Source organism: Clinocottus analis, unplaced genomic scaffold (genome assembly GCF_023055335.1).
Source record: "Clinocottus analis isolate CAN_PGR_092001 unplaced genomic scaffold, fCliAna1.0.p SCAF_10, whole genome shotgun sequence".
Classification (NCBI taxonomy): domain Eukaryota; kingdom Metazoa; phylum Chordata; class Actinopteri; order Perciformes; family Cottidae; genus Clinocottus; species Clinocottus analis.
Genome location: NW_027175821.1, coordinates 17023995 through 17167221, shown reverse-complemented (window position 1 = coordinate 17167221; position 143227 = coordinate 17023995). Strand labels below are relative to the sequence as shown.

Here is a 143227-nt window from a genome sequence, read left to right as displayed (position 1 = left end):
TGAAAACCAAACCAATATGACTGTCTTGGTACTGCCAAGGTCTTTAGTGCGATCATTTGTTCTCTGCTAAAAAAACACAATCATCTTCAGTTGTCAGACTGCGTGAATGTTCAAAGTTATTTTGTTTGTGTAGCAATAAAGTCAGAAGGGAAGCGCTCCAAAAAATGGGCCTTATAACAATCGCACTTCAAAAAGCTTGAGTTTCCCCATCAACGCTGCAGAGAAAGACTGACCATTTACAAAGGAATCCATTTTGGAGAGATTCTGTCTTTGATGCTCTTCATGCTACGTTAACCTGACTTCCTTAGCCGCAGCCGTGCTAGTCCTGGCTAATGTTTGCGTGGGTTACATACACAGACTGAACAGAGAACAGAGAAAGTGTACGTTTTTATGATGACGTCACTCGTTGGTTTGTGGATCGCCTTTTTGAAGCGTTAAGTTTTGGCGATCTTATATGATTTATATTGTTGGGAATATATATATATATATATATATATATATATATATATATATATATATATATATATTACCAGGAATATAAATTGTGCAAGTTAATTTTACATATATCATCCATGCTACACTCCTTCCCTTCCACCTCCTCATCCTCATGCCCTCTCTCTCTGCCACAGTAGACCAATTAGGACTAAGCTGATTCCAGTTGTGACCTTTGGGTCCACCTCAGGTCTGCTGACAGGAGAGTTAACATGTAGCTGAACTGTTTTACATGTTATTGACGGGGTGGGAGGCATCATAGTCATTTTATCACACCAATTTCATTCTTGGCCGATTTCCCCTTAGGCAGGTTAGTGGCAGCTTCCCATTGATTTTTCATGTAATTGATCAGAGACCTGCTTGAGCAATTTATTGGCCCGCTCGCACCTGTGATTAAGGCTGAGGCCGCATGTGTTTATGCATGCACCGACTATTACTTTCCCCAAGATCAACCACGTGCCAGAAGGAAGAAAAAAAAGAGCCCGTCTGCGGCTGTCAGCGTAATGAATGCCGTCCGAGTCTCGGGGACATTTCTAATCATGCTTGACCAAAGCCATGTCATGTCCAAAGTCAAGAGGAACGGAGGCAGGCTCGTCTGACTGACCGGCAATGACAGGAGGTAATGTGTTCACATGAAAACATGGACCAGAGTTTAATTCAAAGTAATTGTTATTCACTTGAAGCCGCCGCTTGCATGGGATTAATATTAGAGTACTCGGCTTGGCCAAAACCACAATGACATCAGCTTGAGCGTTTTCTTTGGAAGCCGAGGATAGCATAATTACAGAAGAAGACAAAGACGAGGAGCCGAGTGCTTTTTAAATATACACCGTGGTCGCCGGGCACGTCGGGAGGAGTGAAGGGGAGCCCATGGTGTAAGTCCTTCACTGGCCTTGCACATAACGGTCGAAAACCACAAGCCATGTTGCTGAGTTGCAGTGCTTAGCGTCGGTGCGGCTCATCTCCCTTTTGGTGCTGTGACAGAGCGGGAATAGTACGGATCAGCCACAAAGCCGCTCAACAAGCTCAAGAGCCATCAAAGAGCCACCCTTTTAATTTGGTTAATTTACAGGCAGCGTTTTCGCTAATAACGTTCTTGGAGTGATACTTGACAAATTGAAATGCACACAGGATATTTCTGTCTCGAAGGAGAAAGCCTCATCTAATGTTCCCTCTCTCCTCTTCTCTACCTTCCTCCTCCCCTCAATTGTGGAGGAGTCCCGCCCCCACAATAAAACTAAGGTCCCAGCCATTACTTTATTTCTAACATATTAGCAGTACATAAACTGATTTGTTTAAAGATTTGTGGGTTTGGAAACACCAATTTGACTCAAAATTTTATTACACGGCCACAGAGTGTTGGCCAGACAGAATACTAGGCGACAATCGCATGTGGTTTGAGGCTTAAAACAGAGGGGGGTGGGGGCTGAGAAGGAAATGTTGCTGGTTTCTCAGTGAAAGAGCACCTCTGAATAATGGAACCATTTCACATCTGCAATCCTCGAGCTTCCCAGTGCAACACAGCGATGAATGACAGCCCGATATGTGTCTCTGCTTTGGGGAAAAAGGTTTGGATTGACTTTTAATGACAGCTCTGTGGAAGACAAAGCGGAGAGCAGCTGCAGATTTTTTAAATTTAGTTTCTGTCTCACTTAACTGCAACTTAATCGATTATTCATTGAGCACGATGCTGCAAAGACACAAGGAAAGGACCTTTTTCATATGTAGAAATATGTCTTTGACACAATATTATTAGTCTTATTGTGAAATTAAGCTTTTTTATTTACAAATTGCATATACAAAGCTTCTCGGACATAAGAGGATGTATTCTGCAGGTATAGCATATTTGCAGAAGACCGCTTTAAGAATGCATATTTAGTCATTTTGAATGAATCACATTGCTATCAGGCTTTACAGATCTAAATATTGGATATAATATGTTGTGTATGCATCCCAGTCACAATGAAAGAAAACAACACAATTCACGAAAAAATATGAATTCTGAATAAATAGAGTTGGCTTTTTTTTTTAATCAAAAGACTATAATGGCCTGCGTGTGTGTGTGTGTGTGTGTGTGTGTGTGTGTGTGTGTGTGTGCGTGCGCGCGCGCGCGCGCGCGTCGAAAGTGGAGGCCTGGATGCTGATGCGATGGAGAGAGTGTGTGAACGTGGAAGAGGGGAAAAGTTGAAATGTGCAACTGTATTCCGGCGCCGTGAGGCTGGTGTGCTCGTTAGCAATCAGGAGATGGCGTCAGCAGAGCGGGTCACCCCGTTTCTCACATCACAGACCCATCACACATTCTTTTCAAGTGTCCTTCTGCGTCGCCAAAGATGACAACGGAGAATCGATAAGCGCTTGAAATGAAAAGAAGCCGTCAGGTTCGCCCCCCGAGGCGGAAGCTCTCCTCCCCGCCAGCCTCCTCTGAACTTCAGGCATTCCTCCGCACCTTTCTGCGTGAGAAAGAGGAGGAGGAGGCTCTTCACTGACTTTTTTTTTTCTCTCTCCTTCCCTTTCTCCCTTTGTATGAAGAAGGTAAGAAGGAGAATAATACACCATCACGCCTCTCTACGCCTCTGTTCCTGCGCGTGCGCGCGTGCGTGCGGAGCGTGATTTGAGGATGCTCGCCTGCTTTTTGTCTGTGAGCGCGGCGCGCGTGCACATGTTTGCGCTTTTAGACGAGCGCGTGTCACATCACGAGATCTAATATTAAAACGCACGGGGTCACGCTTTTTTTTCCGGACCTCAGCGAGCTGTGTTGGCAAATAAAAACAATTTATTTATTGTGTCCTCATATTTGTTTGCATTTGACCAAAAGCTCGTTTTGTTCTGCCTGCACGTGCACGTGCTTAGGCAAGTGCATGGCAAAATTAATAAAAAAAATATGGCCTTCTTGGGCCTCGGTAGAATTATATATATATATATATATATATATATATATATATATATATATATATATATATATATATATATATATATATATATATATATATATATATATATATATATGTATAATAAGGTCGATCACACATCACCTGTGTGTGTGTTTGGGTTGCAAGCATTCACAACCATTCCTGGTTCACCAAATGTTGTGTGTGTTTGTGTGTGCGTGTGTGTGTGTGTGTGTGTGTGTGTGTGTGTGTGTTGCGCTTGCTTTGCTTTGCTTCAGCGTCCCCTATCGCCTGCATATTCCCGTGTGGATGTGCGCATTAATTACCGCTTTAATGGGAGTATGACTAAAAATGTAAAAGCGGGATTAGGCGCGCGCCCGCGTCCGGTCTGCTCGCCTCGCTTAAGATGCGAACAGAGAATCAGTCCGTATGTAACGAAACGGATCCATAAAAAAGAAAAAGGACATTTGCATCCGAGCCAGCTGTTCGCTTCATCTGCACGTAAATCCGCAACCTGACCGGGCTCCATCGGGCCCTGCAGGAGCCGCATTTAAATACGTGTGTGGCTTTATTCCCCCTGTCAATATTCCAAATATTGCGTTTAAAATGTGTTAAATTGCGTTATAATCACTGTTTATAATGGTCAAACAACGGGCTTAATTGAGCGTTAATTAGGCTCCAATTGGCTGTAATTAGCTGTCATCCGTATTTGTGACTCTAAAAACACAATATTTCTTCTGAACTGTTATAAGTGCTTCAGTCACACATCCCGGGTTGTGGCTGTTTATTTTTGCGCGCGCACAGTTAGAGATAATAAGCAGTTGAGTTGCTTGTTGTAAATTGCAGGTTGTGGTTTGGCAAATTGAATCGTTTGCCTGTGCGTGTGTTGCATGCCTGCAGCTCCTATGGTGCAATGTGACAGTGAACGCACCGTGGCTAAAAGGAATATCAGGGTTGTTTTTATTTGTTTTTCTAACATTGCGTATAAGTGCTTTTAAAAAAAAAATAATAAAAAAGGGGCCATCCTGCATTTTTTGTTTGATTGTTGTTGAAAGTTGAGAAGCTCCAAGTTTGCCCTCTGCTGCGTTACACACACACACACACACACACACACACACACACACACACACACCGCTTTAAAAAGAAAGGCGCGCGCGCACACGCGTACACACAAACACGGGGTCCCTCTCTGAGCTCAAAAGGAGGAGGGAAAAAAATGCGCCACTCTCGCAGCGTCTTTGAAGGGGGAAAAAGTTGAGGAAGACAGAAGAGGACGAACCAAGGGGAGACTCGGATGAAAGCGATCTCCTCGGCCCGTAAACAGATGCTTATTTATGCGCATACATGAAACTACCCGAGAAGGTATAGCGCTGCGTCTCTTTTTTCCTCCTTTTTTGTTGTTGTTGGGATAACACATAGCGTGGGGGGGGAGCCACATCCACGCAAAGAGGCTCACATACCCGGACAGAAACTTAGACTTCAGCCCTACTGGACCTTGAAAGTCGGCTGAATTTTCGCTCGTAAAAAAACAACAAAACAAAAAAAAAACAGAATCACTGGTGTCACGAGCGCGTTTTTTTTTGGACGGTGGAATTTATCTCTCCGCCTGAGAAGAACACGCCGACGGCAGGAAACCCAGAAGCCACCGGTGTCTACAGCTGGTAAGTGCAGCAGAGGAGGAAAAGGAGGAGGAGGAAAGGCGCTACGAATACAAGTTAAACTGAGATGTGACTTCATAATGCAAGTGAAGGGATTTGTTCCACTTCTTGTTGTTGTTTTTTTTGTGCCTATTTTTTTTTTGTGGTGCGTTTCTGACGCGACCCTCAAAGCCGTGTCACATAAAGCAGCGTGGAGAGATGTGAGGGCAGGGTTCACCTTCCAGGTCGGCGGATGATAATGATGCATCATTAGAGGTGATGGAGTGAGGGGGGGATGGAGAAGAATGGAGGGGAGCTGAGGGTTGATTGCGAGAAAACGGTTAAAATATCGATCAAATTATCAGAGGAATGGAACATTTTAGAATCTCACCCTGCTGCTCGTCGGTTAAAGTAAGACTTAAGTTCACAGATTCCACTAAAATGCGTAAAGAAACAACGTTTATAAACTCATTAGCCCTCCAAAGATGAATTAAAATATCTCCGTTGGTATGTGTTTGTTCTAAATGAGTAAAGTGTGCTTTGTTTTGCAATATTGGGAGAGAAAAAAACACTGAGTGTGTAACGAGGCTGCGTTCACGGTCTCGCGCCTTCAATTAATAGCGGGCCATATGGTGGAGGTTAGTGGATCATCTCCCGGTAAAAGGCTGCAGTCTCGTGCTCCGCTGTGTTAATTTCACAAGTAAAGCCTGCGTGAGGCGATGCCAGCTTTCTGTCTGCACTGGGCCTCCCGCCACGTGAGCCTGTGACTCAGAGCAATGCTGCAGAGCAGCGAGGAAGAAATGCACACATTAATACAAGGAATCATAATATTAATGCAGCTGCATCTTTAAAATGCTCCTACTGGACATGGGGCATTATATATATATATATATATATATATATATATATATATATATATATATATATATATATATATATATATATATATATATATATATATATAATTATATAATTATATATATATAATTATATATATATATATATATATATATATATATATATATATATATTATCAGACTTAATTACCACCGTCACAAAATTATCAGAACTTATTATTAGCATTGTTATTATTAGCAGGCTTTGTATTATTCTAGGTTAATATATTTTGAAGACATTGTTGGTGACATGTTTTTGTCCCATGTGCTTTTTTTTTATTTTTGATTAACACAATATTATTGATGGCATTGGCCAAAAAAAATATTACACCTTTTATTTTTAACATTTTTTATTTTAATTCCCTGTACATTTGAATGAATGACATGCCTTTTTTTAATTTGAAGTCTCCAGCAACAAGAGATGAAATAGATAAAACACATCCTTCGATGTAAAAAAAAACCTCTATTTTTTTTTTTTTTTACTGTAAAATAAAATACAGTACAATTCATAAATAAAACTCAATTTCAGAGGCCGCGGAGCAGCCATCGGGATGAAAGATGAAATCTCTCTGATGAGATAACGCTGAGTGTCATCCAGTGACCTCACACCTTACAGCTGACCCCCTGCTCCATGCTGCAGGGGGCTGAGAGGAGGGGCAGCAGACAGGAACACGCCGGTTAAACTCAACCTCCAATAGCTGCAGCTCACAATTAAAGAAAGGGAAGAAAAGAATAAAAATAAATGTAAAAAAAGAATAAAGCTTACAGATGATGTAGAGCAGGTGAAGAGAAGAACTGGGAAAATGGTTAACAGCATGACTGCATGCAAATTCTCCCCCTCCCTCCCCCCCCCTGACTTGAATTATCATAAGCAAACAGTGCGAGCCTGGACTAATAAAACCCCATCTGTGTAACTTCATATCGAGGTAGTATGAGGGCTGCGATAATGAATTTTGTAATATCCCACCGACAGACATCTCAATCAGACTCTAATCCCATGATTTTACCACGGAATCACTCCACTTCCAACTGCAGGCTGCACCAAACACCAGATCCAGCTCATGTTTTATATATTCAGACTGCAGAAAAATAAATATTACACTGAGAAAATATAGAACAATACATGGTGTGGAATAAAATATAGCTTTAGACTATAAGTCGGTTTCACATCACGTGAATAAAGGCGTCAGGAGTCATCTTGTTTCCATTATTTATTTTTAATCCAGAGATGTTTGCCATGTAATGTTTTGCATTTCCCAACACAGATACAATATATAATGGGAGATGAAACCACCACCGACGCAATTTTTTGCCCTCAAAAAAATAAAATATATTGAAGTATATCAGAATGAGGAATAGACTTATTCTAATGCACAAAGTGTGCAGACACAGTGCACGGCCGCTAAATTATAACGTTTTAAATATTATGCTCTTCAATGAGTCGAATATCTGAATTTTTAAATAATTTTAAATATATATATTGTTTTTTTTGCATTTGGAATATTTTCCTTAAGACCACCAGCATTTTGCTCTTGTAATCCAATCCTTATCCTTTGAGCGCAGCACTACACTGTTTGAGTCTTGTGTGGACTCCACAACAATATATTGACTGCAGAGGAAGAATCGGATGTCAGTGAACGACACAGCGGCGTGTTTACCAGACTTACCGGCTAATGACGGCTCTTTTGTCTGTTTTTACAGAAGCGGTTTCCTTAAATTGCCATAATGGACTCCCACTGCCGCAAACTAGCCACCACCTGCGCGCAAATCGGTGAGTATGTCATCCATCAAGCGATGCCGAGCCGTTCCCACACACCCAGAAATGATGAAACATGGTCATTTTGGACGGTCTGGTCGTTATTACATCACATAATCGTTTATCTGTTATATGCAGTCAATGTGCATGAACAGCACTCTTGGTCAGGCTAAATGTTACTGTGGCTTTCAAAGAAGACATTAGAATATAAGTTTTTAATTACAGCTCTATGTCTAGTTTTCATTTACTGATAGTTTAATCGAAGGAGCGGCTGGAAATATTGACGTCTTGATCTTAAAACCTGGTTTTATTTCAAATGAGTGAACACCTCTGGCTCTATGTGTTGTGAGATAACTGTGTTGCCGTCTTCCTCTTGTGTGAGGTTTCTTAGAAACAAGCTCAGCATCTCTCATTAAAACAAAAGAAAACGCAACATTACGGTGATTCTGCACAAAACCATCCTCCATCGTCTTTTTCATTTGTGACGGTATAATTTATATACATTTTAGTTCATTGTATGTATTTATTTTTGCAGTAGATGTCACTGGTTTGTTCCACAAGTTAGTTGGTATATAGTCACCGATATTTCGGCCTCTTCTGCTGGTCAGCGTGGAGACGCGCTGGTGGATGCTGCGTGTTCGCTGTGTTAGAGCGACACCTGGTGGCTCGATGTGGACCTGCAGCGTCACAGCGAAGGACTTGATCAGGATGACAGCGATATCGTTTGCTGTCATTAGAATAATGGACATGCATAATGTACATTTTTTACTACAGCCTGTGCTTTATAAATTGACTGCCACTTTGCGCCGGACGCACGATATCACACCAACACACACAAACAAACACACACTAAAACACACACTCAGGCGTTTTCTTTTACTTCGATTCTATTCGCAACGACAACATGTTTCCCTAAATAACATCTTTACCAATACAACCCGACAAGACACTAAAGGGAAAGCCAGAATCCCTTGCTCGACAAAGTCTGGGATTTATTAATTATTCTCCAACGTGTCGGGAAAATGACATCAGGTCTGGTTAGGGTCCTAAACGAATAACCGATAACTCTCATTCCGTCTCATTTAGCCGACACTGATGGGGCAACATCGAGGCACAGGGCAGGCTGCTCGTAGCATCACAGCTGCTATTGATTAAGAATAATAGGATAACTAAAATAATAATAATAATAATTAATGAATCACACGGGAGTCGAAGTGACGCAAATATAGCCGCGCCACGCTGCGCCAACTGTTCTGCTGTAATATATGCAGCTCGCTGGATTGACTCCCGGGAAAACTAAATGTATAATGAAAGCCCATTCGTGAGGAGGAATATACTAATGGAGGAATCTGATGTCTCCTTAATCCTATGTAAAAAGCCCTGTCGTCTCCCCCTATATTGACTGAATTGCTAATTAATGGCCCTCAATGGCGGAGGCCTATTGCGCGCAGTAATCCGCAGAAGAGAGATAAAGCATTCAGAAGGTAGAAATGAAGAGGAAACCGATAATCCACTTCAAGTTTAGTATTACAGTACGGCGGGAAGAGGAAAAAATAAAGGAGCAAGAAGACTGTCCGCTGCTTGGCATCAAACAAGACATGGAAAATATTGATTTGATATTGTTAATTGGATTAAAAACTCTGATTTTGTCAAACCTTTATTTTTTTAGATTAGATGCATTATTATCATAATGGCTAATAATGTTTATTTTTACTGCCCCAGACACATTTTAAAATGGACTTTTCTGTAAATATATCAGCAGGATTTTACTCTTTATCCCCCATAATGATAACCTGTGAATGAATATAAAGCCATCGCCATAAAATGACACGAATGAAAAATGTGCATCGTCCTAATTGAATCCCCCAGAGTCGGTCCCAACAAGGTTTTATTGCCCTGTATGAGAAGCGATTGGCTCCCGGTGTTTTAATAACGTCTCCTCCGTCCCTCGCAGTGCGCGTGTGCTGCATACAGTCCCTGCTCTGCTGGTATTTATATATCAGGGGCTTTCACGGGATTAGCCCCGCAACTTCTTAACAGCGCCAAGTCCAAATGTCCGGGCTGAATGGGGCGGCCGCCCGGCCACGTGGAGGCGGGACGTGGTGTCGATGAACCCACTGTGTCACGGAATAATACAAAAAGGGACGGAATATATAATCAATACTTATACCGTCACTTTTTATTCATATGTGCATGTATCGCATTAATTGGCGTGAGCGTCAGTCCATCATTCCAATCACCTGTTACGCAGCTGACATTGCGCCAACCCCTCTCCCCCCCAACCCTCCTTGGAAATTAAAGTCGCATTTGTTTGATTAGACGTGTTTACTTTGCCTTTACGCGTCACCATCTTTGGGGAGTTATAGGTTAAAACCCCCTGAAAAAAAAAAGAAATTGCTGGCACATCGGCTCAAACTCATTAAAAAAGTCCTCCTTCAGATATTCTTAAGCAAATGAGAGTCTTATCAGATTAAAAAAAAACACTACAGGAGTGCTGGCTGGGAGCGACTGAGGGGTCCAAACGCAAAGTGAGTGGAGAGATCCCGTTAAGCACCCAGATGAAGTAATCCGTCGTCAACAAACCGAGTCTGCGCGGTTACCGGCGGCTCCGGTGGGGTTGGTTTAATGGATATTTGAACCTCAACTCCGGGGAGGTCAAGAGGATCGTCTCATTTGACAACTCGGCTGCATACGGGGGGAAGTTAGTGGAGAGTAAGCCAATTTAAGTCACTTTGGTCACGTTGCGCTTCACGTCCAAGTACGGGACTTGGATGTGAGGATTAGAATGGGGATGTTTAAATGCAATGCATTAGTGCTTGTTTGCCTTGAAGTCGTATTTTTTTTTTTTAAACCACCTTTTCACTTCCCGTTTCTTCACTGCCTTTGATGCACACATGGCATTAGCATTCTGCACCCAGCTGCACCAACATGTACTGGATGTGTTTTTGGCGCAGTATGGCACAATTATTTGGACACATTTGAAGTTCCATGTATGTTTTTTTCCTGTCACATGGCCATTGTGCTGTATCAGGCTGCTGTGTTTGATACTCAGTGTGCATCTCTCTGTCTTTTTCTCTCTCATACTTTTCAATACAATCCGCTTTATCCACATCGAGTCCCTGAGTAAACTGCGGCGACAGACATCCTGTGCGCCTGCACCAGCTCGGGGTATCAATAGAAACTGCATCGTTTTAGCTGGGCCACTGGACCCCATCTCGTAAAATGAGGCCAAAACTGTGTGTTATTTTCATTTTTATTTGGTCTTGGGCTGCTGCGCAACGGCTCCGGGGGCGCCGCGGGTACACCGTGCGTCCCAGCTCTCTTTACATGCTTTTATTTGGAAGAGGGGAAATAAAGCGCCAGCTCCGGCATAAACACATTGGCACACAGATCTCGTTTCCGCGAGCTCCGGTTGGTTGGACGCGCCGTCACATCCAACATGGATGTGCCTGTCAGGATGCGCCAGATGGGCGGGCGCAACGTGGTGACGTGGAAGGTCTGGGGGAGAGGCGGCAGGCAACAGCTGAGAGCGGCGTAGTGTGTGTATGCCTCTGGATCTAATATCACCTACCTGTCCTTGTCACTCTGACAGTCAGCCGAGGTAGCCGCGGTTTACCACCGACGCTGGTATGGCAGCACGCAGTGGCCTTTTAGAGCAACTTTAAAACACAAAGACGGGTCCATCTCAGCCGCGGGAGGAACTGCTCCGTTGTGCGCTTCTTTTTTTTTTCCTTCTTTTTTTTTTTGGTGGACAACTTGATCACATTCCCGCAGAAGGACTTTGCGCTCATCCTCGTTCCACTGAAGGGACTTACTCCGCTTTTTGCGATCTGCTACCGATGAACTCTATGAGGGATCCTTTAAACACAGACCAGCACCAGCACCACCACCAGCACCACCACGTCACGGGGAATAAACTCGCCTCCACTGGGCACCACACGGCTCTGGCGATGGCCTCCACTTTGCAGCCGCTGCAGCGGTCTGTGGACTCTAAGCACCGGTTAGAGGTGCACACGGTGTCGGACACGTCCAGCCCGGAGTCAGTCGGTAAGCACCGCGCGGGGGATGCAGATGTTGAGATGTCCTCCTGGCATCGGAACGAGCGCGCACGCGAACAGGCGATGATAGCTGTCAATGGATCCACGCGTAAGCACTTTGGACACTGGCCCGTGCGCGTGGGCTTGTGGAAAGTTTCTGTGTTATGTTAATTTAAAAAAACAAAAAACAGCTTGTATGTATTGTGTTAATCACTCTTTGTCGCGCGGTTATTCTAACAGGGCGTGCTTGGATTTAATAATAAAACTGTTAATTTTAAAATTCACAAAATGCTGAAAAATAGCGATATATGTCATTAAAATAAAATAAATAGTAATTAGGGTTATTTTAGAAATCAGAGGATTTTTTTTTTCCTCCCCTCGGTTTCAGCTCACGCGCGTCCCCGGCAGTCATCATGGATTCAGGGTTTTGTTTTGTTCCCCCTCTGTGAGCATGCAGGCCGTAATGAATCCGGCTGACCCTGACTGCATCCATTCATTTCCTCTTGACAGAAAAAGAAAAGAACCAAAATAAAAACGACGACTCCTCAGACGACCCCAAAAAGAAGCGGCAGCGGCGGCAGAGGACTCACTTCACCAGCCAGCAGCTGCAGGAGCTGGAGGCCACTTTCCAGCGGAACCGCTACCCGGACATGAGCACGAGGGAGGAGATCGCCGTGTGGACCAACCTCACAGAGGCCCGGGTCAGGGTGAGTGCTCCCTTGGGTGCGAAACATCAACAATTCGTGTGTATAAATTCGGATAATTTGGGAACAATAACCCGGTTAACCAAACTTTACGCGCGGCTAAAATCGTCCTTGAAAATAACATTGGACATTGTATTTAAAAAAAAAATGGTTTGAATACACGGCTGATTCAAGCTCAATTTAATTAGCTTGTATATTCTAATAAATATAGTGACAAACATCTGCACACAATGCAACAATAATCCGTGTTCTCAACCCGTAATGTCCGCTTCTCGACACATTTTTAATTTGTCCAGTAATTCCAGAATAAAACTGCACCAACAACAATAACCATTTGCCCATTATGTGTAATTCCACACCAATACGCTGTTAACAGTTGAGGCTGTTGACATTTTGTCGCTTGGTGGCAGATACCAGCGGCGTTCTCCTGCTCGTGTGAAAGAGGTGCAAAGCTTGTATTTTGCGATTGCCGCCCCGGTGCTGTGTGATTTAAGGTCAGAGTGTTAGTGGAAGCCTGCGGAGGAATACACATCCCCCTGCACGTGAAGGCGGTGCAGCGAGAGCCCGTGTGTGTATTCTGCTCAGATAACGACGCGATGCAAAGCCGTCTGCACGCGGGGAGGAGGACGGATTAATACAGCGCGTTTGGATTTGGAGACGTTATAGAAATACGTGTATGTGGAATTAAAATGACACAATTCAAGTAGAGTCGTAAACACATGCACCTCTGGTCAGATTACGCATAAATCGAGATACAGTAGTTTGTCTGTTAATGCCGTTTTTTTTTCTGAATAATGATTTCTAACCTGCTGCTTTCCTTTGCGCTGTAGGTTTGGTTCAAGAACCGGCGAGCCAAGTGGAGGAAACGGGAAAGAAACCAGCAGGCCGAGCTCTGCAAAAACGGCTTCGGGCCGCAGTTCAACGGACTCATGCAGCCCTACGAAGACATGTACCCGAGCTACACGTACAACAACTGGGCCGCCAAGGGCCTCACGTCGGCCTCGCTCTCCACCAAAAGCTTCCCTTTCTTCAACTCCATGAACGTCAACCCCTTGTCCTCGCAGACCATGTTCTCGCCGTCCAACTCCATCTCCTCCATGACTTCCAGCATGGTGCCCTCGGCGGTGACCGGCGTGCCGGGCTCCAGCCTCAACAGCCTCAATAACTTGAACAACCTCAGTAACCCGTCTCTCAACTCGGGGGTGCCCACCTCGGCGTGTCCCTACGCGCCTCCGACCCCGCCCTACGTGTACAGGGACACTTGTAACTCCAGCCTGGCCAGCCTGAGACTGAAAGCCAAGCAGCACTCGAGTTTTGGATACGCCAGTGTGCAGAATCCGGGCACCAATCTGAGCGCGTGCCAGTACGCCGTGGACAGACCAGTCTAATATACCTGCACTGCAAAAACATAACCACCGTGGCGAGCCATTGTAGGGTAGTAGTGACACTTAGTGGGATTTTTCTCTAAAAAAAAAAAAAAAAAGTAAAAAAAAAAAAAAAATGGAGTGAGGGAACCTGGCAGATAATGAGCTCTAGTCATGTGATTTAGGGAATTTTCTTGGTACTAGTTGGAGAGAGACGTGCATTTTTCAGACTTTTTCTTCAAGATATTGCCACTTGTTCCTTGAAAATCCCCCAAACTGCTCATTACTAACCAGTGCGGATGTTGCATCCGGTTATCTGGAGGGGGGATTATACATTGAGGGTGATTACAAGACCAAATGGCTCGTTATGGTGGTCATTTTTTGCAGTGTGTTGGTAATCACAAACAGCCGGCCACAGGAACAAGAGACTACTAAAAATACTTTTTTTTTTTCATTTTTTCTTCTTCTTCAAAAAGGGCACTATAGAAGACTGAACCACTGAAACGAGCTCAGCAGGTCGGAGTCAAACTGAAACGGGAGATTTTAGGTTTATTCCCTCTTTTGATGCCGGTCCTGCTTCACACTGCACCACCGTTAAAAAAATAAAAATAAATAGGGCCTGTTTTATTTTTCATACCTCGTCATGAGGTTTTTTTTTTTTCTGGTGGATTTTGGACGTTAATTGTTGACTAATAAGGTTGTATATATTTGAATTATCATCTCCTGTTTGTCGAGGCGAATGCGCTATAACCCTCCAGTCCTCTCCAGGTTCAATTTATCAACGCATGTGGAAAAGAAAAAGAAAAAAAAAACCTTTAAAAAAAAGGAATCATGTTTTGCTTGCAAACAAAAGGGAATGTACATACTAAAAACACACCAGTCGTGTGTTTCTAACATATTATAAATTTATTATTAATGTCTGTGTGAATATCGATTTAGAATAGCAATTCTGGATTTAAAAAAGAAGAAAAAGAAAAAAAAGAAGCAGCATCAAACAAAAAAAAAATGTTCCTGCGAAAAATGATTTGGTTTTTGCTCTTGTGTATACTATTTGGTACGGACTTCTGTTTTTGTTTTTGTTTTTTCAACATCCAAAAAAACTATTGTGTTTTATTTAATGGAAGTAAATATATTGTTCAAAAACATTCTGATGTTATTGAATCTTTGTGTCGCCAAGTCTGTTAGTTGTGTAAAGCAATGACAAGTCTGTCTATAGCCTTTCGATTATGTGAGGTGCTTGTGCGGCTAATCTATAGAGGAGCACAATGGCCGCTCCAATACACATACAGCGAGATGCTCCGTCAGATTAACTGCTGAATACATGTCTGCGGCCGGGCCGGGCCGGGCGGCTCACTGGTGCTTGAAATAACACGGAATCAACACGCAGGAGTTGGATCACAACACAACAGTGACAACAGTCCATTAGGGGTCGTTTTCTGTCACAAGACTCTAAAGTCTCTGAAGAGGATCAGCAGAAATTATATTGCAATCCACATCCACGTGTATTTCATGATAATACAACACAAGGAGGTACTGTGTGTATGTACATGATGCGTAAAATGGATCTAAAATCCAGCATATATACAGAACTTGTGTTCAGAGTGTGTATGTTCAAGTCTTGCTGCTTTATAATCTAAATGATCTCCACGCGCATGTACCTGGCTCGCGCGTGCATCTGTTTGCTTTTGCATTGTGGCTTTCTTGTGTAACGTTGTATTTCAAGTAAGGGGCTTTAATAGTGTGCAAACGCGCCACAAGCAAAACAAAGCTATGGTCGAGGGGAAACTATGATTCACGAGCTTGAGCAAACAATCGCACACACACACACACACACACACACACACTCACACAGAGGGAGAGATACGGAGGTATGTGGGCCGAAGCTGACTGGCGAGGCGGGGGGACGAGTGCAGCTTCCTGGCTGCAGAGAGCAGCGCGCACACCGAGGAGGAAACCCCGCAACACAAGCCCCGCAAGCCCGCAGAGACAAAGTGGAGTAGAATAGCGGGACTTTGGGGGTCTGCGGGCCGAGCTGCGCGCTCGTATTGTTGATCCTAGCGAGTTTGTTTGTGTTTATAGTCCATCAAGTAGCTTTTCTGTAGAAAATCAAGCAGAATGTATTCAATCGAGGAGAGAGAGAGAGAGAAAAAAAGCAGCTAATGTGGCCGCTCGGTGAAGGAGCTGATTTGGGATCTGATGACATGCTACAAGAGGCCTCGGGTCATCTCCCGAGGGGAGCTTATTATGATGAGAAATAAATCAGTTAGTCCAAAAAGCTGTGCTAAATAACAAACCCGGGAGCAGCATCCTGCAGCCTGAACTCCTGAACCCGCCCTCCAGAATTAGATTTGTCTTCTTCTACGTCTTCTTCTCCAAAAAGAAAAGAAAAGCACGGGGGCCCCTTTTGTTGCACGAGTGTCACCTTTTGATGGAGTCGGTAACGCGGAGCAATAATCAGCTGACAGACAGGGGGATAAGCCTCGGCTGCTGTCGGGGCGAATACGCACGTCTGCAGTCTCAATACACATCCACACAATCAACATGTGAACAGAGGATGACCTGGAGAGGAGAGGCTGCAGGGGGGAAATGTTCATTTGGCTGAAACGGCGCACAGGACTGCGGACCTTTAGCCTCTCCTCCTCCTCCTCATCTCTCCTGCCCGCTCAAGGTAAGAACTTATTAAAGTTGAAAATGGGGGGAAAACAACACGTGCCTTTTAGCTTCTGGGGCTCGCGCGTTCACGCGTGTTTATTTCAAGAAATAAGATGCTGCTTATATTCTGCTCACGTTTTGAAAACTGAAATTAATATTCCAAAATGCAGGCGCTGCAGTTATTTATGCGTCAAACCAAACTACACGTGTCCCGTAGCCGCAAACAATAACACTCCTTGTGATACACACAATACACGTCACAACCATGCAGTCCATGTTCCAACAACAGACACAATTAGAAAAGCTCTTGTTTAATAAACCGAATTTAAATGAGCCCTGCATCCGTTTTCGGACACCTAAAGCGCACTACTCCATCTTAATGTGAGATTTGTTCCGCCAGCTGGTTTAAGAGGAAGATGATGATGAAGAAGAAGAACAATCCAATGTGAAGAAAAAGACCGAAGCGACACAGCTTCACCTCCACTGGGGATTCAAACAGTGTGTGTGTGTGTGTGTGTGTGTGTGTGTGTGTGTGTGTGTGTGTGTGTGTGTGTGTGTGTGTGTGTGTGTGTGTGTCGTTACACCTTCGATCTAAATAATTAACAATATCTCAATATTCGTTGAGGAGAGAGGCAGGTTGTTAATAATACATTATTGCATATTTGTATTAATACAAATAGAAAGCACGTTTTCTTTCTCACACACGAGTTCCCTGACGTGTTTTAACTGAGAAAACAGAATGTGAACGGAAACGGAGATCATTGTGAGTGATGGTTGATCTCCCCGAGACTAATGCAGTTTTAGCATTGTTTGCATGAATTATTAGACAGTGTAAGCTTCAAATAGAAATACTAATAATGTACAATTGTATATCAATGTGTGATATTGGCTGTATTTATAGACACATTAAGACTTTCCTTTTGCATATGCGTCTCCTCTTTAAATGCAAATATCTCTATTCAACCACAGATGATACCCAACAAGGATTTTATTTAATGAGTGGAGCTTGAGGATGTGATTGCATCTGATGGGAGGCAGCAGAGAGAGAGAGAGAGAGAGAGAGAGAGAGAGAGAGAGAGAGAGAGAGAGAGAGAGAGAGAGAGAGAGAGAGAGAGCTGTGGGTTCATGGGGCTGAGGACATGATCTCGGATGTTGGGCCTTTCAGAGCATGCAGGGGTTCTGATCAATAGATTATTTGTGTGGCAGGCAGTGATGCAACAGGACAAAATTAAAATCACAGCAGGACTTAAAGTGCTGAAGCTGCTTTCAGAACTCAAGCATCAGGAGTTTGGCTTGCAGACCTTTGGGGGAAAAGAAGGTGAATTCAGTTATTTTCACATTTTAAAGTAAAATTTGTATGATCTGCACATGGCTCAAGAAAAACATACAAATATTGTAGACATATAGTAGGAATAATATACACCTTTTCCTGTATCTCTGCATATATGTGCACGTTACACACACAAGCACACACACACACACACACATACAGTTTTTAACACACACACACACATGCAGTTTTTAGTATTTATGTATTAGGTCTGCCATGGCAGAAGGAACCAAACTCTTTGTGAACAAATGAGGGACAATAGCAGAGAGAACACACAACTGGTCTCAGCACTTTGCCCATGAGAGCAGCGGTCAGGCAGCAGAGAGGGCTGCTGCTGCTGTGTGTGTGTGTGTGTGTGTCTGGGGGAGGTGGGTGAGGGTTTGGCTCTGGACCAATGGCGGCCCAGCGGCCCCAGCTAAAGGTCACATGGTGTGACCTCACACATTCTCACCCTCACCTCAAGGCCCGAGAAGAAGTTCCTCATAACAAGATGCACGGACGACGGGCGATTCAGAAAGCCTCACAGATCTTTTTTGTTGGCACAATTACGCGATATAAATTGTTGAATTAGCTTTTGATTCCCTGCCACGGTTTGCACACTGCGAAATGAAGGAGAAGAAAAAAAGTTAAGACATCTTTGCCTCCGGCTGTGTGAAAATATTGAGTTGCTGGTGTCTGCATGCTTGAGAATTGCCGAACAAAGACATGCAAACTTTCTCACTGCTGGTGTCCGTTGCATGTTGGGTATATGTCGTGTGTATCCCTTTGTGTGTGTGTGTGTGTGTGTGTGTGTGTGTGTGTGTGTGTGTGCGTGTGAGCCCCTCTCACAGCGCAGGCTTGGTGCTGTTTGAGGGCAGGCGGCTGGCCAGAGCGTGTGAAAGCAGATAACCAGGGCGAATTTCATGACGCACACACTTCCTGCCCTCTGAAGTTCTATTAAAAAAGGAGGATGAAAAACAAAAAACACACATCTGAGATGTTTTTTTTCCCCCCTCCCCTCCCATCCAAATCAATTTCTACACATTAAGCATGCTGGAAAGATCAGCAGCACGGCTCTCACGGACCTTGAAATGATCCATCAGGAGAGGCTCGTAAAGCTATTTGATAGAGGAACTATGGCGCGCGTGAAAACAATTGCAGTCTTGGAAAATTACAGTTTACCTGTCGGCTTGCACCTACTACCGTATATAGGTCGCGACCTCAAATGTTGTTTAAGGCGTCTCTCAGCCTTTTCGCTCTCTTATAGGTCCTCAATTTGACATAACACATTCAACAAGAGCAGTGAACAGGCACTCAGCAGCCAATCAGTTCAGGGGGGGAAAAAAAAAGAAAAGAAAAGAAGAAAAAGCTGCTGCTGGAGCTCCCTGATGCGTCTGTGTTTGTGTGAGACGGGCTAAGAGCTTGCATGCTTAAACTGTCTGCATAAAACAAATTGAGATTCAAGTGGCATTATTGAGCATTGAAGCTATATATAGTAGCCCTACCAAGCTGCGAGAGACACCTCTAATGCACGTTGGCCACATATCTTTCTATAAAATCACCAAATAGTTCCCTCCATGCTACCTAAAGTCTTCCCTCGTGCCCCTTCATGTTAGCCTGACAAGTCGAAAGCCGCTAACATTTTTAGCCACATCTCGCGCGTCGTGTTCAGACACCTTTGGTTTACACAGTCGGCCCCAGATGGCCTCTCTCAGCACTGTTTTCTTTAGGCCTGTCATCTACTGTAACGTCTTAATTGACGTTTACCTCTGTTCGCCGCCGTCAGCCACCCGGAGTCGGCGTCTGACGAGCAGCCAGGCAGGACAGCTTCGCGGGCCCCAAATTACACCTGAGCGCTTCTGTTTGTTTTTTTGAATGTCGTTTTTTTTCCTCCCCTCTTCCATCCTTCAAAATTTGTGTTGTGCAATTCCTCCCATCACATGCATGAGCGAATGTTAAAAATGCTGTGGAAATTGTCAAAGTGCAGTGTGCCCGTTCACGTTCCTTCAGGGTGAAACCCTGGCTGTCCATATCTCAAAAATCACAGTAACGGCTTATTGTGTCATAACAGAGGAAAACTATTGAACCTCTGTATGTATGAGGACGCTTTCTTTATGACAGAAGGCCCAAACTGCTCCGTTAAGGAGGTCAAATCATGCAAAACATACAAATAATGTGGACACTTGGAGTAAATGCACCAACGTTTATTACAGTCTTTATTTTTTTGATCCAAAACAAAACCTCAAGCGCTCGGAGAGTTAATGTCACGCTTGACACATGGATTGGACACTCCAGCTGTACAAACATGGCATCTTTGGGCATAAAATGCACAATAATGTGGAGAGGACCACTTGGAGAGAAGCTTTGCATCATTTATCCCCCTAATGCCAGGCTCAGTATGAAGCTATAGAAGTCAGGAATTTGAGTTTCCTCAATAAAACCTCAGCGCTTACATGTGGTCCAGTTATGGGGGAAAAGAAGAATTATGGAGAAACCAGATTATCAGACTTAAGTTATACAATGTCAAATAATGTCTCTTATGCAACAGTTTACTGTGATGTCACATTTCTTTGGGGTGTGAATACTGAACTAAAGCCAAACTTTGATTACAGGAATGTCATAAGTAATCAGAGCGCCGCAACATGAAGATGCGACTGCAGGGCACGATGTTTCTACAGCGTTATGTTTTCACTGAAGGAAGTTCTGACACTGAAATGTGGAAGAAGAGCTGAGACTTTAACCAAAGACATGTTGAGTTTTAAAACTCTTCATTTCCAGTCTTTATTTCTTGCCCTCGTCGTTTCTGAAATTACAAAATTTTTACAAAATGTTAAAAGGCAAACAGCAGCTAATATATTTTACACCCAAAATAACTTTTGTCATTTTAGACCTTTTCCTCAAAAGGCTTTTTGGCTGTCTTTTAATAAACACATTTAAAAAAGGTACTACTTTGCAAAGTTTAAGAAAGTTAAAATGTGTCTTTATGCAGCTAAATATTCATACGTCAGTCACATTTGGGAACAAGCAGAATACATATAATTGGTAACCAATCTTATTCAATATCATCACTGAAAAACACTTTAAGCTTTCTTTATAGTTATTGGTCCTTGTGTCCATATGAACATGACCTTTGCCCTCTTTCTCTCTGCATCTCATTGTACCGTCTGTACGCTGCGTCTTCTAGTCAATCGACAAAAGTCAAATTTGAAAATTGGCAAACGGCAGCTTAAAACATGTGACGGCGGACAGAAATAGAACTATTGGGGTTTAAAATTGCACACCTCACAGAGAAGTCAAATAACAGCCAATCCGCTATCCTTGTGTTGAATTAATGTCGGCGTGAGCGGAGTGAAGACTAGCAACAGTCAAATCAAACCCTGCCTGTTAATAAACACATGTCAGCCGTTGTTTTTATTGCAGGCCATTTGTCATGCAGTTAAATGGTGTAATTAACTTCCTTGTTATATGGCACATGGCCTGAGATCAACAAGTTCTTGTCCATTACTTCCAGGGCCGGTTGCAGCGAGTGGTTTCCAGCCTCCGACTGCCAACAAACCAGTGCGTCCGTCGACTGAGAAACTTTTGAAAAAGGTCTGTCCGCCCGTCACTGCAAGTGTTGGCTGATTTCTAAAATGTTTACTCCTCGAAAAAATATCTTTTTGGATCGCTCTCTTACTAAAGCCAGATGGTGCGAAGTCCACTTTCCCGCAATGGTGCAAATATGGAGCCGTTTCTGCTGTCATTTGTTCCATCTCTGCACAGACCCAGTGATCAACAGGTTTATTTCTTTCCATTGAAAAAATCCACACAGATGTAAACTCTCCAAAATGTCTGTTCGCTCATTGTTTAACGTGAATAACATAAATATTGAATGCTCATTTCTTTCAGAGTCGTTGATTTATCCCCTTCTGTGCACAATTGTAGGTTTCTTCCTGTGTTTTTTGATTTGTTTTGTTGCAATCCCTGTGTTTTACTATGTTATGCCATTGATGATGTCCCAACTTAATGATTTCCTCATCATGTAGTCCAAAGTGTGCATGTCATTCATTCATTTTTATGTCATTCAAAAAAGTTAATTATGAGAGAAAACCCTAACCCTAACCCACTTCATAATATTCTATATATTTTGTAATCGAGAACTCACTCTTTCACAGGTGTGTCAGTTAGGAACGCCGTTAAAGAAATAGTTTGACATGGAAAGAGTTGGACTCCATGTTGATAGCATCCTCATGTCAGTGTATGACGCTACAGCAAGTTAGCTTAGCAGCTAGCCTGGTTTTACCCAGAATCAACAAAATCCACCTAAAATCACATGCATTCACGAAGTTCAGTGTGAAGACGACACATTGCAAAGAGCAGCGTCCCCGCTGACTGACACAAACCTCACGGTGGCAGCGAGACTCCAAAGCTACGTCGCCAGGCCGAGAAACAGTCGCAGCCATAAAAGTAACTTGTTTTCTTGACACTTGAGAGCGGTAAAGAAAATCTCTGAGCTTAAAATAAAAACATTTCAATTTTTTGTTAACCGTTTGCTGCGTATAGACGTGTTAAATAAGAGCGCAACCACATTAATACATTACATGTGACCCATCCAGACTAACAGTAGTGGAAGAAACAATGAACCGGTCAACATGAACACAGGTGAACCTCCACCTGGTGTATGTACCTGAGGGCTCCACTGGTCCATCTCTCCCTGCGTACAGCATTTCCAGCCCAACAAGAGCAGACGGTGTGGGGAGCGATTTATTGGCTTGGATCCCACCCAGCAGTGACTTATACGCTCAACCTATATGTCACAGATGGTAGGATTTCAGCGTGGTTGATATAGGAAATCCACTAAGGAGTATTGATCTTTCTAAGATCTGCTCTCTCTGCCTGATCTCCACAGGATCTGAACATCCGCAGAGGCCCGGGGTGGTGGTGGTGGTGGTGGTGGTGGTGGTGGGGAGGAGTGGAGTAAAGTTAAAGGCAATATGGACCATTTTCACAAAATGTCACCAAAATCTATCACTGTAGCGAACGAGAGCTAAACCTACAGAACCGCCGACTAGACGCTTTACATTTCTTTTTTCCTCAAACGGTTCAGAAATGCCGGCCGATATGCCCGAGCACTATGCCGCCACGTCTGAACAGAGGGGAAAGGAAAGATTGCCACCTACAGCAGCTCAAAGTGTAACCCGAGGAAACTCACTGTTGACTCACTGTTTGCTTGGCAACGGATCTCTGGGGAGATTAAGTCCACAAACCACAACAGTCAGTTGTCAGTCAACAGACAGTAACAATCAGTTCGCATCAAAGATGTCACCAAAATATAAAAAAAACAAAACAAGGACCTGGCAGATTATTCCTTCAAAAATGGAGTTACACACCGTGGGGCTTCTGGGTTAAGTGCCATCCGTTTGATCAGCGGGCGTTCTGCCCGCACGGCCGACAACGCATCACCGGTTACACATCAAAGCGCCACGTCCTCTGGAAACTCAATGCTTATGCTGCGTCGATGATGAATGGCCATCGAAAAAAACATTTGACAATTGCTGTATTTATAGAAGCGATATCCAATCTGTGTCATGTTGATAAACTTCATTTATGTGGACCACTGTATGACGACTCGATGTCTGAAGACTTCTGTTTGACAGAGATGAGACGAGAAACAACAGATTTTTGAGGAATTTTCAACGTCACAGCATCCTAATATGGTTTCTTTTTTCTGTTCCATTAAACTATGAAATTGATGAGGATTTTTGTTCTGATTATCGAGCGTATGTGTCACAATGTATCTGCTCATCTTCGGCTGCAGATTTTGCAATCTCCGAGAGCCCGGCACAGATGTGACACCTGAGAGAAGAAAAAAAAAGCCTGTCGCGTTTGTTTTAATGGCTTTCCTTTGATTTCCTGGACCGTTAGCCAGCAATCTCGTGTTGAATTGCACAAGCAGCAAGTTGATGGAACAAGTGCATAAAGCATACCAGCCCCTCCCCTCTCTCCCTCTCTCTCTGTCTCTCCGTCTCCATCTTTCTCAGACAGTTTTAATCTCTGGTAAGACAGTCACGTCCAGATTCGTCATCTGCCGTGAAAACTCTGGTGGAAAGCGGCCGCGCCGCCTGCGCCTCCATCTCCACAGCTCTCCTTCATTACTGCGCACGGTGGGAGAGCCAGAGCGCACGGTGTGGTAATCCCTGCTGGAAGGCGCCACCATATACCATCATTAATGAAACGGAAGACACACACACACACACACACAGATATATATATATATATAAAACCTAAACTCACATATATGCATGTACATACCCACGGCCGGGATTGGCTGGAAGATGAATGGTTGCAGCTGCAGCAGCATCTTGTAGACCACAGCTGAAGATTTAGATCTCTGCAGGAGATGTTGTGTTGGCTTAGGTACAGGCATGGACTGCTCTTATTTGTTGTTGTTGTTGTCATCTATACAGTATGTGGCGTTCAGCTGTGAGGCCTCGTGCCGTTTGCTTATGTGTAATGCCATCGCCTGCAAAAACAAGGTTTCTTGTCAAAATCCCAATATTAACTTAGCATTTCTTGAGGCCTTTGTCTACTCATGACTCGTCTTTACAGACTGGCTACGGCTAACGGTGGCGAGCAATTTAACTAAACCACTAATTGACAGGGGAAGAGAAATAAACATTAAGGATATTCAGACAAATTTCAAAGTTTTCTTTGTTGCATAAATATCTTACGTAGTGCTCTCCTGTTCACCAAGTCTCAAGCCGTCAGTCAGGTTTATCTTGGGAACCCTTGACCTTTGACCTCCAGCCTGATATTTTTAGCATTTTATCAAACTACACTGCTTTTAACTTATGAAAGAGTTATTTAGCATTAGTAATGGACTCCCATACGTTGACTAGCGAGAGGTATTTCTTTGGTAAATAATATTATGCGTGATAGTGAAGTTTATTTTGATAGTATAGACAACACATTACAGTTAACCTTCGTTTTTTATGTTGTTACAGATCCTTTGCTAGAAACTGTCCCTATTTAATTTACATTTTGTTATAATAAAGCATTATTAGAGGCTTAAGACGGTTTTCTGTAACCATTTCTGCAAAAAGGTTAAGTGATGCCTTTGAGGGCTGAAAAATAAAGTATGGAAATCACAACTCAATGTTTTATTCTTTAGGTGCAGTGACCGCTGACGAGCTCTCGTTCACTCAGCGTGCAGTTGATGTGAGACAGTCCACGAGCAGCAGAGGGCGCCAAACAATTACAATCTATTAAAATATGTTTGCATTGAAGATTTGTCTCGTTTTGTCTGAACTCAGTACTCAGTTTGATGTTGTGTTTTTGAAACAGTGATATACATTATATTAATATTCATTTAGTGTGTATTCTACATTCTCACTTTAGTTTGCTAATCAATGCACATTTTTAATTATAAATATTTTACCAAATCTTTAGGACATAAATCATTAATATATATATATATATATATATATATATATATATATATATATATATATATATATATATATATATATATATATATATATATATAGAATGCATTCATCATTGGACCCTTACTTTTTTCTTAAGGGTATTATTTAATAACAGTATGTCTTTGACATTTTTGCAAAATTTAAAACTACAAGGTAACAAAACACACAAATAAAGTCAACTAGAGAGTCTGACTTGAGAAGCAAGTGAGAAAAAAAAAATGGAGACAACATTATTTCCTTTTTAAACGCTGCAGTTTGCTTCTGTCGTGACACCAGCACTGTATTCTACTCAATTTATGAGGCATCATGGCGGGTAATGAAGCGGAAAGGTCAGAGGGAATATGTTTTTATCCGCTCTAAACCAATAGGTCAGGTTTCCACTTTCCACGCCACCACTCTGTGACTGCAGCTGGTGCCCTTTTGGTTTAAAAACAATACATTCACCTTGGCCACTCATACATCATATCACCACTTCTCCATCTTATTGGCAATGTCACACAGAGGAACGGGAGATATTACAGAATAGATTTATTACTGCGAGGGTTCGTCCACAGCTCCAGATATGATATAAAACGGCGTGTAATGTAAGCCATACATTATGAATCCAATTTGTTTGGCCAGAATCAGAAAACAGATCGTCGAGGTTGACGGTCACCCTGAGATCCACTAGATGGCAGTATGATGGAGAACATGAGACTAGGGCTCCACTGAAGCCAGTTTGAAGGCCTCGCTCTCAAAGATGGATATAAAATAAATAAAAACAGCATTTAACAGCTATTATTAAAATTATAAATCATTCTAGAAGTTTAATGCAAAAGAATATTTCCCATTAAATTATTGAAATATTACAGAAAAAAATGCAAATATATTGATTTATGTAAATAATATATAAAACACCAATACAATCTAATGCAAATAAAAACTGTAATATAGTAAAGTGTTTATTATTTTAGTCACATTTTGTCTATAAGCTTTGGGAGGAGGAAAAATGTAAATAAAGTAATACAAATATGAAATGTATCCTAAAAATGTCCATGTTGAATAAATGGCATCCTGACTGGTATCAACTAAAATATTTAAATCACAAACTCTGCAGGCTCGTGAGATTAGACTGCACAGCTGGTGAAAGTATTAAAGCAGTTTTTATTTTTCGTGCTTCAGGCCAACCCGTCTCTTCCATCTCGTATGCAGCGCAGACGACTGTCACAGTACTGGTTCAACCTTGGCCACAGATTCAACACATCACTTGTTTAAAAAGTAAAAAAGGAGTGTGCAGACCACAGGTCAACAAGTCATCGTCACAATAGGCAAAGTAATTCTTTTGCGTTTTGTGAGTTCACAATCTTTGACGCCTAAAATCTACACAGTTACAAATTGCATATGTTTTCCTTTTCCATCCTGCATCTGCCCTTACAAAGCAGTACTGTTGCATGCACTAGGTCTTTATTTGGGAAACACAATCATAACATTGCACCTTGAAATATTCTCTTCACAAGAAGAGACCGGATGGACGGACTGAAAGAACCCCAAAAACACACTGACCCCGGAGAAAACCCCAAAATATTGAATTTCCAATTACATTAAGCCGAGAAAAACTGCTAATTATTTCATGAGAGACAACAGAAATGGCATTTTTTTGTTTGATAACCTACTTTACAGGATTAATCAGTATTAATTGTTTCAGCAGGGTGGCGCAGGCGTCAGGAGGAACTGCACGTACGCTTTATTAAGTACACAACTAACGCTTAATCCATCATAGCGTGAGCGCCTCGTGCATCCAGATGGCCGAGGAAACGTGTTAACAAACTTTGTGTTTCGGAACAGATGGGTTTTTTGCCTCAAGGACACAACGTATTTAAAGCACACGGAGCAAACACATTAGGAACAAGGTGTTAGGAAGTGCTGATTCTACCAAAAGACACAGGTTGGGGATATGAAGAGGGAGTACGCGTCATGCTGATGTATGGCTCTACTTGAGGGGTCACCAGTAGATACCACGCTCCATTGAAGAGAAGATAGCTGTGTCCCCAACTGCATTTCTACACAGATAAACATTAGCAATGTGCAGTACAATGTACAGCCAAAGGGTCATGTCAGGGTCACGGGTTATGCGATTACTCTCATGTGTGACCACCGTCTCTGCTCTTCTACAAAAGGAAGCAGGAAGCTGGAGATACTGAGATGTATAACATCGAAACGTCTTTCAATTTCAAGACACACACACACACACACACACACACACACTCACACACACACACATACACACACAATTTTGCAAAAGAGATGCTATTTAAAAAAAAAATCTTTAAGTACTCAGTGAAGCGATACAAGACTTGATTTAATAATGATGAGATGAACAGTAGAACTTAAGAATAATGGTTGTGCGACAATCAAAGACATGCAGTCTCAGGTCAGTTTAATGACGTTGAAAGTTCACTCTGCTTGGAGGGTCCATTAAGTTGAAGGGTCTCCGTACATGGCTAAACAGGCCTTAATGTAATCGCCTAGTCTCGTTACGACATATTCGCATGACGTCTCCTCATGAAATCTGCATCGAAGCCAGTCAGTGGCAGCACACCTCACTCCAAAATCCAGCCTCATTCGTCACTTCGACACTAAAACATGAGAAAATAGGATAAGTGTTGACGAAAAACGAAGTTACAATTTAAGTATCAAAATTGGTAGGATTGGGGAACAAACATCTGGACTCTGCTGTGGACAAGGTGGAGCTGCAAATTTGAGTTTGAAAGAGAGTTGTAGTCTCCTGAAACAGATTTTGCAGGACACAACTAGACAAGAGCGAATGTTCGGGTGTCTGTTTGTAGTTTTAATGCTATTGACCAATCGTGTTCGAGCAGGTAAACTGTCCGTGTGGAAGATAAATGTGGCGAAACACTTTGGCCGAAAGGCAATCTTGTAACCCATTTGCATAGTCTTTACATTTCCAAAAATTTCAGCACGTAAAAAACACATTTTTATTGAGACAACCAGAGCAGAAGCACGATAGATATTTCAGATGTTCTCCTCTTGAAACCATGCAGTTGCAACACACTCACGTTCACACAAGTGACTTTTCCAGATTTCAAAGGGACACATCTCATGAATGCAGCGCTCCAGAGGCCTGACATGCCAAACGCCCCCCTCGAGGCCAGATGCAGGACACTAATCCATAAAACCCCACGACAGAAATGCAGGTAAACCTGTATGTAGGTCTACACAAATACATCTACACAGCCCTTATATAGGCTTCTCCAACAAAGCTCCATTTGTTGTGGACAGAATGAACTGGGACGAGGAAAACCCAGCAGATTCTGCACTGGAAGATTTTAAGATGACACGTTCAGACCGATGAGGGGAGAGGTCACCCCTACTTGTGGGGAAACTAATGACGCCATGATGAAATCTAAAAAGCTGGGTATTTTTGTAAGGTGTAATTAGGTAACGGGGGAGAAGAGTGGGAAAATGAAAAAAAAGTTGCCAGAACAGGATCGCAGTTGAGCCGGCCGGCTCAGTGGAGCAGATTTATTTTTGTGAACGCAGAGTCCATCCAGGCTCTGACTTCATCAGTGCCTCCAGTGTCTATAGCTCCCCACACAGGAAACTGTGGCGCAACAGTAAGCAACTCCTGTCGCCCAAAAAAATAACAAAAAATAGCAGCAAGACATGGCAGCACACTTGCATTCGTATGAGACTCATTCCCAAGTGCAGCAGACGGACGACAAACACCACAGAGCATTGATAACCAGCAGGAGGTGAATACCATCATCCAGTCAGAGTGGAGCAGCCGCACAAACCAGCTGCAGCTCCGAGATGTTCATGATAATGAAGACCCAAACATGCGGACACAGAAACCCTGTTACTTTTGAGCTGAGCTCATCTTTCAATGTTTCTGAAATGATCATATGAATACTGTTTGCAGGACTGTTGCATCATTCTGCATTAGCTAGATAGATATTCCTCATAGACTGGCAACAAATGCACACCCCTACAAAAGGGTTTGCAGTGAACCAATAGCAACCTACCCCCAAAAAGTGTAACAATGACACTCAACAACAATCCCAGTGATGTTCACAAGTCATATTTGACCCCCATGGTAAAGCATCAGTAAAGCAGCATAACGCAGCCACCAAACAAGTATTTCACAATTAACACTTGAAGCAAATGTTGAATATGGAAAACAGCAGCGGAGCAGAAAACATGCTCAACAGCGAGCAAGCTGCGGGGCAGGTGAGCACACAAGCAGAAACCAGTCAAGCCAGCCTTGGAAGGTACCTCTTCCAATATCAGGACGTTCTGATTTTGATAATAGCTAAAAGAAAATCATATACATTTATTTATGTTTTCTGATTAGAAAGTACATGACCCATAGTTACAAACCAATTCCACTTCAGAGTAATAGTAGAACACCTCGAGATGTCCGGCAGAGACCATCGAGACATTCTGAGGTTGAATTACAAAATAAAAGCCCTTCAAAATGTCATTGAGTTAATTTCAAATCTGTTCATGAGAGAATTTGTCTAGTTTCAGATAAGAAAGGAAACGGTCCATAGCTACCATTTCATTTCATTTCAGATTAATAGAAGACGGTTGTGGAAATGAATTATATTTTTTTCATCAGCAAATTTGCATTTGCTGATGAATGTGATTTTCTAGAGCTTTTATTTTAAAATTCATAATTTTCCTAATATTAGAAAAAGAGGTACCATCCGAGGTGATATGCTATCGATATTTGGTAAACAAAAATCACACAATAGAAAAACTAAATGTCATTGGAATACTTTGCACTCACAGGAAGTTTGCTCATATTTCAAAGTCAGTTTTTACACGCTCGTATCTTGACGCTTAGTACATACCCGAGCAGAAAAAAATCTGTGCGAGCTGGTTTGACTGGTTTTCAAAGTGGAGGCTGGTTTAAACCGCAGTGAAACTATTCGGCATCAGCCACCTCGACGCTTAACGAGAGCCTATTGGCGCGGTCAAACCAACCCCGCACAGTCAAATCACAATTTGGATGGACGCACGAGCAGCAAGGGCTTACATTGGCTGTGATGTCAGGCCAGAGAGAGTGGGAATTGCATCAGACTTGTGCAGTGCCAACACGTTTGCCATTGTGTCACTCCAGAAGCAGACAGGATTTACTGTATGAGTTACCTAGGAGTTCACCCGAAACCACTTTACCGGGGCTTTGCACTATTGTCAGTGTTTGGTCGTGAATTCCTATTTATGAAAATAGCAAAGTAGCAAGTATTAGATCAAAACCATGAAGTAAAAAAAAAAAGAATATTTAAGTATAGGTGGGTTCAGGACTTATGACTTCCGATCGGCCTCGAAGCAAATTTGTTCAAATACTTCTGAGAAGTTGTATAGATACTGGAACAGGTTTTCCCTCATTCCGGTTTTTCAGGTTCATGTGGGGCAGATTGCCGAGGGGGACGCTGACTTGCAGAGACGTTTTAAAGCAATACACCATATCGATTATTTCAGTCAATATGTCTGTGCAACTACCTAATTGTTTAAAAAGGAAACTCCAATTTCACATCATCACAAAACCAATTTAGTCTTGTCATACATTTCTACATCAGACAATCAGCTACATCTTTTCCTGACTTGCCATAGTTTCCATATGTATGTGAGAAATTACAAATAGGCTAAATACCAGTTAGATATTGAAGCAGATTCTGAAAACGTTTAAGCGCATCCTTAACATGCAATGCACAGCCAATTCACAATTATTTTGAATTCATTTGTAACCTATTACAGAAATGACATGCATAAAGTGACCCAGTTTATGTCATCTGCATTTGAAGACACTCTTCCAGTTTGGCAAACAGCAAATGTGGGATTATGCTCCCACATTTGAATCGATTCTATGAACCAATGCCCAATACAGTGATGAAATAAATGTGTCCAGTGACAAATGGTCTGATGCCTTTTGGGTTTACGTTACATCCAATGGTAAAATAAGGCAATGCTTTCATAAACGGCCTATACTGTAAATCGACTTGACAATATCAGATTTGTCTTCAGTCCATGAGACTTAAAAAGTAGAGCTTCTCTTCAGTCTCTCCCCTTTTGTTTAACATCGTGATGCCAATATCTTGACAAACTCGGTAGACAACGCAGCAAAAAGATATTTTACATTTAGAGTGAAGTGATGATGCGTAAGGATTCCAGTCCATACAGCACTGATGTCTGTATCATATTAGATATTGTCAAATTGTAAGACACCATATATGGATGTGATTTTTTTTTTACTGGTGACAGGTTCATTGACAATGGTCCGGTTGCATTTTTCTGCAATGTTAGAATAAATGTGTTTAACATTTTGTTTTATAGTTTTCTCACTGCAAATAGACTGCGGGCGTTGTGGGGATGTCGTGACCCACTTTCAGATGTGAGCACAGAGATGATTTGTTGCTGTTGCTGAGCTGAACACGGTTGAACGGGTTGAACTGGAAACTTTTCGTGAGAGAAAACATGTCAACAGCTTGCTGTAGTTTTGTGTTTTTTTTTATTGTACTAGATGTAAACTCAGTGGTCACATTTTTAATACTGGGGATTTCTGCTACGGGCGGTCATGCTGACAGTCAGGTAATCTAAGTGAATGTCACCATCAACTTGTTTGAATTAGAGGATTTTTGGATCCAGTGTTTGTGTATCAGATCATGGGGGTGAATGTTCAAATCAAGCTGCAATGTCATCAGAAGATATCATCAGCCCACCATCCAAAGGTAAACTGCAACAAATCCTGGAGTCAGCGTCGCTGGCTACAAGTATGCATGTGTGCCTCCGGCCCTGTAGTCAGTTTCTAGGTGAGAGTTCAATCAGACGGTGCCAAAAGGGCTCACTCCACCTGTTTGTCTTTTTTTGCCAGATTAAGAAACATCCCCCACCTGTATTGGTTGACAAGTCACTACAACAGTCTTTTAAAATATTAGGAAACGGATACAGATTGTGCAACAAAGTGGCAAAGCCAGCATTTCAAGGCTGACTGGCTATGATAATGCATTCTTCTCATTTATTTCTGAAAAAACTATTTTGGAGGCATTTTTGAATAAAACTAATAAGCTTCTTACATAAATGCATCTGTGTTGGTCCTTAGTACATTTCACATACTTTCAATCAGGACTTTTAAAGGAGTCAGCTACTCTAAAGGATCTGAACACGTCTTCCAGCACTGATAAAGTGAAATGTAATTAATTGCACAGTCTGTATGAGATACTATATCATAATCATGATCTACTAAATTATAATTAAGAGATACTAAATCATTATTATGAGGTACTAAGTCATTAGAAAGTGTCTCATAATACATACACACACATATATATATATATATATATATATATATATATATATATATATATATATATATATATATATATACATATTTTCACAGTGGCAAATGGCCTTCCATAAATAGGTTATTTAAGAATGTATTGTTGTTGCAGCCTCATATTGCTTTCCTGATTATTTTTTTTGAAAGAACATTATGTGAGTTGAATAATATCATGTTATAGTCAGATTATCTACTAATTTCAAATTTAACTGGAAGTGACTTGAGTCAACTTGCACTGAAATAAACTTCCAAAGCACTATTACGACACAGACGGACCAAACAGGTCGGCGCTAGGACCTGGAGTCCGCCTCCTTCCGGGGAAGAGGGCGTAGGCTCGTTTAGCCGGTAGAGGAAGGTGCAGAGACTGGCGAGCTGCTCGCGCACAACCGCGAGGTTCAGACGGCAGCGCGGGCGATGCGAGACGAGGTTTTAACAGAAAACAGGAAAACAGACTAGCGACAAACTGAAACCCTCTCGGCCGAGTGTCTCGTTTCCAACGGCGTGAAAATACAGAAACCACAGCGAGCATGTCGGTGCTAGCTCTGCAAGAGTATGAATTCGAGAGACAGTTCAACGAGGACGAAGCCATCCGATGGATGCAGGAGAACTGGTAAGGCTGCACGGCGACGTGACGTGAGCGCTCCCGTTTTTTCTTCTTCTTCTTCTGTCTTTTTTTCTCCACATTACAGTAAACGTTCCCCGCTGCAATCACGGCGCGTTTGGCGCGTGTGCGCGTATCCTGAATGTGGATGCAAAGGCTGTAGCCGCGCACATGCGTCAGCCTCGCTCCCCGGGATTAAACCTTCGCCGTGTCCTATTATATCAGGCTCTCTGTCATCAGCCGCACAATTGCCGCTCGTGCCCTCGTGAAGTGGACAAATCCGCGCAGGCCCCGAGCCGCGTGCGAGCGCGATGCTCAAGCCTGCGCGGAACTAATTGGACACTATATGGCGCTCCGCTGGTGCATTGTGCATCTTTTACCGGTCAAGGGGTTTGTCCTTGATTTTTGTTTTCCTCCCCGTGGTTTATTCTCACGAGTTGCCGAGATTCTATTGTAAAGGTCATGCGTGGCCTCAGCTGCCTCGTCCATTGAGAGACCGGTCTAACAGCACCATGAACCGGTCCCTCAGCCATCCAAAGGGTTTCTCCTTCAAACGAGTTAGTCTTCTTTATCTGAGTGTACATAGGACTACTGAGCATACTGATTTCTTTAGAGATTACAGATTTCACTACAAATTTAAAGTAACTTGTATGTGAGGTAATTTAAAAACTATTCTGAGCAATTTTAAGTTCTGCATGAAAATGTTCAGGGTTGAAACCAACATTCATTTTATATTAGTGATCCATCTGTTAGACGGTATGAAATATATCAGGATAAAAGTGAATAATGGCTGTTACATGCGCCCAGAGTCCACGATAAAGTCCTCAAACAGCTTTGTTTTATCCAACCAGGAGAACCTGAAGATGTTATTCATAGTGAAACATCAAATCAATCATCAAAATAGTTGCCAAATCTTCATCAATGGACTCCTCGATTAATAGACCAGCTTTAGAAATGAACAAGGCTTTTTAGAAAAGGAAGGAACGGACCACACTGAATAACTTCTTACTGGTAATTACTAAACAAGCTGCAAGCAGAGTAGCTTATTTCATGAAACATTGTAATGAATGAGGACTGTGACTTAAAATGTAAAACTCTTTATTGTCCAGTGTCACGATTGCCCAGGGTAACTTTACCCTAGACTGATATCTCACTGTGGCTACTGGGATTAAGCAAATATTGCTTTGTGGTGTGTGTGTGTGAGTGTGTGTGTGTGCGCATCGATTAATTTTCAAATGTAGGTCATGTGTCGGTCCATCCAGCCAGCCTTCGCATGAACTCACTGGAGGGTCATCATTGTCCGTGCCAGGTTGAGCCAAGAAATGGTTCTAATCCAAACCAAAATGAGTCATGCGTTAAGTTTGTGTAGGCTTCATTAGGCACTGGGTTGTTTGAATAGCGGCACACCGTGAGCAGGAGGCATTCGTCTGGCTTCTTCTGGCATCTGTTTGCACCGCCTGTGGAAAGAGCCACGTACACGACACACGTTTAAAATACATTTTGATTAAGTAGAGGCCTTTGAGCAGTTTGGTTCTTATTCATTGAAAGGAATTATGTGTGTGTGTGTTTGTGAGAGAGATAGAGAAGGGGAAGCATGGAAGCTGTGTTGAGGAGCTGTCCATTCCCTGGTACTGACAACCGACCAATGACGTTAATCTTCTGATGTCGGCTGACAGAGTATTAGCCAATCGGGTTGCAGCTGATCTGTGCTGACTCCTCTGCGCTGCTGGCGTAGTGGAGGATGTCAGACAGGGCCCGGTGCACATGGCCGAGAGAGGCAGCAACCGCAGAAAATGGGACCTGATGGCTCGTTTGTTTTCTTTCAAAACTTGTTCAGGGAGTCGAACGACTAAACGTGGCATGTTTATGTGACTTGAGGCGGAGATGGTGAACGAAAAGAGGAAGCTAGTTTGAAGGCGTGCGTCGCGCAAAACCAGAAAGTAAACAAGAAAGCCGTTGGGTTAGTTCACTTGCAAAACCAACCGCAATGCTTACTCACCAGGCAGTGACTTAAATCACAGGTTTGCACATCAGCATTTCATTTATTTATTCAGCTTAGGGGTAAGGCACATTCATCAAACATCTATTAGGGTTCAGAAACAGCATCAACTAAACCAAGTGCACATTCCAATTCTGTTTGGCTGACAAAAGGTTGCTGTGTGTTCAAATGGAGTTGATTCAGTCTACGAATTACAGTTCTGGCTCAACTATTGTCTTATTATTTCACTAAGAAAATAACATTAAACCTATTTAAACAGCTGCAGTAAACAGCCTTTAGTAATAAATGGCGACATATTATTTTATTGATTTTTCATTGAGATATTTCTGAGCACAAACTCCTGTTCATGAAATTGCAAACGCCATACATGTGCACTGATGTGGGTCAGAGTTCAGCAGGCCCAACTACTGTTGCACTCCAATCCAGTGTTTTACCTTTTAAATGCTGTGACATCACTGAGCTGGGTGAGGTCAGCAGTGCAACATGCTTTTAAATCTGAATTAGTGGCTTAAAATGCAGTATTGTAAGTGAACAATTAACCCCGTCTGAGATCTGATTCAAACCAGATCTGCAGGTGGCGGCAGGATTTCTCTGTCACTTAAAACCCCATTTGTCACGACGGAGATGGAGCTGACCATCAGAGATGGAAGATCTCACGATAAATGACCATAAATTAAACTACTAAGACCTCCAAAGGTAAGAAAAAAATATTGTTAGGTTTGGATATTCTGTCCAGAACTTTTTGATTAGTGTGCAATTGAAATCAAATTCTCTTTCAGTGAGATGCATCCTTTGCAGTGTGTCTGTTGTGCTTATCTCAGAGGGTTGATGCAACATAAGCCAACTAGTGGCTGATTTGGGGTAAATTATCTATATTAGCGTTAGTATCGAAGTAAGAGGGGTAGCTAGCTAAATAAAAAAGCTGTCTTTTCTAGTTATAATTTGAGCTGTTAAATGAGCCAGATATCTTTTTTTTTCCTCCTCAAATGTTGTGTTGATGAATCAAGCTTGTTTATTACACTTCTCAGTGTAGCCGGACGTGTATGTATGTATGTATGTATGTATGTATACATACACACATACTGTGCATCATTGTTCTGCAGGGGTGAATAGAGACTGGTACACTCACTGATCTGATGTGTTCTCCTTTGAAGTCGGGATGATTAAACAGACGGTTGTCAGAAGAAGTAGACGACATCGACCTAGATGCTGTTGTTTAGCAACAACATTGCCGTCACCATCTTCAACATTATGAAAGAACCACAAACGCACAAGCTCATGAAGGAGCAGGACCATTTTCCTTTTATTTTCACTGCTCAAACGACACGGTAGAGGTGACAAACTTGCTGCAAAATGTGACTGCGGAGAGCCAATAACAATGTCGCTTCAGCAAAAACAAGTTTTCTCTCCATCAGGTATTGCAACATCAATGCTTTCTCCTTATCGGGAGTGTCAGCAGCTTGAGTTTGCACTCGGGACCTGTGAAAGTGCAAACGGCTGCATCAAGCATTGCAGCTTCATGTGTGATATTTACTTGACTGTCCACTTTTTACAAATAGAAAGCAAAAACCCCCAAAATCCAGTGATGTCATTGAGCTCGTACACATTATTCTGTAACAGTTCAAAGCATTGCCCTTCTTTAATAGGAAGATGAAATACTATAGTTTCATTTTAAAGATTCACCATTTCATTTTTTTTAAACCTATCAAATATCAACTTTGCTGTATGTCATGAATCAAATGATACTGGTAATAATGTATTGCAGTGGGCAGTGCTCCCAGACAAATTATTTGATAATATTTGAACTGTGACCATTCAAGTTAAAACATCTGGCATCAAAAGCTCAACTGCTTGACTCTGTAGCTGCATAGAATATAAATCATTGAATTTAAAGCATAGTATTTAACAGACTGATGATTAATCCAATATCAGACTATTGTGTAATACACTATTTATGAATTTGTATGTGAATCGGTGTGAGCATTTGCATTATAGAGATGCTTTTGTATTGTTTCCTTTTATAGTAATGCATTTGTTGTGATTCTGCGTGATGCCAAAGTCTGCTGCAGTTTAAAACCTCCCTGTTCTGTATTAGAACTGCTTATCAGCGTCGCATCCAAATGAGAGCTGCTGCCCTCTGTTATAAACACATCTTCAACCTGCTGACTCACTGTGTGCTCCCACAGATGTCATCATTTCTCCATTACCATGCAGGTTGCTTGGAATCTGCGTTGTCTGCTTCTGACAAAAAAAGCCTCCTGGTGGGTAGATAGCATCTCTATGGATCTCCCTGTGCCTGGACCGATAACAGGGGACGCAGAACCTGTGAATGCTGCAGTGAGCATGAACAATGAGAAGTGTGTTGTGGTCTGCTCTGTGTATTCTGTCTGTGAATGTTTATTCCCACGGCTCGTAGGATTCAGCTGACGGTCAGAAGTATCGCGGCTCCTCTTGAAGTTCAGTTCCTCACAAGTCTCACGTGACTTATTCAGTCCGAGATTAGTCCAGCCTGTTGTTGCAGAGCACTAGAGTCTGGCTGTTGGATTGATGAGACCAGTTTTTATACACCGGTCTTAAATTTGTCATATAACTTAATATATATTTATTTTGAGTTGTTTTTTATATCTTAATAATTAGCTGATGGATTTTATCCAAAGTGTTTCACACTGAACCAAAATAATGGAATAATACATTTCTAGATGGCGGCATTACAGTCGGGCAACTGTCAAAGGACACACAATTCAAAATGTTTATTGAAGAAATCATTTGTCAGATGTCAAACTGGGGAAGCAACAATTCGGCCGTAGTTCATAGCCACAGTAAGCTGACCTCTGTTTGTGTTTTTTAAAATTATTTTCTTTTCCCCAAATTTACTGCATAGCTTAAAATACCAATTACCAAAGAGATTGTTTCTTTAAAATTCTGTTCTAAATCAAATGAACGACATATCCAAGACAATACAAATCTCGCCGGTCGTCTTGACGGTCACACACGTACATCTGCAAGGTCTTCTACATGCTGCCGCCATTTTTAACGAGAGCAACGCCTGATGATGACGCTGATCCTTTCTGACCACGCTAACCCAGAGTCCACCGCGGGCTTCATGCTCGCCAGGCTGCTCCTCTTCTCACGTGCGATGAAGATGCCGGCTGGGCTCCTCCAGAATGAAGGTCTGCCCGGAGTGTCACTTAAGTCTGGTTTCCCTTTTCAGATTTAATCAGGCTGTCAAGGAAATGCTGCAGGAAAGACCAGTTCTGTTGCAGCGTCTATTTTATATTGCATGCATTGAGCATTTACACGTGTGCATGATTTTTTAAAAAAGTATTTTGAAACGTGCATCTTTTCCCTTTGCATAGAAGTCATTCTCCTCCCTGCCATCTTTTCTTGGCACGTTGTTTCCAGCAACATTCAACCAGTGGGATTGCATGCCTTGCATACATCACATCACATAACATGCCCCCTGCATTTCCAGGAATTTGCATTGGGGTCAGCCCTGTGCTCGACTGTGCTCGACTGTGCTTGACTGTGCTTGACTGTCCGCACGTGTGCCGCTATTATGTTCCAGTCGAGTAAACACGACAGGTCTTTAGCTCAACGTTTGTGACGGTGTAGAGACTCCATCAAGGTGCATTGATTGTGCTCTGCATTGCAAGCCTACACGCCATTTGTCTGGCTGCTGAAAATAAGCATGACTCAAGATGTTCTTAACAGGCTGATATATTACCACTCAACTAAAGAACCCGTGTATGTCCTGATTGTTCCTTCTGTGTGGGCCACCAGACGCAGAATTAACTAAACCAATGTGAGATAGCATCTTGCAAGCCTGGTTATTTTGACATCCCCTAGAAATTACATGCAGTAACATGCGCCTGGTGGGTGCGTTTCTAACTGGATTATAAGCAGCTGCTTCCTGGATGACATTAGTATTTCTGTAATAGCAAGGTCTCACTTGCAGCACTTCTCCATCTCATTCAGTGGGTTGCTGCTCTGCACAGCACGGTTGCTTTGGCACAGCAGGTGTTCTCTGTTTTAGATCTAGACAACAGTGCCGGGGAATAATGTGTGACACTGTAAACGGACACTTTGCTGAGGCGGTTGGACATCGGCTCGCATGCACAGGCGCGCAGACTCATCCTCCGACTGCAGACTCAGGATTACGTAACCGGTGAAGTCTCATGGAATAGCTATTGCAGATCCAAGTTTCTTGGGGCTACGCGACCGACATCCTTATTATATTACAAACTGCACTACATAGGCTACATGCACGATGAACCCATGTCTAATGTAGTATTTTAAGTTGGTGTCTCTGCAGCTTGTTTATTAATGGCGGATGTGATCTGATGCCTTTTTCTCAGATTCTTGATTTGTAGGCTTTGCATCTTTATGTTTCTGATATGTGAATATCTTTATTCTGGTACCTTGGATTTTCTGAATGATGTGGCTACGAAGTAAACTGGTCGAAGGCCCAGCGTCTCACCCCGACATGACGACCACCCACAGGAGAACGATATGTCAGATGGGCCACGCCTACTTAGCTTTTCTGATGCTTAGATTTGACTTTCATGTGGAGGGATGTTGCAGCAACATACTTTTGTGGGCCAACCCTCAAGTTAAGTTTATGATGCCGAAACATTTTGTTCACAAACTAAACCGCTTTCATGATTTTTGCAGCGTGAAGAAGTAAAAAGCTCACATGTAGGTTATTTGCTAACATGTTTCTGTCAAACAAACCGTTAAAATCTCTTGATCTTGTTTTAATCACAGACGTCATTCTAAGCATTAAACCAAAACCCAGTGATTTTAATACTAGATAACTCAAATATTGACTCATTACTACGTTTGAGGACTCATTCCCGCCACTTTCTTTTTTCCTGGATACATTTATTGATCATGGTCTTTTCAGTTGGTGATTTTATTGTTATCTCCTATTTTATTTGTCACATTTAATTTCATTTAATTTGTCCATACTTTGATTTATTTTCTTCAAAGTTTGGAGTATCTGATTTGCGATCACACCGGTAAAAATAGTACATTATTCATCTTTTGACCCTGTGTCCTCTGTAGCAACACAAATATAACATTTCTAAATGTATTACAGAATATCAAACGTTCACTGCATGAAGGTCAGATTCATGTTCACACTTTGAACACGTAGAACTTCTGCAGACGACCTGAAACACTTGCGTTTCTAAAATGAAGCTGCTGCTGCTGCTTACTGTGATCTGGAGGAAAACTCAGCTGGAAAGAAGATGCTGGCTGTTTGTTTTTTTCACCTTGCAGCAAGCAGGAAATCTCTGCTGATTCTGTAACCGCTCCATGCTGAGCCTCCCCGAAAGAGCTCTGATGTTGTAGTTTCTTCATTTGTGCTGCCTCGGCCCACTTTGACAAACGGCAGAGTCGAGCCTCTCGCCACACACATCTAATAATTTCCCTGTTCAGACAGAAGTCCGGTTCAGAAAGAGAGGTTGACAACAATTAGGTGATTGAAAGAGGTCATTGAGACAATATTTTATGGGCAAATCAATATCGGAAATTGTTGTTTCATCTCAAGTTTCTTCTCCTTTATTAGTTGCTGGGTTGGGTTGTATAGATTATTTGCTAATTAAGCTGAAGGAAGCAATGTGTCTAAGCCCCTGATTCTCTAAATATATGCTGTAAATCCAGCTCCAGAGTTATTAGCAGGGCGTGTCTACAGATCCAACTTGTAACCATTCATTCAAAAATCCTTCACTATAAGTTTCAGATGTTATGACTGTGACTTCACGGCCTTTGGATCATATAAAATAGAAATAGGCTTTTATTTAGTAAAAAGCAGCGTGTGGGAGAAAACTACTTTGAAAGTATAATGTGAATCTGAATACTCTGAATATGTGAATACTGAAGGTCAGCAGTAGCTGTAGAGGCCGCGTGGAGCATGAAGGGATGATGTGAATTCACACCGATGTCTCAAATAGATTCCCGTGACTGCAGACATAGCTGCAGCTGACACTTTGCACAGACAACAGCGGCCCCTCCCCCCTCTCCTCCCACCGCCCTCAACCAACTTGTCGGCTTTGACCATGCCCTTGGGTTTCTTTACCCTTTCTTATTTTTTTTTGGTCCGACAGCGTAATCCATCTTCTAAACATAACGCAGTAGGCCGGGCGCGTCTTAACCTTTAGCTTAGTGTACTTGTACCTGATGGTGATAAAACACAGAGAACACGACAGGAAAGCCCCGCCATACCTTTGTGCTGTGGTTGGATCATGAACAATCATTGGGGTTGTAATTATAACGTAATTAAAACACTGAGATGATCTATAATTAAAAAAAAATGTAACAAAAGGTATGCAGCTAGCAATTATTTTACAAGCAATGCATTTCCATATATTGTTTTGATTCAGTTAATTATTCCTGGAAATTGTAAAATCTCAGACGTGCTCAATGGACTTGTCTTTTTATCTGAAAAACTGTCCCGAGGAAGTCACAACTGTCACGTGAAATGTCGAGAGCATGCAGATCTTAACTTGATAAATGACCGAAAGTGAGTCTGTAACTTTTGGTTGAACAGAGGTCACGAACGACATGAACACATTCCTGCTAACTCGTAGCCGTTCAGCGCACCAAAGTGAGCCAAGATAAAGTGCAGATTTTGCAACACAAAGAGGGTCTAGTTATATGTGATGGTAGCTAAACTAGCTATTAGCTAACTTCATGGCACTACTCTCTCAATTGCCAGTGTACATTTGCTTAAGTACTGTACTTAAGTACACATTTAACGCACTTGTATTTTATTGGGACATTTCCATTTTCCTGCTACATTGAAGCTATACAACTCATTAATGAATCAATAATTATAATACAATGATATTCATTGTACATCACCCTTCAATAACACATTTCTTGATCAAAACAAGGTATCAAAAAACTCCAAAAGGCTTTATTTGCGTATTAAACATCACTTCAATGTTCTTCTGTTACATATTGTAAGCAAAAAGACTCAATGATATCCTTTACACAACAAACTATCTGAAGTCTGCGAGCATTAGCTAACAGTAGCATCCATAAGCTACGTGTCACACCACACCAAACAAAACCCGCTGAGAGAATTGAATGAAACAATGTTATTAATTAAAACCTTGACTTGCAAGAGGGAGAATGTGTGTTTCCTTCTGTCAAAATACACCAGGTGTCACATTCAATGACTAATTGATTACACACAAAAAAGAATCAACAAATATACAGCAGAAGGAATTCAACGTTGTCTGCACTTGCGACACACAAAAACACAAAGCAGTGCAGAACATCAGTAGATGGTAAAATATGCACCGCACAGTCACACCTGAGGTCCTGCATCAATCTGACCTGTCAGCTTTGACAGCAGTAAAGTTTGAAATGCTGAGATTGTTGCTCCTCTCCGGTAAAACCGGCTTCACGACGGTATGTAGGCCGTTGTGTGTTGTGTGTGTGTGTGTTCTGTGTTGTTTATTGAGAAGCAGTGATGTCATTCTGCAGTCCAACCCCGTTGTCATTCTGTGAAAGCTGCTCCTCTCAACTCTGACTGCCTTGCTTTGTCCTTTGTTCTGTGGAGGTGGCTGGAATCCGGTTGTGGGCTTCCTTCGACGACAGAAAAGTGGCATCCTTCACTTTCTGCATACTGACGAACAATGAAGTCTATTATGTAAACAGCTGACATGTTATTGTACTTTTTGCTCCTGTCTTCATCCACTTGGGTACTAACCCGTAGTTCAAATGTCACATTGTGGGCATCCTTTTTTCCTTTTAGTGAGGAACGGTGGGAGTTGATACACTGTGCACAATAATGGTGTGATTTCTTAAAATATACAACCGGTCATAATTAAACATTTTCAATTAAAAGTGCAACAGATGCCATATGTCACGACTCTGTGAGGAATGCTTTGAGCAGTGTGCCAGAGAGCTACTGCACTGTGTTAAGACGTCAGTTGAGCTTGAAGAGATGTTCCTATCCTGAGGTTTAACCTAACTTTTGTATCATATACTAACACACACACATCCACACAATGCTTTGAATATAATAATGAATTCCCATCGAGCATCACATTTCAGTTGGTGACTAATGTTGCAATCATGTAACCTCTAAAAAAGCAGCACAAAAACACCGTGACTCCTTCGGCTACGTTTACGCAATACATCATCCCCAGGGCTGTCAGTCCCCGAGTTCCCAGAATGCCTCTCATTCCTGGTGCCTGTGCACTGTCCCCTGAGAGCAACCCTGAAGGTGTTATGTATAGCTGCCATGTGTGGAGCTGCATACGTTGTTTTGCACAGTTACATAACTGTATCCACACTCAGTGGCACTCGCAACCGTTGCATCATGTGTTTATGTTTACGAACTTTTCTTTCTCATGTTGCGTCAAACTATTGCTCTTCATCCTTTCCAATAGACCAAATATTGAGGTTGTTTCTCCTCTAGATTCAGACAGCGTGCCCCCAATCCTCTGTTAGTCTCACTCAGCATCCAGTCGGTCAAGTCCGACTACCCGCGCTTGGTAATCGCGCTGAGCGCCGAGAAATGCTTTTTCTTTGGTTTCGGTCGGGCCAGGTGGTGCTTCAGCACTAGTCCTCCACTCCAGCCGGCACGGCAGCGATCTCTGACAAATCCATTAAGGCAAACAGGCCGTCACAGGACGGTGGGGAGTTGGAACTGTATCATAGCAATAACTGTAAACTGAAAGCTAAGCATTTAGTGGCCGTTGGAGCCGGACTCAAATCATTAAATCATTACTTTGGAAATTGCTTGTTAAGTCAGTACAGCCATTGTTTGTGTTGTGCACGCCGCATGTTGGACCTATTATAGCCACACTGCTGGGGAAGCAGACTGTCAGATTGGGTATAGGTGACACTCGCTTCTCACATCGTAGTGAAGTACATAGAGGAAAAGTACCACTTTGAAAACATGTTGGGCGTCATCATCTTGTGATGTGCATACAGTGTAGTTACATGGGCCAAGAAATACAATGTTCATTGTAAATTTGCTGTTTGTTGTTCACATGTCACGTTGGTCCCGGACTTATTATCGTGTCGTCTTTCATAGATTATCGTTGCACAATCTTTTTTGGTCAAATTTCTCCCATTTTATCTGGCTGACTCCTCCCATTTGTTGCCCGGTGATTGTAGGAATGTGAAGCAGATGCGTTGCGGAAAAAGAGAAAACATAATTAGCACATGACCCCAAGCTTAATCTTGGATCTTTCTTTTTTTGCGTGTGTGTTCACAGGAAGAAGTCGTTTCTCTTCTCTGCACTCTACGTTGCCTTTATCCTCGGTGGCCGCCATGTCATGAAACAGAGGGAGAAGTTTGAGTTGAGGAAGCCGCTGGTGCTGTGGTCGCTCACGCTCGCTGTCTTCAGGTGAGAAAGCACTGACATCATCAAAAGCAGCAAACACATTTACATTTTTAAACACCAAAAGTAAACCTCGTTATGGTCAAACCAATACAGTTTACTTCACAAGTTATATGAGCAGCGGTCATAGGTTAGATAGGTTTGGATTGGGGGATTGCAGACACACATGGCATTGACCTCACGTACCATTTACTTTGATGAATGATGCACATGTTGTGACATCAGTGATTTTTTTCATACATCTTCTTTGCCTGTCCTCGCAGTATATTCGGTGCCATCCGTACTGGGAGCTTCATGATGTACATCCTGATGACCAAAGGGCTGAAACAGTCCGTTTGTGACCAGAGCTTTTACAACGGGCCTGTCAGCAAGTTCTGGGCATACGCCTTCGTACTCAGTAAAGCACCAGAACTGGGTAAGTCGAGAGCTTTTCATCACATTTCTTACAGTGTCCATGTATAATATATAGTTTACCGTAAACGACCCATTTTAAGTCAAGGAACACATCACAAAGTAAGTTTTGGTTTGGATAAGTTTCATTGTCTTAACGTTGCGCTTGAAGCTGCTGCTGCTGTTTAGTTATGCTGCTTTCAGACAGATAAGACTTGATATTGCCTCATGTCAAAGGCATGTTAGTGAACTGCATTTACAATAATGAAGTCATCCATTCGTTACGACGCGATGTCACACAAAACATGAGGCATTCCAAACGCGCCTATTGTAATGCTGCTTCTCCAAAGTGTAACCTCACAGACACCGTGCACTGGCTGACTGTTTTACCCAATGCAGTCTCCCGTCACCTAAACAACCAAACCTCCTGTGTCCTACCTGCAGGCGACACTCTCTTCATCGTCCTGAGGAAGCAGAAGCTCATCTTCCTCCACTGGTACCACCACATCACCGTGCTGCTCTACTCCTGGTACTCCTACAAAGACATGGTGGCCGGCGGCGGATGGTTCATGACCATGAACTACTTGGTCCACGCCGTCATGTACTCTTACTACGCCCTGCGGGCGGCCGGCTTCAAGGTGTCCCGCAAGTTCGCCATGTTCATCACCCTGACCCAGATCACCCAGATGCTGATGGGCTGCGTGGTCAACTACCTGGTGTACTCGTGGATGCAGCAGGGCCAGGAGTGTCCATCCCACATGCAGAACATTGTGTGGTCCTCCCTCATGTACCTCAGCTACTTTGTGCTCTTTGTCCAGTTCTTCTACGAGGCCTACTTTGGCAAGTCCAAGGTCGCGGCCGCGGCTGTCGCCAAGAAGAGTGAGTGAACGAACGCCACGAGTACGGGAAGAGGGGCGATAATGAAGACAAAGGGGAGTTGGAAATGGAGGAGCAAGGACCAGTGACTTGAGATAAACTTTTAGGGTTGAGGGGTTGTTGGAATAAAAGGCGGGTGATGCAGAGGTGAGAGTGGGGGCGGGGTGGTGGGGGTGGTGGGGGCGGGTGGAGTCAAGAGGACGGCTGGTGTTTTGTGCTTGAGCATTACTACTAATGTGCAGATCTGAAGCGCCTCGATGGACGCGGCGTCTCCGTTAAGGGATGCCGAGGAAGCGGCGACGCCATGATCAGAGCCATCGTGACCAGTCCACCTGAATTTTTTAATCCCTTTTTATTTAATTTTTTTAACCTAAAGTATAAACCCCTCCCCCCCTCCCCAAAAAAAAGTTGCATCTGCCACAAGCATATGTTTACTTGATATTAAATGAATACATTGGTGAATATGAAGATGGATGGAGTCGACGTCAACTTGAGCCATCTGAATATGACTTTGTCCGTCTGTTGTCACTGTTGTTTTGTTTTTATCTGTCAAAGAAGTTTGAAACACTGGTGAGAGTTGGTAGTTGATGAGAACTGACGGGGGGAAGGGCACTGTATCTTCTGTGTCTTACATTGCAAAATGCGATATTTTCTCAGGTCTTAGGTTATCTCTTTCTTAATATAATATGCATATCAAGACAAAGTAGACGTGTTTAACATCAGCACCGGTTTACAGTATGGAAATTGACCCGGTGCGGCCGTTTAGTCGAGATAGGCGTGAATGAAGTCGATTGGACTGACTGCCTCAGACTATCACTCTGCTGCCGGGCATGATGGGAAACAGATGCTCACAGTGCCATGCGTCACCACATGTCATGACCTCGCAGAAGTTGCCGACCACACTTGGAAAATGACTTGCCATTGATTCCCAAACGCATCTCCGTGTTGAAGGGTCCCTACCAGTGAAGAAAACGTGTCTGTTAGACCCTGAAGGCTTAAATGGAGGACACAAATATTTGTTTAGCAAAAGAAGAAAGAAGATTAAAAAAAAATCAAACATGCAAATTGTTTAAATCTGCTGTATTAACTTTGAAAAATATCATGTATCCTTAATGGTGTCTGTTGTGCTATTGTGCATTTGCACTGTGTCAATGTCAAAAACAATTGTTGCTGAAAAATGTAACGTATGAACAAAGAGTTAAAAAATTTGACATGTGCCTGTGGTGTGTGTTCTTTTATTTATTTTGTAGTTTTGTCTCTTTTGGTGCAGAACTGGAAAAGCAGTTTTAGTCAGCAGTAATTAGAAAGATCTGAGAGTGATTATATCCGTCAAACTTGATTCAGTGGATTCAAGGAGCAGGAATCACAAGTTGTCTACCCGCTATGAGCTCTTAAGCATATCACAGTCCACTTCCAGGTTTCACCTCGGTATCTGAAGTCAATGTTTGTTTGACAAAAGCAGCTGGTGGAAGGTGTTAACTTATCAGTGGACATGAGTAATTGAGCTAATTGGCTCTACGAGTTAACTACTATGCATTCAGAAGTGTCCACAGCCACCGTACCTGACCTCCTGACCTGGAGGTGCAACAGTGCAATAAAGTTTAATCAGAGGCACACTATATTTCTAAAAGATTAAATCTTTAACAACTTGTTTCTGGTCACTTAAAATCATGAAAACATATTTCTTGTGATTAATGGTTGGAGATGCTCATAAGCATGCACTAAATAAGTATTACAACAGACTCACCTTGGAGTGAAAATGTCCTACTTCGTACTATGTTAGTTCGTCATCTATGTGTGGTATAAAAGATGAAGATAAAAGGGGAAGTTTATCTCAGCCCGATGTGTTTGATCAGTCGACCATTGTTTATCTGAGCTAAAAACAAACAAACATAGTCGCCCTCCCACCTCCTGTGGGACAACACATTTGTAATTTCTAAGTTATATAAGTATCAGTAAGTTATATATCCGGCAGGATGAATTAATCTTTAAGGAATCTGAACATGTCTTCAAAAGCTGCAGTTCTGTAAACAACTTTTTAAATGGAATAAACTGGTTTAGTTATGAGCTAAAGTCAACTGTATATCAATGTTATTTAACTTGTAACTGACTGTCATCCTCTAATGTCACTGCAGAACCGATTAGATCTGAAACAAACTCTTTTTTTAAATACAAACCACTGCTAGATGTCACGGATGTGGCTACTTAGCGTTAGCATTAGGCGCCAATGTAGCGAACAGCTGCACCTGCAAAACACATCTTCAACATGAGGTGAGCTCAATGTGACATTTACATAATGTCTCAGAAAGAAAGAAATGAACATAAAAAATGCTTAAGATGTGCCATCATTGCTACTGCTGCCAGTGTAATTCCACCTTTTAATATATTGTTAGCTTTCAAATGTAACATAAGACTTATTAACAAATGTCCTCCCCCACATGTGAGTTTTATCATAATTTATTCTTAACCCATGTTAGATTATAAAATTACACACAATAAGCAATTTCATGGACATTTAAAAGTTGAATTACTTGCTACCTCAGGTACAAACCCTGGTGTTGCACCAGTATCAGTGGAGTTTGTATGAAGTGGTTTTCCTTGTACACTATCGCCATCTGCTGGAACTTAATGGCCATGACAGACACGTCCTCCCAGTCCTCCCACTCCTCCCAGTCCTCCCTCTTTTGATTTTTATCTCAACATTCCTTGTGAAATCCAACTGGAATTTTTTTTTCTGGATGTGCCGCCATGATTCTCACGTTGTAGCTTCTCTATTATGATAACGAATATTATTATTACTATTTTAATAGCAGAATGAAAATAAAGCAGGTGGGTCGTCCTCCCTGAAAGCACCCTTGACCCACATAAAACCAACAAAAAAGGTTTGACCCCATATAATAAGTAAAGGTAATGAATTCTTAATGAATATATGAATATGGTTTGAAAGTTATGACACAGAAAATGCAGAAATACTTTCTTCCATCTGAACAGATATATTTGTCACGGTTTCAAACATCACTATGGTTTACTTTGGTCCTGGGACGACGTTCCTGAAGCGTCGTTAGTGAGCGACGCGCGCCGACAGATCTTTGAGCAGATTTTAAGCATTTCGATCACAAAATCATTACAATTGTTCGATGAATGATTATTTATACGCGACTGTAGATGTTTTCTTTGTTGGTAATTTCAAAAGTCAGTAATGTGGACTCCTCGCTAAAAGAGCTGTTTGTTTCCCATGAGCTTCTCAGGTGAAAACACTACTTTAAAACTCAAAATGTTCCTCCTGAGGAGACAAAAAAAAACCCAACCCCCTCCCCCCCCAAGGGATCCCCCAGGTTTTGGGACTTTCCCCTCCTCCTGGTGCCCCCATAGATTCTGGCTCATGTATCCGTGTCCAATACATGCATTAGTCCCCCCCCCCCCTTCTGATTTCAAATCTGCCCAAATCCTCGCAAACTAGTGTTACCCTGTCCTGCTCAAGAGCTAGAGGGACCAACTACTGACCTGAAGGATCAGAGCAAAGCCTTTGAGTGGGTAGCTAATTCCCTCTTTAGCCCTCATCAGCTGTCCTCCAGGCTGAGATGGAGGCGTGAGCGATAAAGCAAAGCTTGCCCCATCTGGCAGAAAAGTACAAAATTAGCTAATAGAGAAGGAATGAAACCACTTTAGTTACTTGTATTCTATCTGTGCTGTGGAAGAAGAAAAAAAGATACTTGTCCAATCTTTTCCCATTCCTTTTATTATTAAATAACTTTCAGTTCACGTTTTGGGCCGTCTCTGTGATGACTGTTGGCACACTTTTTGGATTCATGAAACTACAATTGTTTCCATACTTTCAACTATAACAATGCTGACTGTTGGACAACCTCTCTTTGCCACCAAATAATCCAGACACTTTATTTGGTAGAGAGAACATATATGATGAGTACCTTTACTTTGGGTATATTTTGATGTTAATACTTGAGCACTTTTAGGTATGGTATGATTTTAATGCAGAACTTTTTTTTGTATTTTCACACTGTGGCTCATGCAAGCTCCAGAGGGCCTCCGGCAGGGACCAGTCCACCACGTCAGACTCAGCTTCAGCCTCTAACCAGCAGCCTCTAACCAGCAGCCTCTAACCAGCAGCCTCTAACCTGCAGCCTCTAACCTGCAGCCTCTAACCAGCAGCCTCTAACCAGCAGCCTCTAACCAGCAGCCTCTAACCTGCAGCCTCTAACCAGCAGCCTCTAACCTGCAGCCTCTAACCTGCAGCCTCTAACCAGCAGCCTCTAACCAGCAGCCTCTAACCTGCAGCCTCTAACCAGCAGCCTCTGACCCGCAGCCTCTGACCCGCACCCTTTCACCTGCAGCCTCTAACCAGCAGCCTCTAACCCGCACCCTTTTACCTGCAGCCTCTAACCAGCAGCCTCTCCCCTGCAGCCGGGAGGAGGAGATGCTGCAGCCGGGCTGAGGAGCAGACCTTCGTGAACTGAACCAGCAGCTGAAGGTTTCTCGTAGTGCCTTTTTTAAGTAGAAGGTCCGAGCACTTCTTCCACCACTTCACCAAAAACAGCACGAAACAGCAAAGAAAGGATTGGATTTCATTTTTTTGTCGATAAGGATCCAGTAAGATATGTTTGGATCCGACCTGATCCCCATCCTCAGTATAGGCTCGGGGGATTCCTACTAGCAAGTAAGTAGCTTTCAATGTAAAGAAAAAAAACAGGTATTTGTTCAGGTGTTACTACATTGTCAGGTAGTAAAAGTACGAGTACATCTATAGTATAAAACCTGTGCACCTTCATTAGATTATAATGTCCAGTTTCAGTTATCATATTGTGCGGCTGTAGAGTGCATTGCATTATGGAGAGAGGTATTATTTTCTTCAACCCGAGAGGCGACAAACACCCGTCTGTATAATACAAATCCGGGTCTGTTGTATTAAATTGTGCTGTAGCCTTCCCAATTAACCGTAACTGCATATATGTATAATAACGATGGCCCCTACACAGAAGATACAACACAGTGGCCCCTTGAGGGCCCCGGTTACTTACAGTGTCTGTGACTCTATTGCCCCCTGTTGCCCCAATCCAGGAGCAATACAAGATAAATTGACACTGGGCCCAATTTCATCTTTACTTGGAGGCTGAACTGCTGCTGTTTGGAGTGGCGCCCTAACCTATCTGTTAGCTCTAATGGAGGCCAATATATAGATAAGTGTGTCTCGCCGGGAAAATCAATATCGATGTGGCCCCTGATGGTTTTTGAGTTAAAGTGCTTTGTTTTCTGCCATTGCCTCGAAACAAAAGAGGCTGTGGGTCCTTCTATTAACAATTCCCAGTCAACCTTGAGACGGAGTGTCGCAGTCCGAGATAGAAATAGAAATAGACAGATGGGGAGGTGGTGGAGGGTTGCAGCATCGGTACCAACACCACTCGAGCGTTAGATTTGGTGGAGGAGCGAAACGCACCATCGATGGAGCAAGGGCAAGAGCTTCGAAGAAGACCGTGATGGGAGGGGAGGGTGCAACGAGACGAAGGCTGGCGGTGAATGGCCAACATAATCTTTCAATCATGAGAAGACGATGTCATTAGAAAGGTGTTTGGTAAAGAAGAACAGTACACGTTTGTATAGGTTTTTTTGTACGGTTTTAATGCAGGTTGATGCCAAATGTGTTGCAGTTACAGAGCACCTTTTTCTTTTTTTTTTGCTGTGAATATAGATTTATTGTTGGAAATAAAAGCAAGCGATCTTGTAACACCAGGTATAGTACACATGGGCTGACAATACATAACCAAAGAGTAAAATACAGTGTGAATGAAAACACAGTGAGTTGTGTTCTCCAATTACATATTTTGCTTGTTTAGGTATGAAAACATCAAAGACGTCAGATATAAATCAATAACAAGGCACCTTCCCTTTCCAAACCAAGCGATCCAATTCAGTCTATCAGCAACCGATCAGCCATCCAGCTCAGTGAACCCTTGCCCGTATTTATAAAAGCATAGATATTAATGGAGCTCTGGCTGGTAAAGAAAGATCTTTTGTATAAAAATAAATATACAATTGGTTAACAACATCACACTTTATATCGTCAGGTTAGTTGTGTGAGCTGCTCTATTCAAAAAGATGCATTTGCTGGTTTTAGAAATCACATGAGTTGGATTTGAAGGTGAGGATGAATATGAGTCAAAAACAAAACACAAATGTGTTTCCTCAACACCGAAACCCAACGCATCCCTTCACAGGACGAGCCCTCTCCTGCGGCTGCATCCAGCAATCTGAGCGGTGCGTTCAGGTGTTTGAGAATCAGAGGAGCAATGGCAGCTCAAAGTCTATTCAGCGGATGAAACAGTTGTCACGAGAGAAACATTGTTTACTTTGGTGCACAAATGGCATCTAATCCATTTGATGTAGGGATTGAGATCCTTTTAGAGATGCTGGTGCCCACCAAGAAATAACACATTAGGTAAATTTGTGCTTTAGAGCTGTATCAACAAAATGAAACTAAAACGTGAACTAAAGTCCTCGTGTTTAAGCTTTATGCTAGACAAACAGAAAGCAAGCTGTTTTTTTTCAGAGATGACTCGCGATAACTTGACAAGCTGTACTTGTTCTTGAATTCATTTTCAAAAGCGAGCAATGTAAAAAAAATAGGATCAAATGTCATTGTTTTTGTTCGCTTGGGATTTCTTTCTTATTTTTTTCATTTGAGCTTTTACATCACTTGATTATATACTTAAGTTCAACTTTGGAACTGCTAAAGAAAGACAGACTGTGCAGAGTATATGTTATACGTCACATAGTACACGCTATTGGCAGCTAGCATATCAGGTACATGTTAATGCAGAGAAGAGTTTCAGTCCAAATACGGCACTTTGGAAAGTCGTTCATCATATTTTCATTCTTATCCCTCGCATCACATTGGTGCGGTTAGACTTTGTGTGGTATTTATACTTGTTGTGTGTCATGAGAAGAGTAGCAAAGAGTAGTTGTTTTTTTCTACCAAAGAAATGCAACAAATAGCTTGATGCTGGGTCACAGCAGTTGTGACATTTGTGACATTTGTGACATTTGTGAGGTATGTCGTTTTGAAATGAACACGAGGCGCCAGGGGGCCCCGCTGGCTTGGGAGACGTACGGCTACACGAGCTGGACGGAGACGGACTTGACCGACGGACAGTGGGATTGCGTGGTCTCCAAGGCAACAGCCGACACCATGGAGCACTCGTACCCTCGGTTGTGTTTGGACGTCCCTGACTCGTCAGACGCGTGGTTGTCCCCTTGCAGAAAAACAAACACAAAGCAAACTTCATTTAAGGGTTTCATTGTAAAATATCAGAGTATAGAAGATGTATTTGAGATACTTAGAGAGTAGAAGTCTATACTGTCTGAAAGAATAGATAGTCCTCTCTTTAGATGAGGTCACAGAACATGCCTAACTAATACTTCACTTGTGTTTATAAAGTAAATATCTAAATCATTATATGTATAAATAAATGCATGAATAAATTACATTTTTTTAACACTTACTAACACTTTATACTTGATCTTATTAATCATCTACAAGTCCTTAATACTTCATTTACATAGAATGAATGAAACCCAATCCTAAAAAGCATTATAGTCAAGCTTACTAATCCTGAACAAAACATGTATAACTGTGTTTATGAATTGCATCCTAATGAGTTATGAGTATTCATGTTGGAACAATGCTTTATAAATGATAAATTAAGTGTTTATTGATGCGCTTCTAATGCTAAATAGTGCGTAGTTATTATAAAGTGCTGCCTAAAGATGAATGCCGGGCTGTTTCTTTGAGTTTCAGGTACCTGTTTCTGAAGAGCAGGATGGGCAGACGGCTCTCCTGGGACATCCCATCACCGGGACGACTATTCCTTCCACTCCGTTTCCTGCCACCACGTAGAACTGCATGCACGGTTTGTAGAGTAATGAGCTCTGGCTCTGGCATCCGACATAATACTGGCTTCTGTTGGTGATGATGGTCTTACCCGAGGCACGCTGGTCGTGGTGGTCTCTGACATGCTCTCGTCTGTCCCGCTGGTCTCGCTCACGTCGTCCGCTGAGGGCTGTGTGTGGAAGAATGCTCTGGTTCTGCACAGAAAACCGTAAAAGATCGTAATTCATTCATAAATCCCAGCTGTCCTCAAACTCACTGAACACCGAGATTAGCATTCACAGACTCCCGTGACCTTTACGTGCCCATCCATATGAGTCCATGTATGGTGATCCAGTCACAGAGCTGGTGCCTATATGTTCAACTTCAGCATGGCAGGATTTATGAAATTGAAAAAGAGTCATCTCTAACTGACTTGTTGACCAGAGCGGCTGAATTTAGATTTAGAAATAAACTGCCCAAAGTCCTGTGTGTGCACACTTTTAGTGTATTTTGTTTTATTTTATGCATGTAAGAGCCTTAAAAGACACAACATGAGAAGTACTGTGTGTTTTTTAGCCCATATCACTATGTAGTACTGTGTGATAGTTGACTTGTGTGCGAATGTGTGTGTGTGTGTGTGTGTGTCACACTTGCTTCTGAGTTTGCTGGTTTACTTTCCTCTTCAAGTGCACTTGCAGTCAAGTGCAGAAGGCAATTTGAGGCCGAGCTATTGGCGGCCATGTAGCGTTTCCTCTGGGGTCATACCTCACCGGCTCCATTTTATCGCTGAGAAATGACCTATTTTTATGTGTAATTGCTGTAGAACAAGCTAAACCAAGCATGTAATTGAAAGCGTGCCTCTTGCACAGGGGAGGCCAGGGCCGCGAAAACGTTTGGATGTAGTAGGTGGAAGGAGGAGGGCGGAGCGCTTTGCGAGTCAAAAGGGTGGAGGACGCCGGCAGCCTTGTCCATAAGCCGGCGAAACAACGGCAAAACAAATCAGCTGCTTAGAGGCGGCTCGGGTGGAAATGGAGGAGGCGTCGCAGTGTGTAGTTTACGTACGCTGCTCGCCGCCGCTAACCGGGGTCGCGCGATGCCATTGGTTCCGCCCGCGTGACCTGCTCCCTGACCCCTCGCGCTCATGCCGAGACACCGGCATTACACGGCTCATGCCACCCTGGGTTTGATAGACACCTCTAAATGCCGCCAGCTCCTTCCTTCTCTTCCCCGGCTGCCCGCTGCCTCCAGTGTCCAGAAGACGAAACGCATAAGATACAACATAATTGCAATTTATTTACCATTGCAGGGGGGTGATTGTACTGTAGCAGAGCTCTCTTAACAATTGGGGAGTGAGGGAGGGGAGCGGGGGGGGGGGGGGCGCGGGGTCTAATCCTATAACAGGATTCCCACATTTATCATTTTAAACTAATTATAATTAGGATCATTTTGGGGACTTAAGTGTCTCATTATGTTCAGACAAGGTTAGCTTTGTGTAACAATATCTTTTTGAGATAATGACTTGTGGGAAAATGTCATATATTGAATGCAGTAGATGGTTCAAATGGTCCTAAAGGCTAACTATAGAACACTTTAGCAGGGAAAATATTTATATGTATAATATTTATCGCTACAAATGAAACATCATATTCTGGGTTAGTTTCACCCACCTATTCCTCTGTGGCTCATCTTCATCCTACCTTCCTTCCTTTCCTCCATCCATTCTTCCTGCTTTGCTTTGTTTTGTGTTTTCTCCATCTTAATTGTTCCTTTCCTTCCTTCCTTTCCTTCTACGTTCTTTCTCATCCTGCTCTCCCCTCATTCCTTCATTTGTTCCTCTTCTCCAGGCCATTTGACTCTTTTTTACTTTTTCTTCTCTTCCTCATCCTCCCGCTTTATCTTTATGATGCAGTTGTGCGTGCCTGACCCTCATTTACCACTTCACCTCCGTCTCCCTTCTCACCCGTAACAGTAGGTGACACAGGCGGCGATGGAGAGCAGGGAAACGAGGGCCACCATGCAGGCCGCGATGACCACGTTCCTCCTCTTCTCCTCCTCGGCCTGCTGAAGCTCCCACCACTCCAGGTCACTGAATTGACAACGCTCCCCCATGTAGCCGAAGACGCAACTGCGACAGGAGAAAAGTCAAACGCAGCGTGACACATGACACATCATCAGAAAAAAGTAAACATCCATTTACAATACGTCATGGGCGAAGGTTCTGCTCGAGGTCGACTGCCTGAACTCACTGGAGGCTTGAGAGGCTTTAGATTTCAGGAACCACGGATATAACAGCAAAATACATGTCACAAAGTTAGTGGAAGTAAGTAACATCACTGAACAGTCCTGAATACTGCAAGGTCTAAAAACGACATGTAAGCTGGAATGATGTACTGAAATCATAGAAGGTATTTAAATGTCTCCTTTGTTTAAGCTGGGTATCACTGGAGATGACATCCACAAGAAGTTCCTGCTCATTTTATATATATATATATATATATATATATATATATATATATATATATATATATATATATATATATATATATATATATATATATATATATATATATATATATATTTTCCCCTGTTCGTAGATATTTATATGTAGCGCGTGTATTGATATGTAAAGATCAAATTCTGAATCCATGTGCTGCTTCTTAAAATACTCAGGATGGGTCAAATGCAGAGAATACATTTCCCCACTGTGGGACTAATACAAATAAGATTATTTCTTTCTTTAGCCACTTTGTCGTGAGGTAATGGCTATAAAAATGAGACAATAGTGACACCTAGTGGATATCCGATGTAGTGAATAATACAAGAGAGAAGACACCAGAACACCTGTAACGTGTGCTGCAGGAGGAACTCTCAGACTTTCTAACAAGATGAATCTCGCTTGGGAATGAAAACTTCTCAGAGATCACCTTAATACATCCCTCCGTACAGTTTAAATTACTTCCTCTACGGCAAAACAGAGGGTCAAACTACGCCAGCTCGGGAACAGGACGACGTCTCATCAGTAAACTGTTGAAGCTGAAGATGGACGGTTATTTACTTGCAAGCGTAGGACTCCATCTCGGGAAAGTAGAAGCAGACGCCCTGGTACAGACAGTAGGACTCGTGGGAGGACGGGCAACTCTGCACTGAGTTGCTGTCGTGGTGCCGGGTGGAGACGTCAGCGGGGCTGCCGGTCGTCACCCAGGAGGATGTGGTCTTCAGCTCTGAAGGGAGGATTTGTGCACATAATATTGTTGATATATAATATTCCATTCATGATAAAGGGGATTGTAGGGGCCATTTGTCCAATACATCAAAGAAAACAAGCATAAATCAAAGGGCCACTGACGTACCGTGTGTGGATTACGGCCAAAAGAATGCAGGATTTATTTAACTAAACAAAACAAGCCAAAGAACAAAGAAACTCCCATGCTGCCTATCATGTGCTGGTAATTTCTTTTTAGGTCTTCCTAGGTGCATGCTGGTCCTGTACCTGCCTCCTACATACAACCCCAGTTGCCCACAGCGTTACCCTATTGACAAATAAATCAACATTCAAAAGTCTAAGTAAACCGAGACAACAACTACAAATACATGAACTCAACGAAAAACTATCAAAAGAAAAATCTATCCTAATACATCAACAAATCCAACCTAAATAAGCAAACACATAGCAAAATTAAACAATAATTGAGTAAATTAACTAACTACTAATATAAAATGAATAGCTCCTATGGATCATGTTTTATTCCATCAATGACGGCTGTACTCATGACCAGCATTGAGAGCAAACACACTTTTTTGCCGCTAATGGACACACACACACACACACACACACCTTCACATGTCTTCCCGTTGCCGTGGTAGCCAGCCCGACACTTGCAGAGATACTTCCCCACGGCATTTTGGCATTCTGCGTTTTTGTCACATTTGTGCGTTCCTTGTGTACACTCATCGACATCTACAGCAAGAGGAGAAGAGACCTGAGTGTGTACAGTGATCAGAGTCTCACAGGTTTACACCAGCTCCTCAACACGGGCATTCATTCACCTCCCTCACTTCCTCCATAACTTAGCGTGCACTTCTTCATGAAAGTATTGTTTTTGACCTCCTGGATGCGGCATAAAGACACACAAGCAAACTGGTCAAGTCACATGTGTTGACTTTCCTATAGAGCCTGAGGTCTCATCATTACATATGGTGAGCATCTCTGCCTCTGTGTGATGTGTTTTGTTCAGGTCTAAAACTCAACTCTGCTCCACTTCCTGTCCTGTCACCTCTGCCAAAGTGTACAAGTTCACCCCCTGTTGCCGTATGTGGGATGAAAGCATCAATTATAATCCCATAAATTGTCCTCAGGATAATGTGACTTTCTCCCAGTACACACGTATGAGAACCGGACTCACCCACACACAGCTGTCCATCACCGGTGAAACCATGGAGACACAGACAGCTCGGGCTGCCCGCACGCAGCAGGCACTGAGCGTTGACGTCACAGCCGAGAGCGGAGCACTCGCTCTGGTCTGACGGGGGCATGTGGAAGCGCACGCGTTTAGTCGGAATAAACATCTGGAGTGGCTTTATAAAGAACGACCCGGCAATTTCACACTGGTACCTGAAACCATCTTGTCCGTGAAGAGAGTTGGCTCGCGGCCTTCGTCTGAGTTCTGCTCCTCTTCATCAGGAGACAGCCCGGGCGTTGTCGGGGGTGCGCCGTCACCGCGCAGGGTTTTGTTCGTGACAAACGTTGAATCGGCAGATTCTGCACAATGAATTCAGAGTCAACGCGAGCGCATACGTCAGCCCTCAGCGTTGCTTCGTAGCGTATGCAGAAGAATTATGCACATTAAACACGCTGGTCTAAAATATATGTCACCCGCTGTCTCACTCGGGGCGTCGGCGGGCGGGCAGCTCCTTCCATCGGCTGACAGGGCGTGGCCTGACAGGCAGGAGCAGTGGGCCAATCCCAGTTTGCTTTCACACACCTGGGCACAACCTCCATTCAGGTGAAGGCAGACGTCTGCCCCTGAAGGATGCACAAGGACAATCTGTTCATCTCAAATGCTTAAAAACATTCAATTTAAAAATCAGCCACATACGATTTATTGTTTTTTGCTTAGCGTAGTAAATACTGACACATGGTGGAAAGACCGAGGGGGCAGCAGATTATACTCAATGCACAATTTTCCATCTCGGGATCATCCATCATTTGCTGTTGCTACAAGCAGTTTTTTTTTTTTTTAAACGTCAGCATATGATTTCTGAATAAATTAATCTCCAGAAAGGATCCCTCCCTGCACCTGGCTTAGCAAGAGGATGCACCACCACGATGGACGCTGGTTGGACCATGTTGCCGCGGATGCGCTGCAGTTTTTTCCCGGTCCGCTTGTGCACGCTCCTCAGCTGCCGGTGCTCCCGATCAGACATCCACAGCCTGTCCTCAAATACCGCGAGGTCAAAAGGTCGATCTGGAGGAATAGAAGAGAGGGACATCTATTTGTGATTTGCAAGGACACCCGAAGAGCGACATTCAACACATTTGATTGCTGGGAACATATTAATTATCGTCCTTTCTCCCTCTTCTTTCGCTCTTAAATTGGCTTTGTTCCGTTGAGCCGTACATTGCCAGCCTCAGTTCTGTTCATGTCAGTTCAAGGCTCACTTTGAATTCGCTTCTATTGGACTCAACTTGAGGTTTTCACGAGTCAAAGAATTCATGCCAAACTCCCTGGTTGGGCGTCAGGCAGACCCGTGATTAAGACCTCCTCTTAGCTCCTCATGACACGCAAAATCTGCCCTGAATTGCATTATCGTCACCTTTCTAAAATAATGGCCTCTAGCCACTGCACAACAGACACACTGTAATATCAGTCGAATTATGTTATGATTACTAATATGTTCGAGTGAGCTTTTCATTGACAGAAATGCTCGCAGGAATGCTAACTATAGTGTATTGCTAGCTTAAATGCTAGCTTCAAAATGCCATCTTGAAGAGCTTGTAAAATTGCCTAAGTCACATTGTCGTTTAACTTAGGCACAATAAAATGGCCTAGTCACTTTTGACATACGCTGTTATACTACAGGGTCACATGATCTGTTCAACTGAGGATGTAGCAGATTGTACCAGAGGAGGCCAGGATCACCACGACATGATTTGTCAAAAAATGACTTAACGCCATTATTTTAGGAAGGTGATGATATTATAGTCTATCTCTTTGTCAATACAGTGCCCTCGTATTATGTGTGTGTTTGTGTCACACAAGCCTCACCTACTTGGTTCTCGAACAGGACCTGTCGATCTGAGCCGTCCAGAGCGGCGGTCTCCACCAGGCCCGTCCTCTGGTCGCACCAGAACAGACGGTCCTCTGTGAAGTCGATGGTCAGGCCGCTCGGTGACACGAGGTTGGTGCTCGCGACGACAGCGCGGCCTTCACCCTCCAGAGAGGAACTTTCCACGACAGGACGGGAACCTATATCAGTCCAGAACAACTTCCTCAAAAAGTAAAGAGAGCATTGAGAATTAGCCATCGGCGCCGTAGTAATCCCACAGAACCTCCAGGTGTTACGCGCTACAAGCACAGCTGGTTTTTTCTGATGAAGGTTGAAGTCCCTCTAGCCGAGTTGCAGTAAGTTTGCAGTTTTCCATTTCTGAAACTATCGCACTCATACAGCCGCACTCACTTTGCCAAAGGATGAACTGCGATTCCTCTTGGTTTTTCCAGCCCTTTGCTGACGATGGTTTCTCTGTTCAGCCCTGTTAAGGTGCTGCAGTCAACAGTTGACTGGCTGCAGGACACAAGTATACAGAAGAGTCAAGCCCAAAACAACAAGCAGCTAAATTCTGACAATGTTACGCAATGCAACTGTTGCTTGAATATACTATGAAAAACAACTCCTAAAGCTTTTAGTCTGAGGTTCAATAGAAGCAAAACAGATGAATATAATCTAAATATAACAAAGGAAACATTTCAATTTAAATGATCAAACTTTCCTAATGAACCAATCGTTTCATGAATCCTCCTTTAGGTTTACGTCGCGCAGACACCACTCACCCTTTATCCGTCCAGCACATCCTGCGGTGGACCCAGTCGATGGCCAGTCCCTCCGGAGAGTCCAAACCATCAGAGACAAGAACGTCCCTCGACCCGCCGTTCAAATCCACCCGCTCAATTGTCTTCCGGCTTGCGCTCGCAAAATACACCTTCAAAGTGCAGTCAAATATATCAAAAAGAAACTCATTCAGCATTTCAAATAGACGTGATGCAGACACATTCAACGTCAATTGCAACTATACAGTCGAAAAGATTATTTTTCATGCAACAGGCCATCAAATGACAGTGTCTGTCCACTAGATGTCCCTGTTTGTCTTCACAAAACCATGAATCTGGTCTTCCGAAATTATGCTACTCCTGAGGACTCCTGACACCTGAGAGCAGTCTAGTACCAGCTGGACTACGATTGCCTCGATTGAAAACGTCTGAAACAGAACAGCAAATTAAAGATCTAAAGTGTTTCCATCTTACATTTTTCTGGACAGGGTCGTAGTCCAAAGCTATGATTGTTCCTCTTGGATCCTCCACAAGGGTTTGATCCCCAGTGCCTTCAGGATAAACTTCTCGTACATCCACTAGATTGGCAACTAGTAGATACGGAGGTGGTCCTGAGGAAAAGTAATGCATTACGCTACAACCAGAGGTGCTTCAGTTCGATGTAAACCCACTGTAATGTGCAGAGAGTGTTTACACGTGTGTGGGCTCATCCGCCTCAGCCGACGGCTTTGCCATAGCATGACTCACCAGAGGCCATGCAGCGCTCGCCGTCTTGGTGGAGCTGGTAGCCGGGCAGACAAGCACACCGCCGCCCACTAAGGGCGCCGAGAGTACAGAGCTGACTGCAACCCCCTCTGTCTGCAGACGAGCAGCCTGCAACACAAACACACACACACACACACACACACACACACACACACACACACACACACACACATGAGCCTGTGACATTCACATAGAGGTTGCATTTTCTAACAACATGTTGCTGCTTCATACATCCTATTACTGGAAAGACAACAATTTGCATGCAGCGCCGGGCGCTGTCTCCGAATTGTTCTTACTCTGTTGCGGTGGAATACAACTGAAGCTATTTCATTATTATTCAGTCCAGTTTATAAAGGCATGTCCCCTGGTCGTATAGGGAGGAGATGCATGATAAACCAGGGGGCTGTGGTGACTCGTTGGCGACATAATACCGCTCACATTTTAAATAATTCAAATTGAAATGAGGCAGGCTTATTAAAACCTCAGTGTTCACAGATGATGTCTTTCTCTACATTGATTCCATCAGTTGTTTGATCTTTATCTGTTCAGCAGTAAAGCAAAGCCGCCTGACGACGACACCTGATCCATCTCATCTTGGTTTGACCACCTTGATCCAACTCTTACCTTTTTTTATATTTAAATAACTTTGCCTTGACATAACTGTCGCTACAATGTCAGGTTACCAAAATGACAAAAATCTAAAATATTGTATTGTTGTCGTAACTATAAGTCAAAACGAAAGAGGTCAATTGTTTATATTATTATTATCTATATTTATGTTTACTAGCATAAGAAAACAAATGCCTTAAAGAATACATTCTACACTGAATGTATACATACGTATGAACTATACAACATAATAAGATATACAGTTTTTTCTTGCTTAATAATAGCATAGCATCCTGTGAGATAGCCCTTACCAGAACAGGCTTGTCCATCCTCCTGGAGTAAAGATCCCTCAGGACACACACACACAGCACCCTCGTCTGTTGTCAGGCATCCGAGGCCGCACTTCCTGGTCATATTGCCTTCACACGGTACGATTTCTGATTGTGGAGAATACAATCAATATCTTCAAATAATTTTACATTCCATGGTAATAATAGTGGTACAAATCTGATTAAATTAGAACTAAGTGACTTACAATCACAGACACATCGGAAATGATGATCAAAAGTTCCCGAATGTGCTGTGACACAACACTTTATTACGGGCCGCATTGCAACATCAGAGGGATGTTATATACGTGTTGAAGAATTCTCCGGGTTATTTGGAGCATCGGCGGGTTGTCGACTCTAACAGCCGGATGGACAACAAGCTTCTTAGTAGAATCCCTTTATAAAGTCAGCCGTAACCCAACCGAAACAGGTGCACGTGCGTTGAGAATGCAGTCAAAGCCCAAACAGTGAGGCCGATGTGATGTTAGCTCACACGAGCGTGGTATCTTCTGTGCCTGTGACTGAGTACAGAGGCGGGCTGTACGGATATGAATCTGATGTGAAATAGTTACAGTATCTCTGCGGCTGACTGCCGACTTCTCCCTGGTGGTAACGGGGAAAAAATATACAGAAATCGGTATCGCCGTCCAACTTCTTCCTGTTTTGTGGTACGTTTTTTAATACTTGGAACATTAATTTAATAAATGACAAGCAAACATGCAGGAGGAACTGTTTTATATTTTAACATGTAATGCTCTGCTCTCAAAATCAACGAAATCAAGGACATTTTTGTATTCGCGTTTATTTTTATATATTTATTGCTATATACCGTGCCACGTAATCGGTCGCTGGCTCTATTGTCTGGCCTGCCGCTTGGCTGCATGCTTGTCTTCTTCTGGACCTTGGCAAAGGTTGTCTGCTAAACGGCTTAGAGCGGACAAAGCTGCTGACCAGATATGTTCCCATTGCAAATGTCACCTCGTCATCTAATCTCTTTGTGTATGTGAACCTGCCCGGCTCTGATGGCCTCGTAGCCGTGAGATTAAAAGGGAAGAGAATGTGTTTTAGTATGTTGAGTGAGTTAAGTGCTGTGTAGACAGTTACACTATGGCTTTAGGGTAAGATAATACATAATAAATGACTCAAAATGAACAACAAAATGAATTGGTATTAACAGTTCATTTCACTAAATAAAGATTGTCTATAGTTTCAGTCGTAGCTGCACTACGTTCGTGCCAAAGCATTTGGTTGTCCGAGCTATCTGTTCACTAAAAATAATCTTAATGAACAGATAGCTTGGTCTAATCCTAAACAGAAATGGTTGAACACGCGTTTACTAACTTGAAATCCCTGCTTCCATCGACCTCACATAGCCTCTCAGTCTGAGCAAAACTAGACCTTTACTGAAAAAGTGTCACTGTTTTGACTCAAATAACTTAACACACAATTGAGAGCTCACATGTGTCTAGTCCCGTCTGCTTAGCATATGACCCGGCCTTTTTATCGGCTCCGTGGGGTCAAAGTCGTGTCTGGGGGACAAATGCCACCTTTCAAAGCTCAACAAAAAGAAGAGCTTCTAATCCGAAAGCTGCTTTCTTCTCGCCGACCAAAACAAAGTGCTGCCACTTTTTTGAATAAGACGTCTTTTTTTCTCATTTCATTGAAAAATAATTCTGCACAGTTAGAGCAGAAGTATTCAGAAACACAGACATTTGGAAAATGGACAATTGTAGATTTTCTTTTGCCAATGTATGATGCAATCCTGCTTCAAATATCGCTTCACATAAAGGACAAAACATGCTTCATGGTATTATATGGAATAAAAATGCCTGTTTCTGATCAATCAAGGGGTTGATATAGTTGTATATGCAGTGTCAACACTATCCAGGAGTATATTTGCAATTTCTTAACGCCTCAAGTGGAAAAGTCTTTAGTTTGTAACCAGTAAACTTATTGCTGCACAGCTAATGCTAGCTAGCTGTTTATGCTCTACACAACTTCATCTGTGAATGCATATTTTCTGGCTGCCATATATCCAATATTACTATTAGGGAATCGAAAGTGAGTTACAATCATGACAATAACAGAAATACTTCCACTCTACCTCCACATGTCTTCCTGTCCGGTCGGAGGGCGTAGCCTTCAGGGCAGGTACAGAAATAGGAGCCTGGGATGTTTTCACAGCCAAGAGAGCAGCCGTGGTTCCAGTGTGCACATTCATTCACATCTATGGCACACACAGACAAATATAGCGACGTCAATTTATTTTCGTAGTGCTCTTATTTAAATGCATTGCCACCCACAGTAGGGGAATATGTTCATGATGGGTAATAGATTGTGGGACTCATTCCAACCTTGGTAATGGGAAGTCAGTGCTTGTTACTCTTCTAAGTGGACAACAAATCTTTCCTTGATGGAATGTTTATTTCATTGATTCAATGGGATGGATACCAACCTTCGCAATAAGTGCCTTGCTTACTGAGAGCAAAGCCTTCGTTGCACCGGCACGTCCCCTGCTCGGCATGACTGGAACACACATTCATGCAATTTCCACTATGTTCGTCACAACCTGTTTAAAAAAAAGGGCCAATGGTAAGGCATTAGTAAAGTGTTATCATTTGAGACACGTCTAGAGTAAATGTAAATGCAAGGGATGAAATGAAGAGTCGCGACAGAGCAATTAAAATGTCAAAGTTCAGCTGTAACCTGGAACAGATGATTGGGAGTCTGCCATTGGCTGGTTGAGGGGATGTACCACCTTGATATTAACGGGGGGTTTTGCCATTTCTTTTACGTTAACAATCAGTGGCTCTCCACCAGCGTACTTGTTTACTTGTTTTATAACCCGAGATGCTGCATCAGTGTAGTACAAATGCTCCAGGAAAACTGATATCCCCGGTGACGGAGACCTGACCAGAGGAGACAAAAACAAAAGTGTTTTATCCCAGGGTGAGAACAAAAATATCATGATGAATATGTAATGGAAACACAACCATCCGCTCACCAAAGCGGCCGATCTATGATGTGCAGGACGTTGCCGTTGTAATCGCAAGAGGCGATGGCACTTTTTCCTCGGAGACCCAACTGAACCCAGAAGAGTCTTTTGTCCCCTCGGTCGATTGACAGGGCCTCCAGTTGTTCTGCTATCTTAATAAGTGTAGTTCTCATCTGTCCTGTGACGTCAGACCGCTGGATACTTGAGGTCGTCCCGCCAGATAGCCAAAAAAGAAACCTGCAAAATAGTTTTGAACTGAGAAAGGTCTTTGACAAATTTCTCTCTTTTTTTTTCGTTGTTGTTTCCTCGCTTTGTTACAAAACAGTAGCATTTTTGGGCATTTTCTCTAATAAAAGTATGATATGGTTATACTTCACACGTGCTTTTTCAGCGAGGTTGACACCTCTCCAACACCCTCATATGAATACTAACAGGAATGCCCCCAAATTCAGGGGCCTTAGCAATCGCTTTGCCTCATAGTCATATGTTTAATACATTCTAAGACACCCCACAGACATGTACGTCACAAACTAAACGTGCTCCTGGCATTGTCTTTCTTGGACATATATTCCAAATGTTAATTTAAATCCGTTGCTGTCATTATTCACGTTTGCATATCCCTCGGGGGCATGGATCTATAGACAGGCAGTGCGGGGGAGAGAGCAGGCCGGGAGGAGGAGATTGCTTCTCAGAAATATGCCTAAATTCACAGACCTCACATTAAACAGACAATGCTGCTATTCGCTATACAAGCCCTGGAAAAGGGAAACCTATCTCCATCATAGTTTTTAGATGTTGAGGGGTAAACAAAATGACATGATTAGTCGTCAAAAAATATTCAAAAACAACTATGATATGATATATACACTGATGATTGCTTGGGAGTATGTATGTTGACTGTGTATACTGTTAATCTACAAATGTGAGAATAAAGTGCCATCGTGAGAGGATTACCTGTTCGTGGGGTCAACGTTTATAGAATGTGGTTGGGTCAAATGTCTTGAAAGAGTCCTTTCATTTTTCCCATTTATATCCATTGTCTTGATTTTTCCCTTTTCTCTACTTGTCCAATACACACGGTTCCAAATCCAGTCCACTGCAAGGCCCGAGATATGTTTGTCAGATGAGTACAGTTTCTGTAAAACAGACGTTACGATTTCAACTGTCCGAGTCCAACCAAAGACAAATGCATGACTGTTGAATACCAAGAAAAACAAGTGTAAAGCTTGAGTTTTGGTAGTTTCATTTCCAGAAGGATCTTCTTTAGAGTCCTATATATTTGTGTACACTGTTCCTTAACCGCTATAGTTGGATGACTATACATTTCAGACAATGGACTGGAGTCTAAGTTCTCCACAACTTTATAGCAGTTACATAATCACCTGTCTGTGTGCTCCTCTCACGGACGCCTTGTAGATGACCCCAGTGTGTTTGTCAGCCCAGTAAACTCTCTCCTCTCTGAAATGAAAGTCAAGCAGGATGGAGCTTCCCACTCCAGACACGAGCCTTCTCTGGTTCTTCCCATCGAGGTCCATCCGATGAATAGCTTTCCCATGGCCGAATATCAGGAACGGCTGTGAGGCTTGACCAAATACAACATCACATTAAATCTTATGAATTACATTCTTAAGACCCTAAAGTACAAAGCGCCTGTAATTCTAAAGCTTCATATTTATAGACAAACATACTTCAGTATTTTTACTTTTAACTACATCAGGGTAATGCATTTAAAATGAATTAATTTACTGTGAATTAAACAACCAAACGGTATAAAAAAAAGGATCAAATCACAAAAATATGTTCATGGTATCGATCGTTACTTTTGATCAGCACGACGTTCATTTCGTAAATTATGGTCCGAATAAGAGTGAAATGGACAATAACGCAGGACATGATTAAGGGCGTGGCTTGTGATCTAATGGTTGATTCAACCGTTTGAGAGTCTGAGCTGGACCGTGGCTGTCTGGAGCTGTCATATAGTTTCTGTCATATTTATGCAATGTGCTGTGACTCTGTGACGTTGCTCATCCTGGTCACATGACATCTGTTGCTTCTGTGCGTCCAGGGAGAGGGATCCTCCTCTGTCGCTCTCCTGAAGGTTTCTTCCCTTCTTTCACTGTAAAAGGGTTTTTACGATCTTTATTTGGGGAGTTTTTCCTGATCCGATGTGAGGTCCTGGGACAGGATGTCATGTATATAGATTGTAAAGCCCTCTGAGGCAAATCTTGTATTCGTGATTTTGGGCTATACAAAATAAACTGAATTGAATTGTTTTCGTCTTCGAACTTTAACCTTTTCACAGTTTCTTTTCAGTACGTGATGGTTAATTGTGACCATTGTCAATACAAAATGAATACAAATTCCTAATTCAGCGCTCAGTTATATTTAGCTGCACCCTGTCGTGTTACTTCTGGTCGGGAAAAGCCACGATGCAGATGGCCAAAAACCAAGACAGCCACAGACAGACAAGCCTGAGCTCCAGGCTTCAAAACTGCCGTCCTCAAACCGATGACGTCTCGGTGACTATCTCCACCTCTTACATGCAGTCTGTGCTTCTGTAGCATCCACTATTGGGAAAATGTGTCTAGATAAAGCCAGACTTTAAAAATGATAATTAACTTAAGCACCTATGGGTTGAATTTACCCCGATAGATAACAGAGTCATCTTTGTGCCATTCATTTTGCGTCCATATATTAATCTATGTTGTAATAGCAAGGCCTGTTTTTCTGCTACGACAACGGAGTTGCGCCATAAGTCATCGGCTAACCTTCACTCTGGAGAAGGTAAAGAGATTCATGAATGTACATCAGGCATTAGACCCGTTCAATGCATTAAGTGAACAAGCGTCTGGAGGCTTCAGGGCTGAGCGGTGTGTCGTTGGTCGATGATGAATATTTGTTGTGGTGAGTAGCATAAAGGGACGACAACTTTTGAATTTCATTATACAAGCCTGGGTTGTAAATCAATACATTTTTATAGCGGGTTCATTTTACTCGTTGGCAGTTTTAGGTATACAGAAGACCCTGTGCGGCTCTAGTATTAAGGTATCCGTGGGAGCATTTAACATATCTATAGCTGCTTCTTCCCTCTTTGTGTCTTTTGTTGCCAAGTGTGTCAAGTCATCTCATTTAAAAACCCTATTCAAGACTGTCATAGGGAGAAGTTCAAGGCAGACTCAGCTGCTTTTTGGATTAAACGTTATCCTTTGGCACCAAATCACTCACTTAAACTTTTTTCATTCTATCAATCTCTGCAATAAATGAAGTCAAAAGATCAAGTGTAAAGGTTATTTTCTCTTCGGTCTCTGTGTTAGTACATCCCATTTATACTCTGCGGTTCGGTTATAAGCAGCAAAAGGTTTATACTTGTAAATCAAATGTCATTCCAACAAGTAATTTACGAGAAACTTTGAGTTACGTTTTGGAAAACACAGATTCAGTTTACTCCAGATCCCATTAAACGTTGACAAACTATGATGAGAGGCCAAATCTGTCCATTGATAGAAGGTTATATCTTCTATCTAGATATATCTAGCTTTATCAGGGCAATAGCGCTGTCATGTGCATCCATGGATACCACTCTCTACTCTGTGGAATGAAGAAAAGAATGAGAAACACCAGACAAACAACATCAGGATTGTCTGGCCTGGGATCCCCAAGATGGCTACTGGTAAGTTGCTAGGAGGCATCCAGATGAATCATTAATTGACAAGTTCACATGGTGGTCAGCAGGATTCTTGACCCGGTAGCTCAGTAGATTGTGTTTTATTGGGGGAAAACGGGAACTCAAACCAACCATTTTCAAAAACAAAACAGGAAAGCCACACATAAACAGCAGCTCCTAAAGCATGGCAAGGCAATACATATGGACATGTTATATCGTGGTAACATTCATTTGGGATGCGGCCATTTTGGTTAGCGTATGCAATCCTGTTGCTCAACAAAACAACCAAATACTTGATTATTTGAGCTGTGGATGAAATGTTAGACCCTCAATAAGCAACACAGCATGTTGACAGCAAGGGTTGGGCAATACGATGACGTATACCATGAGACAATATTTGTTGGAGATTTCAGCATACTGTTTATATATCCTGTTATACCTTTTGAGAAATGTGGTTGTATTTGGCTGTTGTAGACAATGCTGTAAATTACTAAGCACGACTGCTCTACCCGAGTATTACAGACTTTTTGCATGTATGTGTAAATATATATATATATATATATATATATATATATATATATATATATATATATATATATATATATATATATATATAATAGTTCATTCAGGATGCCTTTTATACCAGGCAGGTTCCAGACGATCTGTTGCTGACCATGACCTTTGACCTCTCTGTGGAGGACACAGAATTGTGGCAATGATTTCTCCATGTTGAAAAATGATCCCATTATTGCAAATCATTATGAAACATTACAATCTAACTGCCATCTGGCATGACAGAGGTTAATGCTACAAGATTTTGGACACCAGCGATCACCATCTGTAAGCTTTAGCTGATGTCCTTGTGGCATCCCACAAAAAACTTTGGCTCAGCCTGAGATACTCCCACTCAAGCACAGGCCCGTTTACTGTACATTTGCTACAGTGCGTTGTATTGTCTGCTTACTTTGCTAAATTGCCACACATGCTGTAGAGCGGCAGACTTTAACACTCTGCTTCTCTGCTTTTGTTTGTGGGGTGTGGGGATGAGGTGGTACATCTAGTGTGAGAAACTCGTTGTGTTTTATTTCACTTGATTGTTGTTTTTTTAAATTTTTTTTCAAATGCCTGACCACCAGCCTAAGACAGAATAGTAGTTATACAGTAGTCGTAAAAGTAGTTTGCTGTATGAAGTCTGTTATATTGTTCATCCACATCGAGAGGAGAAGAATGGGATATCGATAAGAACATCTTTAAACGTCTATTTTTTTTTATAGTTTAGATATACAGACATAAACTTGCGGTGGACAAACTGAGTATTGCACGTAAAATAAAAGACCTCTGTGGCAATGTGGCTCTCTGACCCATAAGATAGTGTTTTGATTGTTAGGATTGACATCTTATTTACTTTACAATCTACAAAAATATGTGTAGACTTCTCACACACATGGTTTACTGACAAAGAAGCTACTACACAGTGGAGTATCCACTTCCCTGCAGGATCAACGACCCCTCTATCAATACCATCAGGCCAAGCAGGAGAGATGTGAACCAGACTCACCCACACAGCTGCCGTTTCTCCCCGCTCGCGATAGCCGTTCATCCCAACATGCGGTACCGAGGGCCAAGGCTCCAGAGCTCTGCACCGTGCAATAGATCAGCGCCGCTGTGATCGTTGCAGCCAACATAATCCCGCACGCCGTCCCTGCCTCAGGAGCTGCACTTGTTCACTTTTTCTCAGGCATTCCCACTACGAGCACTGGCACACAAGAATTCCCCAGAATTAAGCAACATTTGTTTTTGGCCTGTTGGCATCCTTGTCTGAGGAAGACAGTGGAGCTTCACATGATATGAGCTGTCGCGCTCAAGAGAAACGTAATAGCCCAATGAAAAGATGGAGCACTCGTGTACTTCTGCCAGTGTAGTGTTCAAGGAAGAAAAAAAAACAGTGTGTGGGATTCTCCTCACTTCTCAGTTTGGCCCCCAGGTCTGTTTTGGAAGCAAAGATTGAAATTCCTGACACCCCCGTGGTAAATTCTGCACATGCTAGTCCAGCAATAGGAGCAACATCTTCTTTAAGCAACACAGTCAGTGTCTCGAGCAGAATGTGGACTATGCAAGACATGAGGCAGGGCAGAAGACAGGTCCCAGACAATAACAACATCTTCCCCTGACCCCACCCCTTGACCCATGTCCTTTGTGAACGTGGATGGATGTGTCTGTCTGAGTTTTTGTGTCTGGCAGAAAGAGACTTGGAGGTGGACATTGCCTTTAAAAGGCTGTTAGACAGAACACAAGCCTAAAATATTCATTTTGGGAAACTAGATTGACCTTTGGCATGTTTTCTTCTGACTGTAACAGCATTCATAAATAACATGCAGACAACACACACAATAGACACACTATTGTGTGTGTCAGACTGTCTCCTGCTGAAGGCTCTCGGGGGGAATCGGTATGAGTAATTTATAGAGAACGAAGGAGGAGTCTGAGCTGATTATCTGTAAACTGTTTGTCCTCTTCTTTTCTTTTTTTTTTTTACCCACGAGAACAACTCACAGACTCCAGGAGAGACTCCATTCATACGCTCCATGACTGGGATATTGTCAGCAACAAGGTCACCAGTCACCTTGTGGAGGGGCAGTACAAGACGGACACGGCTGAGAAAGTTGCCTCGTCTCCAGACTAATGTTAGCCGTCTGAAGGGCACTGACCTTTTCCCACGACTTCACCCCCTGGCAGATGACAATGAAAATGTTAATGTCTCTAATTTCACATCAGGTGACTGACTGGTGTGCTTGATGTCAGTCACGCATGGGTTTGAATCCTCGGTAAGGAAACAGCGAGAGAGTGGATGCTGCTGTCATACTAAATGTCACACCGTGGCATTGCTTTTGCAAAATAAATATTTCTGGTTCTTAAAATCAGCAGTTACAATCCAAAGCATTTTAGACAAAACTCATTGAAATAATGCCATGCTGTCAAATCATCACTCGTACCAACATTGCCTGCTGCCACAAGTCTGTAATCTATATTTAAACCTATTTTTATTATAGCATTGTTGTAAAAAAAAGATATTCAGCTGTTTGCTTTGATATTTTTCGCCACGTCAACAAAAGCAAATTGAACATACTTTACAGATGCACCCTTTCTGTCAGTGAGCCATAATGTTTGCAGTAATTTAAATGAGGTAAAAGTTATTGCATTGCAGGCCTACGCTTGACTCCACTGACTTATCAAGCTGCATGGCGTTGTGCTCGCCCTGTCTTAAAGGGCTCAGGACGAGCTCGTTGTGTCACATTAACATCAGGCTGACAGCGCCTTTGCTTCCGACGTCAGACTCATTCGTCTCATATGTTACAGAAGGGTTCATCGATCACAGCAATACCAGAGCCGTATCTTTTCCTTGTTCTTCTCTATCACTACTTATAGTTGCCAATTTTCCCCTGGACCGCTATAAGGGCACCATGTCCTGGTTACCAAGGGGATTTGTGGTGCGAACGGAAAGCCTCCAGAGAGGTGAAGTATCTCGCTTCCAGTCGCCCCGTCTGGGTTTGCTTTAACGATTAGTTCCACAATGAAAGAGGAAATGGATCCATGGGTCTGCAGATGGACCTCAGTTAAAGGAGTAGTATATATAGTCATAGTCTGTTTATTTTTACATTCAGACGCAAACGCTGAACTGGATCAAAGAAATAGAGAAACAATTGGCATTTGAAAATATCAAGCACATTTATTTCTGTAGCTTCATAAATATATAGAAACAAAATGGGACATATATGTTTAAAATATGATGAAGCTACAGCACAAAGTACATAAAAAACATTCAAATTCATGAAATGAAATAAAAATATTGTAAAAACATAAGAGCATGAAAAGAAATGTTGCTTTGTGTAAGTTCAGTGTATTGTAGTACAGAAATGTGTGAAATATTCCTTATTTTTACAATAAGCTAACCAAAGTTGCCGGTGGCTGAAATGATATCTCCGTCTCCAGCAGGAGGTTTGTGTCTCTGACGTTCGCTCTACCTCGAGCTGTTATTGTATAGACCGTCGGTGTGCAGTTGGAATAAGAGATAAAGTAAAGTCAACTATATTAATATGTAAGTGACAAGAATTGTACATTTCTTACGTTTTCTTACGAAAAGTGGAACCTTTTTTTTCAGCTCCTCTGTGAACTTTAGCAGTTCATGTCTGTCTCTCTTCCTCTCTTTATCTTCATCACCCCGGTGCCTCTGAGAGCTATCCATCAAGCCATCCATCCGCTTATTTACCTTTCCACATATCTACCTATCCATCCATCTATTTTTCACACTAGTCTGAGACAATACAACTGTAAGGAAATACAATTTTCATACAAATTATGAATCTCTATCCATCAAACTATCGATTGTTCCCACTGACCGACCGACCCATCCACCTGTCTCCCCGTCTGTCGGTCTATTAATTCATAGTTTATCTATCTGACAGCCCTGGTCTCCCACACATCCATTCTGGTTGTTGCCATGATAACAACACAGCTGTTCGCGATTACTTCGTGCTGCGGGCTCATACAGCTGGAGGCACGGAGGTATCCATGGAAACAGTTTTCCACATCCACCCATCAGCGTAGCGGGATTTACGGCAACGCCTGTTCGGATGTTCAGGGAGCTTGACAACTGTGACCCATTGATTTTCAGGATAACACGCCTTCTCTGGTTCATAACTGAGACACGTGATATGTCCATTTTGCGTCCGTGTGAAGAATACATGTGCTTGAGTCGTCGTTGATAATGTGCAGCCTTTCAGGGATCTTCTCTTCCTGATATGTGTGTGTCTTCGCCCAAGCACCAGCATCATACAGTACACATGGACATGGAGTGTGCAGTCCACACAAAGACAATATATGATGAGGATTGCATGGTGAGGCCACCACTGTGTACAGTGCATGAGCTGCAGTTTGCATCGTAACGCCAGAGAGAGCACACAACCTGTTGCTGAAGTAAAACTCTGAGATTATTAGAGGAACTAATTCCGCAAATTTGAAATATTCATGTATAATTATATAGTGCCAGGGGGGGTGTTGCTGGTGCTGATTTTTGAAATCTTTTTCAGGTGTTAGTCTTTAAAGAGTTACACGCGTACACATTTTGATAATTGCTGGTAAATTAGAGAGGGACAGTAATGTGTGTTCAAGTGGCTTTCTATCACATGTACAAATAAATGCCCATTAAAAACTCCAATTGGCAACATTTAGAAAATTGGATTTGAGAGTGCACCTGTCTACATCGATTACACAGACAGCACAACACACACAATGTAACGGTTTTTGTTCAGTTTATTAAAAATAAATGTACAACTCCATTTATTGACAAATGTATACATCAAGTCATAGAAACTGGCATCAGACGAGACACATATTCTATCAAACACACTGAACACACCTTGTCAAATAAGGCAACAATCAGCTTGATGCGTAAAGTAACAATAATGTAAATATGATGGGAAGTGGATAATGGGCCTTCTTTGACACCACCACATTATATTCATATCTGACACTTACACTTTGGCATTGAGTACAACATAAAAGGCCACACACAGCTAACAGACAGGCTCTTTTTATGGTACCTTTAATACGTGAAATAAATCCAACAAAGAAGCTATGCTGTAGTGACAAGCACTCAAAAAGTCTTCATCAAATATAAGGCTCCATAATAAATAAGGGCATTAACTGACATAATTGGGGTTTTAACATCGTTTCTTCTGAACTCCAAATAACCTCCAGGGAATGTTTTCATGTTACCTACATGCCTTTAAATCATTATATGAATCTTTATAGATTAATAGTTGACGGAAAATACAGACAAAATGTGTTCAATACTGATAATGAGTCCATTACAGCCCCACTGTGTGAAACCGATATGTATAAATATGTATGAATGAGTTCATCGTTAATAGTGTATCAGTGTTGAAAAAGGCATATAAAGCGTATTTCATAAAATGACTTACGAGCAGAGGGTTTGGCCGTTGGCCATGGATTCCTGGCGTCAGCAGAGATACTCACAGCGGGAACTGTCACTCTTATAAGTCATCTGAGAGTCAATACTTGACCTAGAGCACAGGAGCATTCGCTCTGATTCATTAGTTGCTCTTCGTGCCCAAAGCTCACTTGGATGAGAGTTCAAGGTCCTTTGTTTCATTGAAATTGTCTCAAACTTGACATAGCTGTCTTTTTCCAGCTCCTCTTCGTCCGAAGCTGTGCTCTGTCCCGTGCAGAACAGAACGAGGATCTTGTAGAGCAACAGTGCAATGAGAGACATAACCAGAGCGCAAGCAATGCCGCTTATGATGATGAAAAACGGGCTCTGCCCACCATCCTCTACGTTGTAAATCCTGTCCAAAGTGTAGAAGTCAATGCAAGGATCTTTTCCAGCAGCTCTACCTTTTGCTACGAGGCAAACCGAGTACCTCATCCCGGAGGACAGTCCCTCGAGGAGAACTTTTCCGCTGCCAGCATCAGTCTCCAATGTCCTTTTGATGTCATCCTCATCATAGGGTGAGTATACCACCGTTAGTGGGGCATCGTTTGGCAACCCATCTGCTGTCCAGAGCAACACAGCAGAGTCAGCTGTTTCCTCTACAATCTTAAGGTCTTTGACAGACTTTGATGCGTCACTTTTCTTGCTCTTTTCATCTGCTGCGAGCTTTCTCCCGTTGCCTTCTTGCTGGGGTTTTGCTTGTTTGATCAAGCCTTTCTGTGCAACAGTGCTGGTGGTAGTTTTCGGCTTCTTAGGGATGACCGCTGTCGACGTTCTCGGGAGGACTGTGGAGGTGGTGCGGGGCGAGTTGGTGGTCTCCGTTGGGGTGGGAGTGAATGTTGTGCTTTGGCTCGTCAGTTCGGTTTCGATGCTGGGCGTTAGTGGAAGCATGGTGGTACTGATGGCACCAGCAACCAAGACGGTAATGGTTGCCTCTGCATTGCCGGCATCGTTCTTAGCTCTGCAACTGTAGTTCCCGGCGTCCTTGTGTAATATTCCATGCAAGCTCATGATGGACCATCTGACGCCCTCACTAGGTGACTCCTGGACTGTAGAGGGGAACAAGAACATAAACATGAACAGGGGTCTTAAAATGATTTCCCAATCGATTATGACTTTGTGGCACTAGTACCATGCAGCTCTAATACCTCCTACACACCAGATATACAGCTAATATATGGCTACTAAAGGGTCTCAATGTATCTGAAAACTGCATTGTTTCTGCTTTCTTGAATGCACTTTAATAAGCCTCCATATTGTACCTGTGTTGTTGACTTGTGAGCCGCCTGACTTCTCCCAGTAAAGAGTTGGTGTTGGAAGCCCTGTGGCGTCACAGCGTAGGAGGACATTACTGCCCAAACCAGATGTGATCTTGGTTGCCGAAGTCATGACTGACGGCTTTACACAATTGTCAAGCTCAGCACGCTGAAAAAGGACACCGGCCAGATTCTCTGGTCCACTGCAGGCCAATAATAGGTCCATCAAAACCACTGGAGTGCCGGCCATTTTGGAAAGCTCAATCAGCTTGGAGATTTTGCAGTCACAGAACCAGGGGTTATCTTGGAGGCCTGAAGATGAAAAAGATAAGACACATTAAGATCAGATTGCTGTTTCATACCAGTGCAGTGTCAAACAACATCTGTTTCAATAATAGGTATTTATGTAAAGCATTTTGTGAATCATAATTGAATGATTTTGAGGATACAGATGGCGCTGAATTGTGTCGCAATATGGCTTATTGACATTCAGCTGAAATGAGTTTGCTGCTGTAAAGTCATGTCAGGTGGAAAAACTCATTTAAATGGATTTGAGGCAGATTTTCAGACTCTGCAAGTGTTGCTTTACTCCATTGAGGACATAGCTAACCAGAAAAATAGCAATAATAGTTTCTTAAATAACTTAACAACTTATAATGTCATCAAAGTGAATTAATCCCCATTGACTACAAAGCAAATAGAGGGTATTTGTTTCCATGGTGCAGGCAAGTGAACCTGACTCGATACCTATATATATACTCTCTCACACATAGGTGTAAACACCTGCTGCACACAATAGGTAAGCACATGTACTGGATCATATTAAAGCCCTTTAACCAGATTAGTTTGTCTTAACAGTAGCAAAGCACCTAAGCTGGCTCTGGCCTCCCTCAAGTTTGTGGCAACACACTCTTTCCATTAGCTTTTCTCTTGGCATGAGGCCAAAAGATCACTGACGATTTCAACACTTTATAATGTGTTAAAATACCTGAACTTCTGATTTCAAATCCAAACCATGTTTTATTGTTCTATATTTTCAAATGATCATCATTAATAAATACATACTTCAAAGTAAGTATACCTCTAAAAATGGAATACAATTTTTTTCTAATAGGTACTAATGTGAAGTAGTGTGAGAAAATGCAAAAGAAGCGGTCGTCTGTTTGTGCACGGACATTTTTTTCTCCGCCTAATCCTGTTTCTCCTTCAGGTTCACCAGACAACACAGCCGGACCTTTCGTCACAGATAAGCTAGCTTGCCCTCATACAGCTTATTAACAATATCCCCGCCACTGTACATTACATGCAACTCAGATATAGCGAACAAATAAACTGTCTTGTAAATGCTTGTTTGGTATAATCTATAATGAAATGACTTTTATTCAGTGACATTCAACTGAAAAAAAGATGATTTTGATTGGAAATACTGAAGCATATTTCACTGATAATTCCCAATATTTTTTTTTCCAGCCAAAGAAAAAATCTGAATCATTTTACTGTCCGTGTATGCTGACATATCGCTCATAGTTGCTCAGGCTGTGGATGTACAAACTGCCAAACTGTTACCAACAGCCTGTAATCCCCTAATGACATGAATATAGATTAATTTAACTGAAGCCAAAACCCTGAAACATTTACTTGAGACTAAACATTAAAACACTTTTCTATCATTTTTGTGTATCCGTGTAAAGTCTCATTTAAATTACTAAATCCGTTCTTTTCAATCATCAGCTTTTAGGAGTGCACAGGTCGTTTTACAAAGGTTTTTGTAATTCTCACATAATTACTGATCAAATTGCCTTGTCTGGAAATTTAAACCGCGCACTCAGTGACTGTAATGTAATTTAAAGCAAGTATTGACTCAGAATAAACTGGTCAATACGCATATTGTGTCCTCTGAATTGTAGCATCACATGACAGTTCATTTTAGTTTCTTATGTACACGTGTGGCACTACTTCAGTACTAAAGAGCAAGCCCTATTCATCACAATTAGCAAGCTATCCTGCAAATGCAAATGTTGCTCACTCACAAATACTCTAAGTGTAATTTTGGCTCTGTAATTGACTGCAACTGGAGATAATCACGACACTTAACCCTGGAGTTCTGGGTTTCATAAATTGGAATAACTGTCTGATCACTGGAAAATATCACAGGCCATCTTATCTTGAGCAATACAAGTTTTCTATATGAGGGCCTTCAACACTGGCCTGAAGGGAGATGCGGCCTGGGGCTAAGAAAGCTCCCATGCTGACACAGTCCTTGAACAGTTTTGCAGTGCTATCCCCTGAAAATCAATCTGTGTGTGTGTGTGAAAAATGTATCCCTGGATCAACTGTTAGCCCAGAGCGAACAGCCCTGGACTGAGACTATGCAATGTGAGAAAAAGTGCACTTTTCGTTTTTCTCTAATTTGACACTGGCTTGGGTCGCCGAGAGGCAGTGTGTTAAATATTCAACGGTTGATCAGGACAATAACTTGAGCGTCCTCAACTCCGCCTCGACTTAGAGTAAGCTGATTTGATTATGTTCTGCCAGTCACGGCCAACAGCCAGTTAGTCCCACTGGACGAACAAGTGATGGAAAGACGTCCCTGAGGTAATTACAGACAACCACTAAAGTATCCTGCTGTGGCCCTATTGCGTTATGTAACCAACCCAGACTCAATCGTTTTACCCTTACCTAACACAACTTTCTGGGAGGCATCAGTGGAGATGGGTGCTCCATTGAAGGGGGGCCAGATATCCATGAGATCAGAGGGCAGGGTGACCAATTTGTTGCTGGATAGATCCAAGTAGGTAATGTTGACGAGGTGGGGTACTGCCTCATTGGGAACATTGGTGATTCTGTTGTTGTGTAGATCCAGCGTCCTCAGCCTGGGCATCTCTTTTAGAGACTCCCAAGGGAAAACGGAGATCATGTTGCCATCCAGCCGCAGCTCGTGGAGCACTTTCAGGTTGTAGAAACTTGCGGTGTCCACCGAGCTGACGGAATTGTAAGTAATCCACAGGTACCGCAGCTCCGCCAGGTAGTAAAAAGCTTCCGTTGGGATTCGCCGCACCATGGTTTTCTCAATGCGCAGTTTGACCGTATCCACAGGGACGTTGACGGGGATATCAGACATGTCGGGGTCATTGCAGAGCACTGATCTGAAGAAGGATAAAGAAAGACATTAAATGGTTTGAACATATCCAAATGCCAGATAACATGAATGTTCGACAAAGGGTAAATCAATTGCAGTCATGAAAAAGACCCGTGTACTAGAGAATCATTTTATTTAATAGCTTTCAATAAAAGTGTTTAATTAGCATGACATGATTAGCAGCTGTTATGTTCAGCAGCTTTTGGTGGATTTGATGAGAATGCCAATAGTCCTGTACCAGAATATGTGCTGATATACCTTTTTATAATGTCATCTTCAGTCTTGTCACCTTTTCCCTGTTTTATGACTGGCAAACGTCTCACGGTTGTCTAACTTGTTTGTGAAATTTCCTTCACAGAAACCCAACCAGCCATAAGGAATTTGGAAGAGCATGCTGCTATTTAGCATTTCCGTTCCTTAATGTTAGACTCAACATTAAGGACTAACCTTGTTTTTTCTCTGTCGCCCAAATTTTGGCAGCAGTGATATGGATGCATTGAGAAATAGAGTTCAGCACTAATCAGACTGATTATGCAGTTGGCCATTAGGTCTTCTCTGGGATAAATGGATTGGCACCATGCCAGGAAGAATACATTATGTCAATACAAGTCAGTACAGCCTGTACACATTGTACTATGGTGCATTTTGATATAATATCTATGTATCTTGAACCTCAAAGTGCTTACTTTGACATTAGATACTGAGTTCAAAGCTACAGTACAATGATTGTAAATTGTTACTTTTCTTTGCTTATCCAAGTGGGATCAGAATACAAAAGAAAATCCTCAATAAACATACAAATACAGCTCTTTAAGAGCTTCCTCTTTACTTTCCTTTCCTTTGCTATGAAGGGTTTTCTCTGGTGGGCCTACTGCCCAACAAACAGAGTATTGCATATGTCCATTATGTAATCTTTAACACAGGCGGTCTGAGTCCAGCAATACATGCACTTTTTGAAGGTATCTCTTATTTATAAGTGAAGGTATAGAGAATAAAGCAAACTGTACATTTTTTTTAAACAAATATAACAGCCTTTTCTTTCATTTCTGTTTTCCAAAATCGGCAGTGTGTGTGAGACAGTCAAAGTGCACTTTACCTTTTCCCTGTTCCATCGGTACGTCCATGGAAGACACAAGTGCACTGGGACGGACAGAAGGGACGAGCCATACTGAGGCAGCAGACGAAGACATGCACATAGAGCAGCCGACGCATGGTTTCAGCGGATGCACCCACAGTTCTCACATTGAGAAAAGATCAGGAAAAAAGACATCCGGATTCATTGAAAACCTGGAGAATTACTCTTCCCAGAAAAAACTAAAACAAATGGAGAATAATGAAAAGAGCTTTCAAAGTCCATACGAGGCAACAGGCTGAGGATCTAATTACAGTACATGGTCACCTGTCAGATTGACTGCGTGGGGGTGGGGAGGATGGAAGATTAGTCGAGGATTTCTTGGACTTGACAGGGTCACGCAAGCTAGCCGACGGGGCACCGCTCATTTGGACATGGCGCTAATCAGCTAATTCCAGAGAGGTTTCCCATCACCCAACGTCTCTCTTAATCCATTCAGTTCCCAACCTCACCACTGCTTAACCCGTGTTCACGCCCTCACATTGGTCAATTCCATTGTTACACCCATGGGAACTCTTTTAACACCACCCGATTGTACCACTCGTCCATGTGTACTTATATCCAATCACTGTTCCTTCGTAATGAACCGAGGCCTCGACCGTAGATCCAAGGGGTGTTCGGCCGTTACGACGTAGGTTCTTAAATGTAAATGTATTATTGAGCTGGAGGCCACATGTAAGATGCGTCAGTGTGTTCTGTCTGTCGCTAGGGTGCAAAGTGTAGGCTCGGACGGGATTTATTATCTGACTCGGTGCACCGGTGACTCAGGATCGGGGGCCAAACGCACTCTGCCTGCCGGTGACAGATCGACAATTGTGTATCACTCTCATATTTTTGCGCGCACGTTGGTTTAGTAGTGGCGTGCAGGGCTTTCGGTCCGAGCTGACTTTGAAAGGGTTGGCTTGCAGTGCGCTATATTCAGCATAGATTCATATACCGTGTAAATTCTTAAATGATCAAATACTTTTCTGTCTTCCATTGAATGAAGTGGAAGTCTGTGAGAGTGGCTCGTTTTCTTCCTCATGCAGATGTGATACTCGGGAATGGAGTCGAGACTTCTGGCTCCCAACGACTAAGAGCAAAGAGAGACATCTAGTGGGCAGAGAGGCTCAGTGGCACAGTCCTTACCCTAAGCATAGAAATTTCAGACGAATTTTAGATTGAAATTTCTCCCGCAAGCTTTTCCTGCGGCGTATGAAATGGTGTGATTGTTAATCTTGATGGGCAGTTCCTTGCGTCCCTTCATTGTCAGACTAGAAAAGCACGATACAAGTGCCGTGCATTTACCTATAAGCGTATCTTCTGGTGATATACATTCATTTCCTTTCTTCACTTAAAATAGTCAGATATCGCTCAACAATCTAATCATGTTTGCTGACCCACTGAAACTAAGATCTTTTTTATGGCTCAAACGGTAGCTATTACAAATCCTATGATACTTCCAGCGGGACTGTAAAAATGAATAGTAACCCGCTTATCAAAACAAAATGGACACGAGACACAAAAAGTATTTATTAACAAGTACACAAGTGAATTTTATTAATGCAAGCAAATTTGATCATACAGGTCAAATAAGCCACTTCAAGCTGTTGGCACATGAATGTACAAAACATATTCAATTTAAAGCCTGCTACTAAGCATTCGTAGTGAAAGTACAAAAGACTAATACGAGGAGAAAGCTGAAAGCATTTTTTCAGATTAATGTTGGTACAAGTATCAGTTTTAAGACATGGTTGAGAGCTCATCACAAACTAAATAGACACAACTCAAAGACTACAGTCTCTAATATCAGTAGCATAACGCGCTAAGCGTGGGAGGTTTATTACTGCACATATAAACAAAGGGTTGATCCAGCAAGACAGTCAAAAGTGTGAAAATGAAGAAGTGAAATAAAGTAACGTTTGAGTCAATAAGACTATATTAATGCATGTCCATGCCACGAAAAACATCTAAATTCACAGTCTTTTACTAACAGTACAGTCATCCAACTTTCAGTTGAACACCAATGCACTTACATCTAGAGAGAGCACAGAAATGGTCAAATAAGTGCATGAAACTAGCTTTTTAGGAATACTGACAAAAACAACGTTTTGCCAGGCAATGAACCGACAGGCCACCTTTTGGAGTGGTATGGCATCAGGATGTTTAAGCAATACAGTTACTGTCATGAACAAAATTACTGTGACACACACTTTTCTCACATCTGACAATTCACCAAGGAGTGCCATTATACACCAACAACTGTCAGGGTTTCTTTTTCGGTTTGGGACGAATGGATGCAGAGTGGCCTCTTCTTATGCTCACGTGAATTGTCCTTAAATGTCAGTGCTTAACATATAGGTACGCTTTCATATAGCAGTATATATACAGTGCAGAGTTCTGCAAAAACAGGAGTTTTGGATTCATAAAGTTCCACTTTTAAGAAATTAAAAAAGGGGGATTATGAAAGTATGTGTGCTTTCGTGGCTCGTGATTCAAAGACCATGGAGTCATTCACAGTCTAACGATTCATTAAATTGGCAAGATTATCATAAAATACCACATGATTTATCTATAATTGACTCGTCGCATCTTTGATATCCGTCAAAGCAATTGTTTCCCTGTTTGACAGGCTTGGCACATCTAGCAAATATTTGTCTTACCCTAATGATTTTGTATTCATTTCTGTGTCTTGCTATTGTATAACTTCAAATAGAAAAGCGAATTGAGTTGCTTTCACGTGAAAGCCGCTTGAATCCCTGGGAACACTGGGATGCCGAAGGCTTACGGATGCCTCGCGCTCGCGTTGTGAGATTTAAAATATTTTCCAAACGAACCACCCCGTTCACATACAGTACATAGTTTTTGAACATGATATCTCCAGGACACACGACACGAGAAATGTGCTTGAAAACCCTTTTAAGCCCCTGTTGACCCCCTCAGAAATCAGCAAAAATAAATTATGCAGGAGAGCAAAATGACACGTCGCATCAAATAATAAAAAAAAGAAGAAATAATAAAAAAATAAAACAACTATACTAAAAGTAAAAAAAAAAAAGGAAAAAGAAGTGAAATACTACCGCTACTTTTGATTCTACAAACTACACTAAAACTACAATCAGCACTATACAACTTGTATCAAGATCAATAAAACTGCCATATTGATAATCATAACACCATCCATGAGAGAGGTAAAGGGGCTTTTTTTTTTTCATCTGAAATGCTGTTTGTGACTGAGGAGGTTTGTGTGACGTCCCCCTCAGACCACATTGTCATATGACGCACCCGTGACATCAGCGGTGGCGAGGGCCCTAGGCGCCATCCGCCCCCCCTCGGGAGGGGATGGTAGAGAGAGACAGATAGAAAGACAGAAGAGAGAGAGAGGGAGAGAGGCCGGAGTGGCAGGGCCAGGCCTCCCGCTGGTCTTTATGTGTAGGCGTTGAGACGCTCCTTGGAGCGAGTGGAGTGGATGTCATGCAGCTCCTGCTCCTCCTTCGACTTGATGTCCTCGTACTTCTGCATCCGGCAGGCGTCCTTCACGTAGGCCCAGTTGGCAGACAGCACCATCAAGTAGTGGATCTGTGAGATGAGGAAGATTACCAACGCAAAGACAATTAAAACAGAAAATCCCATCAGATCTGAACTCCATGCTTTGTGTTCACATTTCCTATATAATATTAATACATTTGTGTACATATATTATTGCTATGGTGGATTCTTTACTGTTTTTATTACTGTTTTACTGTTTATTTGTTTTTATTTATGTGTTTCTTGTGTGCTACTGTAATCCTGCAATGTCCCCATTGCGGGACTAATGAATAAATATGTTTTCTTCCTGAGTTAGATTTACTTGTGAAACACACTATGTGTTTGATAACTTCTTATTAGAATATCATGTAGATATCATTGTTCATTTCTCAGTGATATTATCTTTTTGTGGATGCAAATTAACAGTTTAGTCTAAATAGTTATATGTAAAATGCAATGAGTAGACACGTAAAGCCTGTTTTTGGTGTGCTGGCCCTTTAAATGGCGGAGGACATTTCTAATGACCAGCAGGTGGCAGCATAATGCTAGACGTTGTCTTGGACTTGCGTTTCCATGGCAGCTCAGAATATAATGAATGTATTGTGCTTTAATGACTGACGTTGTATCGCAGCTTCTCTTTTCACACGCGCTGACAGCTTCATGGCGTCACTGCTCTTTGTTTCTGACCAGCAGAAACACCAATTAGGCCGCCGAGATTCAAACACGTAATTTTTAAGATTTTTTCTCCGTTGATTGTGTTCGTGGCTTTGAAGCTGTTTTGAGGGCGGCTCATTATTGGGATGCATCAGTGTTGGTGATGGTTTTTCGGCGCCACCAGTTAAAAAAAAACTGAATAAAGATACAACAAGAGATTCCTAACACAATTCGCAAACTCATCCCCCCCCTTGGAAAACAAACACTTTTTTTGTTTCTCAGAAAATGGCTCCTCACAAATTACTGAGTGATGTTTGCAACAATCTCGGAGCCTTTCTTCTCCCTGTTTCCATGACAACGGCGTGACATGCCTGGTGCCTCCAAAAGGAAGGAGGGAGGGAGACGAGCCCTGTCTTTCTCACTGCGCCAAAATGCCTTCTCTCCCATCCACAGCCGTTCCCTCACAGGCAAACACATGCAAACAAACCACAACAAAACACGGCTATCCACCCAGCTGCTGCCTTTACCCACAAATAGTCCTATTAAAAAAAGAGAAACAACCAACATCCAAGTAGTTATTAGAGTTTAAAAACAACGCCACAGAAATGTTTTCTTTGGCTTTAGATAGATAGATAGATAGATAGATAGATAGATAGATAGATAGATAGATAGATAGATAGATAGATAGATAGATGGATGGATGGATGGATGGATGGATGGATGGATGGATGGATGGATGGATGGATGGATAGATAGATGGATGGATGGATGGATGGATGGATGGATGGATGGATGGACGGACGGACGGACGGACGGACGGACGGACGGACGGACGGACGGACGGATAGATAGATAGATAGATAGATAGATAGATAGATAGATAGATTTGTGAAGACTTTTGAAGACATGAAAATATTAGGTATGAAAAAGAATCAATAAACACAACTTAACAGTACAGCATATTAAATTCAACCAATAGAAAACCCTCCTATTTTTTTGTGTATCTCTGCGACCACGAGGGCTATTTGAATCATTTTGGTTATAATAAAAGGGACACATGTTAGAATTTGTTCAGATGTGTAAATATCAGTCTATATGTTCCTGGTTAAGAGTAAATGAAGATGACATATAGAAAAAAAGGAAAAGGTTTGAGCTCCGCCTAGAAAATAATCACTTTCCGGATGATTATTTATTTGAAATGATGCAGCTGTACGGTTTAACTTTAACCCAGATCATAACACAATATGTGAACATTCTCTCTGCAAAGGTTGACTTTGATGAAGTGAAGCAGAACAAAGTTACAGAGAGTTTAGTAGAGAGAACATTCAGGCGAGGACTCCAACATTTCCATTGGGTCACGCAGTTTTTTTCATGTGGATTATATATTTCACTTATATATTACTTATGGTGTTTAATACATACAAATACAGCATTTTTGGGCTTTTTTTATATATAAAAAAAGCTACAATTACAGTTTTACAGATCGCTCAGTCTGCCCCACCCCTCAGATTGGATTTCAGGAAATAAAACAATAAAGAAAGTGCAAACATGCAAAGTATGCAGTGTATATGTAATATGCATGAGCATACACAGTGTGGTTGATTTAAAAACAATAACCGTCGTTATGTTTTGTGTTACACTGTGATTCTTTTGACCCTCGAGAGAGAGAGAGAGAGGTGCGAGTTAGATTTACGCCTCACCATGGCAATGACAGCAGCTCCTGCTCCAGCGAGGGCGCAGATGAACAGGTGGAACGTCATGTCCAGCTGCAGCGAAAACAAATCACCGCACACATTAGTCTTCAAGCGGCAGGGGACGTCTCTGCCAATGAAAGTGCTGCTTGAAAACGCACTCGTAAAGCACGCGGTTCATTCTGTTTTACGTCCGCAAACCCCACACGTGACAGTGAACAACTTTATCACTTAACATTTGTGAATTTTGTGAGGTTGAATGTTGTGGGCTGTGAAGCCAGAATCACGCTATATGACATTTTACATCCCCGTAACGTTGTATTGATGAAGTAGTTGTTGTGTAAATGTAATTAAACAACGGTTTAAATGAACAATACCGTATTTGGTAACATTGTGCGATGTCCTTACCTCATTGGATTCACACATCTTGTAGAACTTCTCTGATCCAGCACACACTGTTTTGGCCTCAGCAATAGGCACAATGCCTGCAATGAATGAACAACACTCGTATGTGAACTAATGTTCGACAAAATGTCCACAGAGCCCAGAACCATAAAGTGCGAAAAGCAGCAAAAGGGTTCACGTGCCATAAAACCATTATAATAGAGAGTTAAATGCACATTATGTCGCACAAAGGCAAAACATAGACTTCTATTATGATGGTGGCAGCTGAAATGGTTGTTGACACACAGGCGGCATTAATGGCCGCCGGTGGCTAATGGTCTGAAAGATGTGGCACTAATTAAAAGTAATGAGCCAGCCATATAAGCTACTGATATAATGGAGCGTTATCCCAGCTTTACATAATGCTATTGAGGATCATTAAAGTTTTCAGGACAGTAATTTGAGGAGCAGCAGTGGATCCGTGGATACTTTACATATAAAAACGATGGATCACCTTAAAATTAGGTCACTTAGAGTATTTACTCTGAAAAGTGGCGTGTTTAATGAGTTTGCTAATATGCAAAATAATGCAGTAAAACCAATAAAGTGTGTAATTTATCATAGCTTATTAGACTCCTGCGCAGAAGGAGATGAGTTCTGATACCAGCCGAAATATATTGGGACTCACCGTCTGCCTATCCTCAACCTTAATAACTGCATTATGCATCAATAATTGCATTTTTACAGAAGCAGACTGCTTGTTTAGACCTTACAGTCTGCTAGACGAAGCAGATAATAGCAGCAATTTCCACAGTACAACAGATGAGATCGAGATCGGAACAGTCGGGCGGGTTGAAGAGATGGAGACAGAATATCCATCCTTACCATACTGGCGTGGGTCCAGGCAGAGTGTGGCCCCCTCCAGCACGGTAGCATTTTGGCAAATATTCCAGATGTTGAAATAAATGAAGACTGGGAGGGAGGTGAAAGCAGTCACTCCGAGCCAAGCCAGCATGAAGATGTATGTCAGCATGATGAACTGCAGTGGCGACAGAGGAACACGGATCACATTTAGGCACTGTGTGGATTAACAGTTTGAATGTCATACGTGTGAGACTGAGAGGTTTACTATATCTGTGTATTACAGGTTTTGGCCCATTATGGAAGGCCATTGGGCCTTGAGGGATATGAATTGTCTGGTGTGGGACTGTGACTCTTTAAACACGGCGCCCCAAAGCCACCCCTTGCTCCTGTCTGCACAGCCAGTCGTATTTTAGATTTGTATATTTCCACGCGGCACAAGATTAGCACAAACACACTTAATGACCCCAATGACCGCACACACCACAGCGTGGCTCATTTCCTTTGCCTCCCTGTGGAACTTCAGATTTGCTAAGCAATCATTATCCCAGAGATAATCTCGTTAGCATTGCTGCAGGCTCTCTGATATGCGCCGTGCGAGAGCGCTCCTAATTTTGTGCTCTTATGGCAGTGTAATTAAAATATTTTTGATAGATGTTTTCAACGTGATTTAAGAGCACTTAAATCATCAGGAATTTCCTTTTTTTTTATGACGACGCTTGCAAATCAATCCATCATGTTGAGCACAGAAACATTACGGTCTGTCTTGCTGCCTGATATGTCATTCTTAGTCACTTTCCACATGTTCTACATATGATGTGGACTTGTAATACAATATAGTAATCATTATCCACAGTGTGAGGCTGAAGTGGTTTGTTAGAAAACAATACAAACAGAGCTGGACACCTAAGAGGGGAACTCCCTGAGCGCTCACCAGACATGTTACACTGTTTGACTACCAGGTGATTCCCTGAAGTGTGCAGCAGAAATGGAAGTGCATACACAGCTGTAGCTATCGTTGTGACAGCACGAACAGATGCTGTAACACAAGCAGCCCCTCGGCTAAACTGCAGCGTTGACGTGGCACACAAACGGCCGCTCGTACCCAAGCGCTGACGCAGCGTCCGCAGGTGGTGATCTTGAAGTCTCCGTACAGGTCTTTGATGGCGCCGCTGGTGAAGAAGCCCTCCACCATCAGCAGGATGCCGTAGACGAAGAAGGCCGAGGCGATGCCGTAGATCACGTACTTGATGATGTCAATCCTGGGGAGTGGATAGAGAACCGCTGAAAACACCCACAACAACACTGTTGCACTTTGTTCCGCCCGCCGGACGGGGAGAGTCAACTTTGGGCCGGGTAACGTTCTCCTCTCCTTCAGCTCTCGTGATGCGGATGTTACAAAGCGCCAATCTAGATTTTGGTGTCGCGTTTGTTCCCCTTTCTGGGCTGGCAAATTGCCAATTCCCCCCGGCGTCCATGAGGTGAACAACCGAGTGACCCCGACGCCTGACGCGCTCCTTTCCTTACTCACATGGTGAAGACGTCCAGGGCGTCCACGGGGCTCCGCACCACCTCGAAGTAGTTCTGGAGGATGGTGACGGTGCCGGACAGGGCCTCATGTCCGCAGCCGCAGAACAGAGCCACGCCCGCGTACAGCAAGATGGTGGCTATGAGAGAGGGGTACGGGATCCCGCCCAGGCATTTGATGCAGCACTCGAGGCATCCTGAGGAACACACAAAGGGATACACAGCGTGTTGTCAACAAAGACAGAAAAAGGACGGGTGAACTTCTCAATCAGAGTCCAGGATGAAGTGGACACTCTCGTGTGGTGCTCGGGGACACAGAGTAAGACGGGAGCGCACTATATTTTTTATGAATTTTAAATAATTCAACAAAACTTTGCCATTGAGCGAATACACTGTATTTCCATTTCCTTTTTTCCAGAATCTCAAACATTGAAACCACAGTTGGGGGGGGAACAACATGCATGCACAAAATGTGACAACTTGACAGCTGGACCCCCGACTAGCCACAAAAATAAGACATCTGATGACCGATGCTTAACATTTTCCTTGTATTTTTAGTTTGTGTCAGTTGTGCAGCGCCATAGAGGCGGCTGACATTTTACTGGGCACAAAAAAGAAAAAACTCAGCCTGAGTTTTACATCGTGATCCTGACCTTTAACCCCATTCTTCTTTGCTTCCTGTCCCCGGGGGCCCTTAAGGTGACTAATCGCTGCTCGGCCCCAACTTCAATCTCCTGTCGCACAGATTGCTCGCAGAGAAGCTGAGTCTGTAAATACTTGCGCATGCGAGTGTGTCTGTATGAATTGCTTAGATTTATGAGGCTCCCCTCTGTGCTTGTGTATACGCCTGTGTGTGTGAGAGTGTGTGTGTGTGTGTGTGTGTGTGTGTGTGTGTTTTGGGGTTCTGTATCCGCCATTTCTCAGAGTAACAATAAGAGAAGTGGATTGTATTTCCTTTTGGAAGCACAGAACAAAAACCAGACTTAATCAGGCTTGTTCATATGCAGTTCAATGCAGTATATTAACCACAAAGAGCCGTTTTTTTACGAAGCCCAGCCCGTTATAAATCACTTCATGTCTCTTCGTTTAACGCTGCGTTACTATAAAAGACTTAGTTTGAAGTCCGAATCAATACGCCTATGCGAAATGCACAAATGTAATTCCATCTCCGCAAACAACGCACAATTCCTCTTGATCGGCTAAGCCGCTCTCACGGCCCGTGATGTCATTCATCTGCATTCTCTTGCTTGCTCTCGTTCAGAAAAAGAGACTCAGAGACGCCGCAGTCAGTTTTTTTTTTTTTTTTCATCGTCAGCTGAAGAGATGACAAAACAGTTCAGGATCCCTAATCAGGGGTGTTTTCAGCACCGGCTCTTTCATGCTTATCTCTCGCCGTCTTCACCCGCGTTGAAAAGTGAGTTTGGATTAGAGTCAGAAGCACAGAGTTGAGGAAGAAAAAGAGGAGGAGGAGGAGGAGGAGGGATATTTGCTCAGGTTCCTGAGTGGAATACCAAGTAGCTGGTCCGCCTGCTGGGCTGCACCGAGCGCTCAGACGCTTGGTGCAGCTCAGACCCTCGCCCAGGCTTTCCCAGACTATCTGCATCCTCGCTGATGTAATCCCTGCTAGACTGTGGAATGTCTATTCTGCCTCCCTACTCTATTTTTAACCTCTTTTTGTCCAGGAAAGGTTCGCTGAGAATACATGCGGTATTTCCCAATAACCTCCGCAGCTCCTCACACTTCTATTACCAATACCTGATGGACATGCATCTGTTCACCGTTGATAGTCTCTGTGTTCAGTTCTGCACAGTTGTGACAAGTGGATGATTTAAACAGGAGGTTCACGTCTGGATTTTGTGTAGGTTTTCTTGTATAGGTACAGGCTATTGTTGCTGTGCCTTGGTATTTCTTTATCGCACCCACTTCCCTTAAGCCCTCGGGAATGGGGAAAGAGACATCAAATTCAGGAAACATTTCACCTTTTAGACTATCAGGTACTGACGGGGCCATCTGACATCCTCTCCCGGGTGCTTTCACACCAATTCACACTTCAATTCATGTCACTCTGTCAACCTGCGGTGGGTTTAAACGTGCGGGACTCCCTGTCTGCCAGCAACCCTGGTGCCGCCTCTCAAATCAGGCAATTTAAGTCCAGTTATGAACGAGCAAGCACTGTGGATGTGTTGCTCTGGATAAAAGATTGATGCTTGTAAATTGTTTGCAAGCGTTACCATTCAGCAGTGGTTGAGGAGTGTGTGTTGTCGTCTTCATTGAAAAGGCAATATCTGTCTCTCACTTATATTCTAGATTGAAAAACGTACTGTCATCATTACGCCTGCACTATGTAAATACATCAGATTGACTCTATTCTGCCAGTTGTAAATAAGCAGTAGGCGATTCATTCATTTGGATTGTTCACCATCGACCCCCGAGGGAAAAGAAGTTGCGATAACAAATCCGTCTGCTGCTTTGAGCTGGACGCGACCGGCTCCGGCGGCCTCGTCTCAGCCGGAAGGAGGCTGCTGGTATTGCAGAGCCCTTAGACTCGATGATTCTTACATCAATGAGTCAGGTAGATACACAACTCAACAAGCTCTCTGCCCACTCTGGCACTGACTCTGCTACTAGGAGATGAGGAGATGGGAACAAGAGGGATGCTGCATTTTGCTGTTTTTAACAAGGAGGATAGCATCAACCTGAGTGGTCAGACTGTCCAGTCACCTGTCTGTTCGTATACAAACATGTGACTAAATCGGACGATTAAATCGATTGTTTATGAAGCACCCTGATGGAGCACATTCAACTTCATGAATCTCAAAATAGGCTTTTTGTTTGTTTGCTGGATAGTGGGAGTGGGAGTGGGAGTGGGAGCAGTTACTGCAACATCGCATTGGTGAGCAAACTGTTTCTCTTTGAGTCGTTCCTTTCACCCGTTGAGAGATGCTGCATGGGTGAGTGTTGGGGCTGCAGACGCTCTGAGGCTGTCCTCGTCTCCCTTCATGTAGCGTCTACATGAAGGGAGACGAGCGGTCATATAAATGATTTATGTCATGGCCTCAATCAAGGTTTATTACCTCTGCATTATTTACATTTCTGCACACAGATTAGAGCTGGCATTTGGCCGTTTCTTCATCTCAAGCATATTTTACTCCTCCCCTCCCCTCCCCATCATGTACAACAGCGCCAATCAAATCAACAGTCAGGTGTCATTACTGCTCATAACAGACCTGGCTGGTTTGCGTTACAGGACTTTTTACCAGCTGCAACAAAGTACGTTGACTGAGTGGAAGGGGATGTATCCATGGAAACAGTTGAAGATGAAGTTACAGGGTAAGACGGGAGCATTAGTCAGTGGATGGAAAAAGAGCGACGTTTTATGGATTGCCTACTTTTAATTGTGTGGGGTTGGGAGAGGGAGGCTTATTAGTAAAAGCCAAATAAAAACGGACAGACACAAACTACGAGTGAAATGATGAGCATGACGTCACGGTTCTTCAGATGCAGCGAGTCGGCCACGGCTGCACGTTTGTCTTCTGGTCTCGCGTCCCAGCGGGTTTCACCTCATCAGACAACACCTCCTCGCATACCAGCACATCCTCTCATTTCCTCTCTGCAACTCCTCATTGATCTCGACTGACTGCAGATCAGGCCGGTGTGAAGCGGCGAGTGGCGGTGCGCCGGTGACTGGGAGAGCTGCTGGATGCTTGATCCATAATTTAGAAGCGGCACAGTGCAGCAGAGCACAAGCCTCTCGCATTCATTATTCATGCTTTATGCTTAGCCCAACATTACCTGCGATGAAAATAACAGATCTCCCCCCCTTGCTTGATAAGGACGAGCAACTATTTGCACTGATCCTGCTCACGGATGTAATACTGTTTGTTTTTTGGAGCACAGAGTCCAGTTTGGCCTAATTGACTTTGGCTGTTTAAAGGAACCAGTGGAGGCAATGAGGAAGACTCTGAGACTCTTAGTATTGGTCTAGCAGGAGCCAATAAGGAGAAATTTCTGGATAATTGCTCACTAAAATTGCTTTATTTTGTATATTATTACAGTCTGGAGGCTATCCCCAAAGCATTGAAGGTTCAGGATTTTAAATTATTTCCAAGTAACACTCAGATTCGAGTGCCTTTAGTTCTGTACTTGATTCTAAGTGGGTCGGAACAACGAAGGATATTTTCCCTGCTGAGTGGTAATCAAATGAATAACACTTGCCAAAATTGAAAATCTGGCAACATGAGGATTAGTCTAATGAATTTTGAACAAAGAGACAGGATTTCAAGAGACGTTTGGGTTTTAGATAATTTATCCCCCCTCACCACCCCCAACAAAAAGCCTCTGTTTTAAAAAAAAAAAAAAGAGAAGGAAAGATGAAGCCTACATGACCCCAAACACAGAGGTCCAATCAACAGACGGCATCTCCCTAATACAAAGAGAAAGGATGACCCCCTCCCGATGCCCCTCCCACCTCCTACTTCTCCTCCATCTGTCAGTGTCATCTCCAACAGGCAAAAGGGACACACAAACACACACACACACACACACACACACACACACACACACACACACACACACTGTCAGACACTCTCACTGAGCCAGTCAACACACGAGGGATGAGGTTATCCTTAAATTGATGACGTCCGTCAAAGAAAACAGGACTTTAACATCCGGGAGACAGTTGGGGTTAAATAACAAAGGATGTGCTGCCCTCTAATCAGTCACATGGTGTTTGTTCATATTGATCCTTATCATACTTTTCAAGTTCATCGGTTGCTTTGTGTTTAGATTCGTATTCTACTTTTTGTCTGTCTGTGTTGAGCATATGTTTAGGCGTATTTAAAAGTGTTAGGAGCCACTAAAGCTTTAGATTTACCTTTAGTGGTTCCAATATTACATTTTATTTTACTTACTGACCCTTCCAACATGCTGAAAGCATCATTTATCTTCAAAAAGTCTTGATTCTGTTTATCCTGTCTTTTCTCCTGTGTTGCTGATGACCAAGTATTTAATGTTATGAAGTGTGCTGTATCAGTGAATAACCTTCTGAACTTAAAACTGTGACACAAAAGTCAAAATTGTACTTTTTGTGTTTGTAATGAAACTGTTTTCCCAATAATATTTGGATGAATCTATATAATATAATTACCTTTTAAAGATGAAATTTGACCCGTAATGTCTCTTTCCTTGAATTAAATGGACATATTTAAAGACAGGCTTTACTCTGTATGCAGTTATAGCCACAAATAAATTGAATAAGGAAACTACCTAAATGAAATAAAAGAGGGTGACCGAAAAGAAAACTATGATCTAATTCTTATGTTTGCTCTAACGTTGCCTTCACATACACTGCAAGACATCTAATCAGACTCCATTTTTGCGCATTCAGCTAGCAGTTATTAGTTCCTCGTTACCAGAGAAATTTTGTATGGGGGTGGGGTGGCAGTGAGCCCGGTCCTAGAGAGAGAGAGAGAGAGAGAGAGAGAGAGAGAGAGAGAGAGAGAGAGAGAGAGAGAGAGAGAGAGAGAGAGAGAGGGGGTAAGAGAGATATCTCAGTGGGGGGATGGTGTGTCTGTGTCAGTCTGAGAGTAATGGGTGAATACATGTCTCGTTGCTTCCCTATATTCAATGCGCAGCCCCCCTTCCCCTGAAGCGAGCAGGTTTTTTTTCTCCTCTCCCGCACGCCCCCCCATCTCCTCTGCGCATGTTTAATCAACCAGTATGGTTGCCATGTCAACCGCAGCGCAAAATCTGAGAATAGACCGGGTACTTCAGAGCCATGACCCACTTACTGTATGTCAACAAATTCAGTGGGACAATGGTGACTGAGACACATTACACAGATATAACCCCTCTGGGCAAGAAAGGGACGTTGCAGGCCAGGTCCGAAAGCTCAGCCACTCATTCCCTCTCTTTCTTCTTCACGGAGGGATGGAGGAGTCTGAACACGGCTGCGTGACTGCCGAGCAGGGGACGGGTCTTTTGTTCACTCCAGGAAACTGCCGAGCAAATGTCAAAAAAGCTCAGGAGGAGACACGAGGGTTGTTCTGTTACTTTCCACTCGTGCGGTTGAGGCGTGCGTTGGGGTGAAATCAGCTTCAACGTCTTGTTCATGGGCAGCGAGCACCGAGGGGTGAAGGGACTTTAGCCACAGACCCCTGAACAATAGCCCTGTCTTCAGTAGAGGATTGAATGTAACACCAAGCTGTACATTTCATTTTGCATTTATTGATTCCAAATACTTTGAATAACCCACATTTAAAATGTCTTACTTTAACAACATGTGTTGTTTCTTTGTATCTTTGAAACCAGGAAGGAAGTACAAATATATGTTGTGGTCAAAGTATTACAAATAGGACAATGTAAAGTCACTCTCCTGGTGAATGGCTGCATCATCATATTCTACTATATATATATATATATATATATATATATATATATATATATATATATATATATATATATATATATATATATATATATATATATATATATATATATATATATATATATATATATATATCACTTTGTAAGATGCCATCATAGCGAGGATCAGGTAAGACTCTTGGGGAATGCTGTTTAATTGCATCATTATGTTTCTGAACACCTGTTATCCGCTATCTAAAAATCAACACGAGGGAGTTATTCCTGTGAGAACAATGAGAAAACCCTCAGAAGTTCTCCACTAATAGCGCCGACGAAATTTCATAGGAACAATTGGTGGAACTCCCTCGACTTCTTCTGGGTCGGCGCAGGTTAGGATTCAGAACAATGAGTCAGAATGGGAGGGAGAGCCGGGCCCAGGGGAAGGGTTATGCACTGTAGCATGAGCGCTGAGCACTGATACCGCTCTGTGAGTTGAAGCTATTACGTCAGAGTGGTATAGCCTTGGAAAAAAAAAAAAAAAAGCATCCAGGCCATCACGGGACACAGACTCCTGAGTGAAGTCTACGCCAATTTAATTCTTCAGGGTTGGAAGCTCTTTGAAGCAAGATGACCAACCACACTAAATGCCCCAGAAAAAAAAAAAACGTCCTCTTGGAAATGCTACTTCCAAATGCTCGGATGTATTCGTGGATGTTGTACAAATTGACGGTATCTTTATAATAGATCCAATAGTTTTTAAACATTTTAAATGAGGAATCAATTGCGATCCTGTGTATATCGACAATCCATCAGTCTCACCCGGGCATCTGCATTCGAAGCAGCCTCTTTTGAATTCACCGTGCCGTTAACCTCAATGCAAGTTTGTCATTTGTCACGGCGGCTTTTCTTTATATAAGCGAATAAAACCAGGTGAACCGTGAACAAATGCAGCAGCACTTGGGCATTGTGTCTGCTGCGCTCAGGCCGGGACAAACTCTGCAGATCGACCGAAATATCAATGGGATTGTCGCCATGTATCGACGTGCCGTTAGCGGCCCGATCAAACTGATCAAACAGAAGGACGAGCGGTGCCGTGCGGAGCAGCTTCTTGGCTCAGGAAGCGCTAACAGGTGTGCCTCTTTCGCAGTTTTTCCATTCAGGCGACGATTAAACAACACCGGTGGGAAGCGATCGCCGGAAGGCTCTTTGGTTTATTTCTTGGAAAGTATATCGGATCCATCTTGCGCCGATTTGCAGAACTTCTCTGCAAAACTCAGATGATTTCAGCTGCTTTTTGCTACCGTAGGGCGGCGGTTTGGGCCCCTGCGGTACGCGCTGCGCGCCGCTACGTTTGGCTAGCAGCTGAAGGGAGCAGCGAGCAGCGCCCACCTGGTGCATCTGACTCATAATCTGAGATTTGCAGGAAGACAGAAGGGCATCGGCGTGCTGCGAGTGCACTCGTTGACACCTCCACCTTTTCTGCGGAGGAAGTGTTTGCGGGTTCATTCGGTTGACATCATGAGTTGCATTTTTCACCAGCAAACTTTTAGCAGTGGCGTACATTTCCGATTGTGAATATGTTTACACCGCTGTCAATAAAAAACACTGTGAGCGTCCACACGGAGCAGCCCTCGTGAAGGTAGACGATGTTGCGTGACGTTCATGAGCTGTTAAAGTTGTCGTGGCGGAACAGAAACATTATCGTAGCGCTTGTGTTTTAGCAGAACTTCTGCTGAGCTATGATCGCTTCAATGCCTTGAGTGTTTCTGCCCAATCTCTGACTTGATCTTTGTGTTGATGGACTGAAGCTCGCTTCAGGCCAGCATCACAGTCACTTCTTCATGCTAACTCTCACCATGCCTGTTTAATTCATTTTTTTTCTCCATTTATTCATCAGCCTGTTTATTTTCATGTGGTTTCTGGTTGCGGCTTCCACCTCTCCTGAAAAGGAGCAATGACTCCTACAAAGCCTTACAGATATTAACAGAACGAAAGGCCTGACATCAAAGTGACGCGGAACGAAGCCTGACGGGGTGGTGTTATTGTTCACCATGCTTCATCAGAGCAATCATCTCAATCATCTGGTGTCTTCCGGTAACCAGTAAAAGGAGCTGACAGTCCCACATGGTTAGCTGACCAGTGAGCCCTGCCACCTTGTCTGAACATATCTATCTGACATTGTTTCATGCTTTATCAACCAATACATCTCCTGAAATGTCCTCATGATCCCATTCTAGCCTGGCAATAAACGGGGACCTGGCTTTAAATCTACTTATAGCACTTGTTTTTTACCCACAGGGAAAAACATACACAACCTTCTAACCCAGTTAAATCTTATGAGATTGATTTAAAAACCCATTTGGAAAAACCACTTGTCCCAAAGCAGTGTTTGCGTGTTATATTCTTGTATAAGTGGATTTAATAGTGTAACATTTTAAGGAACTGCTGAAATGGACGATGCATGTGTGCAGCTACTCTGTTAGGACCTTAGCTTTTAACTGGACTCGATCAAACTTTGAATTGTTTCGTCTTGTACTCCCCAGATGTTTCTTCATGCATATTATATCATTCATATCATATACATACACTTCAGTCAGAGCCCGTTCAGCTCTGACGGCTTGCATCGCTTGTTCACATGTTGCGGTTCCATCAAAGAATGAAGAAAGGAAAAGTTTGAAGCAACTCATGTCAGGTAAGTTGTGTCTATATCGTCCTTGTGTTTGTGGGGACTTGCGGGCAGTGATTCATGCAGACATGTCGCCCAGGTGACCGCACGCATTCGCCAGGCAGCTGGAACAGATTGAATGTCAGCGTCTGAGCTAACAGGTTGGTCCTTCACTTTGTATCAAACTCTCGTCGGATGGTGGCAATGTTTACAGCAGCATCACACAGCAAACAACAACCAATGTGGACATTTATCCTTTTTCCTTTAACCTGCATTTGATCCTGAACATCTTTTCCCTGCTTGAGTTTGAAGAAAAAAAATGATTCTCTCAAACCATCAAAGTTCATCAAGCTACAGAAAAACAATTACGTCATCTGCAAAAAAAGAATAAATAAATAAAAGAAATGACGCTCCTCTTTTAGGTCTTTGAAACAAGATATATATTTAGACCAAACGGTTCGTCTGGGAGCCAAATCGAGATGTTTTAGTATATGAGCCTCTCTCTCTTTGTAAACCTGAGCATGACCCAAATGAGTGGATGTGGCACACAGAAATGCATGCGCAGCTTGCATGGCTGCATCTTTCAGTTGGGTGAGCATTTCAGTTAGTGGCCAAGGCCGACAGTTTTTGCTTTCTGAATAGCAAAAAGCCTGAGTACACACCTAGTAATGGCGACCAAGAAGCGCTGGACCAAAATCATCATTGGCGCGCGATACGCCAAACATTGCAAATCGACCATGTCGGCCCCTTTTTTAATCAAAGGGGAACCAAACAGAATCAAACAGATTTCAACAACGTATAATCAATCGTTATTCTCTCCCTATTGTGGAAGATCGCTGTGTCTGTCACTCAGTTTCTGTCAGTCTGCCTCTGTACCTCTGTCTGTCTCTCTTCCTCCCACACTCTCAGACACAGTGAACTATTCCTGTGGTACTGAAATGTCATCAGCAGGAGTGGGTGAAGAGAGAATAGATAATGACTACACTTGGCCACTGCCATGGCAACCGTTTCAGCTCGTGTGTGTGTGTGTGTGTGTGCCTGCGAGGAGCGCTGGGTTGCAGGGAGGAGAGGCGGGAGGGGAGAGGAAAACACAAACCAAGCCATGCCTGTCTCTCAAAGTAGATGTGAGAGGGAGTGAGACGAGGGAGTCAGAGACAAAGGTGTGTTCTTGAACGCGCGGCTACAGCATCCTGTCCGACTCCTCTCACACTCAAATGAAAGGGAACATCTTTGTTCTAGTTGCTGCCCACGGGTAAACAGATATACAATATACTCCCACTCTCTTGCTTTTGTGGCTCCCAACTGGACACTAAATCATTCATGCAGAGAAAAAGTGGTGGGGGAGTTTAAAGTAAAAATAGCTATTCCACTCTGCACAAAGCAAACACTGCATCTCTTATAGTCACAAAAAAGAAGAAGAAACACCCCTCTGCTCCTGCATGAAAACCCTCACTGAATGCTGCAACACACTGCTGAAAGATACAACGTCTGGGTATTTGGACACAAAGGGCAGAGCCTGAAAGCTGATGGATTAAGGAGTGTAGAAGCTCGGGTTGCTTCTTCGCTGTTTGGTGTTTCCCTCTCAGCCGCGATGACAAGCATGAAAGCCTTATCAAGGCAAACAAAGACAGTCCACCCCTTCGCTGGAGCGGTTCACACCCCTCCGACTACCCAAACAGCACATATAGACGTGCACTCTTCAGTGGAGTGCTGACACTCAATGGACAAAGGAATTACCACAAACAGCTGCTCTCCTATTCATAAAGGGAAGGGCTAACATTTATGCAATTGTCTCTGCAGAGGCACTGCTGGCACACTGACGAAACACCCATGTCAGATTTACTGAAGGAAATCTCCCCAAAAACATGTGAAGAAATACTTTCTCACCTTTCTGGGTCTGTCCCTCATCCAGGTCTTCTTCCATGGTGCTGATTCTAGACTAGAGATATCAGAGAAAACGCCTGTTTGGCCAGATACACCTTATTTTTAGTTTTTGAGAAGTAGTCCACGAAGCACTTCCGCTTTCTTTCTCCCTGCCTCACTTCTCCACCGTCTCTGGATGTCCCTACTGAACACCGAGATGGGCTGTCAGTTGTGGTTTCTGTCAAGCGTCCGAGCGATGCGAGGGATCACTGAGTCTTTGTGGTGCTGTCCATTGCGAGCTGCCGTGGCAAGTGCTGAAAACCTCCTTGGTCCCTGGTGGTGGAGGAGGAGGAGGAGGAGGAGGAGGAGGAGGAGGAGGAGGGGGGCTGAATGGAGCAGAGGGTGGTCTCTATGGCAGGCAGGAAAGCGCATGTGCGATGGGAGAGGGAGGGGAGTGTGAAGCTAAAGAGGCAGGTGTGTGAAAAATGTCAAATTCAAACACTGACCGCACCATGAGGATAAAGGCAGCGGTGATTCGACACCTTCTGGCCGGGTCTTGTTTGGACAGGTGTGTTCGCGAGCGCGGGTCACCACTAATTGCCCGGCCCACCCGAAACCCCCCTGGTTCTCACACAGAATGGTCACGGCCGTGACTCCACTGCATTAACTCAACTTCTCCTAAAATAAGGGAGGGGGTTTGATTTTTAAAATGGGATTCTCCTAATCGTATTAGTCACACGGATTCAATTATGCGATCACCAAGGATGTGTAATGGATTCCTATCATACAATATGTGTAGACAGACACTCCATAATGAACGCCGTTGTTCATTTTTTGGGTGATTTTAACGTGGATTTTAAAGTGGATTATGTGGTCTGCTCCGGGTTGAGGTTTTACAGCTCATGGTCTGATGCAACTCTTCGGATGGCCAATGAATTGCTTCTTTTCCTAAGTCATACTTTAATTCAATATAAAACTAATAACTCAAGATTTGATACTTCATTGGTCAATAGGAATTTGGTTTAGTGAGCTCACACAAGGTGGCCGATACCTTTTACTGAGAAAGACCAAAGCCTAAACCAAACAACATAACACATATATATTGACGAATTGAGGGGAACAGGAGGCCCAGAGGAACAATTGAAAGATCATTGAGGAACATTAGGCTGCTGTGAGATGAAATGTGCCGTATAAATAGAAGCTGACTTGACGTGCGGACAGATGGGTGTATGGATGGATGATCACACAGGTGGATTAGATGAAACTTTAATGATCCCTGTGGGGAAATTGAGCGTCTGCCGCAGCAGAGAACTGGACAGCAGTCAGAAAGGAGGCCAGTAAAGACTTCTGAAAATTATATAAGTAAAAACATTGCTTATTAAATAGTTTGTAATACAGAGATAGACTGGTGCACGCAAAGACACATTTTCAACAGGTGACTTACTTTTCGAGTTATGGTCTGACTTACCAGACCCTAATTGTCAAATCACGTAAAGGATGGTGGCAATTTATGGCGTACCTGGTGCAGGAACATATTGAAAGTGATCTTTCCTCATCCACGGCGTCTTCCGGTGTGTCCTCGCTGATTAAAGGAACTCTGAAGAGCTCGGTTAAAGCATCATCTTGATTATTTGTTTATGGTAATTATGTTAATCCTTCAAACTTAATGTAATGATTTATTGATGTTGAGACCTATCGCTTTATAAATATTTGATTACTTAATGCAACACATTAAGTTAATAATTAAATTAACCTCCCGTAGTAACATATTGTCCAACCGGATGGTCGAACCCCCTGAGACCTCTAAGTACCTTAATTTTTTTATTTTGATTTAGTAACATTTTTATTAGACCTGCTGACAGCACGGCTTGAGTGATGACATTGTCTGTTCGTTGGCCGGCCGGTGTTCGGTACCTTATATCTTACGTGGTCAGGTCCTGTGGTTGCTAGTTTTAAATACAAGTAAAAAAGGTAAAACACAGTTTTAAAAGGTGCTAAATATCAGATTGGGAGAATATCTATCACCTCCGAACGACTGTCAACATGGCGGCCGCTGAGCTAGCGGATCGCTAGCTAACGATGCTAACAGTGCAAACAGAAAGAAGCATGCTAACGAAGGAAAAGCTGTTTACCTCAGCGATGTTACGCTCCCGTGCACAAAAAGCATGTACAGCCAGACTCAATCTGTAAACAGATAATGGAGAATCCCAGATTATAACACACACAGAGGAAGAGTGACTTTAATAACTTCTTGACGTGGCAATCCTTTAACAGTGTTAATTATTTGATCATGCGTAACCGCACTTTTTTTTTCCACAAAGGCGCTGCACTTTAAATCTCTCCAGATGGCGTAGTTTAGACTCGGGCGTCTTACGGCTCTCCCAGTCCAGCCTGCGTTAGCTCAATCAAAAATGAAAAATACATAAATGATGCACGCCATAAATGCATTACAACGACACTGATTTTACTTTGAAGGCGATTTACGCACGTGCGCTCTTCCGTAGATACACCGACAGGCAGTGTTGACGACTTGCCGAATTGAGCCTGACGTCCAAGCACCTGTTGTCATGTCGCCTATGTTCTCAACGAGCAGCGGTGCTGCCGCGAGCCGCTCCGTCTCCTAAAGCGCTCACAGGCGGTCAGTCTCCGCAGCAGCCTCTGCGTCCAGATTTGAAAGTTATCGCGCATGCACAAAGCTGCTGACCCCGCGGCCTGATCCACTATAGCAGAGCACTTTAAGGCAGTGTCACTCCTGGATCGCTATTCTTCTCTCAAAGAGGAGAACTTTCCTCACATCACTAGATGTTCACTGGGCCTGTTCAAGACAACACAGACTGGACTTTTCTCACTTGGGACGAAAAACTGAGCTGAACTGGAAAACATGAAAAGCCCTTATTGCTTTTGTTTAAAGTGAATCATTTGCTGGTCTTTAACATACATCTTTAAGGTAAGCAACAAACTGAACATGGACAAAAGAAGGAGTGGCTTGTCCCTAACAGGGACCCTTACTTGTTCTCTGATAAAATACAAATGTTTCTACTGGTACCTGTTCAGAAAAAAAAAGAATATACATAATTTTGGTGGCTCAAGGTGGATGGCCCTTTATTGGCCACGGGGGTCAATAAATAATAATGTTGCAGACATTATATCCTGACATAGAAAGTAGTTGTATTGACTGTATTGATGATTGTAATACTGAATTTAGCTCCTTTAAATAACTTGTGTTATTTAAAGGAGCTAAAGGAGGAGCTTTTTAAATGTTCTTGTTATGGATGCAGTATCTGGATATCACATCATATCCCAATTTTATTCTGCTTTTAATTGGGCATTGTACCACAAGGTATTGCTGAGATATTACCAACTAGGTCACTTCGCTAGTACTGTGTATTATTATAAGTAAAAGACTGAATAGAGTAAATGCTTGGCAGTAAGACATTTATTTATTTATTTTCCTTTGACCTGCTTTGGTCTTATGTTGTATTTTTACTTTGACGTGCCCTTTCTATTGTGCATCTTAGGAGAGGGAGAGCGACGCAGTTCTCTAACGTGAACGGTGTTGTGGTATCTTGCTTTCAGAGGTATTTGAGCTCCACTACTCATCTGTTTAGTATGCCAGTTATCACTATTTAGAAACTTAAAAACAAGCTGTAAATACTAAGTATCATGCACATGATGAATTAAAATGTTTAAATAACAATAATCAAATGGAGTCTGACAGCGAAGGAAATGAATTGAATGCCAATCTAATAAATAATGGTTTATTATGTGTTTAAGTTGTATTGTTTGCATGCGGCACATAAAAAGATTAATATGAATTATTTGTATTTAATTAGCTTTAGTCTCCAGGGGCCAGCAGCTCATTGGTGACGAATACATTCAAACTACATTTTCTTTTTTGGTTTGAATAAAAGCAGTTCATTAGTGGTAATACACACACACACACACACACACACACACACACACACACACACACACACACACATATATATATAAAATCATATATAATGTATATTTATGATATGCACATTTCTGACACACAAAGTGCCCCACCCTTGGCCTGGATAACATGGCCACATACTCGCTCACCGTGGCTTTTGTTAATAGGGGTGGGATATTTGCTGTGGGGGAATGGGGGAGGGCCCTTTTTTTCTCAGGGACTCCTTGGCTTACAAAGACTCTCAATGCCCCCCTCGCCTCCCCTCCCTGTGTAGTCATGTTACTGTCTGTGTTTCCAAGGCGCTGACCCTCCCCCTGCTGCATCCCCTCGGCTTCCTCCACGCTGTGGGCACCATGATGCCGATAGGAAAAATCAGCAGATGGTGAAACACTTTCTTAGGGCATTTCAGGCATCCTCCTCCTCTAACATCATTTGCCTGGCATCTCTTTTTTTTTCCCCCCATCACAAATGCTTTTTTTTTTGTACATGTGCCTGAGTGTGGTTTTGTGTGCCGCTTGGAAACCTGCAGTTTCCTGTGCACTCATGACCAACAGAAAGAGCCAAAGAAGCTCACAGTAAGCTTATTAATGTCTCCTGGTCGCTCTCCAATATGGGCTTGCTAGTTGCCATAGCAACCAGGACCTAGATATTGTTCGGGAGGAGAGGTGTGTAGAATAAATATAAACGTCACCCTGTCACCCTGGCCAGTGCTTATTATGTAAAGCAGCTAATCTCACTTCATCATTACTCGTGATGACGGTCATTTTATTGCAAACAACACAAAAAGACTGCATCTGGACTCCGGCTCCTCCGCACTACGTGCACACTTCATTTGTTATTTTGCATTTCTATCGTATCGCTTGCTGCCGATTCTAAGTTGTGGCCCACAATCTGTGTTTTCAGTCGAAACCAATGCAGCAAAATGTGTGAAGCTCGACACGGAAAAACCCAAATTCCGATGCTCATCTCCCAGCGCCTGCGGAAATCAACAGGCGACAGCGCTCGTCGTCTTAAGTGCTGATGTGTGTTCACGCCCAGTCAAGCTGAGGGAAATCAAAAGACACTGAAAGATTAAGGAGGTCAGGTTTTACAGCTCCACTGAGGGGAAGGCAGGGAAAGAGGCTTTAGCAGCCATTGACTACCGAGGAGAAAGGATGGGCCGCTTTCAAAGAGACCGTGAGATGTATTAGAGGCTGGTGGGTCTGTTCAAATGTCAGATAACCGCTCCTACGCTCCTTAAATGGTCGATGAATGGCTTCTTTATTTATTTTTTACAACATTTGGTTTAAGGGTTAGCATCAGCTGTTGTTGTTGTTTAGTTTCTTTGCGGTTGACCCAAATGAACTCTCCTCCGCAACCGTTTTGAGAGTCAAATTCTGGTGTTTAACACAATAAATCTCACGGTCATCTGTAGCTAATAGGCTGCTGAGGCTGTGGAGATCATATCATTACGACATTGGCCTATCTCTGTTGAAAGCCCGGGCTCTTAGACCACATGAGAAGCCAGGCAGTCAGCCAGAAACACTTATCATCCTGTCATCCGTTTTTCACTAGCTTCACAGCTCAATTGTGCTGTACACTGAGCATCCATCCACGAGTGCTTGGAGATTTGGGGCCAACGGAGTGATCTCAATCTCAAAGTGAATCTGAGTGGCTTTGGCACCACAAACACTCAATGTTCTCCACGAAGGATGCAAAAAAAAGCATACAATGGAGACAATAATATCATTTGTTTTCGCAGGATCCTCACGGACGCATGCTCGGAAATGTAATTAAATTGGTTTGAAACGATACACCTAAAATAACCAGTCATAAAAGTCCATACTGTTCAGTTGTATTCTAATGCGGGTCAGAGCAAATGGTCAGGTAATAACTCAACATTGTGCAGTTGGTTTATTCATAATTAATTACTGATATGTCCAGTGCGTAATGCGGGAACAGCAGTAGCCATGAAACACATTAGTGTCAGAGTTGAACACTACACCTTCAGACAAAATACCAGCCGAGTAAGGACTAAACATCAGTTTCATAGTAAATTAAATACAGCTGATTTGTGTTTGTTTTCATTCCCATTTGTAGATGTGTTTACCTTTTAGAGGGAACAACAAAAAAGAGTTTATAACAACACCATTTTTATTCAAGCTTCAACCTGAAAAGTGAACTTTGATTGTCCTCAAAGATAAATATATCTTGCTGTTATCAGCTACATGAAGTGATTCCTCCAACAGTGGATGTGAATGGTTTGCCCTGCCGTCGTAAAGCATAGTTTAACCAACATTTGGCAGGTGCCGGATCATAATATCTGAGAATGCAGATTGAGAAGAAGATCTGATGCCTCGGTGAGAGGAACGGAGGCAAGATGCATGCTCAGTCATAGGAGAAGGAACTCGGGGACATCATTATAGTGAGCAACACAACTAGATGAACAGCAAGGCCAGTCAATTACTGCAGCGTGCACTGATTTATAGCCTTCTGTCAATGGCACACCTAAAGCCATGGATTTCAGCCTAAACCACTGAGGAGAGTGTGGCTCGTAACTCAATGCTGCCATCTACTGGTGTGAACAGACATTGCCCGAACATGATGGCGGACTAAAACATTACATAAGCCATAACAAACAAGTGACGTCTTCTGTCTTCCAGAACAAGTGCAACTCTCGTAAAAATATGTCGGTGCATAACAGTCAAATGCGCTATTACTTGAAAAATTGTCATGACATCAAGTGACACACACACTCTCTCACACACACACACACACACACATTGCAATTACAGAGCACAGATAGTTCATTTAATAGTTGGGCAGGGAGTGTCTGACAGGCTGGTGCACCTTTATCTCCTTAGAGGAAACAGCCGCTCCGCATGTTGAATAGGAGCGCAACTCTGAAACACAATAAATTGGAGAAGTGATTGGTTTGGCATTCCTGTGTCTCAAAGCAAACGGTGCATTATAGCACATTTGCAGAATGCGTCTCCTCTGCAGGAGAATACATGACTCAACTCTTACTCGGTGTGTCTCCGGAAAGAGCAAAGCACTCATCGGATGGCACAGGATGTTTGGCTGCCGGCCGACACCGATTAGCCTTCAATTTCAAACGTCCTGTCACGAAAAGCAAAGGAATTGTCTAAAGGAATACAAGTTATAATAACATCATTTAATATTTGCCTCCTTATAAGAAGCCTGAGAGCCACGGACCACGGTTGAGGGCCCTGTCCTCTGCCTTTTGCTCCAGATGCCGGTGGAGGATGAGTTCGGCCTTCCTCTGGTTGGTGCTGAAGTCGGGCTGCGCCATGATCTCCGTCATCGTCAGGTTGTTCCTGATGGCGCTGGAGGCCGTGGGGCGGGCCAGTGCGGGGAGGAGCTCCTGGTACTCTTGGTCCGTGAAGTCTGACACCGGGCCCTGAACATCTCTGATGCTGAGGAGGAGTTCAAAAGATTAGGATTCTGTTCTTCTATTTGTGCATCATTTAAACGCTGAGCAAACGCGCTGTAAGCTGCGACTGACATCCTGCACATATTGTTATGAATGTGTCAAAAGGTGGTGTACATTATCAGCATCCTTTTGGTTTCATTTCTAAATAAGCACTAAGGTGTATTATGTATATTATTGTCAGGGTTCATTCACATTTAGACCAATGGATTTCCATGACTTTTCCATGAGTTAAAAAAAAAAATTCCATGACCAAACATTTTGTGGAATCTCGGTATATACATGAAAAACTGATAAAATAGTAGTATTTAAACCAACAATGAGGACCCCAAAGCATACAGTAAACCTTAAATGACACAAATGAACGAGACATCATGTATACAGATGCCTGTATGTATATTTTGAGCCTCTTTCTTTTAAAACCATATTAATTATTTCAAACTAGGCGTAAATGAATGTCATGAACACATGAATATAACACATTATTATTAACACATTTCCATGACTTTAAGATTTTTTTCAAGGACTTTTTTAGGTTTTTCATGACCATAAGAACCCTGATTGTAGAGTTTTATGTGAAGTCACAATAAACACATTCCGGAGAGGTATACACACTACAATTCAGGCATTTTTAATTCCCAGCAATGTCTCACAAACAAGAGCAACACTGGGAAAACATAAGAACTAATACCGCTGACACACAGACCAGTGCAAACAATATCTATCACTAACCCAATCCACACTCACCTCTGGTTTGTAACAAAGGTATAAAGCTCCTGCACCAGCAGTTCGGCGGCTCCTGGTTTACAGTGAACGCTTCCGTCAATCGTCTCTTTCATCAAGTGCAGATTGTGCTTCTGTAAAGACTGGGACAATGATGATAACGTGAATAAATAATGTTGGCAATTATCTGACTCGCAATAAGAACTTCCTGTTTCAGATCCCTCAAGTACACATGCAGGTATAAAAGAAAGCACCATAACGGGTCTTCAGCATGAGTTGTGTTGTGTGCTGGTCACAAAGTTTGGGTTAGACACCCACAGGTTGAGTCATTCTGAATGCTTGGCGTTACATCAGGGAGGAATAAAAACACATTTAACCACGTGCCAACTAAACTGAACAAGGAGACATTTCTTCATTATATATATATATATATATATATATATATATATATATATATATATATATATATATATATATATATATATATGTATGTATATATATATATATAATGTTTTGCCCTCCTCTTACCCTCTCTATTTTGCTCCAGTTCCTCTGTTTGGCAGACAGTGACGCTCCTCTGTCATATGACTGCACTTGAAAGTCTTGGTTGTAATAATGAGACAATATCTCTGCCACCAGGTAACCATTGGAAAAATCCCTGGAAATAAAAATACAAAAAAAGCAGGGAGAACAAACTGAGTACTCTCCCAGTGAAATCATACATGTGACCACTTGGCTGTCTCGGCCCCACATCCTCATCTGTTTGGTGATGCTTTTAAACATCAGCTGGCTGGTGTTCAGTTGACCCTGTACAGATGTTACAGCCATGTGGTTTCACACCTGTGAACGTTTACGTCACATATGGTGTTATGTTAACATGCAACGCTACCAAGAACTGCTCAAACTGACGTCACAACTATCGTATATATATATATATATATATATATATATATATATATATATATATATATATATATATATATATATATATATATATATATATATATATACTGTGTTGGGATAGCCAACACAGATAATAATAATAATAATATATATATATATATCATATATATATATATATATCATATATATATATATCATATATATATATATTATATATATATATATATATAATATATATATCATATATATATATGATATATATATATATATAATAATAATAATTATATATATATATATATATCATATATATTATTATTATTATTATTATTATTATTATTATTATTATTATTATTATTATTATTATTATTATTATTATTATTATTATCTGTGTTGGCTATCCCAACACAAAAAAACACCTTTTTGCTCCCAATGTATTTCAGGCCCCTTTTGAGAGGCCAAGTATTGGAAGCTGCATTCAATAAAATTATCTTCATATTGTTCACGGGTGGGTGATATGGGTATAAATTTGTAAACTGCTCACTGTGAGTTGTGTAACATAGTGTTGAGGTGTGTGTGTGTGTGTCATTCTTTACCTACGCATGTTCTTCGGGTAGAAAGACAAGTCGAGGTTTTGCAGCCATTTCACGACTTCTCTGGGCAGTCCAGTCCGCTGAGGAGCCGCCGCCATGCTGCTGTGAGCCGGAGCGGGACAGACAGCGCGTATGAACGCTCGCTGTGTCCAGGAAGTCCAGCTAATAACTGCACCACCCCTCCGAGGGCCCGACTTTCTTTGTTTACCATCACCGTGGCAACTGCAACCCCCCCCCCCCCCCCCTCTCTCTCTCTCTCTCTCTCTCTCTCTCTCTCTCTCTCTCAGACAATTTACAGCAGTAAAATAATAAAACAAATATGAGATAAAAAGTCATAATTATGAAAAAGAAATTGGACTTATTATCTCGTAATTTCGACTTTCTTATTTCATTATAATGATTTTCCATCTCATAAGTTCGACTTTCTATCTCCGAATTATGCCTTTTTTTAATCTCATATTTGTTTTCTTTTACTTACTCACTTAATTACTTTTTACTTTGCTCACTACCAACATACAATATTAAAGTATAAGTATAAAAATAAGACATTATAAAATGAACCGTGGTGCCACCAGTCATGTGATGACACCAAGACTTTGCTAAAAAGAGTGCAGTACAACATTAGACATGCGGGGTGTCATGAATGTGCCTTCATGCTGCGATGTAATTCATGTGGTTTTGTGCACAACGCCTTTGGAGCTTTATTTTATTGTGGCCTTCGCTGTTGATACAAACAACTCTTCCCGCTCCGCTCCCTCCCGTTGTTCCACTCCCTCATATTTTCCATTTGGGACTTAACAATAAAGTCAGCTGCCTCCAGTTGTCGCTGCTGTGTAATCCAAGCTTAAGCATGTCAACTATTTTTGTTTAAAAAAATGTTTGTATTAATAATTCACCACACTGCATCTCAACATCACACGCAACACATATTTTGGAATACACCAGACTTCAAAACAATTTTAATCATACGGTCGTGTGCAATACATTATATATCAAAAGCAAAACAATGAGCACTCGTTCACATGCTGAATATTATACTGCATTTATATGACATTATAAACTCAACGTTTTCAAAGTGCATCACGCTTTGGCAGCTATTGCAAATATTACGGCTTCTTCTAAATACGGCAAACCTGAACGGCAAACAATACTGTATTTATTATGATTCTTTAACCACAATGTACCCAGAGAAGTCTAAGCCACCCTCGCTTTACATTCATCCAGCTTCACAATGCTCCTGGGATGTAGGCCACACAGCTGGATGATGAGTCACTTGATCGACTGGGAGCCACGGTTGAAGGACGGCTTCGAGGATTTGATTCGCTCTTCGTGACAAAGGCGTCATTCTGTGAGTCCCATTCTGCCTGTCATTTATACTGCAGGTAGTTCCTGAGCCTGTTGGGCAGCGGGAGTTGGGAGAGAAGATGGAGTCTGTCGCGGCTGACGCAGCTCCTGATGCACTGACGACACAGCTGGCTCAGCCGCCGCGGCGTAACTAGGAAAACGAGACAAGGACGCATTGTGGGAGCCGGTCACCTGATTCACGGACAACAACTTCCATATCTAATTCAATTCTGCTTATTTTGTATGGCCCAAAATCACAAATTCGCCTCGGTGGGCGTTACAATCTAGACACATGCATTCCCTTTCCCAGGCCCTCACATCAGAGCAGAATAAAAAACTACCCCCAGAAAATAGAAAAGAACCTTTCACAGGGGGAAAAAAGGAAGAAACCTTTTGACGTTGTTCAAACGCAGACATAATAAATGCAACACGGCTGAATAAAAAGTCTGCAGGGCCTTACAATGAACTGGTAGCAGGTGCTCCCGTACCTTCGTATATGAGGAGGAACCTCTCCGTCGGACTGCTGGGCGGAGCCACGTCCACCGGCCTCTGGAGCTCTGCGTTCCTGGCGTTAATGTCTGCGCCGAAGTCCAGCAGCAGCTTCACTACAACTGTGCAGTCTTTCTCTGCAGCTGCATGTAAGGGCGAATCCAGGGATTTGCCTTTCTGGACACTTGCACCTGTATGGAGGACAACTTGATTATCCATTTTAAACACAGCTCAGATGGAAAAGCTCTGTGGCGCTATATTCTTATTTCACAATTTAATATAACTGCCTTCCCCTGTTGCCCTCGACCTAACACGCTCTCATATTGGCCAGAAATTACTTTCAACAGCCTTGAGAGGATGAATGCAAACTTGTTACTTTCAATCACAGGCTACACCTTTGCAGTGCGCGCATACAAATAGCTTTAGCATGTGATCTGTCAGCTATGCTGTATGTGACCGCTATGCCTCCCCTTACTCAAATTGTCACTACGTCTCTGTTGGCAGGGCCAGTATACTCTGATTACTGCATTACGTTGTCCTAGTACTCTGTGCAATGACAATAAAGTTGAATCTGAATTGTCCTTATATGATCTCTGGAGAGCAACATTTACAGTTTGAGGACACGCTGACAAACCAACATCTCCCCATGGAGTTTACCATTGCGTTCGTGATGCACATAACTGACAAATAATAAAGCTGTTTTGTTGCTGCTGTGCTGGAAATGCCTGCAATACGATACTTCATTATGAATAATTAACGTGAACCAGCATAAGGCCAAACACATTATTTTAAAAAACTCTCAAATAATATAAGAGTTTTTGTGTAAATGCGCCTTCAAGACTTTTGAAATACAATGTTTTTATGAACTTGTTTCCATTTTCATGAACAACAAATGTGTTTGAGCATCTCTGTGTGTGTGTGTGTGTGTTCATACAGGACGTGTGCCTCGTCTGGATGGAAACACAAAGATCCACACTGTGCTGCGAGCTGACCTTCCCGCAGGAGTTTCCTGGCACACTCCAGCTCTTGGCAGACGCAGGCCGTATAGAGCGCCGTGCCCAGGTGAGGAATGTCCATGTCCACATCTGCCCCCCAAGTCACCAGAGCCTCCACACAACCGTAATGACCTGGGAGTAATGGAGCATGAAGCCCGTAATGAGTAAGTGACAATGCGAGATAATTCTCCAAGCTGTCTGCTCTGGCCGCGTTGAGATTTATTCCTCCAGCTGTTTTTTCACCGTGCAGGTTTATTAGCACACCGAAGGACACAAATAAAGGTTGAAAGTTGTCCAGTGCAATTAGTCCAGTTGGATTTATATATATTTTGGTTAATGTTATTCTGTAATAACAGACATGGCGTGGTACTGTCATGATGAGTGACTAGAAAACGAGCTGATAGTTTAGTGGCTGCATTCCGTCACAATGCAAAATATCTCGTTTACAACGTACCTTTGCTCGTAGCTTCATGGATAGGTGATGGATGATATGCAAGGCTCTGGGGTTTTGCTCCATTTTCCAAGAGAATCTCAGTGCATGCCACACTGCCTGCTGTACAGGCGTTGAACAGAGGGGTGACTCCATCAATTGTGGAAGCATTGACCTGTGAAAGCATTTTCTTAAACGGGTATTTTTAGGCCTTGTTTACCCAAGCAAGTTGACTAATAGCAACCGCCTGGAGGAGCAGTTGAAGGGGAACTAGAACTTCAAAGCTCGACAGTGACTGCAGTACACAAGCAGCATTGCTCATCTCTTACTTCTACCCAGATTCTCCCAGCCATGGAAATGACATTTGACCTGTGCAGCATGGCGACAGCAAAGGCCAGTACGTGACTTACATTTGCTCCTGCATCAATGAGAGCTCTGGCACACGCGACATGGTCTCCGACACAGGCCTCGTGAAGGGGTGTCACATGGTCTATAGTGAGAACATTCACACTGTGACCCTGGAAACCGAATCAAACAGCCACAGACAGCGAGACGTTACACGGTGCATTGACACATGACCTTTGTCAGCCTCTATTGGTGAACACTAGGAATTGCACAAAGGATATAGCTTATCTTATTTTCTCAACCAGACCCATCCCTCAGTGATGGTTGTCAGTAGTTGCCAAACTGCACTGTGCAGTCACATCTGAACAATGGCGATTATTGCGCTTGCTAATCAAAGCGTGGACCCAGTAGAAGTCTGGTTAAGAGCTAATAAATCACCACGCAAAATACTGAAACGCTATCACAGCTCTGTCATGAGCTTGTCTGTGCAAAGAACAGGGCATTACTGGCTTTGTGGCTGAAATGTCTCACACTCTTGTCGTGCACTCCTTAATCTCTGAGCCGCTGGAATTATCCCAGCCTCTCATTTATCAGTATTTGGCATTGATCAGCAACTTTTGTCGACGCCCTTGGATACTAATGGTTACGTAATACCGCATATTGTGGTTATTCTGTGCTGTGTGTATTAACCTAAACAAAAGCAAACTGTTTTAGTGGCATTATTGTCGAAGATGGCTATTGTAAGCTTACACAAACATGACAACTTGTGTTGAGAAGTCATGGAGGTGGAAACAAACTAAATAACATAACACGTATTTGTTGGGAAGTACCAATAAGATAAATACGTGTTTCACAGTCAAACTGCTTTCCTACTTCCATTCAGACCTTTTTCTTTAACATCTAATCCCGGAGTCTACACAGGCACTGATACAAATGTAATTGCCCAGGGGACCGTTACATCAGACCCCTTGTGTACAGATGAGAGGAAGCACCTCTCCTGAGGGTTTTTTTTTAGGTTCTGCATACGGGAGAAGTTTGCCTTCTGCCAGAAATCTCCTGCGGTTTAAGCAGCTCCTCCGTTAGGTTTAGGTAAAAAAAAAAAATCATGACTTGGGTTAAGAGGGAAACTTCCTCCATGTGCTTGCGTTCTCTTCACCTGTAGAAGCAGGGTCTTCAGAGCCAGCAGCCGGCCCTGAATCGCAGCATCGTGGAGGGGCGAGCGGTCCGCCCAGGATCCTGAAGGAAGAAGGAGTCAAGTCAAATTCTCTCTTCACGTTATGTGAAGATAATTAAGCGTCATGTATGTGCCAGTGAAAATACTGAAAAAGAATGTCTTGATGAAATTCTTAAGTTTTTAGTTTCGTCAAATCTTGTTGATTCATCATGTCTTGTATCCTAATTCCTTTGTTGTTGAGCCAATCATGGGTGCTTTACCACGAATCAAAATGCATCCATCATCTTGATATGTTTATCATGTCATGCTTTACCCTTCATGTTCCAAGAGTTAACACCTGGGGCAGCATATTATTATGTGACTAATGATGCTTGAAATCCAGCATAACTCAGCACATTAACACTCCATACACATGCGACCTGATGTACACTTGAGAAATTAGCTGTGGACGTTTGATTTAGTCAAAACACAATCCCATACAGCACACCCGAGTCAATGTCCAAGATAACGGCCGCTGCATTCCACACGTTATCGTCGCCATTCTCATCTCTCTCCATTTTCAGCATAATTTAGATAATATGCCGTCTAATGATTTCTATAAAAATCCAAGCTGTTTTATTCACGCAACCTCTTTTCCTTGACTGACATTAATTTGAAATATGGGTATAAAAGACCCCGCCACGGACATCAAACAGATTTCTGAGAACAAGGAAGACCATATCTCCAGGACTGTGACTAAAACACTAAGCGTATCTAATTAGTATTCCATGAAGTCGGTCCACTTTAAATTAAACATCCCCTTGAATGATGGATATAGATTATGTTGTCGCCGTGTCCCTCTCTTCCCCCCCAGAATGTGCCTCCGATCTGCCTGTCCCCGAGAGTGCAGAGTGTTGTTTTGGTTGCTGTCTGAGTGTGAAAGGGTGCACTGCATAGCTGGGAATGGAAACTAGGGCAGGATGGGGGTAGGGTGGGAGGGGGGTGGCGAGGAGCGGGGGTATCATGACTGCGTTCTATTAATACATTAGAGAAAAAGATCTGCCAGCCCACAGTGTCTTCGTTTAATATTGAATGTACACTTCAGGATGTATAAGTAGTCATTACGCTGATGGAAAAAAAGTCATTCATATCCACAGTTTGCATTAATGCGCATACATTTTATGGCTCGTATGCTTTTATTGGGATTGGCAATGCGATTGTAGCTCATTTGTAAACACGGAAATTGTGAGTGTGTGGTTGTGTGTGAGCGGAGAGGAACACAATGTGGCCACAATTTTAGCATATTTTACCTATGACCTCATACGCCTCAAGTCCAACATGTTTGGTGTGTAGTGTGCACAGTTGTTGTTGTTGTTGTTACCTTGTACACCAAATGTGCCTTCAGCACACAGATCTGTGCTCTAAATGATGCAGCTTGTGGAACAGATAAAGCACCTTAAGACAAAAAACAACCCTTTCACAGGCTTTTCAAATAGTTTTCCTCAGAGTACTCACTGTGCTTTTGACCATAATCATAGAACTCTGCTGATATCCTGGCAGCCTCTTTGCGGTTCCCTCGGACAATGTAGAAGTATGTCAGCAAGTTGAGAGAGATCTTAACAAAGAGCTTGAAGCAGAACAGTGCCAAGATGCTGAGGTAAACACTGGACAGCCGGGCCAAAAAGGGCTTATTGGAGAGTTCCTCTGTTGGGTCTGACATTTCCTCCGACACGTTACAGAGGGGCTTTGCTTATGATGTAGCAGATCAGAAAGCACTCCAAAAAGCACAAGAGTAGTCTGCTTTTTCTCCCAGAGTGCTGACTGGTTGGATGGTCCAGGCTGGAAAAAATGCCCTGCAGCTGCTACTGACAGAAAATACTCCAATGTTAATGTACAATGTGTGTGTGTGTAGGGAGGGGGTGTGGGGGGGGGGGGGGGGGGAGTTACACAAAGTGGTAATGGTTCCAGTTACAAATATGACATTAATTGCATACATTTGAGCTCATGATGATATTTAATTATGGATAAATTAGATATTTTTTTAATGAATATGTACATTCATTTTAAACAATGCTATTTAAATCAGGATAAATTAGGTAAAAGATATTTTCCAAAAAACATTTTCCATACATTTTAACTCATTCTATTCTAGATAGAAACCAATCTATTGAAATGACCCCTATCTCATATAAAGCACATTTCATATTTTAATGAAGTTTTTCCTATAGTTTAATAAAAGCTATTGTCATCACTACTTCCAAGGTGGTGCACATCTATACAGACATGACAGCTACTTTCTTCACTTACAACTAAGCCAAAGGAAACACTAAACAAAAAGGCTTTGTCTGGATATTCTTTCTATTTTTTTTAATATAATTTAGAGAAACAGGGGATTTAAAAAAAAAGGTGATATTGTTCCTGTATATGTTCATATAACCTTCATGCCTCATCAACAGCTACAACCTTGGTTAAGTCGACCGAGATGATTTACAATGATTTGGGGGCACTGGACCGAAATTTCACATATTCTGAATATTGCATGGGATAGTGATACGGACCATATAATGAAAGGCGCAGTGTTGGAGACACTGGATTTTATGATTATTGAGTTGTCAGGAGCTTGTCTTGTCTGTACGTGTGTTTTAGTCCTGTCCCGTCTACTCTGTTATGTTATGGTTATAATGGCTGAGTTTTATCTCCAGCACTATGCCATTAGATGACCTCTACAGCTCAGAACGCCCTGTCAATCATCAATGATGAAGTGAGCGGGACATTTGGACACTTGCTCAGGAAACAGCATCGTTTTGTACATTAAATGAGGTCGACACACAACAGTTTAAGCGCTCTAGAAGTGTTCAGATTTCGGCTATTTCAATGAATATGGTTATTTTTAATGTTTATGATCTAAAAAGGGATTCTGTTTTTTGAATATTGTGTATTCATAACCAGCCCTTCAGTTTACAGTTGGCCCATCGGTAAGTAGAGCAACCTAAAACACCATTGAGGCCAATCAGCTCGTTCCTGTTTGTTTAATAGTGAAAGGGAAGTCCAATGATTCCACGCTGGAGGTGTAAGCCACGTTGGGAAGCATCAAATAAATTAACATTACACTGTAATCGCAATATTTCACAAAGATCATCCAATTCTATATCATAAATGACATATTTGAATAGACAAAATCCAAAGTGCTTATTTTGTTGTGCAGGTGTATCATTAAATGTACAAAATGATCCTATTCCCATAGCGAATGTCCCACTCATGCCTTTTTTCTAAATGTAATCTGAGTGCGTTTTGCCATTGATGATTGACAGAGCTTCCCTGTGAACAGTTGTGAGGTAGAGGTCATGTCAGGGCTTGACAATCCTGGTCAGCTTTTTTTTGATGACAAAAGTCCAAAGCCGTTACCCGACAGATGTATAAATTAAGGAACAGACTGACAGCCACTTTTTTCTGTAAACAGCAAGACTGACTCTTCAGTCTCTGTATCTAACTTTAAATCTAACTTTCTGACATATAAAATCAGCATGTGTCATCTATGCATGTACCCAGATGCTTAAAACAGTTCACAGTTTCCACAGTTTGGTCCCACACCATCAGTGCTTGATTTAAAGAATGACATCCTTTGTTTTTCCAGCACTAATTAAATACGAGCCAGACTTGCACCATTGTTCTTGTTTGGAAACCTGAGCAAAAATAATAAGCGACATTATCATTTTTGTAGTAAAAAGGCCCAGTAAAGCCATGTCACCAGCAAATCCACATAGCTTGTATAGAGATAGAACGCAGCCACCAATACCACAATATTACAAAATAAACAAGACAAGATTAAAACACACAGAGACAAGACAAGCTCCTGACATTTCAATAATCAGAAACATGTAAAAGGTCTGTGAGACTCCAGTGTCCCCAACACATTACAAATCAAATTATGGGATGTTTCCCATCAGCATCTAACACAATAACCAAAAAACAAACATCCCACCTCCAAGCGTTGATAAGTACCAAGACTATTGTTACAGGCCGCAGCAGCATAAACAAGAAAATGTTTTTCCCCACACGCTCCAAATGGCAATATTGTATATAAGTGCCAATTAAAATCTATTTCTAGCGAAAAGAAATACATGACATTAATGTGCATGGAGAGATTTATAATCACCTGAAAGAAAGCACGTCTGTCTTTATTCTATTTTAAGGTTGTGGTAATGAAATGAGTATGACAACAACACTTGAACAACAAAAAAGAAAGTAGGGTCCTTTATTAAGTAGAGTCTTTTATTTGATTTATGTTTTGCCAGGGTATCTATGTGATTGTATAAGTTTATACTAGCACAACTATTCTGGCTTTTCTCCCCTGTTCTTAAATCATAAACACGGGAGAAAACTATTTAAATCACATTTAAATCACTTTGATTACCCTTCCCTCAGCACTTTGGCCTCTCCAGGAAGCGCCTCGGGTCCCCGCGCATGCGCTATAGCTCATACCTAACTTTTTTTTTGCGCCAATATCACTTTTGTGTGAATGTTTCTAACCGACATTACTTCGTCAAATGAGGGGCGGCCACCCGTACCTAGCACTTCTAGCGGCCGTGTCCACGCTCCTCTTTCCCCCGTGTTGTCTAAATGAGAGCTCGGAGGAGACTCGGACGCAGTTAAATGGCTCTGCGGCTGCTTTCCACTCATTCACTGCGCAGTTCCGGCGCGTTTACGCGGCCGGCGGCGAGGAGTTCAAACGCCGGCGGCTGAATTTCCAGGTAACGTGAACGCAGCTCAGGAGACAAAGACAAGGGCGCGAGCGACCTGTTGTCACTCAGCACTGTTTTCTTTTTTCTCTCTCTTTTGATTTTTTTTTACGCAAAACAAACAGCCGCACACGTCACAACAGACGCCGCCCACTTATGCAAATGAGGGAAATGTGTTTTTATTTTGACAGACAACACAATTCCATTGTAGATTAACTTGCAATGAATGATGATGGAATTGCAACTCATCAATTATACTCCATTGCAGGTGAAAGTCCTGGAATTCACTTTATTGGCTATTGTCTTATTTGTGCTCCTGTGATATTATGATATTAGGTTTTTAGTATTGACTAATAATGATTGACACTTTGTAGCACCTGTTCAGCAAAAGTTTGAGTTTTAAAAGTCAATCTGTAACTGACTTGTGCCCCTTTCATGGTGCTTGAGACTCGATTACCAGTTTATTAGGTACAGTTAGGTCAAACTAGAGCATGTCAAGAAATAAATCTCCATGAAGGTTACACTGTTCAGTTGTTGTTGAAACTGGTATTGATTCCATTTCAAGGTCTTTTTGAAGGCGGTGAGTTTGAGAGGTTTCACACTTTAAAGGGCTCCAAACAAAACCTGAACACTGACCTTTTTATAAAGGTTGTTGCTTATTTTATTAGACTGTTCTGGTCTAAATTAGGTGGCTAATATAGTAAACTATAAAGTAAATAATGACCTAATACAGATGTATAGGTCATTATTATTAAAGCAGCAATGCCATAGCTGGTTGAATTAAAAAAAGTAAAATGTTGATGTATTTAGCTTGTGGGATGTATTTTAGACTCACGCATGTTCTATTAACAAGATTACAAGAAGAAACAAATTACCTCACATTTTTCAAATTAATTAGTTTTTTTACGCCAAAAATAATGTATTGCCTTGAGTCGCCTACATTATACCTCTAATCTGTAGAGCGTGCTATTGCAGGACGCTACAAAGCGGCATGCATACCTGAACTCTGTCTCCACGGGACCGCAGGCCGCCAAATATGGCGTTAACCGGTTCTCTGACCTCTCGCAGCATGAATTCAGAGGTAAGTCCTGCCACCTGTCAGATGTATTCACTTATTTAGCGTCCGTCCGGTGGATGGTTTTAAATGCGCTGAGCGTCTGGGCCGAATCTGCACAGTCATTCATAGTTCACGAGCATCTTCGTATCCGTGGAATGACTTTGAGCTGTCTCCCTCCACCCACAGACCTGTACCTGCGAGCCAGCGGAGACAGAGCCGCGCCCTTCTCGGGCCTGAAGGCAGAGCGGCTCCCACTCAGATTTGACTGGAGGGACAAAGCAGTGGTGGCACCGGTCCAGAACCAAGAAGCGGTGAGGTTGACACAGACGGATGGTAGCTATGCTATGTATATGCTATGTGTGCTGTAGTTCAAACTAACAAATGCCTTTAAAAAAAATCGAAATCCCAAAAATTAGGTAATCAGATCATGTCATAACAGACGAGTCAAATCTCGGGGTGACTGTAATAGGCCTCAGATATGACCCAGGCAAAATGGAGACGTTGGTCCATGACTCGTGTTTTTACTCCATAATAAGCTTCATGACGCCAAGTGAGAGATCCAAGCTGTCGTGACAAATATCCATTTATTTCAGACCCTCATCAGGCATGTTTTAAGACACGCAAATACTTAACATGCAATAGTAATGTGTGCCTAACATTAGCCCTGTCACAGTAATTACTATATCGACTTATTGTACAATGTATGTTAACAAACTCAATCATTTTTATGATTTTTACTGATATTGCCCGTTTATGCATGTTTCTAAGCATGAGTGTCATCGATGTCATGATGCCAGAATAAACGACGGCCTTGGGCATGTCTGTAAACGGAGCCATGGAGTCCATCGTAATCATCGTTCATTATTTTATTTGGGTGTTTTCTTTTTGTGTATTTAGGAGATTTTAATGTTTTTTTTTCACATTCCAATCCAATTCTGCTATTTACTTAACATGACGTAAGGTTTTAAAATGGCAATAATACTTATGGGAAAATATATCATCAAACAAAATGAGTCATCATGACAGGCATACCATTTTCATCATCATCTTCTTCTTCTAAAAAAAGTTATATTGCACAGAATTATTTTGTATTTGTTTAATTACATCTAATTATTCTCCCAGCGAAAAACCCAGCATCCATACATCAACACAATGTTTCATTTGAAAAGTACTGCACACACGATGTCTCAGTCACACTAAAAGTCCAATCGATATGTTTACTGGAGGCGGCAATATTATATGATCTGTTAAGATATCACTAAAATCCCGTGCACACGTGCAACAGATTTAGAGTCCCAAAAATAAAAGACACTTTCCTCCTTCAGCGTTCCTGTGTCAAAGTCAGGACGTGCATCATTCTGCACAGTGAAGGTCAAACAGCAAAGCCAAGTAACACTAACCAAGCCGCATATTTGAGTGAACGGGCGCTTTAATAACGGTCAAAGGACAAACTGAGCCGTTAATTGTGGCTTTAAGTGAGATGGAGCTGTTGCTCGTCCTCGCTGGAGGTTCACTTTCTGCTCCTTTTTTATTTATTTTTCTCTGTCCTTTAACTTGCCGTTCAGAACGATACTTTCACTGTGAAACTGTTGTCCTGAGGGAGAGACCCGGCCCGTACAGCAAACATCCTCCACCACCACATATATTGTGTTCTCCTGGATTCAGCCAAGGTTTACCACTTCGGGGAGAACCTGAGCATGACTGCACTCGCCTACCAATCTGCTGCAGTGCTTTTTTTTTTCCTTCTTCTTCTTTTTCTCCGGTCTTCACTGCGGACGTGCCTGGGCTGAGCTCCTACAACAGATAGATACTGTAGATGGATAAACAGAACATCAACTGCAGTACCACACACAAAGACACAAAATACCAAGCCACTTCTCATAAATTCTTCTTGATTCAGTTTTCAGATATCTTGATTCCACTTTTATGACTCGAGTGCATTTCATCACTTTAAAAGAGAGAGCAGACGCTCCTAATATTTTGTACACTCAGCGCATGCTTATCTCCAGTGCACGTTTTAATGACCGATTTTGCTTCTGAGTATTGATTGTAAGCCATTGAACCATACTGAGCAACAGAATATTGGATTTTGACACGGAGAGCTCTAGTTTTTCATCACATTTGTGGGAATTAATGCTGAGCAAGTGAACTCTGCCGCGTCTGATGCTGTTTGGAGAATGAGATTGCCCGTGCAAATGTGTTACAGCTTGCATAATGAAACTCTGTTTGTTTGTCTGCTTCCAAGAAAACAGTGTCATCTGCATGAGAGGTGTCTTGCGTTAGAGCAACTTTTTGGAAAATCTCAAATGGCCTCCCGGACTACACAGCTCAGTACATTAACAGAGGCAGAAATGGAACATTTCCCTCAAGACGCAGCACACCTGAGGCGTTTCCGTCAGTAGATGGCAGCAGAAAACAACCAGTTCACTCAGACCGGCCACGTCCTCTCACCTCAAACAGATGAACAGCATCCACACTCGCTGTAGATTCCTATCTCCTGGATGAAGTCCCAAATGCAACCACATCCCAAACTGTTTTTTTTTTTTTATCAAATCCTTTAAGTTCAGTCAGTGCTTCTTCACCCACTGTATCAAACTTGTATCAAACTTTTTGGGTTCGCCTGGTGTCAATGCCTTTAAATGATGCACTACAACAGCAGAGGTTGCAGAAATGGAACATTCATTCAACATAAACTTGAGTCTCGAGCCTGTTGAAGTGTGCTTCAGCACAACATCAACCTCTGGCTGGTCATAAAAAGTGTGATTTGTATTTGGGACTGTATTTCCCCTCAGCATTTCCCATGTAGATTATTTTTCCCTGATTGCTGTCAAATTGGCCTTTTTCCAGTGTGGGAGTTGTTGGGCGTTCAGCGTGGTCGGTGCCACGCAGTCCGTCCACGCGATTGGAGGCTGGCGGCTGGAGCAGCTCAGCGTGCAGCAGCTCCTGGACTGCTCCTCCCAAAACAAAGGCTGCAGCGGAGGCTCCCCCATCCTGGCCCTGAAATGGTTAGCGCAGGTACGTTGCTTCCTAAATGGTTTACAGAGAGTGCAAAGGGAGAATAGGCTCCCAATATGTCACATACACTCCACAAGACATGTAGCGAATCCTCCCCATATGCGTCTGTTCATGAAAGAGGCCACCTGTGAGAAGATATGCCCATTTAGCTTTCGCTAAGAATCAGGTGATATTGTCATGTATTTTAATTAGGGAGATATGTAGATGCAGGAGGCAAAATAAGATCGCTGTCTCTTGTCAGACATGAATTAGAAAACTGCCTGTGCCAGGATCTTTCATAAACAAGATAAAGGGATATTTTGCATGCAGGTAACGTACTGACTGAGCCATGTATTTTCTTTTCTAGACCCGAGTGAAATTAGTGCCTCAGTCAGAGTACCCCTACAAGGCCGAGAACGGGATCTGCCACGTTTTCTCTCCGTCCCACGGCGGTGTTGCCGTGAGGAACTTCACTGCACATGACTTCAGGTGAGCCACTTAGTTTTCCTTTCCGGTTCGACGCGATAAAGGCAAAAACCAATGTGAATATTCGGTTGGATTTGAATGTGTTTTTCCGTAAAGTTCCAAGGACGGCGCAGAGGTGAGGCGAGTTGGTCCTGCGCAATGACAGAGCGCAGTGTTTACTGTGTCAACACGGCCACGGATTGCTTAAGTAGCACAGAGGTTCTTCACTCCGGTCACAATGACTGTCCCTGAGTTACCTTGAGTGAAAGGGAATCAGACCGCCTTTATTTAATATTGAACAGGATCGTGACTCTCACTCATGCATCTGTAATGCCTGTTATTTGATGAGGGTCAGGGTCCCGCCGTGAAGAGTTGATGAAGGTTTAATATTTAGTTCACACCATTGTTGCATTTGCCAGCCGGATGACACATTTATTTTGCCTCAACCCGTTTTGTATAGTTTCCCTCCTCACATACGATTTCTCTTTTCTTATTTAGCACATTTGGAAATATGATAGTTGTTTTCTTACAGCGAGGTTGTCATGAAAAACAAAATGTCAATCTCATGCAACTATTACGGGGTGTCTTCACCTCGCCAATAGACACGTTGCCCCCGTCTTCAGAAAGGTCAGAGTGCTGTGTCGTTGAGTACATCGGGCTGCTTGAGTCGGGCACTCGTGCAGAGAGAAGACACGGCGGGTCACCAAAGCCAGACCTTTACTGCCGCATAGCAAGAGATAAACAGGATCATAAAGTTCCAACCAGACGAGAGCTCACCTCACCGTGAATAGAGAGTCAAATGGCTTTATTTAATATAGTGTTGGCAGCGACTAGACTCCGTGGCCCTTGTGTCATGAACCTGGCGGAGGAGGGCATCCCAGCCATCCCTAGAGGGAATCATTTGCTGGAAGGACAAGATGGGATGGCAGAGGGTGCCCGCATATGTCAACAGAGAGAATGAGGAAAATACCCGTTTTATGAATGAGAGAGGTGGAGAGAGATGCTGACCCAGAGGAAAGCAGGCCCGGTTAAACATTGGATTTAAGTAATGTTGCTGGAGGGACGGTGATGTGATTTTGAAACCCTGTGACTTTAACATAATGCCACGCTTGATAATCCCACGAAGAACAGAGACATCACAGTGCCAGTCTTGCCGCCTGAAGAGTCACATTTTTTTTCCCGCTATTCCTTCCTCAGTGGCCAAGAGGAGGCAATGATGGGTCATCTGGTGGCGCGTGGTCCCTTGGCTGTTATCGTGGACGCTGTCAGCTGGCAGGATTACCTGGGTGGAATCATCCAGCACCACTGCTCCAGCCAATGGGCGAACCACGCCGTGCTGGTGGTTGGATACGACGCCGTCGGTACATGCAGACACGACACTGACACAGGAATGAGGGACAATTCAGAAAAAGGCCAATGGGATTTTTATATATGTTTTATCTCTGCTAACATTTGCCTTTTTAGGTCATGAAAGCTGTGCAACCCTTAGGGTGTGTGAAAGTCATTTAAATAGGCTCCGGGCAAGATTTTTCGATTGAAAAAATAAAAAAAATGCCAGTGTTAATCACAAATTGCAGACGGTCTCATCCTCGCTGATTATGTTCTAAATCAAAAGGAGATGGAGGGAAAGGTATTTTTAAGATGTTTCATTTATTACTGACGCCTAAAATCACAATATTGTAAATCAGGTGAAATATATATCAGCAAATTCAGGTTTTTTGTCTGATTTTGTCAGTATTGCCGGGACTCGCCTCACTAGTAGAACTGCATTGGACACTGGTTAAATATTTCTCTAGGTTTACGAAAAAAAACCTTTGGACTCCATTGTCCTGTTTGTCCAAGTTATGTGCACACAATTTCTAAGTATCAAGGTTCTGCTTATTCAGTTACCTGCTTTGTGTCACGAGGTTTAACACATGACATCCGTGTGAAGAAAAAACATTGCGAAAGGTTGAATTTAACGTCACGTGTGTTTTCTAACAGCAGACTCCTGAACATCATCACAGCTACCTCAACGTTTCATTTCTTGTCATTGATCACACACATCGCTGTTTGATATTTTCTGAACATGAATTATTTCACACACACTTGTGTTGTGTGGGTATTACAGGAGGATATGGGTGATTATATAACAGCCTAAAGTGGTTGCAGCTGCAGCTTACACACAAGCGCGCACAAAGACACACTCACACACACACACACACACACACACACACACACACACACAAGCGCCTAATGTTCCTCTGTCCTGTAAATAATTCAATCTGGAAACGCATGTTGTCTATTTTAGGGGATATTCCATACTGGATTGTGCAGAACTCTTGGGGAGCTTCATGGGGGAATGAGGGCTATGTTTTTATCAAAATTGGTGGAAACCTGTGTGGTAAGTATGGTCTGTGGCTTCTGTGTCATCTTTTGTTCGTCTGCGTTTCGTATGTTGACTCTATTCTGCTGTCCCCATCTCTCAGCGATTAATACAACATCCTTTGGGTTTCTCTTCCCAGGTATCGCTGATTCTGTGGCAGCAGTTTTCCTTTGACAAGATCCTGTGTATCTCCGCTGTTGCTTTTGTGTGTGTCTGTGTGTGTGTGTGTGGGTTTGTGTGTGTTGGCAAAATCATTTGTTTGCTTTCAAATGTGACTTTAAATAATGTTTTTTATTGAAATGTCACCATATTACAGCACCACAACTAAATAAATGACATATAAATGATACATGTTGGCTCATATCTGAGGACAACTGACACAACACAACAATAGTAACACAATAAATGCACAGTACAACAATGGTTGGATCCAAGTTTTGGGTGATATGCTTAATACATATATCTATACAGAGACCAATCACTGCATAAATACACAACAAAGTGAATGTAACACAATATAGCAAACTATACAAAACACCTTATTAACAGTATGTACAAATGACATATGTTTTACAAGCTGCAGCTTGTTCTAGTTTAGATGCTGGCACTGATGATGCAGAGGGTTATTATAGTTGTATGTACACTGGTATCAATAGTCTGGAACTCCCTCTCTGACTCATTCTCCATGCTGACATGAAAGATAATACGTTAGTTAAAACCCAGCATAGCCACCGCTTTGATCGCCGCTCTCACTGATCCATTTGCTTTCAGGTCAGTCACAGTGAATTTACATAATTGTATTGAGAAAACATCTGAGCAAATTTTATCAAGGAGCCATCTGCTAAAGTTGTCACCGGTCGAGATTAGAGATTAGAGTAAAATAGTGTAATTTGGCTGTCACAAAGAGGAGGATGTGGTTGGGTTTTTTTTTCTCACCTCGCTCGACATTAATGTCAACACTTTGTTTTTTTTTTTCTATATTTACAATCACAATACTACAGTTCTGCATCTCGCCGTTCTCGAAATCCCAACCAATATTAACACACGGTATCAAACGTCTCTCCATGATGCATTTTTTGGGGTGTTCTGTCAGCCCAGACAAATGACCCCATCCTGTGCCAGATTTCACTCCCAACAACTTTTTTTCTTTTTCAACTGGAACCCCCTCCACACCAAATTAAGATGCAAGATGCTCCGAAAAGTGGCCATCTGGTTTTCAGAGTTTCCTGCATCCTATGTGGTAGTGGAGACTTTTTCTTCTTTTTTTAGACAAAACATAACCCTTTTCAATGTATATTTCTCAGGTAAACCTCCCTGATGTCATGCATGTCTGATGCAGGTCGAACCGTGTGTCTCTCATTCACCTATCCATCTACTTTCCATGTAAAGAATCTACTCTTTTGGGCTCAGTTACAGTGGAAGACAGGGCGGCAGCGGAGACGGCAGACGCACCCGCTAGTCTGAGTCCTCGCTGCTGAAGTAGGAGCTGTCGCAACATTCGGCCATGTAGAGGAACTTGTGAACGTTGGGATTTAGCTTGGGGACCCAGTGGCGCGGCACCAGGAACGTTGCCAGATTGAAAAGATCCACAAACACTTTGTAGCGGTCACTAAGGGGAAAGAAAATCATTCATTAAATACTTAACTCGTGTACTCTCCCGATATATAATTTCGCATCTGTTACAAATTGTACTTTCTGAAGGACAAAAGCCAAACGAAGCCGCTGCCAAAATGCGACGCGCAGCGAACAAAGGACTTGCCGTCGCTCCTTCCGAATGAACTTGAAGTATAGTTTGTGCACGTCAGGTGGAAGTGAGCGTATGACAAGTTAATTTAGATAAGCGCAGCGTCGAGGTGTCTTGTCCTTATCTAAATTAACTGTGACGCGTTGAAGATACTCGCAGTGCAAAGGGTTTAATCAGCAGGTTAAAGTTTAGAGCAAACAATACCTGACAGTAGATCTCAGGTAGTGGTAGCCGGACGAGCCCCCTGTGCCGGCTTTGCTGCCAATCATACGATGCACCATGCATACGTGATTGTCTAGAAGGAAAGACAGAAATATCCTCCGTTGTATGAGCGTTGCTTCGGCTCTGCATGTTTCATTTCAACGGTGAATTGTTCCGACATAAGTGAGACACGGGGAAGTAGAAATGCTGTTTCTTGGGGAAAGGATGTTGGATTCATCAGCAGGCAAAGAGGACGTATAAGACTCTTGCTGGCCTAACTTTAGCTCTGTAAAGTCTTTCTCGTTAACACTCCATGACATCACTCCCACACTGACGAGAGGAGCTACCATACAAGGCGCCACATCATGGTTATCTAACATTAACATACCGCAGCTACGTTTCTCAATTAAGGTTTAAGTGTCTCGCTCAAGGACACAGCGACATGGGCTAGTGGAGCCGGGGATCGAACCACCGATCCTCTTGATTGAAGGACGACCACCACTGAGCCACAGTCGGCCATGTTGTTAGTCCTTTGTTTCCCGGCCACACAGCTCTCTGTGCCTCCTGACGGGTGAGCCCTGCATGTACAGCGACTGACAGGGATGCGACAAAACACTTACATCTCCATTTGGTCATGAGGGTGTCGATGTCCATGAGGGACGTGAGCAGCTGGAAAGGAACCTGGAACCTCGGCTCTTCCCTGAAAGGTAGAAGAAGATTTTTTTTTTTAGTAATTGCTGTCATTATTTTTGTTCTTCTGCTGGTTTATGTTTTGTACAGATCACGTTTCTGCGTGGTTGTAAAATGAGAGCGACTCCAGTGACTGCCACGAGACTCTTGTGTAGCCTTGCGGAGGTGTGTCACGACATCGTAAAAGGTGAAAGGAAAATGCTGTTAAGCAACACGCACCTGTAGAAGTAGATCATCAAGGCGCCTTGGAGAGCCTTGTAAGAGAGCCGCCTCTCGCCTTGTCAGCAGAAATGGAAAAGGTGTTACTCTAGAAGCAAAACTAATTGTCCTCATGTGATTTTGAGCCTAACTCACAAAATGATTCATCGCATTGATACGTTTTTAAAGCAACTCTCGACCAAACACACGTGTGAAGCCTTGACAAACACGTTACGGCGTTTGACAGTGCGCTTGTATTACACGTGTGGAAAGCGCTCACCTTTGCTGAAGAGGTGGTCGTGGCGCTTTTCATCAAACAGAGAACTGAACAACTCTTTCTGGCTGACCAGATGAGCCATCATTTCCTCCTTGTCCTCCGAATCAGCCATTTTCTTGAAAAAAAAAATATATATATATATATATATATATATATATATATATATATATATATATATACATCAGTAAATAAAAAAATAACTTTCTGTCAGTCATTCTTTGCTCTCCTGGGAGAAAGTGTGTTGTGTGAGCTGGAGTCATCTCTCACCTCGATCTTCTCCTTCTCCTGATTCAGCCCCTTAAATATATTGATTTCCAGACTTTCCCAGAAATTGAATCCATCCGCCTCCAAGCCGGGAGTTCTCTCCAGCCACTCCTGTGGAAAAAAAAACAACAGGATTTTATCACCTGTACACCCTGGTGGGTACCACATGGGCTTATCCAGAGCCCGATACAGCAAACAGGATGCTGAAGGGAACGCGCGCAGAGGAAAATACAATAAAGCCTTTTTTAATGTTGTGTTTTTGGGGGCCGTGAGCTGCACCTCGACTAGTTTTAGGAGCGTTGGCTCCTGCTCAGTGGCAAACAGCGTCTCGCTGTCCTGGCCCTTGAAGTTGTCCCTGTAGTGGCGGCGGTTGTAGGGAACCCTCAGGTTGTCCGGGACCCCGATTTTGTTCTCCAAGATCCGAAATTGAAGGCTTTGGAAACCGGAGGCTGGAGCCAAGTATTCTCTAGATGCACACAAGACGGAGTCGTGAAGGAGTGAACATGATGAAAGGCTTGGAGAGGCCACGTTTGAAGGAGGCAGAAGATATTAATAAGCGTACCGAAAGTCAAAGAAGTCCAAGGCGGTCATCGTCTCCATCACTGCGAACTGTTCGACCAGCAGGCTGAAGATCCTCACGATCCGGTGGATGCGGGTGTTGACTTTGAGCATGTTGCGTTCGTCTCGGACCTGAGGGGATGGTAGAATATTCGAGGAGTTAATTAGCGATCGCAGCAAACCTTGTACGCACATATCCTGGGGACAGAGACGCTAATGAAAACCGGCTGAAATAGTTGGATCTAGTTGATATTTTCTATTCATCAACATTTCATCAACCTAATGTGTCACTTACAAAAAAAAAGAAAGTCCATAATGAAATCTGTTGATTTAATTTAAATGTAGAACATCAGCCTGAGTGATGCGCATTTCAGATTTTTCGCTGACTGACCTTCAGACCCAGAGCGATTAAATAATACGACGAGCATGTGGCTTTTTAAACTGAGTTACTGTGAGATCTGACTAGTCCTCTGTGGCTTTTGTGTTATTTCTGTGCTCAACTTGATTGTTTTTTCCTATTTTGAGCAGAGTTCAAGCTTCAACACTGACAGTTCACATCTGAAAGATGCTCATGTAGTGGTACAAGATGCTCTTCTCTCCCTGAGAAACATCTAACTGTGAGGGAACTCACAAAACTAGAAAATGAATAGTTCTGTATTTGATCCATGCCATTTTGTACGAACAAGAAAAACAACAACTTCTTTCACTCCAGGAATGTGACTTACGTGTCCACTGATGAAGATATTTCGCACCGAATCCAGTTCAAACAGGATCTGTTTGAACCACAGCTCATAGGCTGAAAGGAAATATGAAGAATAAGCATCATGAACATCAAGGCAAAGGAGTTGGGGTCAATTACACTATAAAACATGCCATTTGAGGAAAATACTCTCTTGTATTCAGTCATATTGAAGTTATATTGAAGTAATTAAAGAAATAATACAAATCCGTACCCTTTGAAAGTACACTTTTATGTTTTTTTTCATTTATTTTTTTTCAACACAAGTGAAACTGCTCTACAAAACAGTTCAATTTACCAAGACAAAAAAAAACAAGTGGACATAAAAAAAAGCTCTTAAACACCGTAGAGCTAGCTTTACCTTGATGGGTGACGATGAAGAGGTGCTCATCGTGGATCTTATCAGCCTTTAGTTCACTCTGCAGCACCTGAGCTGAGAGTATTTTGTCGAGCTGCGAGTTAAAAAAAAAGGAAATGAAGCGCTTAACTGGAACGCACACATTCGAAAACAGATCTCAACTCCAGTTCTTCTTCTCCGTCTTTGAAACAAGTCGTTCGCCGGGTGGCGTTCCCTACCTGCAGGTACTCCCCGTAGATGATTCCTCCTTTGCTGGCCTTGTTATCTCCGGCCTGGGAGGCATCCTCCTCTCCCTCGGTTGTGGGAGGCTTGTTTTTGAATAACCTGCAAGGCGAGAAAAGAGAAGCCGTTACTGGAGGTGTTCCCCGCCATCAGGATCAGCAATGAACTGTTGGGCTGCATTTAGTTGAATTTCAAAGGGAAAAAAAAGAACGAGATTAAAAGTCCAAACGTACAAATGCCTCTTCTCAAAGTACGGACATCCACTCATGACGTGTGATAATCAGTTGCAGCAAAGATGCGTTCTTCTCCCTCCACTTGTATTTACTAAAATTGCCTTCGACGCAGTCCGACGTTTTAAAGACTCTCCTCGTCCAATCACCCACGAGGATCCGGCCTCCATCCGGCCCACCTCTGTTTACCTCACGGAGCTGCTGTTTACCCTGAGCAGAGACCGACTTCTGGACTTTGTTTAACGTGCTAAAAGTACACCATGAGACCCTTATTAAAACACAAACAAACAAATAAAAAACCGACACGTGGGGAAAATCCTTCCTCTCTTATTGTTAGAGAGAGGAAGGATACGGTGACAATGAATGTGTTACCCCGTCTCCACCTGAGGCAGCACCGGTTTCTATCTCCAACATGTAAATAAACTCCTCTCCTCTCACTTAAGGGCGATGCCACTGGTAACACAGGACTAGAAGATCTAGAAGATGAGCTGATAAAGGTCTTAAAACCATCAATTAATTATTTGACAGAACAGAACAGAAATCCTCCTCTCAGCTGCAAGAGCAACGTTCACTTCCTTTAAAGGACTTGTATAGGTACCTTCAAATGAGACTCGATTACAAACCATGAAGACAGACGGTTAGTCAGAGGAAACCTTTATGTAATGCAAGACTATTTTATTAGTATTGCAGAAAAAGACTCTCCAACTCAAAACCACGTCTCTAACATGTACGTAGAAGTCTCGCAGCTGACAAAACGCAAAATACATTGGATGTCAGGGAAAAGTGGGATTTGAAGATAGAATGTGGGATGATCTGTGCAGCACATTTCATAAAGTAATTAATAGCCAATTGTGGAAAGAAAGTGTAAATAAAAGATCTGATATGTCAATACACCTCTTGTAATCTCTTTATGTGTGAAGGATCCTCCGGCTTCTTTGTGTTGGAGAAAATAGGAGAGCACGCGCTTATCTTTTGGGACTGTCCAGTAGTTGAAGGCTTTTGGGAAAATATCATTACATTTAGCAGATGCTTTTATCCAACGGGACTTACATGTTTGCTCTGTACACCGTAGACACAGCAACGGGGAACAATTCAGGGTTAAGTGTCTTGCTCAAGGACACAATGACAAGGACTAGCAGAGCAAGACGGGCATGCTAACCACTGAGCCACAGCCACCAAAACAGGAACTGTTAAAACCATGCAAGTGGAGGCACCTTGATATTTCTATACCGAAAGATTTAGGGGACACTGATCTGAGGTATATTTTGTGTATTCTTTTAGTGATTGCCAGGAAAATGATAACTGTGAACTGGAGGGATGCAAAACCACCAACCACAACTCAGTGGAGACTAAAACAGGTTCACACAATGGAAAAACAGTGACTGCAAAGTGACAAATGACAACAGATCCGTTCACAAGGAGATGTGTTACATGACACACGTGAGAGGGTCGTTGTGACAAAACAAGCTCGACCACCAGAACCCCACTGAGAGGACGATCTGTGAATCCTGCCCTGATGTGAACGTCAGTTCATTTTCATTTCAGTATCTTTTATTTTAACTTTACATATTTATTTAATTTGATATATTACAGCATATGTAATTTAATTGCAATTAATTGTACTTAATTTAACTCTTCAGTCGACCCCTCCCTCCTCATTGAACCCTCCTTATCGAGTGTATGTGAAAAGAATATATATATATATATATATATATATATATATATATATATATATATATATATATATATATATATATACACACACACACACTTCATGTAAAGGTACATACGGGTTGTGTATATATAGAAGTATTTGTTGGTGTAGATGTTCATATATGTAAATGTTAGCATTTAAACTATTGATGCTAATACTACTGTTTGATTATTTACTATTTATTTTATTATGTTCATTTATTGAAATGTAGAGGATGGCTCTGGTGTGTTGAAAACGCAAAATAAAAAATGAAAACTCAAATATATCAATGACGGAATATTAAATATATTCAACATAGGACGGTTTTAAATGTTAAATGTTGCTGGAGACCTTTAGACTGGTATCCAGGAAACACTGCTGTTTGTATGCGTACGTGTGTGTGTGTGTGTGTGTGTGTAGCCTCAGACACATGGACTTCTGATTATGTAAGTGTCTATCTGAGAGCCGTGTTTGCGTCGGGGGTTCGATGCCGCGCCGGGACAAACCTCATATGCACTTCACACTCTTTTCATTTCGCCAGTTTTCCAAAACAACAAACTGCGTTTGAAAAAAAAAAAAAAAGAAATGTGAAAAATCATTTGAAAGAGCTTTCTTTCAAAACCACGACTAACCCTTCCATTTCATTCCATTTGAGCCATTTGACAATCGTTGCCCGACGCAGTGCAACGCGGCAACAAGTCAAACCGAACTACGTCGATATTATTGACATTTTTCAGCTCTTCTTTTGACTTGTTTTGGCAAAATCACAAACACAAAGTCATCGTGCACGTTCAGGTTGAAGTCACTGGACTCACCAGTAAATATTTACTAGTTGGTTAATATGTTATTCCCCTCGTTGCGTCACGGGAGGTGTGTCGCCACAAGGTCGTACACTTCACCAACCGCGAATGGGAGCACGGGGGCTGTGTGTTCCTGAGCCTGACAAACACATGTGACTGTGTCTCTCGCTCGTCCTCACTCCTCCCGCTGATGCGCTCCTCCAGCAGGCCCTCCCGGGAAAAAATGTGTTTGTGAAATTGGGCCGTATCAATAAAATAAACTGTATTGAATCGAACGCGGTCGGTGCAGTTGATCGGCATTATTTGTGTTTGTTTTTCGTTGTCATTCGGCGAGTCGTGCCACGCTTGACCCTCCCCAAGCCCCCGAAACCCCGGCCACAACACACGCCCAAGGACTTTCTTTTCGAACCCCCAATTTCCTCAGCGTGAGGCTCAAAATCCTCAACCCGCTCTCTCTAAATCTCTCCAGGATCATTAGCGCCCTCGTTTTTCACCCACAGTCTCTCCACGCTCCTCAAGTAAAGTCCCAACAGCCTGCGCAACTGTCCTCAGAAGATCTGAGGCATGATAACAAGCAGCTATTTCTGAATTGGGACATGGTGCAAGCCGAGCAATAGAAGGCTGCAGACTAAAGAGGAGGAGAAGCAGCATCCCGCCCGAGAAAGAAGAAAAAAAGAAGCTTTGTTCTCGTTCCTATTTAAGCGGGATGAATAGGATGCAAGAGGATGAGATGCCGGAGACTTGATTAGAGCGTCGGTGTAAATCTGGAAGGCCTTAACGGACCTGTCCGTCTGATAGGACGCACGTGTCACTGCGCATTATCTCCTGAGCGAGTCGCTGCTTATGAGACAGCAGGGGGCGTGGCCTGTCGCGCTCTGCACGGAGGTTGAACACTTTTCCTCCATTTACTGTCTGACCTTGAACTCTGTCATGTTAAGTTATGTTATGTTAAATGTCGGCCATGCTATCGGCGACCTTCATCTTCTGTTTGGTTTTTTAGACTTTTTGTGCTCTCAAACATTGATTTTAGGAGCTTCAAAGGGAATGCACTCTTAAACATAAAAAGTGCAACACACACATGTATATGTATGTATGTATATGTATGTATATGTATGTATATATATATATATATATATATATATATATATATATATATATATATATATATTTACCATATGAGTATTTGACAACTGTTAAGACAAAACAAGTGCAAAACAATGACTTTGTTTGACATACTATACTATCAATTAGCTAATACTTTATTTTAACTCGCTAGACTGACTTTTTAAAACTATTTTCTTTTCTTTATAACTTTTTTTCTGCATACTATACTCAGACTTTTCCTTATTACTTTTTTGACCTTTTTGGAAATTCTCAATTTTTTTAACAGAGGACCTTATTATATTTGGCCATGCTACACTGTGACACTTTTACTATTTTTTCAAAATACTACAGAGTGACTCTTATGTTAATTATTTCCTCACATACTTTACTGCTTTTTAGTGCATGCTAGTACTTTTTCTGTGACATAATATGACACATTTATGGTATACCAATACCTATTTTATAACATTGTTATGAACTGTACCACAGTCATTCATGGCACTGTGACCACTTACACATGACATTTGTAAAACATCTCTTATGATTCATCTCTCTGAAGACAAATGTACTTTTTTGGGTGATATTTTCACTGCATACAATATTATGACCTAACCATACGATACCATGACTTCATTACATGTGTGGTGTATACAAAGCTTTGACTTCATGTGATTGCTTCTTGCCGTAGTATACTAAGTCTTTTTTACACACTTTATGAAGGCTTTTTATAAAAACATGTTTTACATAAAGTATGACTCACACCTTTTCATGACATAATGGTATTACTTATTAACTGTATTTTCATGGCATACTAAACTATGACTTTATAGTAAAACTCCTAAATGAATATGTATATCTAGTATATGGATAAACTAAAGTTTAAGTTATTCACGATACTATTTCTACTACTTTTCATGGCATACTAGAACTTTTTTTCACAACATTTTTATAGCAGATTACATCGTGTCACTTTCTTTGACTTCACATTTTTTTTAACTCCTTCATCACACACGTGTTGCCCTGCAGGTGCGTTTTTACTACACACTGAACACTGTATTACAAAATAAACCAAAAGAAGGTCGGGGAGAATATTGGCACAGATGAAGTAAACGTCGCGCCTCGCGGGCAGAGGATGCACAGAGGCCTCATGTCTGTCCCACTGTCCCGTCCTCATGAAACACCTCTCAGGTCACCTTCCTCTGCATCTGCTCAACATCCAGCTGAAGATGAACAGGTTAGAATTTGGTGGTCAAAAGTCACTTCAACCTCACGACACACATTTCTGAACATACCTTCGGAATGAATGTATCACTCTATGACAACGTACACAGAAATGGACAAACTTAGACGTAAACTGCAACTTAAATGTTTGGTGAAGCCGTAGCACTGAGCAGTCGTGCTGCTTGTGTTGCAGCAAGTTGGTGTGTGTGGCGTGCCGAATGTCACAGAAATACTTACAGGGTCATGAGTGCAGGTGCTCAATTCATTCTCACGCTATTGTGTGCACGGCCTCTCCATTGTTTATTTTTAATGTATTAACTGCAAATTAATTAGTTCCACAAATTGAAAAGAAGGAGCAGATTTCTTGTCTGTTTTTTTTTCTAATTATAAACCCGTTGCCTTTTTAACTTTTCCATTCCCATTTAATCGGCCGTCGTTTGAGTCTGAGAGAAACGGTTTTATTTCTATTCGGTTCAGCTTCATCACAATTGAATTCATAGAAAATCCTGCAAATAACTACGTACAATGATGTGCTCTGGAATATTGATTTGTATACAAAATACCTCAAATGTGATTATTTCTACAGGTCCTGTAGAGAGACAGTCATCACACGCACTGTCAACTCCAGGGGACTGAAAGACATCAACACTGGGTTTATTTAACCCCAAAACACATGTTAAAATGTGTTTTCATCGGGGGAGGGGGCGCATGAGAGAGCTCATCATCACACTGCTCTTCATCACTCTTTAGTCAGCAGGGTTGATGCACACCACGGCACGTCTAACATCACACATCCACTCTGAATCTCCTTCCTCTCAGCTCACGTGACCATCCCAGATCGTAAATCCCAAATCGACCCCCCCCCACCGCCCTCCTGAGCTGTACGACGTCAAACTCAGGACTCATATTTGATGTTCCCGCCTCCTCTTTAGTGCTGTGGGGCGTCCAACACGGGACAGACGAGCATCACGTGTGTCAGTGTGATTCCGTGTGGTTCTCTTACACGTTACACATGCAGGAACTGGAGCTCCATTGAATTCTGCTTTTCTTTTTTTCGTTCTTCTTCTTCTTCTTCTTCTCCCGTTGCTCAGATGCGGTTATTGCGTGATGCGTCGGGGTCTTTGAAGTCCTCGCAGTCGGGCCATCTCTTTTATACGAGGCTTTGAAGTCGGTCTCGTTGCACTGTGTAGTCATGTGCCGCACTGTTGCTGCTTCGCCGGGGCCGACTGTGGTCACAGTGTGATACTGCAGCAGCACTGCGGATCATTTTACCGGCAGTGTTTGTCAATTCTATTTGAGGTTTCGTTAACATGAACCGAGACTTTTTTTTTCTTTTTGCATTTCAATCCGGCGAGTTAATCACTGGAAAGTCGATGAATGAAGTGGAATCTTTCCCGTCCTCCTCGGAAAGCAGAGCGACGGCTGCTGCTATGATGCATGTGCCGGTACATGACGCGTGCATTAAGCAGTCAGCTGGAGGACCGGCTGACTTTGTGAACTATGCACCATGTACCACTAGGGAGCATCAGAGCACTTTTAAGAGACTTAAAGATTTGATTTGATGCTTGATATTTGGCAGAGATGATTGCGTTTGAAGTTTTTTTTAAGCAGGGTTTTTGGTGGTGTCTGAAAACTCTTTGTATGGATATATCAAAACAAATGGGGGGTTTGTAGAAGTTCACTGTAATTTCAGTGTGAAGGAACAGACAATAGCTCACAGGGGAACTTTAAGAAGACATTTCATTACCAGTCAGTGGGGTGTCCTGAGGGAGTCTGATGAGAACTTTGAAGGCATGTATTTCAGACTTTGAGCTGAGTAACATCCAACGATATGTAGCTTTGTTGAGCCCTATATGTCATAAAACATTATTTCATGTTTTTTAAAACCAGATAAAGAATCTGCTGCATGTTGGAGCAGCAGGGAGCAGGTCAGAAAAAACAACAGCATAATACAAGCTGTGAGCAAAGAATATTCTGCACCCATTTGGTTGGAAATGCTCTTTGAAGTTTACCATGAAAAATAACTTTCATGTGAAGTTGTTTTCAGAATTATGACTTCTATCGTCAGAACTCTGCGCTTTGATGAATAACACTGAGCGTAGGAAATGTGATCACAACCCAAATGTAATTCATAAAAAATGTAGCTATCAATTGTTCTCTCAAACTTATATACCTGCCCGTTGATGGAGGAGGTGGATTTTAGACATCTGTCTATATTTCTGGCTGGTTACCATAAAAAAATCTCTTCAGCGGCAATTTACACTTCAAGCAGCCGACTTCAAACTAATCCTGTATTTGTCTTTCTTGGCTTTGTAGCTCAGGAACATGTATTTTTAATTTTTAATGTCATTTGTGATTGTGGAACGCTGAGGCCATGCATCCTTAAAGACTTTAAGCGTCGTGGATATACACATTAGTGTCTGGGTAACCCGCCTGCGAATGCATTCTTCCCGCCTCTCATATTCATTGTAATACGGGAACGGTTAATTAGTTAGATGATTTTTTTTTTTAAAAAGGAAGAAAAAAAACTGAATTTCCCATCCAAATCTTAAAAAAACAACACACCAGAAGAGAACCCCAATATCATTTTAATCCATGAGTGCATTTAACATTCAAAAGAAGAATACCTACCGAGAACATGGACGTGATCTATATTTGGATCCACTGTAACCTTGTTTATGTGAGATGGGTTCATGAAATATTTGTGTTGATGAAATATTCATTGGACAGGAAGCCAGGTCAAAAGGCATTATGCCCAATAAACATTAAATTTAGTGGAAATAATAGTTGATGGCATGTTATAGATACATCACCACTTGTAAATACTTGTCACTACATGCACAGGTTTCTGTTAGTTACTTAAACAGAGCATTGTGAAGAAGCCCCACATAGCCATATTAGAAGGAACGGAACTTAAACAAAGAAATGCTCGTCTGAAAAAAAAAAAAAAAAATGAAAATCAGCTGGACTTTATTTGTCATGTATAAACACAACATAAATTACTGTTAATATGACTAATACAGACATTTATTCAGTTTCTTAAAAAAAAACGCCATAAAACTCTTGCATAATTTACAAAACATGGTGTCCCTGTGCTATCCAAGACACGTCTGTGCCTCTTCCACCCCAACAGAGTTTGGCGTACTGTCCTTTTTTTTTTTTTTTTTCACAATGAATATTGGGTATTTAAACATTGAAACTGTTTGTTTTTTTCTGTTTTTAAAAGCATCTCAAAGAGAATAAGACATGTTTTTCGATGTTTACAGTGCTAAATCTGGTATAGATAGTGGTTGTTTGGTGAGGATATCTCTTACGTCAGAAAGTCTCTGATTTTATAAACAAACATTTTGCTCAAGGACACTGCTTGATCTCCGAGTGTGAAATCTTGAGCCCCGTACTTCTAGTGAAGTGCAGATATGCATAATGTAAACATTTCCTTTGCTCTTATAATACTTTCTGTTGAGCCAGACTTTTCCTTGATGAAAACTAAACCCAAAAAACAACATAAAACACATAAATTAGCTCACGGTTTTCCCAAAAACACCACTGTTCCTCTGCTTCAGAGTCCAGAGTCCAAAAGGCTTGTGCAACAGAGGAACTGACCTGTAATTGCCATGGTAAGGCTTGGTGTAGCTATATATTTACTCTGTAGTCCCTAGGTCACAATGCACAGCATTGCTTTAGACCCCTTGTATATTTTGTCTTTTCTATTTTTTTTTTTAAATCAATAATATCTTTTTTTTCTTTTTTTTTTTTCCTTACAAAAACACACGACACTCATTAGTACATAGCGGCAACCCTCGCTTTTCATCTGGTCCGCTTGTATGCCTCTACCAAAACTAAGTCTCTTTGGCAGAAAATGCACCTGGTATTGTTACCTTTTCCCAATTTCACTTTGCCGGAGAAAGTGAATGTTATTGGCGTTGTCTGATAACTCGGGGTACTGCTCGATGGAGAGCACGTAGTACCCGTCGAACCCCAAAACCTTCCCACTGCTCAGAAGCTGCCTTTTCTCGCCCTCTGTCCAGGGGCGCACCCCTTCCTCGCCGTCTCGCACCCGCTGCTGTTCTCTCGCCCAGGCGCCGGCCAGGGCGCGCTGGCGAGCGAGCTCCACCACCCGCGCTTTCTCCTCGTCCACCGTGGACCCGTAGCGGATGTGGAGAGCCAGAGCGCCGGCGCGGATCTCCACGTCGGCGAAACGCCGCGTCCGACTATCCATGACCGTGGTGGATTGGGACACGGTCACGTTGAGCCCGTTCTCCAGAGTTTTGTGCCCGCTCGTGAGGTGCAACGCCGCCAGGTCGGCGTCCGGGAGGCCCGGCTTGACAAAGTAGTGCGTGTCCCGCCCCTCGATGGTGAAGTGGAGGTCCTCCAAGTAGAACGCGTTGTTGAGGATGGTCGCGACCTTGATGCAGTCCTCGCTGGCCACGTTGAGCGTGTGAGTGTGAACGCTGCCCTTGTAGATGGCGAACATAACGGCTCTACCGATGGGAGACATCGCCGCCGAGAACCACAGCCAAGACTTTTCACCTCTGCGACCGCGAGCGAGATGGACCTCTGGCAGCCGCTCGAACGACAGGAGAGAATGGGCTTGTCTGGTTACTTCCTGCTGGACCCCAGAGATAGACTGTAGGAAAAGTGCAGTGAAACGTTAACGCTGGAACATGGCAGAACCTGACTCTCCAGGCCATTTAGAACCAGCTACGGCTCTGCTTCACAGAGTTTTTCATCCCTGTCTAAGATAATGGTCTTTTCAAGCTGCGTTCTCAAGCCAAAAGTAGATAAATCTCCCATGACAATTTTACAGCAACACTTCTTTTTTTTGTGTCTGAAGGCCTTAAACCAGAGAAGCCTCAAAGGATTATTTAAACAGAAGCAACACAAAAAAAAATAGCGTATCAGGTCAGACAATGTTGAAATGCGTTTAACTGTTTACCAAATCAACAATAGCGAGGAAATTACAATTTGTGCTTGTTATGCATTTATGGAAATATGGCCCAATTAAAATTGATATTCTTTGTAATACATAGCAATGGCCATTAGGAGATGTCAGCTTTAAAATACTGATGTAAGAGAATAATAATGGACAGTGTTTTTGCATCGTCTACACTTTATCCTCATAATATCTGCTGTACAGTATTTGTTTATTTGGTGTTGAATGTGCATATCATTATACAAACCGGCAGATCGTCCCAGCGCTGACTCTTCCTCAGTTCATAGGACGGCATGCTTAAATCAAACTTTGGGACCGGAAACCCAGGGATGGTGTTGTGAAGATGAAAGCCGAAGGTTACAAGCCAGCTGTTCACATCTGTGCAAGAAAAATAAATGAGGCTATTAGTATGTTATATCTGAAAATATACATTACCACCATTGTGTCTTACATGTTTGCTGTAACAGTGAGCTTTTAAGTGAGTAGTTTTGATATCTTCCAAACCTTTAAAACCCTTTATTTATTATTTATTTACCATTCAAAATAAATGGATATAAATATGGGTACAAAATAACCCTCAGTTAGTTGATTGAAAATGTTTTCAAGCTATGCAGACGTGAGGATCTGCTTCATTTCTCACTTAAGATAGTCAACTTAAAATAAATTTGGGTAAATGATCAGAGAAAAAAAAGTAGGACAAGCTGTAAGACTGAATAACAAATAGAAAAAGAATCAATAATGACAACAATCATTGTTGAGCATAATCACTAATAGTTATATGTCTTACCTGCAACATATTCTCTCATTTCATGGACTTTGCTGATTGGATTGTTATTTCTGAACATGTATAAATTAAAAGGAGCGGGCTCTTTGCTGACTCTTTGCCAAGTCGAGACGTCCGGGACCGTCCACCTTCCCGACATGATGTCATAATCCTGCTCTCCGAAGTGCAGCAGTTTGGTCAGGGGTTCGTAAAGTCCTCCGTGGAACCCGAGCACCAGCTGGAAGTCCGGGTTGGAGTCGAAGTAGACCTCGCCGTACGCCGTGTACTGCAGCTGTTTCACCAGGAGGCCGTTGCTGGTGAAGACAGCCAAGGGCGTGCCGGTGTTATCGCAGGCGATGTAGAACTCCTCCCCGCTGCTGATCTCCATCGCAAACAGGTGGCCCTGGAGGTCATAGTAGAGCGAGGTGATCTCTGAGCTGGAGTGGTTGTACACGTGCGTGATCCTGGCCGGGTAGCTCAGGTCGGCGTAGAAGTACTGCAGGTGTTGACCCAGGCTGGTCTTGGTGGACACCCTGCGGCCGAGTCCGTCGTAGCGGTACTGAATAGTCCAGCCGCTGCTCTTGCTGTAGACGCGCACCAAGAGCCCCTTGGAGTTGTACTCAAAGATTTCCGCCCCCCTCTGACGGAGGAAGCCGTCTTCATCCATCCTGTATTGGATATCCCCCAGGCGGGTGATGCGGTCCCGCAAGTCGTAGCGCAGGGGCAGGAGCCGGGCGCTGCTCCCGGCGTTCAGCAGGTGCAGGTTTCCGTTCAGGTCGTACGTGTAGCGCCACATGACTTTCTCGTTCAGGTACACGGTCTGCAGCTGGCCGTCCACGTCGTACTCGTAGGCGTACTTGGTGGTGTTGGCGAAGGGGCCGATCTTGATCTCGCGCTTGACGACTCGGCCCACGTCGTCGTACTGGAACGTGATCCAGTACATGAGGGAGCGGAAGATCTCGTACTGGATCTCCTTGATGCGTCCGTGGGCGTCGAAGTGCTTGGTGTAGGTCATGACCGCCGTGGAGATGATCTGATTGATGTCGTAGTAGATCACCCCGAACTTCCCGAACTGCTCCACCTTGCCGGAGATGTCGTCGAACTGGTACAGGTCGATGGGCAGGGGCGTCTCGTTGATGACGCCTTGCACGCTGGTGACCC

General features: G+C 42.6%; 10 protein-coding genes across 17 annotated transcripts in view; 3 read left to right on the top strand and 7 right to left on the bottom strand.

Annotated features, from left to right (window-relative positions):
• Positions 1–4622: 4622 nt before the first annotated feature.
• Positions 4623–14883, top strand: pitx2 (paired-like homeodomain 2). 2 transcript variants are annotated; one of them, XM_068582427.1, is made up of 4 exons: positions 4623–5041; positions 7615–7684; positions 12217–12413; positions 13241–14883. In XM_068582427.1, exons 2-4 carry the CDS (start codon positions 7639–7641, stop codon positions 13796–13798), a joined length of 801 nt encoding a protein of 266 aa, XP_068438528.1. In that variant the 5' UTR covers positions 4623–5041; positions 7615–7638; the 3' UTR covers positions 13799–14883. The 2 variants fall into 2 exon arrangements, with proteins under 2 accessions (XP_068438528.1, XP_068438522.1); XM_068582421.1 differs by lacking the exons at positions 4623–5041; positions 7615–7684 and adding an exon at positions 11235–11716.
• Positions 14884–32879: 17996 nt separating this feature from the next.
• Positions 32880–46967, top strand: elovl6 (ELOVL fatty acid elongase 6). The gene is made up of 4 exons (XM_068583439.1): positions 32880–33150; positions 44379–44510; positions 44768–44919; positions 45339–46967. The coding sequence occupies exons 1-4, from the start codon at positions 33068–33070 to the stop codon at positions 45779–45781; spliced, it is 810 nt and encodes a 269-aa protein (XP_068439540.1). The 5' UTR covers positions 32880–33067; the 3' UTR covers positions 45782–46967.
• Positions 46968–52895: 5928 nt separating this feature from the next.
• Positions 52896–70745, bottom strand: egf (epidermal growth factor). The gene is made up of 23 exons (XM_068591670.1): positions 70619–70745; positions 66779–66978; positions 66351–66532; positions 65406–65633; positions 65108–65310; positions 64857–64970; positions 64506–64628; positions 62384–62509; positions 61446–61571; positions 61173–61309; positions 60702–60850; positions 60331–60435; positions 59919–60142; positions 58950–59117; positions 58526–58675; positions 58265–58411; positions 58056–58172; positions 57488–57610; positions 56708–56873; positions 55613–55777; positions 53776–53867; positions 53585–53656; positions 52896–53035 (listed from the first exon to the last, which is right to left on the bottom strand). The coding sequence occupies exons 1-23, from the start codon at positions 70743–70745 to the stop codon at positions 52896–52898; spliced, it is 3384 nt and encodes a 1127-aa protein (XP_068447771.1).
• A 4334-nt stretch (positions 70746–75079) lies between these two features.
• On the bottom strand, positions 75080–80677 carry lrit3a (info leucine-rich repeat, immunoglobulin-like and transmembrane domains 3a). Its single transcript, XM_068595374.1, has 4 exons — positions 80562–80677; positions 79006–79472; positions 76333–76638; positions 75080–76119 (listed from the first exon to the last, which is right to left on the bottom strand). The coding sequence occupies exons 1-4, from the start codon at positions 80675–80677 to the stop codon at positions 75080–75082; spliced, it is 1929 nt and encodes a 642-aa protein (XP_068451475.1).
• A 1412-nt stretch (positions 80678–82089) lies between these two features.
• On the bottom strand, positions 82090–100456 carry gpm6aa (glycoprotein M6Aa). The gene is made up of 7 exons (XM_068593474.1): positions 100137–100456; positions 89226–89418; positions 88800–88956; positions 87719–87872; positions 86858–86934; positions 86459–86524; positions 82090–84155 (listed from the first exon to the last, which is right to left on the bottom strand). The coding sequence occupies exons 1-7, from the start codon at positions 100171–100173 to the stop codon at positions 84003–84005; spliced, it is 837 nt and encodes a 278-aa protein (XP_068449575.1). The 5' UTR covers positions 100174–100456; the 3' UTR covers positions 82090–84002.
• A 6361-nt stretch (positions 100457–106817) lies between these two features.
• Positions 106818–109898, bottom strand: spata4 (spermatogenesis associated 4). 2 transcript variants are annotated; one of them, XM_068592694.1, is made up of 6 exons: positions 109699–109898; positions 108731–108860; positions 108227–108345; positions 107245–107465; positions 107050–107148; positions 106818–106931 (listed from the first exon to the last, which is right to left on the bottom strand). In XM_068592694.1, exons 1-6 carry the CDS (start codon positions 109791–109793, stop codon positions 106840–106842), a joined length of 756 nt encoding a protein of 251 aa, XP_068448795.1. In that variant the 5' UTR covers positions 109794–109898; the 3' UTR covers positions 106818–106839. The 2 variants fall into 2 exon arrangements, with proteins under 2 accessions (XP_068448795.1, XP_068448803.1); XM_068592702.1 differs by having other exon boundaries at positions 107056–107148.
• A 744-nt stretch (positions 109899–110642) lies between these two features.
• Positions 110643–116248, bottom strand: asb5a (ankyrin repeat and SOCS box containing 5a). 2 transcript variants are annotated; one of them, XM_068587157.1, is made up of 7 exons: positions 115967–116248; positions 114455–114534; positions 113364–113471; positions 112978–113128; positions 112521–112655; positions 111528–111719; positions 110643–111190 (listed from the first exon to the last, which is right to left on the bottom strand). In XM_068587157.1, exons 1-7 carry the CDS (start codon positions 116169–116171, stop codon positions 111063–111065), a joined length of 999 nt encoding a protein of 332 aa, XP_068443258.1. In that variant the 5' UTR covers positions 116172–116248; the 3' UTR covers positions 110643–111062. The 2 variants fall into 2 exon arrangements, with proteins under 2 accessions (XP_068443258.1, XP_068443266.1); XM_068587165.1 differs by lacking the exon at positions 113364–113471.
• A 2750-nt stretch (positions 116249–118998) lies between these two features.
• On the top strand, positions 118999–126303 carry ctso (cathepsin O). Its single transcript, XM_068593106.1, has 8 exons — positions 118999–119202; positions 120166–120271; positions 120434–120558; positions 123095–123262; positions 123609–123730; positions 124904–125067; positions 125997–126089; positions 126211–126303. The coding sequence occupies exons 1-8, from the start codon at positions 118999–119001 to the stop codon at positions 126243–126245; spliced, it is 1017 nt and encodes a 338-aa protein (XP_068449207.1). The 3' UTR covers positions 126246–126303.
• A 1223-nt stretch (positions 126304–127526) lies between these two features.
• tdo2a (tryptophan 2,3-dioxygenase a) lies at positions 127527–131590 on the bottom strand. 2 transcript variants are annotated; one of them, XM_068593645.1, is made up of 12 exons: positions 131534–131590; positions 131319–131408; positions 131104–131194; positions 130729–130799; positions 130008–130135; positions 129725–129911; positions 129449–129556; positions 129185–129296; positions 128926–128983; positions 128637–128716; positions 128020–128110; positions 127527–127680 (listed from the first exon to the last, which is right to left on the bottom strand). In XM_068593645.1, the coding sequence occupies exons 1-12, from the start codon at positions 131588–131590 to the stop codon at positions 127527–127529; spliced, it is 1227 nt and encodes a 408-aa protein (XP_068449746.1). The 2 variants fall into 2 exon arrangements, with proteins under 2 accessions (XP_068449746.1, XP_068449753.1); XM_068593652.1 differs by having other exon boundaries at positions 131319–131424; positions 131556–131590.
• Positions 131591–138940: 7350 nt separating this feature from the next.
• si:dkey-237h12.3 (teneurin-3) overlaps positions 138941–143227 on the bottom strand; it is a 127353-nt gene continuing 123066 nt past the window's right edge. For all 4 annotated transcript variants that reach the window (XM_068593425.1, XM_068593432.1, XM_068593440.1 and 1 more), the window contains 3 exons: positions 142091–143227; positions 141551–141681; positions 138941–140997 (listed from right to left, as the gene is read on the bottom strand). The exon at positions 142091–143227 is cut by the window's right edge and continues 475 nt beyond it. In XM_068593425.1, the coding sequence (XP_068449526.1) occupies positions 140245–140997; positions 141551–141681; positions 142091–143227 (2021 nt within the window). In that variant the 3' untranslated portion in view covers positions 138941–140244. The remainder of the gene's footprint in view (positions 140998–141550; positions 141682–142090) is intronic.

Bases quoted from the DNA above. Each gene is read 5' to 3' on its own strand.
- pitx2 (XM_068582421.1), top strand. From the start codon at position 11,509: ATGAACTCTATGAGGGATCCTTTAAACACAGACCAGCACCAGCACCAC. The intron at 11,717-12,216 runs GTAAGCACCGCG...TCCTCTTGACAG, and splicing joins GTCCAGCCCGGAGTCAGTCG to AAAAAGAAAAGAACCAAAAT. The intron at 12,414-13,240 runs GTGAGTGCTCCC...TTTGCGCTGTAG, and splicing joins TCACAGAGGCCCGGGTCAGG to GTTTGGTTCAAGAACCGGCG.
- elovl6 (XM_068583439.1), top strand. From the start codon at position 33,068: ATGTCGGTGCTAGCTCTGCAAGAGTATGAATTCGAGAGACAGTTCAAC. The intron at 44,511-44,767 runs GTGAGAAAGCAC...CTGTCCTCGCAG, and splicing joins CTCACGCTCGCTGTCTTCAG to TATATTCGGTGCCATCCGTA. The intron at 44,920-45,338 runs GTAAGTCGAGAG...TCCTACCTGCAG, and splicing joins CAGTAAAGCACCAGAACTGG to GCGACACTCTCTTCATCGTC.
- egf (XM_068591670.1), bottom strand. From the start codon at position 70,745: ATGTTGGCTGCAACGATCACAGCGGCGCTGATCTATTGCACGGTGCAG. The intron at 65,311-65,405 runs GTGAGCGGATGG...TCCTCTGGTCAG, and splicing joins ATCATAGATCGGCCGCTTTG to GTCTCCGTCACCGGGGATAT. The intron at 53,868-55,612 runs GTGAGAAGGGAG...TTTTCTGTGCAG, and splicing joins TGTGTCACCTACTGTTACGG to AACCAGAGCATTCTTCCACA.
- lrit3a (XM_068595374.1), bottom strand. From the start codon at position 80,677: ATGCGTCGGCTGCTCTATGTGCATGTCTTCGTCTGCTGCCTCAGTATG. The intron at 79,473-80,561 runs GTAAAGTGCACT...ATCCTTCTTCAG, and splicing joins ACCGATGGAACAGGGAAAAG to ATCAGTGCTCTGCAATGACC. The intron at 76,639-79,005 runs GTAAGGGTAAAA...TTTCATCTTCAG, and splicing joins CTCCCAGAAAGTTGTGTTAG to GCCTCCAAGATAACCCCTGG.
- gpm6aa (XM_068593474.1), bottom strand. From the start codon at position 100,173: ATGGAAGAAGACCTGGATGAGGGACAGACCCAGAAAG. The intron at 88,957-89,225 runs GTGAGTAAGGAA...TCCACTCCCCAG, and splicing joins GCCCTGGACGTCTTCACCAT to GATTGACATCATCAAGTACG. The intron at 84,156-86,458 runs GTGAGGCGTAAA...CTCATCTCACAG, and splicing joins GAGCTGCTGTCATTGCCATG to ATCCACTACTTGATGGTGCT.
- spata4 (XM_068592694.1), bottom strand. From the start codon at position 109,793: ATGGCGGCGGCTCCTCAGCGGACTGGACTGCCCAGAGAAGTCGTGAAA. The intron at 108,861-109,698 runs GTAAAGAATGAC...TTTTATTTCCAG, and splicing joins TACCCGAAGAACATGCGTAG to GGATTTTTCCAATGGTTACC. The intron at 107,149-107,244 runs GTCCGTGGCTCT...TTTTCGTGACAG, and splicing joins GGACAGGGCCCTCAACCGTG to GACGTTTGAAATTGAAGGCT.
- asb5a (XM_068587157.1), bottom strand. From the start codon at position 116,171: ATGTCAGACCCAACAGAGGAACTCTCCAATAAGCCCTTTTTGGCCCGG. The intron at 111,720-112,520 runs GTCAGCTCGCAG...TCCTCCATACAG, and splicing joins CAGGAAACTCCTGCGGGAAG to GTGCAAGTGTCCAGAAAGGC. The intron at 111,191-111,527 runs GTACGGGAGCAC...TCGTTTTCCTAG, and splicing joins GTTCCTCCTCATATACGAAG to TTACGCCGCGGCGGCTGAGC.
- ctso (XM_068593106.1), top strand. From the start codon at position 118,999: ATGAGGGGCGGCCACCCGTACCTAGCACTTCTAGCGGCCGTGTCCACG. The intron at 119,203-120,165 runs GTAACGTGAACG...GTGCTATTGCAG, and splicing joins GCCGGCGGCTGAATTTCCAG to GACGCTACAAAGCGGCATGC. The intron at 120,272-120,433 runs GTAAGTCCTGCC...CTCCACCCACAG, and splicing joins CTCGCAGCATGAATTCAGAG to ACCTGTACCTGCGAGCCAGC.
- tdo2a (XM_068593645.1), bottom strand. From the start codon at position 131,590: ATGAGTGGATGTCCGTACTTTGAGAAGAGGCATTTGTACGTTTGGACT. The intron at 131,195-131,318 runs GTAGGGAACGCC...TTTAACTCGCAG, and splicing joins TCTACGGGGAGTACCTGCAG to CTCGACAAAATACTCTCAGC. The intron at 129,912-130,007 runs GTACGCTTATTA...GTGTGCATCTAG, and splicing joins TTGGACTTCTTTGACTTTCG to AGAATACTTGGCTCCAGCCT.